The 144,179-nt window shown below is 31.5% G+C and overlaps 15 protein-coding genes and 2 long non-coding RNA genes across 28 annotated transcripts; 12 read left to right on the top strand and 5 right to left on the bottom strand.

Moving 5' to 3' along the window:
- Positions 1 to 349: 349 nt before the first annotated feature.
- Positions 350 to 5,059, bottom strand: LOC126661523 (uncharacterized). The gene has a single exon (XM_050355373.2). It carries the CDS (start codon positions 5,057 to 5,059, stop codon positions 566 to 568), a length of 4,494 nt encoding a protein of 1,497 aa, XP_050211330.2. The 3' UTR covers positions 350 to 565.
- Positions 5,060 to 8,056: 2,997 nt separating this feature from the next.
- On the bottom strand, positions 8,057 to 8,859 carry LOC126661144 (uncharacterized). Its single transcript, XR_007635519.2, has 2 exons — positions 8,462 to 8,859; positions 8,057 to 8,224 (listed from the first exon to the last, which is right to left on the bottom strand). It is a non-coding gene; the product is annotated as an uncharacterized LOC126661144 (long non-coding RNA).
- Positions 8,860 to 10,377: 1,518 nt separating this feature from the next.
- On the bottom strand, positions 10,378 to 11,286 carry LOC126661525 (B3 domain-containing protein At2g24670-like). The gene has a single exon (XM_050355374.1). The coding sequence runs from the start codon at positions 11,284 to 11,286 to the stop codon at positions 10,378 to 10,380; it is 909 nt and encodes a 302-aa protein (XP_050211331.1).
- Positions 11,287 to 13,566: 2,280 nt separating this feature from the next.
- On the top strand, positions 13,567 to 18,612 carry LOC126661407 (zinc finger transcription factor YY1-like). Its single transcript, XM_050355259.2, has 6 exons — positions 13,567 to 13,865; positions 13,947 to 14,005; positions 15,105 to 15,304; positions 15,466 to 15,555; positions 16,179 to 16,322; positions 17,847 to 18,612. Exons 1-6 carry the CDS (start codon positions 13,780 to 13,782, stop codon positions 18,435 to 18,437), a joined length of 1,170 nt encoding a protein of 389 aa, XP_050211216.1. The 5' UTR covers positions 13,567 to 13,779; the 3' UTR covers positions 18,438 to 18,612.
- Positions 18,613 to 19,204: 592 nt separating this feature from the next.
- On the top strand, positions 19,205 to 23,280 carry LOC126661208 (zinc finger transcription factor YY1-like). Its single transcript, XM_050355023.2, has 6 exons — positions 19,205 to 19,455; positions 19,601 to 19,659; positions 20,280 to 20,485; positions 20,666 to 20,755; positions 21,449 to 21,592; positions 22,480 to 23,280. Exons 1-6 carry the CDS (start codon positions 19,370 to 19,372, stop codon positions 23,026 to 23,028), a joined length of 1,134 nt encoding a protein of 377 aa, XP_050210980.1. The 5' UTR covers positions 19,205 to 19,369; the 3' UTR covers positions 23,029 to 23,280.
- A 3,959-nt stretch (positions 23,281 to 27,239) lies between these two features.
- On the top strand, positions 27,240 to 29,383 carry LOC126659547 (probable indole-3-pyruvate monooxygenase YUCCA10). The gene is made up of 4 exons (XM_050352843.1): positions 27,240 to 27,930; positions 28,225 to 28,464; positions 28,858 to 28,980; positions 29,171 to 29,383. The coding sequence occupies exons 1-4, from the start codon at positions 27,322 to 27,324 to the stop codon at positions 29,360 to 29,362; spliced, it is 1,164 nt and encodes a 387-aa protein (XP_050208800.1). The 5' UTR covers positions 27,240 to 27,321; the 3' UTR covers positions 29,363 to 29,383.
- An 11,729-nt stretch (positions 29,384 to 41,112) lies between these two features.
- LOC126661189 (cytochrome P450 705A22-like) lies at positions 41,113 to 44,594 on the top strand. The gene is made up of 2 exons (XM_050355005.2): positions 41,113 to 42,025; positions 43,766 to 44,594. Exons 1-2 carry the CDS (start codon positions 41,129 to 41,131, stop codon positions 44,411 to 44,413), a joined length of 1,545 nt encoding a protein of 514 aa, XP_050210962.1. The 5' UTR covers positions 41,113 to 41,128; the 3' UTR covers positions 44,414 to 44,594.
- A 5,596-nt stretch (positions 44,595 to 50,190) lies between these two features.
- LOC130014943 (uncharacterized) lies at positions 50,191 to 52,904 on the top strand. The gene is made up of 4 exons (XM_056104093.1): positions 50,191 to 51,409; positions 51,482 to 51,916; positions 51,994 to 52,210; positions 52,322 to 52,904. The coding sequence occupies exons 1-4, from the start codon at positions 50,191 to 50,193 to the stop codon at positions 52,902 to 52,904; spliced, it is 2,454 nt and encodes an 817-aa protein (XP_055960068.1).
- An 877-nt stretch (positions 52,905 to 53,781) lies between these two features.
- Positions 53,782 to 56,330, top strand: LOC126659499 (accelerated cell death 11). The gene is made up of 4 exons (XM_050352791.2): positions 53,782 to 54,170; positions 54,273 to 54,445; positions 55,265 to 55,410; positions 55,767 to 56,330. The coding sequence occupies exons 1-4, from the start codon at positions 53,955 to 53,957 to the stop codon at positions 55,871 to 55,873; spliced, it is 642 nt and encodes a 213-aa protein (XP_050208748.1). The 5' UTR covers positions 53,782 to 53,954; the 3' UTR covers positions 55,874 to 56,330.
- A 16,438-nt stretch (positions 56,331 to 72,768) lies between these two features.
- On the bottom strand, positions 72,769 to 74,622 carry LOC126661526 (uncharacterized). Its single transcript, XM_056104094.1, has 2 exons — positions 74,601 to 74,622; positions 72,769 to 74,153 (listed from the first exon to the last, which is right to left on the bottom strand). Exons 1-2 carry the CDS (start codon positions 74,620 to 74,622, stop codon positions 73,639 to 73,641), a joined length of 537 nt encoding a protein of 178 aa, XP_055960069.1. The 3' UTR covers positions 72,769 to 73,638.
- Positions 74,623 to 74,779: 157 nt separating this feature from the next.
- LOC126662293 (ubiquitin-like domain-containing CTD phosphatase) lies at positions 74,780 to 78,034 on the top strand. Its single transcript, XM_050356219.2, has 6 exons — positions 74,780 to 75,140; positions 75,641 to 75,785; positions 76,362 to 76,476; positions 76,566 to 76,629; positions 77,071 to 77,236; positions 77,551 to 78,034. The coding sequence occupies exons 1-6, from the start codon at positions 74,857 to 74,859 to the stop codon at positions 77,794 to 77,796; spliced, it is 1,020 nt and encodes a 339-aa protein (XP_050212176.1). The 5' UTR covers positions 74,780 to 74,856; the 3' UTR covers positions 77,797 to 78,034.
- A 741-nt stretch (positions 78,035 to 78,775) lies between these two features.
- Positions 78,776 to 80,438, top strand: LOC126659793 (putrescine hydroxycinnamoyltransferase 3-like). Its single transcript, XM_050353121.2, has one exon. The coding sequence runs from the start codon at positions 79,029 to 79,031 to the stop codon at positions 80,340 to 80,342; it is 1,314 nt and encodes a 437-aa protein (XP_050209078.1). The 5' UTR covers positions 78,776 to 79,028; the 3' UTR covers positions 80,343 to 80,438.
- A 7,009-nt stretch (positions 80,439 to 87,447) lies between these two features.
- Positions 87,448 to 89,014, top strand: LOC126659584 (agmatine coumaroyltransferase-2-like). Its single transcript, XM_050352880.2, has one exon. The coding sequence runs from the start codon at positions 87,561 to 87,563 to the stop codon at positions 88,860 to 88,862; it is 1,302 nt and encodes a 433-aa protein (XP_050208837.1). The 5' UTR covers positions 87,448 to 87,560; the 3' UTR covers positions 88,863 to 89,014.
- A 2,493-nt stretch (positions 89,015 to 91,507) lies between these two features.
- On the top strand, positions 91,508 to 93,809 carry LOC126660020 (uncharacterized). The gene is made up of 3 exons (XR_008789644.1): positions 91,508 to 91,607; positions 93,004 to 93,062; positions 93,337 to 93,809. It is a non-coding gene; the product is annotated as an uncharacterized LOC126660020 (long non-coding RNA).
- Positions 93,810 to 96,130: 2,321 nt separating this feature from the next.
- LOC126660019 (COBRA-like protein 6) lies at positions 96,131 to 102,687 on the top strand. Its single transcript, XM_050353349.2, has 6 exons — positions 96,131 to 96,356; positions 96,450 to 96,529; positions 98,002 to 98,455; positions 99,693 to 99,846; positions 100,873 to 101,150; positions 102,308 to 102,687. Exons 1-6 carry the CDS (start codon positions 96,299 to 96,301, stop codon positions 102,589 to 102,591), a joined length of 1,308 nt encoding a protein of 435 aa, XP_050209306.1. The 5' UTR covers positions 96,131 to 96,298; the 3' UTR covers positions 102,592 to 102,687.
- A 7,342-nt stretch (positions 102,688 to 110,029) lies between these two features.
- Positions 110,030 to 112,141, bottom strand: LOC126661259 (F-box protein CPR1-like). The gene is made up of 2 exons (XM_050355084.2): positions 110,941 to 112,141; positions 110,030 to 110,388 (listed from the first exon to the last, which is right to left on the bottom strand). The coding sequence occupies exon 1, from the start codon at positions 112,066 to 112,068 to the stop codon at positions 110,965 to 110,967; it is 1,104 nt and encodes a 367-aa protein (XP_050211041.1). The 5' UTR covers positions 112,069 to 112,141; the 3' UTR covers positions 110,030 to 110,388; positions 110,941 to 110,964.
- An 8,078-nt stretch (positions 112,142 to 120,219) lies between these two features.
- LOC126659600 (F-box protein At3g07870-like) lies at positions 120,220 to 132,773 on the top strand. Of its 12 annotated transcripts, none has more exons than XR_008789693.1 (4): positions 120,220 to 121,964; positions 122,536 to 125,289; positions 125,873 to 125,937; positions 132,526 to 132,773. XR_008789693.1 is itself a non-coding variant. In XM_050352900.2 (3 exons), the coding sequence occupies exon 2, from the start codon at positions 124,138 to 124,140 to the stop codon at positions 125,248 to 125,250; it is 1,113 nt and encodes a 370-aa protein (XP_050208857.1). In that variant the 5' UTR covers positions 120,220 to 121,964; positions 122,536 to 124,137; the 3' UTR covers positions 125,251 to 125,289; positions 125,873 to 126,255. The 12 variants fall into 12 exon arrangements, 4 of the variants coding, with proteins under 4 accessions (XP_050208857.1, XP_050208854.1, XP_055959953.1 ...); XR_007635026.2 differs by lacking the exon at positions 132,526 to 132,773 and adding an exon at positions 127,569 to 128,041; XR_007635027.2 differs by lacking the exon at positions 132,526 to 132,773 and adding an exon at positions 127,572 to 128,041.
- The last annotated feature ends 11,406 nt before the right edge of the window (positions 132,774 to 144,179 follow it).

Consider the following 144,179-nt stretch of genomic DNA (forward strand, 5'->3'; position numbering starts at 1 on the left):
AGGTTGAGCCAGAGATCATCAAGCTTTAGATTCCCCTTTTTTTTTTTTTTTTTTGTATAGGAAGAACTTTCCTTTCTTCTTTTTTTTTTTGTTATGCACTTTGTACACTTGTATCTTTTCTTTTGTTAGGAATTTTATTTTCCTTTGTAATTTCTGTGGGGCATTTGCCTTCTTTTTAATATATATCTTTTTTGCCTTCTTTATTTTTGAGACAGTTAGCTTCTATGTTCTCTTTATTTTAGGCGATATATATATTTGGACTGTGTATTTTCCTTTTTTGGAATGAACTCGTCAGTTCTCCTCTTTGGAAATATTTTAAGTAATCAGCAACTATGGTAAAGAGATGATATCTGTGGAAATTCCTTGTCCGAGCAAGGGTAAATTAAAATACTTGCATAAATTCAAATACATTAATGTGATGAAATATCACTTGTAGAAATTGAAATAATGCTGTGATTAAACATCACTTGGAGGAATTGAAATACAATATTGAAACTGAACACTGCTTGACTAATTATACTACTTCTTAAAGTAACTAATCATGTTTGATGGCGACCCATTGTGACTAAATTTTCCTCAAGTTGTTGGCGTTCCATGTCCTTGGTATGATTCTTCCCATGGAGTTGGTGAGTTTAAATGTTCCTTCTTTGATGACCTCGCTGATGGTGTAAGGTCCTTCCCAGTTTGGCTGCAGTTTTCCACTTCCTGCTTCTCCTTTTTTGACTTCGGTTTTTCGCATGACTAGGTCGCCTAGTTTGAATTTTCTTTTCTTTACATGGCTGTTGAAATGTTTGGCCATCTTTTGTCTGTAGGCTTCCATCCTGATGTCTGATCTGTTGATTTTTTCAACCAGGAGATCTAGATTGTTCCTGAGCTCTTCTTCGTTTTCTTCTAGGTTTAGCTGGTTGTCTTCTGTCCTTGGCGTGGGTGCGCCGATCTCTACAGGGATTACAGCCTCCGTTCCATAGGCTAGGGCGAATGGAGTTTCGCCCGTTGATTCTCTAGGGGTGGTACGGTAATTCCATAGGACACTGTAGAGTTCTTCTACCCATCTTCCTTTGCACTCGTCTAGTCTTCTTTTTAGTCCGGCCAGTAGGATTCTGTTGGCCACTTCGGTTTGCCCATTCGATTGTGGATGGTAAACCGAAGTGAACCTTAGGTCGATCTGATACTCGGCACAAAACTTTCTAAACTTTGCTGAGTCGAACTGCTTTCCGTTGTCTGTGATCAGCACCTTCGGTATTCCAAACCTGCACAAGATAGATCTAAAGAAAAAGTTAGTTATGCGTTGTTGTGTGATTTTTGCCAGTGGTTCCGCTTCTATCCACTTGGTGAAGTGGTCGATTGCCACTACTAGGAACTTCCGTTGTCCTGTGGCCAAAGGGAGAGGTCCCAGGATGTCCATACCCCACTGGGCGAACGGCCATGCACTGCCGATGGGTTTCATTTCTGAAGCTTGCTTTCTTGGTACCAAGGCATGTTGCTGGCAAGGCCAGCATCCCCTTACTAGCGTTGTAGCTTGTTCTTTCATCGTGGGCCAATAATAGCCTTGTAGCAGTGCTTTCCTGACCAGTGTTGATGCTCCGTCATGTGCTCCACAGGTCCCCTCATGTAATTCTTTCATGATGTACTCCCCTTCTTCTTTGTTCACACATCTTAGCCAGGGATGGGTGAATGACCGTTTGTACAGCTGGCCGTTGTATATTCCGAACTTTGATGAAAGTATCACTATCCTTTTGGCTTCCTTCTTATCCTCGGGGAGTATTCCATTAGCCAGGTATGCTGTGAGGGGGGACATCCAGGTTTCTTCCCCTTCTACCATCAGTACTTCGCCTTCCTCAATTTCTTCTTGAAAGCTAGGCTGTCGTTTGATTTCATGAGGAATGTTTCTCATTGAGTCGTAATTCTTTGTTGCTGCCCACTTTGCCAATTCGTCTGATCTTCCATTCATTGCTCTGGGTATTTGCTGTAGCGACCAGGATCGCCCATTATTGGCAAAGAAGGTTTTGGCCTGCTTGGCGTACTTCTTCAACGTAGCTTCCTTTACTTCGAAGTTCCCCGAGACTTGGTTCACGACCAGTTGTGAATCACTGCAGATCTGGACTTCGGAGATGTTGAGCTCTTCGCATAGTTGCAACCCTGTTATCAGCGCCTCATATTCCGCAACATTGTTGGAGGCTGGAAACTCGAGTCTTGCTGAGTATTCCATTTGGATTCTTCCTGGTCCTTTGAGCACGACTCCGATGCCTGCTCCTTCTCCGCAAACTGCTCCATCGACGTGCATCTCCCAGGGAGTCGTTTTGTCCTCCATGGGTTCTTTGAATGTTAGTTCAGCGAAGAAGTCGGCTAGTGCTTGTGCTTTCAGTGCTTTCCGAGCTTCATAGATAACGCCCAGACTTCCTATTTTGACGGCCCATTCTGCTATGCGTCCACTTGTCTCTGCCTTCTGGAGGATTTTTCGTAGTGGTTGGTCGGTCCGTACAATGACTTGGTGCCCTTCGAAGTAATGTCGGAGCTTGATGGTGGCGGTGTATACGCATAGCGCCAGCTTCTCCAACTTCGGGTATCTCAGCTCCGCATCTCTGAGTACTTTGCTGATGTAGTAGATCGGGTATTGTTCGCCTCCTTTTTCTGACACCAATACTCCTGCTATTGTTTCGTCAGAGCAAGAGATGTATAAATATAACACGTCGCCCGGATCCGGTCTCGCCAACAGTGGGGGCGAGGATAGGAAGCTTTTCAATTCTTCAAACGCCTGCTGGCATTCTGCGGTCCATGTGAAGTTCTTGATCTGTTTCAGGGTTTTGAAGAAAGGCAGGCATCGTTTTGCCGAGCAGGACATGAACCGTCCTAGAGCCGTGATCCGGCCGTTGAGCTTCTGGACTTCATGTATGCTCCGTGGCGGTGTCATCTTTAAGACCGCTTCGATTTTATCTGGGTTAGCCTCGATACCCCTCTGAGAGACCATGTACCCCAAGAACTTGCCTGCCGGTACTCCGAATACGCACTTTTCCGGATTGAGTTTTAGCTGGTATCTCTTTAGCGTCTCCAGGACTATCTTCACATCTGTTGGGTGGTCTTCAGCTCGGATGCTCTTGATAATCATGTCATCCACATAAACTTCCATGTGCTTTCCTATCTGATCTCTGAATATTGAGTTCACCAGCCGCTGATATGTGGCTCCTGCGTTCTTCAGACCGAAGGGCATCATCTTGTAACAAAATAATCCCTGGTCTGTTATGAAGGCCGTCTTCTCCTGATCTTCAGGTGCCATGGGTATCTGGTGATATCCCGCCTTGGCATCTAGGAATGTATAGAGGGCGTGACCTGCTGTGGAGTCTACTAACTGATCAATGTGTGGAAGTGGGAAACTATCTTTGGGACATGCTTTATTCAGATCTGTGAAGTCCACGCACATTCGGTAAGTGCCATTGGACTTTTTTACCATCACCACATTTGCTACCCACTTGGGGTAATAGGCGTCTTTGATCACGTTTGCTGCTTTTAACCGGGCGATCTCGTCTGCGATGGCGAGTTGTTTTTCGGGCGAGTGCCTTCTCTTTTTTTGTATTACTGCCTTCGCGTCGGTCGCTATGTTTAACCGATGACATATGACGTCCGGGTCTACTCCGATCAATTCGTCTGTTGTCCAGGCAAAGGAGTCTCCAAGCGATCTGAGGTTTTCGGTCAGAGATCGTCTGATTTCTTCTTCTAGCTCATCTCCCACTTCTATCTCCTTTCCTGGGGATAATTCGATTTTCTCAGTTCGCCCATAATGCTCCGCCCTTTCCTTCTTCTCTGGAGGTTCCATTGTTAGTACTGGCAAGGTTATATGTACTTTCCTGAGAGCTGTAAAGTATGCTTCTCTGGCTGACTTTTGGCATCCTCTGACTTCGGCATCGCCTTCTCTGGTTGGGATTTTCATTCGTAGGTACCTCATGCAAATGGATGCGCATGTATCGTGCAAGAGTGGCCTTCCGAGAATTGCATTGTATGCGAAATCCATATTGACCACCATGAATTCTGCTCGGATCTCTTTGTAGATCTCTCCATCCCCCAGTTGGATGTTTATCTCCAGTGATCCTTCCACCTGTACAGATTTGCCTCCTAGTCCCACTAGTGGAGTAGTGACATGTGTCAAATTTTCTTTCTTGAGTCCAATTCTGCCGAACACCTCCATCGTGATCATGTTTACCGAACTTCCCGTGTCTACGAGCATCCGAGATACCTCGAAATTGTTGAGTCGCCCCTTGACAACTAGGGCGTCCTCATGAGGGACTGATAAGCCATGACTATCGACCTCCGAAAAAGATACGCTTCTGAATTTCTTAGCATTCGGTGCACCTGGGCTAACCGAGTAGACTGTTCTTGCAGCTTTCTTCCTTGTAGTATTGCTGTCTCCTCCGGTCGATCCGCCCATTATTACATTAACCACGCCTGCTGGCTCTGGTCTGGGTCTTCTGGCGATTTCTTCTTTCCGCTCTTTCTTTCTCTCTGATTCCGTCTCTCTGGCTTCGGTGTCCCTTTTTACGAACTGGGAAAGGGATCCCCTTTCTATCAATTTCTCTATCTCCTCCTTCAGGTGCCAGCATTCATCTGTGGTGTGGCCGTTGTCTCTGTGAAATTCACAGTATTTGCTATTGTCTCTTTTGCTGGCTGATGCAACGTTCATCTTCCTTGGCCATCTGACCTTCTCTCGGCTGTCTTTTACCCAAAACAGTACGTTGGTTCTGGTTGTGTTCAGGGGCGTATATCGCCTATCTTCGTCTTTTTTCCTTTTGTTTCTGAAATGGTCATTGCCTTTTTCTCCGAACCTCTTTCCTATGGGCGATCTTTCCCCATTTCTTCTTTCTGCAAACGTTCGTTCTTCTACCCGTCCGAGGCGATTCTCTATTTCTCTCTGGCCATCATCCACCCTGATCTGTGTATGTGCGATGGTCATCAGTGTGGTAAATGATTTTGGTGATTTAGCCAATAATTCCTTTCGTAGGTCGGAGTTGGTAGTTCCATTGAGTAATGCTGTGTAGGCGATCTCCTGGCTCAGGTCTTCTATCTGCATCGCCTCCTTATTGAATCTTTCTACGTACTTCCTGAGTGTCTCTCCTTCCCATTGCATGATGGCCAGCAGATCTGTGGATAGCTTCTTTTGAGGGATGCATGCTACGAATCTAGCCTGGAAAAGTCCTGAGAATTGTTTGAACGTCAGCACTGATCCTGGCTTTAAACTCTGGTACCATTCCTGCGCCAGACCTTTTAAGGTAGTAGGAAAAAGTTTGCATAGTACGTGATCCAAGTTTGTCTGAACATTGATCACCGCTTGGAATTTGTGAATATGGCTCTTGGGACAGCCTGTTCCATCGTACGACTCCAAATTTGGGGGGTATCTGAACTTTGTAGGGAACTCGTGAGAGATGATGAAATCTGCGAGTGGTGAGTCACTTCGAAGAGAGATGTCCACGTCTTCACATCTTATTCCAAGCCTGCTCATGACTTGGCGGACTTTTTCCTCCAGATGCTCTTCTCCGCCTTTGAGGGTGTGTTGTTCATCCATCCAACGTTCTTCGTCTGGAATTACGATGGGGGCATTTTGTTTCCTTGCGGAATTTCCAGGGGCATCTTCCTCTCGCATTGGTTCTTTTCCCTTGTCCATGGTTGATGTTGACTTCTGTACTGGTGATTTCGCTGATCCCTGTTCTGGCGATTTTAACGAGATACTCTGTTTGATATCTTTGAGTAGACTGGTGATTTCTAGGAAAGCCTTGAACATTGCTTGGTTGTTGATTGGCCCTTCATCAGGTGCTATGGCTATCGGAGGCATCGTCTGTCTTATCGCCAGGGGGTCGCTGGTTTCTCCTTCTTCGCTGGTCGGGGGAAACAGATTTAGGGCCGGTGGTTCTGTTTCCCTGTCTTCTCGGTTGGTAGCTGGTGGAGTATTATCTTGTGGGGGATCCATTCTTGAAAAAGCAAATTCTGAAAAGTATCTAAAAGGAACGACGAAACTAATAAGTTCCACGCTCACCGCACCAAATGATACAGGTCGATCTTTAAGGGGTCGCCTGTACTGTTTTTCCTGCACAAGTAACAAATATAAGCTCAAAGGACCTCAGGCTTGCTCAGCCTGAAAGCCACTCCGATGCTTAAGTCAGAGAGGGTTTTTTGGTAGGTAAATGAATGTAAGAGTATTTAAGTCTGATTTCTGCTTACCCTTCTCAGCATTCGGTGGCTTCCTTTTATAATGAGTTTAAGGCGGTGGTTATCTGGTAAATCGTGGGTTTGCCCCACGATTATTGATAATGGTGAAGGCACGTTCCCGATTATCCCGGGTAGTGGGTGTCAGGGAACGGAGTGGATGAGGTCGCCTAGATGGCAGACCTGGATGAGTCCGCCCGAGACAGACATGGGCGATGGGAGATTTGGAGACTCGTTGGGCGAGCATAGCATTCGTTAGGCGATGCTTGGAGTTCGAATATTATTAGGTCGGTATCATAAAAGATTCAAACTCATTAAATTAGAGAATATAACAACAAAATTTAAGTCCAATGAATTAGCTAATATGTATATATAGCGAAAAAAATGAGTTTGACTCTCTACTTATGGAGAAATTCTTAGATAGACCGGGTTTATCATGTCATCTGTACACTAACCCACCCATAATATAACACTTTATTAAAATGATGGCAATATTATAATAATTGTGCAATAAATGCATTCAAATTTTAATGATGATATTACGACATTGTCATTATTTTAATGAGGTCATTATGAGTGGTTTAGTCTACGGATGACGTGGTAAACTCGGTCTACCTAAGAATTTCTCCTACTCATGAAAAGCCAATTTTCACTTTTTATTTCATATTGCATCAATTATATTTAGTATATAAGTTAGATTAAAGACATATTTTTGAAAATAATATATATATATATATATATATATATATATATATATATAATATTAAATATAAATTAAAATAAATTATTTAATTAATATTTATTAAAAAAAATAAAACAAAAAGCTAAATATTAGAGAGGCTATTGTGTCAAATTAATTTAAAAAAAAAATTAAACCTAAAATGTTATTTATTTGAGAAAAAAATACTCTTTATTATAAAGAATACCATTGAAAAATGCTCTTACGCTGGAAGATTGTACTATGTTAAAACCATAATACATGACATGTTTATGTAAAGAAGACCTAATCATTTAAAATCATCTCACTTTAATCCCTTTTGCAATCACACTTTAACGTTGGAAAATCTTCAATTTTACCCTAATTTGTCTTTTTGTGTTTCAGTTTACCCTAAATTGAAAATTTCTAACAATTTGATTACCTTAAGGATGAAAAAAAATTCAAAACAACTAAATAGGAGGGTAATATCATATTTATTATTTATTTGAAAAATATACAAACAAGCCTTTAATCTTTAAAAACATTTAAATAAGTCTTAAATGACAAAATTAATTTTTTAAATTTTATTAAAAAATTAAATAAATTAAAAACTAAAACTCTATTAAAACCGCTTCCACCCCACAACCGACACCGCACTCCGATTCATGAATACACCTACGACTCATCCGCGACTCACCAGAGCTCCTTCTCCGATATAGAGAAAGAAAGCAGCTCCTTCTCTCGGAGAAGGAACTGCTCTCATTCCTCGATTTGGAGAAGGAGCGAGCAACTCCTTCTTTGATCTAGAGAAGGAGCTGCTCGAAGAAAAAGCAACATCTCCTTTATTGGAGAAGGAGCTCCTTTTTTTTTTCCAAATCTCTAAAATGCACTTCTCTCATTATCAACGTAAAAATTTGTTTGTCGTGGTTAGGGGTGAGCACGGTTCGGTTCGGTTCGGTTCGGTCTCAGAACTGTCGAAACCAAACCAAACCACCCCTATAAAATTTAAAACCAAAACTTCAGATATGGTTTACGGTTTTTTCGGTTCGGTTAACCGAAAAAATCGGTTTTCCTCGGTCCGGTTCGGTCGGTTCACCGATTACAATAAACACAAAAATCAAATATCAAACATAAATCCGTAAAATCAAAATGAGAAATCAAAATCAAAAGTAATATCAACATAGAGATATATATACATAAAATTGGTCTATTCACATTACATAATTTGATTTTTTCATATTTTATTTCTTCAGTACATCAATAACAAACTAAATGGACTTTGTTGATTCTTATTTTTCTCTAGAAAATATCTTGATTTCTTTAATAAACTTCATAAACCTGAAACACAAAAAATAGAATAGTTAAAATTACTAAATAAAACAGAATATAGTAAATATTGATAAAAATAAAGTCTATAAACTCTAAAATTAATTTAAAAAATTAGATCTCAGAGAATTTTCTTAAAGATTCAAAAAATTAACCATGAAGTTATCATAAATTCCGGATCAACAATAAAGAAAAAAAAAGTTAAATCTTCGAAAAAAAAACTTGATAAAGTAAATGGAGGCTCTTTACCTTATAAATTCATGTTTATCTTTGAAGGCATATAAATTTAAGAGTTTATGAATGATAGAGAAGAAATAGTGGAGAAGAAGGCAAAGGAAAATAGAGAAAGGGGAAAGAAAGGGGCTGTATGTGGGTGAGAGGGAGTGAGGCGGATGAGTGAAGAAGAAAGAAAAGGGGGAAATTAGGGTTTCTAGGTTAAATTAAGGTATATATAGCATTCTATGGAAATGACAAAAATAACCTCTTTTATTATTTCGGTTTTTTCGGTTCGGTTCGGTAACCGAACCCTAAAACCAAACCGAAACCGTAAACCGCAATTTATATAAATTTTAAACCAAATCAAACCATATTAACCATTATTCTGCTCGGTTCGGATTTTTCGGTTCGGTTTGACTCGGTTTTTTGGTTTGGTTCGGTTTTTGCTCACCCCTAGTCGTGGTGGTTATTGTTTTCCTCTTTGCTATTGATTTTTTTTTTCAATCTAAAATTTATCGTTGCTATCACTGTCAACATTTTTTTAGATCTGGAATTTAATTTTTATCATCATTGTTTGTCATTGTCATCGTTATTGTTCTTCTAATCATGATTTTTTGTATATTCCAAATAAAATTTGTTTCAATTTTAACATTATCTTTTTATCGAAGCAAGAATTTGCAATTTATAGTAAAATTAAGCACTATATAACCATCAATTTTTTTATAAATGATATTTGTATTAGCTCATCCATAAAGAGTGGAAGGCAAAGAAACTAATACAATTAGAAATAGATACATAAATAATCCAAATTTCTAACAAATAAGTGATAGGAAGAGATTCAATTTTATAACTCAAAATGTCAGCTGTCGATTTGAGAGAGAAATCATCCACGTCAATGCCAATTAAATACGACTTTTTAAAGTTGATTTGAAGTCCCGAAATCAACTCAAAATAACGAAGAATTATCTTTATAAGTTTCTAATTTGCGCGCTAAATCTTTAGGGACAAAAATTAGAGTATCATATGCGAATTGCAGGGTAGAAATCGAATTGTCATACCCATCCATAGAGATGCCACCTAAGAGCCCTAAAGAAGTTGCTTTAGCAAAAGCATTGGAGAAAGGGGATAGTCCAGTCTCACCCCTTTTTCCATGAAGAAATTCGCAGAAAGACATCCATTAACTAAGACTGATAACTGAGACGTTTTAATGCCAAAAGCTATCCGATTCAACCAAGTGTTATCAAAATCCATTACTTAAGCATAACCATCAATGTTATTATCTTAGAATGTTTTACTTTCTTAGTTGAGAAAATGAAGAATCAAATCTTTCATTTTGATATGAAACATTGAAAGATCATTTGAGCATATAGAATTATTTTTAAAACCAAATTAATTCAATTTAATCAACTAAGATTTAGTAGATTGAAAACTTTTCAAATTAGGTCAAGTTTTTTTTTTTTTAAAAAAAAAAAACATGTATTGTGCAATATTTGAAAACATTGTCCTAATTTAGTCGGAATGAGTCAGGTAGAACTCGTTTGGGCAGCAAAGCTTTTTTTTTTTTTAAACATGTTCGAACTGGTGTTAGAATTCGAGACCTCTGGCCAAGAGGGAAGAAATTTATAGATCAAAAGGATTATTTTTAAAAAAAATTTATATATTAAAAGAATTATTTTGTTTATGTTTTAGTCTTTCTTTTAATCTTTGGATACCATGAAGTCTCAAGTTTGAATGTCTAGTCGTAGTATGTATACGATGAATGAGCGCAAGTCATAGGAAATTGAATGTAAAAAATTTCATTTGATTCTATAATAACATAATCTAATAAGAAAAACTTAAAATAAAATCCTCTTAGCTAAATTAAGTTACCAAAAAAAAAAGACAAAATCAAAAAACAAAAACCTGAAATTAAAACTAAAAACAAAAAAAACTCCTAAATTTAGTGTTCTTCATGCAATGCGACTCATATTAATGAGAGCAAGCCAATGTTCATGTTTTAAATGTTCCACTGATTGTTTCCTAAAAGACCAAAGCTGAACTATGTCTCCCTTCTTAAGATGCTTCTCTTCTACAACCACATTTGTCTCCTCATCAATTATGTCCAAATTCCTCTCTAAAACTTCTTTCCAACTTGTTCTCAATGTAAGAGAGTTAGGCTTATTCCACTTCCTCAGTTTCATATCATGGCAATCATCACTCGGTTCCAAAAATTTCACTTTCAACTCTTCTCCCTCTACGTATATAATCTTCCGTTCGTCTTCGTCGAGAAACCCTTCGTCCCGTATTTGCTTCACGGGGATTGACAATCGATCCTCGTGTTTTTCGACGTCCGTTTTGTACAACATCTTCTCTATCACTAGTCTTACGTCGTACCCTCCCATTGCGTTTATTTTCGCTTCTAACACGAGAGGAAGAATCGCTGGTGGAGGCGGAGGGTTTGCGAATAATTTCTTGCGACATTTATTATTTGATTTCTTCACTTTCTCTTTTTCGTTCACATTCTCCTCTACAACAATTTTCCGTTTCGGACCGTTCTTGATATTTTCTTGATCGTGATCGTGTCGATTTGTAGGGTAGATTATTTGACCAAACAGCTTTATATAAGGAGAAACTGGTTTCTTGACCAACACACAACGGGGCCTTCTCGGTACAAAAACAGGAAGCGGGCGATCGTTGAACGCAACAGAATGATCATTCGATGAAGGTTCAGTAGTCGTAGTCGTAGTCGTAGTAGTAGTAGTAGTAGTACTAGTCAATCTGGATTTTGACGCAAATTCATCTGTTATTTTTTGTTTAGCATCCATCAGAAAATGTTCGTAAGACCTAAAATTTACAGAAAGCTGATCTGTTCCTGACATTTTTTGGTCAATGATTATAGCAATGAAAGGCTTATGATATGTGTGTTTATATTAGAGGGATTAAAGAGCGAGTGAATCTTTTTCCAAAGTGGATTAAGAGACTGATTAAGTTTTCGTTTTATGTTTAATTTGTTATTTTTTCCTAGTCCTTCTAAGAAAAGAATTCTCCTAATTTTATTAATATTCAGCTGATAAGTTGCCAGATCAGATTTGCAAAATCTAAATGATACCAATTTGTTATCCAATCTATTCTTTATATATAAAATTTGATGTTTTTTTTTTTGATTTAGGAATATGATATGGCAATTGAGATGAACGAAATATGAGAATGTTCTTACTCAAATTTTCACCTCATATATAAGTAATTGTCCTGACTTTTAGAAGACTTCTTAATTAGCCGGAAATAAAAATTAAAAAAATGGCATAAGTAAAAATAAAATGCGGAATCGATCCGTGATTTTTGTACTAGCAATGCTTTCGTGAACTCTTAAGGGCCGTTTGGTTTAAGGTTTGAAATGAGAATCAGAATGAGAATCGGAATAAGAAGGAATGGGAATGAGAATAATTGTTTTCTTTTTTTGTTTGGTTCAAAGTGTAAGAATTGGAATGAGAATGGGTAACGATAAAAAAATTATTTATTATTTATTAAAAATATTTTTTTATTTTTTGAATATTTTTTATATAAAAAATTATATTTTTAAAATAATTATATTTTAAAAAAATTATATTTTTAAAATAATTATATTTAAAAAAAATTATATTTTAAAAAAAATTATATTTTAAAAGCATTATTTAAAAAAATAAAAAAAATAAAAAAATTAATTTAAGTATATTTTTTAAAATTTAAAAATAAATTTTTTAATAATTATATATTTATTATTTATCATTAAAATATTTTGTTAAGTTTTGATTCTCATTCTCAAAAGTTCATTCCCATGAGATAAGGGGGAAATGGGTGATTCCCATTAAAAGGTAATTATATTCCCATTTCTTAGTGTAATTTGACAAAAAAAACACAAACAATGAAAATCTTTCCCATACCCATTACCATTCCATTTTTTTGGCGAAACAAACGGACCCTTAAATTTAATCTTATTAGTCTACTTCTTACACTATGACAACACTTTTCGAATTGCTGCATGCAGTTATCTTAAATTTAGGAGGCTAATTGATTTCAATGATTATTGAACTTTTAATTTATTTCATTTCAGTCATTAAATTTTTATTTATTTTATCATTAATTTTTTTTATTTTTTATTTTGGTATTCTTCGGCCAAAAATATTTAGATAGCAATTGAAATTTATTTATTTTTATCTGAAAACTTACCATAATTTTGCCTAAAAACTGACTTTCAAAATAAGATTATGTATTATGTGATAAATTTTTTAAATAAAATAAAAAAAAATCGCCGGTTGTCACATGCTAACTTCTCGTTGCCAGCTAAATATTTTTGGCCGAAAATACTAAAGATTAAGAAAATAAAAAATCAGTAATAAAAATAAAATTAATAACTCAAATAATTGTATGTTGAATGACTTTTAAAATTAATTATCCATACTTCAACACATGTTAATGGATATATAAATTTAGTAAGAAATAGGAGATGCAATTATAGTACCTCTTGCTCTATTTAGGACAGTGGCTAGTCATTGTTTTACTTGCTCCAGGGTCAGATGATTTTAAGTTTTATTTCTATGGCCGAATTTGGAAATATTGATACATTGTCGTATGACTGATCTTTGATTAATCTTCTGTTGATCTTTGATTGACCAAGAAGACGATAGAGTACGTAAAAAAATATTTAATATATTGTGAGAATAGAAAACTAATGGAAAATAAAAATAAAAAATGAAAATCGATATACAAAAATTATTGGTTAAACTTATTTTGGAGCCTCTAGAATATACGATTTTTTGTCATCTGATCTCTTATGTTTAATTTTGCCTTCTTGAATCTCTAAATTTCTAATTTTTTCATTAATTGGGTACTTAAACTTCTATTTTTCAGCAATTGGATCTCTAAATTTCTATTTTTCAGCAATTAGGTGTTTCCCTAGTCATTTAAAAAGACTCAATTGAGCAAAAAAAGATAGAAGTTTAGGGATTGGAGAAGACAAAATTGAAGATTAGAGACCAGATAATAAAAAATTGTATAGTTTAAGGACCTAAAATGTGTTTGGCTAAAATTATATTAAAGTTTAGTTTTAAAAAATATATAAAAGTAATAAAAAAAATATAAAATGTTTTAAATATGTACTATAAAAAATCCTTGGTGACATAAGTAGCAGAAAAGACTGAAGCTGAAGCACTTTTTAACACAAAACGGAACTCTGATCCGGTTCCAGATGGACAAGAACCCTCTAACCTCTCTCTTTCTCTTCCCCTTTTTTAACCCATTTTTTCATACCAATTTCTTAAACCCTAACCCTAATTATTTCCCAATTGATTCCAATTCTTAAACGCCTCTGTTCCCAGTTTATAAATTAAAATTCAATGGAGACTCAATCAATTCACAATTTATATGAGAGACCTCCCATTTACAAATCTAAAGCTCCTGCTGTTAAATGGTTCAAACAATGGTGAGATAAAGTTTCAATTTTTTTTGTCATTCTTTTGTATGGATATAACATGGTGATAACATTGTCCATGATTCTATTTAGGGTGCTGCAAGATGTTGCAGCTACTGGTGGGAAATGTATGGTTTTCAAATGGGTAAAAGGTGAAATTTCAATTTATTCTAAATTTTGTTTTTTGAATCTGGTATTTATTTTTGGGTAATTAGGTCAGAAATACTAGGTAGCCCCAACACTTCATTCCATTAAAGTTTTCCGTTTCGGAAACGTGTTGGATGCTTACGTTCCGCCATGAAACTTCACTTTTTCATTAGGAAAAGTTAAAGTAACACTGTCTCGCCGTGTACGTGTCCTACTGTTCCGTTTCTCTGTGCCTGTGCTACTTAAATAGTATGCTCATCGCAGTCGTAAGTTTTTGTTGCTTTTAATTGTTCTTTAGCGTCAGATGTCTTAGTTATGTGATTAGCATTGAAATTTTAATTTTTTTTGACTGTCAATACGTTAGAGCTCAGCTCAGTATAAACATTTTTGGGCTGAGAAAATACAAACATATCAATTGTTTTAGAGGTTTTAGAATAATGAATTCTTGCTCGAGGCACTGCTAGTTTCCAGTCAAGTTCTTGGGAGAAAGAAAGCACAACCTTTGCAATCGAGAATTGGGATACTTTAAGTTTCGTATTTTATTATCTTGAATGATATTTTAAGATGTATTATTGTCTATGCTGAAGTTCTCTCAGCTCAGTATAAGCATTTTGGGTTGAGAAATACAAACATATCAAGTGTTTTGGAGATTTTAGAATGATGGATTTTAGCTCGAGGCACTGCTAGTTGCCAGTCAAGTTCTACGGAAAAGAAAAGCACAACCTTTGCAATTGAGATTTGCAAACACTTCAAATTTCATATTATATTATCTTGAATGAAACTTAAAGATGCAGTATTCTCTAAAGTAAAGTTTTCGTCAATTTAAACTTTGAATTTGATAATCTTTTCAGTCTTGTGCTAGAATCTGTTTCATCCTTTGATTTGTTTGTAGAAGCGGCTGTCTCATATGTCTTACTTGTTGCATTTCACTTTGAACAATAAAAAGTCGGAACTTGATCGTCCAAATTATGATTCAACTTTTGTGAGCTTCATGGAGACATGTATGAAGATGAACCTGTAGATAGAGAGCTTGTCTAATTGAATTTTGCATTATGATTATAATTTGTGAATATGCTCGACTCTAATTGTTTTATGTGCATGTAGAAAACCAATTGACGACCTTGAAAGAGAAGTCTAAAGAACAACCAGAACTGGAGCCAGAACCAGAACCTACTACTGAGGTTCTTTTTCTCTGCAGTGGTGAAAACTGTGGAAAAACCTTTGTCGATGCTGCTGCTTTGAGAAAGCATGCACATATTCATGCAGAGAGACAACATACTTGTCCCTACGAAGGATGTTTTAAGGTGTCAAACTAATATTTTCTATTCTGTTTCTTTAAATTTGCTTTGATCCTTTAAAAATCATTGAGAACTGAAATTCACCGTATGCTTTTGTTCTTCTTTGTTCCCTTTTCCTAGGCTTCAATTATAATGTACTGATGTTAAATTGGTTGTCTCTGGTGCAGAAATTTTTAGATAATTCAAAGTTGAAAAGACACTTGTTAACTCATACAGGCGAAAGAGATTTTGTATGTCCTATTGACGGCTGTGGTAAGGTGAGAAATCTATTTATCCTCTCATGTTGGTATCTTTTGTTACCTGGCTCAGGTGACTAAGCTGTATGATTATGTTTGTGCCACCTTGGATGTATCAGTTTCTATTGTGAGCCTGATTTAGTTCATTTGATGTTTGTTAAAATTCTTATCACATTTAGGTCTTTTATGCTTGAATATTTTTGCATTTAATAAATACATTAATTGTCTTGTATTCCACAATCAGATTTTAAACTCATTACTAAGTCGTCCAATGCTGAATATTTCATATGAAAGTTGTATATATTGTAGAGCTGTCTCCACTTTTCCCAAAAGGTGCTTGCATGTCTTCTCAGTTTGCCCTTCTTCTTCTTGTTTTGTGAATGAGTGTGGCACCCCCTTTTCAATTGGAGATTATTATAAACAATTGATGACTTAAAACTTGAAAGGATATGGCTGCTTCAAGTTATGCATGAATTTGAAAAGACACAAAACTTTGCTCAGTAATGCTGTGTGGAATCTCTGATATCGACTTAGTCCAAAGTGTTATATATGATATGCATCATGGATTTGAGGCATTTTATTGTATGTTGATACACTTCCATGTGTTATCCATGTTTTTTCTAATATTTATTATGGAAATGCAGGCATTTTCTCTGGATTTTAACCTGAGATCACATATGAAAACACATTCTCAAGAGAACTACCATCTATGCCCATACACGGAATGTGGAAAGAGATTTGCTCACGAGTACAAGTTGAAAAACCACATTTCAGCTCACCATGAAAAGGTTAGTTTCTTTTCTCTCACAATACAAATGCTTTATCAATTGGCTGTTGCCTGCCAGATTTGACTTGAATGCATACAAGGAGACATTGTGTGAGAGAGAAACCTAATGCTCATATCCTAAGACCAGATCATAGTAGCAACTGGCAAACACTTAGAACAGAATCACACAAATCTTAAAGATTTACATTTGGATAGGTGAAAATGCAATTTTCTTACCCATAATAATAGTAATAAGGCTTAATTTCTTAAAAAAACCCCACCTTGCACTTTTTCTTCGTTTATACCCTGACCTTGTAAAAACACCATTTGTACCCAATTTTGGGTTTTTATGTTTCATCTCTACCCAAAGCATTAAATTGTACTTTTTTCATTTGGAAAAGAGTTTAAAACATACTTTTTTCTATTTTAAAATATACAAATAAATCCTTAAACTTAAAAAATAATCAAATACATCCAAATAATTAATTAATTATTTTTAATTTGATAAAATAATAAAAAATTAAAAAAAATTATTATTATTTTTAATTTTTTGTCGGAAATATTTTTAAAAAAATTTAAAAAAATTTAAAAAAAAATTCGAAATATTTTTTAAAAAAATTAAAAAAAATTATTATTATTTTTTAATTTTTTTGAAAAAGATGGTATTTTTGTATTATTAATAATATTAATATCTAATTAGTATATAAGTTAAAAATGAAGGATTGTTTTAAACTTTTTTTCAAATGAAAAGAGTACAATTTAATGCTTTTGGGTAGAGATGAAACATAAAAACTCAAAATTGGGTACAAATGGTGTTTTTACAAGGTCAGGGTATAAACGAAAAAAAAATACAAGGTGGAGGTTTTTTAAGGAATTAAGCCTAGTAATAATAATAATCAATGTAAAACACAGAAGATCAGATCACTTAATAGGAAGAGGCAAACAGGTGGAGCTGAACCACAAAAAAGTTAAAGGTTTACATGAAAAGTTATAATTTGGAGTGCGAATTATTATAAAAGGTGATTTTTCACAACAGTAATAATATTATTCCTTTTCTTTCCTTAATGTCTTCCCTGAATGAAGTACTTTTTGTGATCTGTATTTATTTTTTCGTACCAGTCTTACCAGATGTTTCTGATTTTCTTTACCAAGAATTTTATCTGAAATTTTTGACTGTTTTAGTTGAAATAATTAACATATTATCCGTAGCATTTGGCACATGGTGATCTTTTAGATTGAGCCATTGTTGCATGCACTGCGACCACATCAGAGATTGGCATTTTTTACTTATCAAATCTATTGAGTTATTTGAAGTCCTCTTATTTCCCCGAGTCTTCAGTTATATGTTTTTGTATATGGCATAGCTAATATTGTACTATGGTTGTGGATTTGAAGTGCTACAGCATTGTGAAAGAGTTTTCTGTTGATGGATTGCTGTAATACATATTGGACAATTCACAGAATATACTATAAATTGTGTTGATACATCTGCCTCTTAATTATTTCACTTTTTATTTATATCAGCTTATCTTCATGTATTTTACAGCGTTTATCTGTGGAGCCGATGAAATATGCCACACCTCCAGAAAAGACAGCTAAAGTTACAAAGCCTTCTCCCGGGGTCTATGCCACTCCAACGCCCGAACGCCCTTATGCGTGTCCTCATGAAGGTTGTATTAAGGCGTATATACATGAATACAAACTTAAATTGCATTTAAGAAAAGAGCATCCCAGTCATATGTCGGATGAAAATGCCGAAAATGCCTCTCCGAACACCGATAATTATATGGATGAACCAAGCGATCAGGATGTATATGTGGAGAAGCGTATGAATGGTAGAAGCCAGAAACAGAGTCGGCATAAGCCAAACTTGAAAATGCCTGTTGCCAAACGCACTCAACGGAAAGGTTCAGGTTCAAGTCCACCGCGTACCTCTATGAAAGCGGTGAAAAGACATTGGCCAGTTCAAGAAACACACGAGGAAGAAGATAGTGAAGAAACTGAGGAGGAGGATCGTGATAACGCAGAAGATGGATGGAGATATGGAGAAAATAATGGGGATGATAATGGTGAAGACGGATGGAGATATAGGGATAACAATGGGGATGACAACGAAGAGACGGATTATGAAGACTGAATGCATGAACATTAGGATGCTTCATTGCCCTTTCTTTCCGTTCTTTGTGAATATATCATAGATGTATTTTTTAGGGTTAATTGCAAATAAATTCATAAATTTTAGCGTGTTTTGTAATTAAAACAGAAATTTGTAATTTTAGCAATTTCAAATACCAATTTTCATCTTCTGGAAATTTGAAACACAATTTTGTATTGATTTTTGCTAATGTGAATGTTGGAACTCGGAAGTATATTATAAATTATCCTCCGATGCTCATGTCAGCAAAAGTATATCCGAAATTTTATGTGTTTTAAATTATTGACATGGTTGGTGTTTGAAATTGCTAAAATTCAAAGTTGATATTATAATTGAAAAGTACGTCTAATTTTTTTTGATTTTATTATATAATTCGTTGTATTTTTCTCCATTTGTCTAAACTAATGCTTCACTTGTGAGAATATCATAATGGACTTTAATCTTTGAGGGGAGTGGACGATTCGCGAATTGCATATTAAAAAAGTTCAGTTAACGCGTATGAACAAATTAGATATAAATTTATGTTATTTTATTGAGGTTCTCTTTTTATATTTTTTGAATATAATTTATTTATTTAATTTTTTGATCAAATTGTGATTTTATATATCTATCAATAAAATTTTCATTATTATTAAAAAAAACTGACTTAAATTAAAACAGTATGAAGAAAGTCAAATTTAAATAGTCATTAGATAAAAACAAAAAAAAAAGACACCCTCAGCAAAAACAAAAACAAAATTAAAAAAAGTTGGGTTAAAAAAAGCCTAAAATAATTAAGTAAATCAGTTCTTCATGAACAGGCTAACACTGGAAATTTTCCTCTCTGCTATGAATCAATGTCCAATTCATATTTCCCTAAATGTCGAACCCTAACCCTCGCAATTACCTAATCTTTTTCTAAATTAAGCTAACTAATGGACACTCAATTCTCTTATAATTTATTCGAGAGACGACCCATCGTCAAATCCAAGACTCCTGCTGTTAAATGGTTTAAAGAATGGTAATTAAACAAATTCTGAGTCTTTCAACTAAATTTTGAATTTTTATTGTTCGGTTTATAGTTTATGATTGTTTATAACATATGGGTTTTTTTCTTTGATATTATCAAGTTTTAAAGCTAATTATTTTAATATTTTTGTTCTCAGGGTGCCTCAGGATGTTGTGGCAACTGGTGGAAAATGTTTTCTTTTTAAATGGGTAACAGGTGAATTATTCTTATGTTCAGCAATTATTTTTTCTATTGTGTTATTTGCAATGCTCAAGTTTTGATTGTTTTTTTAGCTGTTTGATGAGCTACTAAGGTTCCGAATTAGAAGTATAGGCATCAGTCGCGTGTTGATCATTAAAATCTACAGTCGAACATGTTTATGACGTAATTTTAGTGATTTAGTGTAAAAAATTGATGTCGATGAATTTAAAATGTTAAATGATTTGTAAGCATATGGTTATTTTGAGGCTACACCTTGTATTCAAGTTTGAGTATATTGAGAAGCTGGGTATAGGGAAACGGAACACTTAGACACGAACTTTGTGAAACGGTGTTATATTAAGATTTTCTATGTCAAAAATGAAGATTCATATTCAAAACGTGAAGTTTCCAACATGTCTATGAAACGGGAACTTTGATTGAATGAAGAGTCTGTGCTATCTAGGTTAGAAGTGGCTTTATAGAAGATGTAGAGGTTTGTGTGTGTAACTATAATTGAGATTCCCTTTGTCAAGTGCATTTAGTGTTTATGAGATGAATCTACATAGTTTTTCTAATTGAGCATTGATCTTTGACTTTGATGTGTGATTTTTGCTTTTTTTGTCCTGCTCAAATAGAAAGTCAATTGAAGGCCTCGAAAGAGACAGCTAAAGAATCATTAGCACCAGATCCAGATCCGGAACCAGAGCCTACTACTGAGGTTCTTTTCCTTTGCAGCTTTGATGGCTGCGGAAAAACATTTATAGATGCTGGTGCTTTGAGGAAGCATTCTCATATACATGGAGAGAAACAATACATTTGTCACTATGAAGGATGCCACAAGGTGTCAAAATTTTCAGATATTGCTGTTTCTTTCTTTTTCATCTCTTCAAGGATGTTATTAATGCTTGATAGGGCCATAAAATTTTGAGACGCAATTTATAGTTTTTGTGTACTATTTTCCCTTTTCTAGGCAACTCTTATGATGAACTGGTGCTGAAGCTGTTATCTTGTTATGCTGCAGAAATTCTTAGATAGTTCAAAGTTAAAAAGACACTTTTTAATTCACACTGGCGCAAGAGATTTTGTATGTCCTCATGAAGGCTGTGGGAAGGTGATCAATCTGTTTACCCTATCTACATTTATGTTTTATCTTTTACTAATTAGCATCTGGTGATGAAGTTTGTACGGTTTAATGCTTCTACCAGTGAAATTTCAGTTTTTCTTATGAGCCTAATTGTTTATATTCGCTTCACATTTTGATTTTTAATCCTTGGAGATGAAGTTTGTGTGGTTTAATGATTCTGCCAGTAAACTTTCAGTTTTTGTTATGAGCCTGAATTAATTCGTTCAATGTTTGTTTATATTCACTTCACATTTTGATATTTGATGCTTGGAGATGAAGTTTGTGTGGTTTAATGCTTCTACGATGCGAACTTTCGGTTTTCATTACGAGACTGAATCATTCAATGTTTTTTTATATTCACTTCACAATTTGATCTTTGATCCTTGGAGATATTCATATATACATATGCATTGTCAATTTTTTAGTGTTTCACACTCAGAAGTAAAACTCAATTCTTAGTTCTCCAACTTTGAATTTAGACTATGGAAGTTGTATAGGTTGCAGAACCTTCTATCTCCACTAACTGTCATTTTGTTATCTTCAGTTGTTAATTTGTTATTCCTTTTCTTTTTTCTGTCTTTGGACTTCATGCACTCAGGGTATTGCCTTTACATATTTTGTGTATGAATAAACTTCCACTTTAATGTTTGCGTTTTGTTATTTCCAATCATGAAACTGCAGGCATTTTCCCTGGATTTCAACTTGAGATCACATATGAAAACACACTCACAAGAAAACTACCATATCTGCCCATACCCGGAATGTGGAAAGAGATATGCTCATGAGTACAAGCTAAAGAATCACGTTTTAGCTCATCATGATAAGGTTGGTTTTTCTTCACTAAAAAACTTTATATGTAGCAATTGCAAGAGTTTGAGCAATTAGAACAATACCACAAAGAATGTTAAAGATTTGCATGAGAAGTAATCATTTGGATTGACTATTTTCAAATCCGATTTTCTGGAAAGCAATCTGGTAATCAGCAGAAGATTTTTACTTTGCTTGCTTTCCCGTATTTGTAGTTCTTAAGTTTCTCATGAACAGTATTATGTTTCATACCTAATGTTCCAAAAGTCTTTTGTATGAATTTACTTTAATGTTTTAATTAAATAACATCACACTTCTGCCTATCACTTGACACATGGTTATCTTTTGATTGAGCAGTTATTGCATGTGACTATGTGAGGCATTGGCTGAGCATGAGAATCTATATTTAATGGAAACTTGTAGAGTCCTATGTTTCAGCGTTTCATTTCTGTATCAAAAAAGGCTTCTCAAACTCAAACTTCAAAACTTTATATTTATATCCTATTATGGTAAAAAATATTGTTTCATCATTGTCTTTTTTAACGTTTCCATTTCAACATTTTTCGTTTCAGCGTTTTCGTTGCCGTGCAACACATGAAAATTATGTGTTGTATGAATCTGTATTAATAAATTGTTTTAAGTATTTTTATCGAGTTGTAATATGCTGAGCATGGTACATGATACTCACTTTGGTTACTGTTAGAAATTGATTAAACGTCGCAAAAGAGCTTTTCTCTTGAAATTGATTGCTTATGCAGTTGTTTATGACTAACAGAATCTATATACGATGAAAGTTTCAAGTGCATCTTTATTTCATTCTTTTCCTGCTTATTTGGAGCATTATTTTGTTGTTTTTATTGTGCATTAGAATGATCTGAATCTCAGTAACTTGATCAATTCTACAGCAATCAGCTGTTGAAACGGTAACTTATGCCACACCGACTCCAGAGAAGACACCGAAAGTCCCCAAACCTTCTGCCGGGGTCTATGCCACTCCGACACCAGATCGTCCCTATGCTTGTCCTTTTGAAGGTTGTCTAAAGTCCTACATACATGAATACAAGCTTAAGCTGCATTTGAGAAAAGAGCATCCGGGGCGGACGTCAGATGAAAACGCTGAGAATGCCTCTCCCAATGGTGGCAATGAGATGGATGAGGGCAGTGATCAAGATGCTTATGGGGAGAAGAAGCGTGTGAATGGTAAAATCCGGAAACCGAGCCGGCCCAAGCCAAACCTAAAGACTCCTCCTGCAAAACTCACTAAACTAAAAGGTTCAAGTCCAGCTCGTGCCAATATGAATGTGATGAAAAAACCTTGGCCGGTAAAAGAAGAAATGTACGAGGAAGAAGACAGTGAAGAAACCGAGGAAGAGGATCTTGACAATGCAGATGATGGATGGAGATATGGGGAAAACAATGACGACGACGATGAGGAGACTGAGTATGAAGACTGAACCGATGAACACAACTAGAATGCTCAGTCTCCTTTTCTTCACCGGCCTTGTAATATATGTTTTTCCTCCAAAATATTTTATATAAGTAAATGAATTTATAATTCTAGAATATACAGAATGAGGATAGATAATATAGATAATTGTTTTGTTTGCTAGTTGAGACAAAGGCTCATACTCATCAAGAACGTCTATGTGTATCAGGCGAATCAGCTATGTAGCTGCTTGATACAAATTTAAATCAACATTTACACAGGTTGCTCGGGTCAGAGTTTCAACCCTTCACCTCGGATGCACGGTGAGTGGTCCATTCATCTCGGAATGCACAGTGAGTGGCTTAGACCCTCGCAAGCTTTGATATTTCTAATTTCAATTCGTGAGACGCATATAATAATGCTTTTTATTTTTTTTGTTAGAAAGTGATTTTATATTGGAAAAAGGTTATTTACGTTCCTAAAGTTTGACTCGAGGATGAAATAAGGCCTTAACGTTTAGAAAAGGTTCAAATATGCTCTTAACGTTCTAAAAAATGAACAATGAGGCCTCTCTCTTTGACAACAAAGCCCCAACGTCTAATTAATGAGTTCAAATTGGAGTCCGATTGTTCACTTTTTAAGACGTTAGGGACATATTTGAACTTTTCTGAACGTTAGGGGCTCACTTGATCATGTAAACAAATTTTAAAGACATAAATGATTCTTTTTCTTTTATATTTACTCGTTTAGTTACATCCTGCAAGTTTTAACTTATATAGATTTATATGAAATCTTTTGAAATGAAGTGAGGGCATATGAAATCTTGTAAAATTATACAAAAATATCTAAACCGATATTGGAATTGACCTTTACTAATTTATATGAAATCTATTAAAACAAATTTAAATTGTATAAATTCTAATAAGACCAATGGAAATTAAATTTTATGGATAAATTAGGTGAAACTTAGGGGATGTTTGGTTCAGTTTTTCGGTGGAACTTTTAGCTTTTACTTTTCAAAAAGCTCCATTAAAGCATTTGGTGAGATTTTTTTAAGTGCTTTTTGGAACTTTTTGAACCTCTAACAACTGCGGTTGGAAAAGCTCCATTTGGAGCTTTATGCTAATAGCTGATAGCTGTTTCAATATTTTTAATTATTTAGATAAAATTATCCCTATTAGAATATATCTTTTTTTATTATATAAAATTATTTAAATTATTTTTAAATACTCTTATCATTTTTAAATTATATAAGATTATTTTATTTATATTAGAACAACTATAATAAAATAATTTATTAAAATAAATCATAAATTTATCAAAAAAAAAATTAAATAAGTTTTAACTAAATATTATTTTTTATAAAACAAAATTTTAATATATATATTCTCTATAATCTTCCTCAGATCCATATAACTTTTGAATTGTTAATTTGACCTTAATACAATAACATAAGATCTAATTAGGTTTATTTAAAATTCACGTGAGATCTATCTAAATTCTAATTTTTTTATATAATATAAATGTTACAATATAAATCTATCTAAATCCATCCTAATTATAAGTTCCTATTAGATCAGCCACCAACCATGGTTGGTGGCGGTCGTTCGACAGAATCTGATGGCAATGACCAGCGGTGTTCGATGGTGGCATTCCAACGATATAATTTTTAGGAAAAGTTGTTAGTATTTTGAAATTATTTTTATTTTTTTACAGTAGTTCTTAATTATTATTTTTAAATAGTATTTTGTATTTTTTAGGCTAAACCCATTTTGAGGTCCCTAAACTATACAATTTTGGTTAATCAGATTCTTCAACTTATATTTGACTCCCTCGGGTTTTTAAACTTTCATTTTTTGATTCATCAGGTCCTTCAACTTCTCTCTAAATTTTTATTTTTTGATTCATTAGTTCCTTAAACGGAAATTCATTTAAGGGCTTAATGAATTAAGAACGAAAGTATAGGCACCCAATGAATCAAAAAATGAAAGTTTAGGAACTTGAGAAAACTAAATAAAAATTGAGGGATTTGATGAACCAAAAAAACAAAAGTTTAAGGAACTGAGGAAGCCAAATAGAAGTTGAGGGACGTGATGAACTAAAACCGTATAGTTTAGGAACCTCAAAATAGGTTTAATTTTTTTTTTTAAAAATAGATTACTTTTATTAAAAAAATCCCATAAAAATAAAAATGCTCAAATTCAGCCAAAATTGACAAAATAAAATATTTAAGTTACAAATGATAAAAATCACAAACATTTAAATTTAAAAAATCATTAGATTAAAAAAAATTTAATAATTCAATTTGTGTTTGATTCAATTAAATTAGAATTTTATGAATCAATGAATATAATTTTATTTAGTAATTAAATTTTATTAAGATTTATATATTTAATTTTATTTATAGAAATAAACTCTAATTAGATTAGTTGTTAGTGTTAGAGACATGATATTGAATTAGTTCGTTCATTAGATTTTATCTTAAAACCAATTGATTCTAAATGAAGATGTTCAAGCTATATATAAACGCAAGTCTATCAACACGCACAATTAATGTGGAATACTCCCACTTTACACAACTAAAATAATACGATATATTAAAGTTCGGGCCAAACCCGAGACCTCAGAAATACACGCGGAAAGCCTAGCTACTCGCTTGCTAGGACTCACCGGCACTTAATTTCAAATTTGAATAGCTATATATGGTTGTTCACTCGACACATTAAAAGTTGTAACGCATAAGCAAATTTGGATTCTCTGACTGCCGTTGGTATTCTTCTCACCTAGAATGAGCCATAAACCGTTTCTTTTGCTGTAAGGTTTCTAAGAGGTTTATATGGCAGGTGTATATAATACATACAAATTACAATTAGCCAGTCAAGACACATTTTTTTATTGGCCTTGTGAGCATCTAATTTAATCTACCAAATGTTTTTAATCATAGCAAATTTTTGAAAGTTACTAGATAGCATATTTTAGAAGAAAAATCATATTTTACATTCTACAAATAGAAAAAAAATCCAAAGTAAAAAGAAGCAAGAAACTAATTTTAGAAAATAAATAAATAAAAAACGTTTCCTCTTGATTATTAGAGTGAGACATGATTAATTAACCACAATTAAGCTCTTTAATTGTCTGTAATATTCTAATCATGTGAAGGATTTGTTTCTATTTGTTGCTTAAATTTTTGTTTAGAGGATTAATTTAATAATTTGCATTTTAAATTTCGTATGATCGTGAGCGCGTCATGCGATTAAACTACGTACAACGAAATTAGTTATTCGTTATATACATGTTATTTGTTTATTAACTATAAATTATTTTGTATATTCCATTTAAGGATCAAAATAAACGACAATTCTTACGGATCTATAATTTTTTTCATTACGTTTTGTCGTTAAATTATGGATCTATAATTAGATTCGATAAAATTCCATAATTCATTATATTTTAATGCACGAAAAAATCTACTTGTTGTTTATAGCTACCTAGTTTATTCCATTTTGAGGATTAATATAATAGACAACCCTTGCGGATCTATAATTTTGTCGTTACGTTTTGTCGTCTAACTTAAAAAAGAGTATTGATGTATAATTAGATTCGATAAAGTTAATTATTCATTATGTTTTGATTAATGGGGTATTTTGTTTATTATTTTTACTTATCTCGTAAATTTAATTTTTAAAATTAAAATGAAATGCATTCCTTACCGATCAAAACTTTTGTCGTTTAACTTAATGTATGAGAGTACTAATATATGTACGGTCAGATCTGTTGTACGATTAAGTTCGTTATTATGAAATATTCTGTCGTTTAACTTAATGTATGAAAGTATAATATAAATAAAATCATAATTATTGTACGATTAAGTTTGTTATTATCCAATATTTTATCGTTCCATAATTTTTATTAGGTTTTATTTTAATTACTAAATCCATATCTCTTTATTCTTTTAAATTATGTAAAATGTAAAAGAATGTATTTGTAAGATTGATGTAAGACAATAACAAAGTAGAATAATAATGTTTAATATATAATTATCTAAAAATGAATCAATCACAATACAACTTAAATTTTATATAATGCTAATATCTAATTTACTTAAATTAAACTAAAAAATTATCATATTATAGGATGTAAATCCAAACAATGGATTCAATATCCTATAGTTTTGATTAGTTTTGTCACTTCTCATCATTCTTTACTATAAGAATAGGAGCAATGAGAAAATATATTCATTGCATTCATATCAAAGAGCAAGAAACACTCACTCTAACCCTAGTTTACTACTTACACCTCTCCCATATTTTTATTTGAAAAAATGGAAGCCAAAGCAATGATAATTGGTGCAGGCCCTGCTGGTCTAGCTACCTCTGTCTGTCTTTCTCATTTTTCCATTTCTAATATTCTTCTTGAAAGAGAAGATTGCGCTGCTTCATTATGGACGAAACATTCTTACGATCGCTTGCATTTACACATCGGAAAAGAGTTTTGTGAGCTTCCATATTTCCCTCACCAAACCAAAACGTCAACATTTATGCCCAAAAATAGGTTCATAGAATATATAGATAATTATATATCATTTTTCGATGTAAATCCCCGTTTTAATCGTTGTGTTAGGTCGGCATTTTTTGATAATGATTCTAAAAAATGGATCATTGAAGCGAAAAATAGTGTTTCTGGTGAAAGTGAAATTTATTTTGCTGAATTTTTAGTTGTCGCTACTGGCGAAAATAGCAAAGGTTTTATTCCTAAGATTTCTGGAATGGATACTTTTCTTGGAGAAATTATTCATTCTAGTGAGTATAGATGTGGGGCAATTTATGAAGGTAAAAATGTATTGGTTGTCGGCTCTGGAAATTCTGGCATGGAAATTAGCCTTGATCTTTCAAATTATGGTGCAAATACTTCCATTGTTGTTAGAAGCTCAGTAAGATAATTCATTTTTAATTATTTTATTCAATTTTTTTAAAAGTTATTTATGCTATTCTTTTTTATATTAATCTCTTACACATCGTGGCATGTAAATATTAGTTACATGTCTATTTAATTTTAGAATAAAATAATCAAACATAGTAATCTTCTTTATGAGAATGATAATTTTAAAAGTTTTTAGATGCATGCAACTATTGCATGAGCTACTCCATGCATGCAAGACTAATGTCAAATTAAATTCAAATAAATTTATGTTATGCTAACGTTTAATTTTTTTTTTTTTTTACAGTTTCATGTGGTTACAAGAGAAATGGTATATTTAGGAATGTTACTATTAACCTTCGTAAATCTTCCTTTAAGATTTGTGGACATGTTGATCACTTTTCTCTCAAAAGCAATGTATGGTGATTTGTCGAAGTATGGACTCCATCGACCCTCTATAGGACCATTTGCAAGTAAAATTCTAACAGGAAAAGCTCCCGTTATTGATGTTGGAACTGTCAAAAAGATCCGTTCTAAAGAGATTAAGGTAATATGAAGAAAAAAACATTTCAATTCCATGGCCGGACATATTTACATTGTAGTTTCTGAACGTCAGCATATAACATAATTTTTCGCGTTTTTTTTTGGTTGAATTAAGCAAAATCTAAAAAGTGTCTTACCCATTAGTATTATAACCTTTCCAAACTTTTCATTTATAACCCAATATGAATTTTATACTTTATGTTTTGTTAAAATGACGTCGTTTTTGGTCGTACGTACGGCCAAAACAATATCGTTTTGGATATTTATACTATATATGCCACATAATGGAGGGTTAATGTGCTATTAGGTGAGATGTTTTATAATTTGTGTTTAAATCGATAAAAACGGTAAAGGTTGTACTATATGATGACATTAACTCTTTCTAAAAATATTATAGGTTGTTCCTGCAATTACAAATGTGAATCATACTACAGTGGAGTTCAGCGATAATACTATGCAACATTTTGATGCGATCGTTTTAGCGACGGGTTATAAAAGCATTGCAAATGAATGGCTTAAGGTATTTTTAGAATTTCAACATTATTTTCCTCTTTAAACTTGTGTACAATATATAATGAACATTTAAATGTATCATTATCCTCATAAGTTTAATCGTGTGACGAGCGAAATACGCTTGACTCCCCCGTCCGATAAAAAACAGTATGTGATATATATTATTAATTATTAATATTTTGATGTTTTTTTTGTAGGACTATCATTACATTCTTAATGAAGAAGGGATGCCCAAAAATAAAACTCCTAACCATTGGAAGGGTGAAAATGGAATATATTGTGTTGGGTTTGCTAAGAATGGTATTCCCGGAATATCCAAGGATGCAAAAGCAGTAGCCGAGGATATCCATGCCATTTTAAGCAACCAAGTTAGTAAATTTGAAGTTTAAGACGATAGCTTTTTATGTTCGTTGAACATAATATGTAATTTAAGTTAAGTTAATACATTGTCAGAAAATTTACATTTTTTGTTTTATAATAAAAAGTATAGATTAATTTAAATTAATACATTGTCTAAAAGTGTTTTTTTTTCTGTTAAAATTTGATGTCCTTTTATGCTAAAGTTTTACTTTTCATTATCATTTGGTAGAAAATTGTTAAATATAAATATGTTATGTGCTTGTGATTATTAATTAATAAGCAGTAAATATTTTTAATGCTAATAGTGTAAAAATTGTTATTATTAATATATAATAAAAAAACAATTGTGACATGTTGCTGTTAATAAACATTATATTAAGTAATTGGTACTAAAATTTGTTGTAAAATGCTGCTTATAACTAATTAAAGGTAGCAACTTTTAAAATTATTATTATAAAATGATTTTTAGCAGAAAAAAAAACTTATTACGAATTAAATATTTCTTATATATTTATATAATACAAATGAACATGGTTTAGTAAATTGTTGGTGCGTGAAATTAATAAGAAATTATGGATTCTATTACTTTTCTATAAATAATTCTTTCTTATAATAGGCCAAGGACATTTCGGTTTTTCTGTAACAATTTTACAAGTTATATTTGGCAAGTATAATATACATACAAATATAATTAAAGACACCTTTATTGGCCATAAGAGCATCTAATTCTCTCTAAAAAAAACAAATAAAAACTGAAAATTTACAGTCAGAAGCTCACCTAATTAAGCATGTTTTGGCTAATGGTTTGAATTAACCTCCGCTTTTTTAGTCTCTTTCCATTTGCACCCTGATATTGTTAAATTTCTGGTTTCACTCAAATCTGCACCTTTCATTTCCAATTACATCCTCAAATATTAAATTGACCTCTTTTCACTTAAAAAAAAGTTCAAATCAAAACTTTATATTTTAACATATATTCTAAATAGCGGTTATTGTTATATTTAAAATAAAATACTCTTCTTCTCAGAAAAAATTAAAACCCAATAATAATTTTTTATTTAATAAAAATAAATATTATTATGTTATAAATAAATATTTTTTATCTTAATTATAACATTGAAAACTATTTAAAATATATGTCAAAATATGAAGTATTAAAAAATAGGCAATTTAATATATGAGGGTGCAATTGAAACCAAAAAGTATGGATTTTGATTTTTGAGGGTTCAATTGAAAATGAAAGGTATGGGTTTCTGTGAAATTTGGAATTTTACAAATTATTGTTACATTTATTTAATTTTTTATAAGCCTTTTTTTATAGGAATTATGTTTAATTATTTGATAAATTAATTTTATGAGGAAGAAATAATTTAAGAGCACAACTCCTTTACATGTTAGCCATGACATCTCTCTCCATATAACATAAAATTAATGACGATTAAGTTCTTTAATTTAACATTAATAAGAGAAGTTAAAACATTCAGTTTGAAAACGTCTGAGTTATTTTTAACACAAAATAAGTACATAAAAATTATATCTTCTTTCCATCAAAAATATTAAGATTATTTTTTTAGTTTTTTTTATTGTTTAAATCACAATTGACATGTTTTTAAAATATTTATTTTTTATAAACTAGGATTTAATTTTTTAAATTCTTTCATTCATACATAAATTGACCATCTATCTTTATATTATATAAATATTCATTTTTTATTCATGAAAAAATTATTAATCTTTTTTATATAAAATAATCTTTATTAATTTTAAGTAATTACAAGTGTTAAAAAAATAAAAAAATAATTAAAATAATTTGTGATAACCTCACATAAAATAAGACGTTTGAACAATTATACTCATAGTATTATTCACAGCTTGCCTTGCAATACAATTATAAAATTGCATAATTGTTTTAACATAATAAGAATCAAATTTTTAATTCTATAATTTATAAAAGGTACATTTATTGGGTGGCGAATACCGTTCCCACGTGGCATGCTCCGATATACACATAACAGCTTGCAGCCGGAACCAGTGTTTTAATGCAAAAATATGAAAGTTCATGTCTAAAATTATCAAAACTAAAAATTTATATCAAATATACAAAAGACACTAAAATTAATGATTTTTCGTGCAATTAAGCCAAAACGGTACATTTATTGGATAGCGAAGACTGTTCCCATGCGGCATGCTCTGATGTCCACATAAGCAGTTTGTAGTCGGAAAATCAACTAGTATTTTAATTATAAAAATGTAAAAATTCATGTCCGAAATTAAAGTTTGTGATTATTTTACAATTAAATCTATATCATATTACAAATGAATAAGATAAATTGTTGGTATGTGAATTAATAAGAAACTACGGATTCTATTACTTTCTTATGAATTTTTTTTGGTAAGCCCATCCGGTTTTCAAGACTTCGCCCTGATTAATCCGGATCCGATCCGCGTCGCGCACCTGGCATGGTGGGTGAGTCTTTCAGTGAATTTTTTTTGCATTCACAAAAATTCGAATCCGAAACCTTATTTAAGCATACCAATCCGCTTACCACTTGGACCAATTTCCATTGGTACTGTCCAATGAATTCTTCTCTCTTAATATAGGACAAGGACATTTTGTTTTTCTTGTAACAATTTTATAAGTTATACTTGGCAAGTGTATATACATACAAATAAAATTAGGTAGTGAAGACGCCTTTTATTGGCCAAAAGAGCATCAAATTCTTTCCCAAAAAAAAGTTTTTAATGACAGCATATCCTTGAAAGTTAGTAAAAAAAAGCAAAAAATAAAAACTGAAAATTTACGGTCAAAAACTCACCTAATCATGCATGTTATTACAAATATAAAAAATCAAAACAAAAAGAAGCAAGAAACTAACGTCAAAGGCCAAAAAGACATTTCCTCATAATTATTATGCCTAATATTTAAAAAAAAACCCGATCTTTTAGCCGATTTTCGATCATAACTTGATAGAAAAATCACCAATTTTATTCTATTTTATATTTTTATATTTCAATTGTATTTTAAAATATTAAATTGACGTCTTTTTTCAATGAGAAAAAATTCAGAAAAGTTCTCCATATCTAGCATATGTTAATTGTATGTTTTTAAAATTTATTTATATTTAGTTAAACTAATTAAGAATTTAAATTAGTTTTAATTTGATAATAGTTTTTAGTTAGTTTCTAAAAATAAAAGACTTGTTTGTATTTTAAATGAAAATAAATTTAATTTTATCTTTATATTTAGTTAATTGAATAATTTCATCATTTAGTTAAAAAAATTGACAAAAAATGAAAAATTGGAATACAATTGAAACGATAAAATACAAAATAGAATAAAATTAACCGGTTTTCAATGTTAGCGTAGGATTGAAAAGGGATTAAAAGGATGGGATTTTTGTAAAGCACTATACCTAATTACTATAGATTATTAATTAACTACAATTAAGTTTTTCAGTTATCTGTGTCAGTGTTTTCAGTTTCAGACCGGACCGACCGGTTCAATTGGTTAGACCGGGAACCGGTGGTCAGTTCGGGTCAATTGCTTCCTCAAACTCGGATTTCAGGTTCAACCGGTTTGAACCAGAAAAACCCACAAGAACCGTAAATCTATTGAACCAGAAAAACCTTTAAAACCGGCCGGTTTACTGTAAATGTAAATAAAGTCGATGATTTCAGAAAAACAAAAGATGGCAGCATGAATGATGGTTGAAATCTTGTACATTATCATTTTTCGATGTAAATCCCCGTTTTATTTGCTGGGGCAGATTTTATATGGAATTATTGAAGTCCAAAAAAAAATAACACTATTAGTTCATTTTGATATATATTTTAGATTTATTTTTTTATATCTTTTAATGTAGTACATTTGTTATTTTTATTTAAACGGTTGAATCGACGGTTGAACCGGTAAAATTTTAAACCGGCGGATACACAGGTTCTGTTATCGGTCTGGGTTTTGACATATGAGTGAATTTGGATACAATTAATGTCTCTATTCATTATGTTTTGATATATGTTCATTTGTTAATAATCGGTTACCTTGCATATTTAATATTGGCTAAAGATCCAATTAATCTAATTGCATAAATTACTGACAATAGTAAGGGTAAAAAATAAAATCTAATATTTATTCAAAAATCATATAAGGCAATAAAAATATTTCATATTTTTTTAGCAGAAATAGATCTACTCTATGTGAATTGTTAACGGTAATTAGCGGGATTAATCGATACCATAAACTGTCTTATATTGTAGAAGCTTAAAGACAAATTCAGTTTTGGTAGGCAAGTCAAGCCAAAAAGGGTGTTCACGTATTTAATTTTGTGATATTTTATAGAATATATTAGAGTTAAATCATCAACATCACAGCTCATATTTACAGTAAGGCCGCACACTCTAAACACTATAAAACGTTCACAAAGGGTTTACAGAAAAACACAATCTATACAGTTCACAAGATTCTTTGCCGATGTGTAAAATAAGGAAAAAACATTCTTATGATTACTTATATTTTGTTTTATGAAAAAAGAAAATGTAAGCAATCGTAAGAATGTTTTTTCCTACACACTCTAAACAATATAAAATAATCGCTTATATTTATATTTAAGCAAAGAATTTTATGAGCTGCTATACTTCTTTCATCAAACCAAAACGTCAATGTCCAGAATGTATTCATGAAATACAAAGATAAGTATATCAATTATTGATAATTATTTTGTTTTAGTTGTTGTGTTAGATCACCATTTTTTGATAATGATTCTAAACAAATTGATTTTTAAATTAAACTAAAATATATTATATTTCAGTTTTTTCTTGTATTATTCTAATTGGTTACAAGTATATTCATTTCAATGATAATAAAGAGCAAGAAAATGAATACTATCTATCTCCATTTTACCACTTACATCTCTCTTATAGCTTCACTTGAGAAAAACAGAAGCCATAGAAAATAGATAGAAAAATACATTCTAATTTTTGATATATTTTAATTGACTTGTAATATTTTTTGATAATGATTTTTAAAAATTGGTTGTTGAAGCAAAGAATAGTGCTTTTGGTGAAACTGAAATTTATCTTGCAGATTTTTTTGATTGTTGCTACATGTGAAAATAGCAATGGCTTTATGCCTAATATTCCTTGAATGGATAGTTTTTCTAAAGAAATTATTTATTGTCTTGCTTGTTGGCTCTAGAAATGGATATTAAACTCCCTGGGTCACTCAAGTCTCAGGAAATTTCAAAAAGGTCACTAAAGTCAATTTTCTTACAAAGTGGTCACTGAACTATACCTTTTATTACAAAAATATTTCTATTGATAGGAAAAGAACACTAAACTTTTTGTGAACTACAAAAAAATCATTGGGTTATTCCTTTTATTACAAAAAGGTCACTGAACTATGTTCCTTTTTGTAATTTTGGCTTGCCCCGTAAGCAAAAATGTTAGGTTTTTACGTCGTTTTATATGGGTGAACCCTTTTGTAATAAAATGTATAGTTCAGTGACCATTTTGTAAGAAAATTGACTTTAGTGACCTTTTTGAGATTTCCTGAGAGTTGAGTGACCTAGAGAGTTTAATATCTCTCTAGAAATTCTAGCATGAAAATTTGCTTTGCTCTTTCCGATTATAGTGCATATACATTAATAGTTTTGAATTCCCAGTACAAAATTATTCTTTAATTATTATTTCATTCATTTTTATGTTTTTTTTTATGTCATTCCTCTTTTAATAATCTCATACACTCCAAAGGTGAAGGGTGGGAGAAGGTGATTTACCGATCTCAATCAGAAATCACCCCCTCTTTATCCATAAAAATTTAATATTTGATAAATTTAAATTTTATTTCAATAAATTTACCCGTTTGATAGTTTTTTCGGTATGGATTTTAATGTTTTTTTGCTTGAAAATTTATGTTTTTATATTTTTATGGTGTGTTTTCTTAGATTTCTCAAGAATCTCTAGTAATTGTTCAAATTTCATAGTCAATTTTTATAGATCTAACATTTTTGGCTGGGTATTGTTCTAATTTTTGAGAATTTCATTAAAAATGAGGATCAGAAATACTAATTTTCAACGGATCAAGCGGATTGCCGGTCAAATTGGAAGGACAAATCGAAGACCCGTTTCAACGGAACTTCGCTCTCAAGTTCTCGTTCGGTCCTTTCATGCAGAATCGATGTTTAAATTTGCCTGATTTCAATTTATTTTAGGATTGGGATTCCCTCAAGTTAGAAATGAACTTGAGGGGGTCATGTTCACGATCTACACCGTTCATTGTAAAATGAACGGCGTAGATTAAAAAAGCACAATTTTAATTAAATTAATCTACACCGTTCATTTTACAATGAATGGTGTAGATCATGAACATGACCCCCTCAAGTTCAAATAAACTTGAGGGAATCCCAATCCTTTATTTTATGCTTGTATCTTAGGTGATTTGTTAGTATTTTAGATCGATATTAAAAAATCATATATTAATTTTGTTGCAAATTACTCTTCATCAATGATTTTTTTTAAATACACTACAAGGGTGTGTAATAAATTCTAATTCTAGTATTTTTTATGGCAAATAAATGTTATTTATATCTCATTTTAATCTTTAAATAAATAAGGATTATTGCAAAATAAATTCTAACATTTCACTTGTTTTTGCGATTTAGCCAACGTTTAAAATGTTACTGTCATGACCCGATTCTCGGATCGAGACTGACGCTAGAGAATGGTAGCAAGCCTGATTGTTTCTTATCAAAACTTAATATAAACGATTATAAATGTTTTTCTTAAAAACCACCTTTTAAAATACTTATAAAAACTAGCTATAAATGTTTTGTGAAATTTTTCAAACTCTTTCCTGTTTTAACTTTTAAGAAAACTCATCGTTAAATCAAAACCGTTTATTTCCCATCACTGGTTATCGTTTTAACGCGCATTTCTCGAATACCGTCTTTCACAAAACCGATAACATGCAGTCATGCATCTAGTCACGCTGGGCCCCATATCATATATATAACTTAGTTGCATATAGTTTACTTTACGCTGTATCTCAAAATTTCCCGTACTACTACGTACCCGGGTTGCAGCTATTTTCCATTACGTAAGCATACAGTCAAAATATAACATAAACGTGCGATGAAAATAAAACAGAGTTCATGTGTGGCAATCATCGCAAACAATGACATGCTAAGGCGTCTGTCTATCTAATCTATCTAGTGCAGCTCTACAAATTAAAATAAGACAAAATACCATATACGCAAAACGGAGACTTCCGGAATCAAAAAGATGAAGTCTTGTCCAAATACAAGCAATATACCTGAAAAATAATTCCACAACATGGATCAGATATACTGGTGAGTTCACAAGTTTACAAACACATATTAAATAAAAATATATGATATTGGTTAGATCACAGAAACATATATGCATAATTCATTCATAACAATGCAATTCTTTTAAGTCTTCATATAGACTCAATAAAATAAACTAAACGACCGAATATGTACATTCGTTTATCGTTAATTTATTCATCCAATAATCCTTATAGCTTTAAACCGTACTTTAGGCTGTTTCCAACTTTTCTTATAGATCAAACGACCGAACTCGCTGGTTCCATGACACCGTTAGTCTTTAGATCAATCGACCGTTTCGCCACTGTGTCGTCAATCTGTTTGGGGTTCTAGGCTGTCGCCTCAGAAACTCTCCCGCTATGTCTAAGTCATTTCCTCAGACTTATCATTTTTTCCATTCATAAATAAAATATAAAATGCATGCTAGTGATCACGTAGCCCTATTATCGCCTAATAGGAAGACACATTTTGTTGATTCACAACCAGATCTTATCTTCCTTTTTTCAAATCATACTTATAAAAATATATACGATGTATTTAAAATACTTTATAATAATTATTTTTCATATTAAAGTAATAATATTTTATTATTTTAATACATGCATGTAAAAATGCAAACTCACAAACTGTTGTCCACAATTAAATACGCCACGATGATCCGCATTAGCCACTTGGTCCATTCCAACCAGTGCTCCTTCAATACGTTCCGTCAATAGCTGACTTTTCTGTCACATCTATATTCAGGAATCGTGTTAAGTCGATTTTAAAGATAGAATCCTAAATCTAGAATCGACCTCTAAATACGTAGACACATAAATACGATATCATATCGTATACAAACAATCATCACATTAAAAACTTCTCACAAAAACATTATCCTTTTCGGTTGTTATCTCAACGTAACTGATTTATAATACATTTTCATTTTCGAATCTTTGAGAACTACAGACCTACTCTCTCAGATCCGATTTATAAAAACACTTGAAAATAATTCAAGGTTCGATCCACATCTATGTCCTTTCATAATTATTCACAAACGATTCTTTATCTTTTATCTCTTTAATTAGTTTCATTGAACTGATAAAATTATCATATTTCCCTTTTATCACTTTATCCTTATTTCATTAATTACCGAACTAATTAATAATATTCTAATTATTAAAAGGCCAAACTCATCTAAAGATCCATATACTTTACATTTTTTTCTGTAGGTTCTTATACTTCATTTTTGTATTATCTGGTCATTATATTTATCTATTTTTGATTTTCATGTCCTTTTTGAGTTTTTTCCAGTCTCTTTACTTACAACTTTTTTTTCTCTAGTCCCTCTACTTACTTTTTTTTTCTCCAGTAGAAAACCAGTGGCAAAATTTATTTTTGCCACAAATGCGTTTAGTGGCAAAATTTCGTATTTTGTAGAGAAAAAAATCCACAAAAAACCTTTTTGCCGTAGAGTCATATAAATCTATTATTATTTTAGATCTCATATAACTATATTATATTCCAATTTGTTTTGTTGCTACTGATTCTGTACACAACGACTTGATTTATGATTTTTTTAGAAATAATACATCACAAAAACATCAATTGCTAGTGTGTCGTTTAGACTAAAAAACTAATAAATACATCATTAAAACACCATAAAAACTATAAAAGAATACCATAAAAATACGAAAAAAATAATAATCGGTAAAAGAAAGACATTAAACTTAAAAAGTAAAAAATATATTCTTAAAATTAAAAAACTAACTAATGTCATTTTATTAAATAGAAAAAATAATAGATGAAAAGAGGTTTAAAAATCAGATAGCGCTATTCATAAAAAGATCAGATAGCACTATCCATAAAAAAAATCAGTTAGCGCTATAATTAAATTGCAAAAATGTATCATAAGTAATTTCCTCTTTTAATAAACATATAGAAAAGTGAGGGGCCAAAAGGTGTAGTTTAGCCTCTTTTTTAGCAATTAAAACATAAAATATTTTTAGGTAGATTCAGCCTATCACGTCATCCGTATATGCTCTTGAATAATTATCATTGCTAATAAAATTCAATCTCTATGCTTCTATTTGAATTTGTTTTATAGAATTTACGATTAAATTGATTAAACTTAAAGTCATCATGAATTTAAATTATAGAGATTAAGTTAGATATTTTATTTTAAATTAACATCATCACTATATCCCTTTATGGGGGACTTGACTTAAATCAAATTAAAATGGTACTCCTATAAGATTACAATTTAGAGGAATAAATTATATGCATGATTTTAAAATCAATAATCTATAAAACTATAGGGACCAAAAATGCTTTTTCTTTTTACCCGTGAATAATTTAGTTAATTTCTCGCATGAAATCTTGCATGCCTATAATATATGCGTGCACCAATTATAATAAAAATACATAATATTAAATATATTGCTCAACGTCCATAAAATAAATGCATGCACAAATCTATCATTAATTAATTAATATATTTTCATAACACCATGGCAAATACTAGACCAGGAAAACAACAAAATTTAATAAACTAATGATTTAAAATTGCATAAAAAATGGTATCTAAATATGATCTTCTAAAGTGACATTGGTCTGCTCGGAATTTATGTGATGGAACAATAGTTAGGTAATAAAGATTATCAACTTAATTGCAGATTATGAGGAATTAATTGTTGTTGCTAGCAACCACTTTGACAAAGCTTAATGACAAAATTGTAAAGATTTCATTATACAAAAAATAGGCATAATTTAAACCTAATTAAAAGGAACACATCATCATCTTTCTGTTGGATTGTAGCCATGGCTGAAAGCTTCCATATGCAACACAAACGTTGCTGCTCTACCGCGCCTCTACCGAACCATCTCCGATTATCCAATGGCAGCCCGGACGTTAGCCTACCCTAACCTTTATATAGAGAATACTCCATTGTAATTATAGTTTACTTCATAAAAGAAACTTTGCAATATTAGAGTTGGAAATAATTCTTCTAATTCCAGCGTCATAGTTAATGCTTTGTCTATTGCCTTCAAAATCGTACCCTATTTTGATTCTCATCTCATCTAAATTAATATGTAGTACATGCATATAGGCAAGAAAACAAAACAAGAGAGTAGTAGTCTGATTTAATATTCTACCTATAATGATTTTGAACTCAGACCGGACAAAAATACATTCATATATTTAGAGGATATTAAACTCCCTGGGTCACTAGAATTACCTCGAATTATATAATGATCATTAAACTTGATTTTGTTACAAAATAGTCACTGAACTATACCTTTTATTACAAAGGGGTGCCACTCGTATAAAATGCAACGTTTTTGCTTACCTGGCAAGCTTTAATAACAAAAAGGTACATAGTTCAGTGACCTTTTTGCAGTAAAAAGTGTAACTCAATGATTTTTTTGTAATTCATGAAAAGTTTAGTATTCTTTATGTAACAACTTAAGCATGAAAACGATGCGTTTAATATGGGTGACACCCCTTTGTAATAAAAGGTATAGTTCAGTGACCATTTTGTAACAAAATGAAATTTAGTGATCATTATGTAATTCGAGGTAACCCTAGTGACCCAGGGAGTTTAATATCCTATATTTAGATGACAGTTTATCACATTTATGGATGCTAAACTCCTCGGGTCACTAAACTTATCTATTACTGCAAAAATGATACTAAAATTTATTTTATCACAAAAAGGTCACCAAGTAATACATTCTATTACAAAAAGGTTTATATTGTTACAAAAAGGATACTGATTTTTCCTTGAATTATAAAAATGTCACCAAGTCATACCTTCTATTATAAAAAGATCACTAAATTATGTCACTAAGTTATACCTTCTATTACAAAAAGATCACTAAATTATGTATATTTGTATAATTTTGGCTTGCCACGTCAGCAAAAACGACGTCGTTTTACATGGGTGAACCCCTTTATAACAAATGGTATAGCTCACTAACCTTTTTATAACCAAACAGAGTTTAGTATCCTTTTTATAATAATAGGTAAGTTCAGTGACCCGAAAAGTTTAATATCTCACATTTATCGAATAAAAAAATCTTTAAATTCATATTAGTAATTATATATTAAAAAAGTAAATTAACTATTTGGCTTCGTCAATATTAAAAATTGAGATAAATATATTCGATTTAAATCTATCTTTGGGAATTTTTATTTTAAACACATACAACTCTTCCAAAAATAAATATATAAAAAATCATATAAATTCCGAAAATAAATATAATTTTAGGTTTAGATATAATTGCCCCAATTCATAAATTTGACGGACTATAATATTTAAATTATTTTAAAATATATATATAGTTAATGGTCAAAATTATAGATATAACTAACTATTTGCCTAATAAATGTAAAAGAAGAGATCATGATCCATCCCTTATTTTATATATAGTGTTTCAGCTTAATTATGACATAATTCTCCAAGTCTAGCAATGATCCTCTTCTTCTTCTTCATTTGGCTGATCTCAGCCTTTCTCCTTCATTACCTCTTCAAAAAAATACAAACTAAACCGCCTCTTCACTTGCCTCCAAGCCCGCCATCGCTTCCCTTTATCGGCCACCTCCACCTCCTCAGCCCGGTGGTAACCAAATGCTTCCCATATCTCTCCTCCAAATACGGCCCTCTTTTATATCTCCGCCTCGGCTCTCGCCGCTTACTTCTCGTATCATCACCATCTCATGCTGCAGAAATTTTCAAGAACAACGATTTAGCCTTTGCAGAAAGACCTAAATCTCCATTCTGTGATAAACTATCACTATTCGGAGAATTCAGCTTTCTTGCTTCTCCCTATGGAGATTACTGGAAATTCATCAAGAAACTATCCGCCACGGAATTGCTAGGAGCGCGACAGGTCGGAAGATTTAACGCTCTTCGACACGAAGAGCTCGGGCGTTTCTTGAACAGAATGGTGCAGAAAGCTAATAAAAATGAGAGTGTGAATTTGGGTAATGAGTTGATGAAGCTGACTAATAATATTATATGCAGAATGGTGATGAGCACAAGATGTTCGAATGAAGAAGATGAAGCTGAGAAATGTAGAGAGATGATTTTAGGGTGTGTTGAACTTGTGGGGAAGATTGGTATAGCTACCATGTTGGGTCCTTTCAAGAAATTAGGGTTTTGGTTCAGTGGGAGACAAGTTAATGATGTAACTACAAATTTTGAGGAATTGTTGGACAAAATATTGAATGATCATGAAGAGAAAGCTAAGAAATTAGATGGTGGTGAGGGAGAGGAGAACGATTTCATGGATATTCTTTTACAAGTAGAACAAGATAAAGATGCAGAGTTCAAGATTAGCAAGCACCACATCAAGTCCTTCATCATGGTTTGTTTTTTTCTGCTCCTATTTCTTTCTAATAAATTCAGAGTAAAGGGTCTTTCCGGTCCCTAAACTTATGACTTGAGGTCAAATAATTGACTTTCCGCTATATTTTATCAATTAAAAATAATATTTTTTATTTTTGGTTCAATAAAGAACCAATATTCTATATTTTTATATCAATTAAGAATAAAAATGAAAATTGTTTGTTCTTAAATGATTAAAATAGCTGAAGATAAGTTATTTGACACCAAATTAAAGTTTTAAAGATCAAATTGACCTTTTGATAGATAAATTTAAGTTTTGCAGGGTCTAATTAGGGGTGAGCAAAAACTTCATACAACCGACCTATTTAGGTTAAATTTTTGTTAATTTCAATTAGTTCTAGAGTTTTGGTTTGATTAATTGAAAAAAAAAATCCAATTCAACTACGTGTAAGAGTTTTAAAAGTTTGATTATTCATGAACTGAATATTTTTTATTTTCAAATTTAAATTTCTTTTATTTATTATCTTAAACAAACCAACTAATTTGATTGGCATGATTTTGTATTTTTAAGATTTTAGTTAATTTTAATGATTTGGGTAAACAATATTTTTTTTAACAAAGGTTATATTTCATTGAATGCAATGAAAAGTACACAAATGAACAACTCCTCAACACACTTGAGTGAGCCATTTCATAATAAAATGATGAGACCTGCAGAAGCAGTCATCGATAAGGGCTCTTTTTGCCACCATATGGGCTACCCAATTACATTTACGGTTAACATATTGAAATCTAATTTCCGAAAATCGGAAAACTAGATTGAATATGTCTTCTAAAACTAGATTGAATATGTAAACAATATTTCGATTAATTTAATTTTGATTAAATCGGTGAGTTTTTAATCAAATCAGCCGTTGCACACTCCTTCCTCTAATCTCATAAATTATGTCAAAATTACTAGTATTTCTATATATTGTAAAAAAATTATTGCTTTTCCTAACATTTCACTTTTATATAATTCAAATCTCATATAAGTTCTCCAGTTATCTTAGTACCTAAATATGCATTGTCTTTTTTTTTTTGAGATAAAAAGTTCTATTAATCAAAAGCTGATTGATCAGCCAATACATAGAATTTGATAATTGGAGGGACATGCCCCAACCAATTAGATAAACTAAAATAGTCATATGCTACCACATGAGATTTTCTATTAAAACAACATTTATGCATCTCAATTAAGCTAAAGTAGTCATGTGCTATTAAACTGATAATATTACAAAGCAAAGAGTTGTTGTTGAAGACATCCATTACAACCTTTAAAATAAAGGGAATTAGATTAGCTTCGCTCGCCATGATAATACTACCTTTAATCGCACGACTGCTACAGCTAGCAGCTATAAAAACAAATTCTCGTATATATATTTACAACTTTTGACATAAATAGATATTATTAATAAATAATTTTGATATTGTGATCTGCCAAGTTTGTAAATTGTGACTAATATAATATATTCAACATCAATTCGAAACCTACTTTCGAACACATAAATCTTAATTTAGAATTTCTCAATTAGAATCATTCTTGAAATGAAATTAAATGAAAAATCAATTATACATGTAGAATAATCATAGAATCTCGAAATAATATATTTAATAAAATAGTTAAAATTATGGATATTATAAATCCTTTTGCCTTAAATTAAATATAGAGCAAATTTTACCACAACAAAGATTAATATCTATTTTTATTGTGTATCAGGATCTGTTTCTAGGAGGAACAAATACTTCAGCAGTAACAATGCAATGGATCATGGCAGAGCTAATCAACCATCCTAACGCATTCAACAATTTAAGGCACGAGATAGACTCCGTCGTCGACAAAAACAGACTGATAACAGAATCCGATCTCCCAAATCTCCCTTATTTACGAGCAGTCGTCAAGGAAACACTCAGACTCTACCCACCCATCCCTGCAATTCCTAGAGAATGTCGCGAAGATTGCAAAATCGGAGGATTCGATGTACCAAAAGAAACTATAGCAATAATCGATGCATATTCTATAATGAGAGATCCAAATTTATGGGATAATCCGAATGAGTTTCGCCCGGAAAGATTCATGAAACCTGATGATGATGATGATAAGAAGAATAAGCAAAATTTAGGGTTTATTCCGTTCGGTGGAGGAAGAAGAATGTGCCCTGCTTCGAACTTTGCTTTGAATATAATTCATTTGAGTATTGCATCTATGGTTCAGTGCTTTGATTTTAGGTTACTTGGAGATGAAGAAAGAGAGGGAAGCAAGGTTCAGGTTAATATGGAGGCTAAAGCTGGTCTGGTTATGAGTTTGGCTACTCCACTTCTGTGTGTTCCTGTGGTTCACTTGAAAGGTCCGTTTGGTGTGAATTGAACAATATTTAATACTTTTGAGGATTGATTTGTAATAATCAGATATATTTGTCTTGTCATAAAAGATAAGTAAAACATTCTTACATGTAAATAGGGATGGCAATGGAATGAGAATTTTCCGTTTTCCATGGTGATGCGCCCCTAATAGGACGGGAATCCACATCATTTCCTACGGGAGTATAGTCTCATCCCATGGGTCATGGGGATTCTCATCCCCATAATTATATTATAATTTTTAATATGTTGTTTATAATTTTAAATAATATAATATAGTTTATTATTTAATATTTAATATTTATTTAAATATAAGTATATAATATCATAAAAAATTACAGTAATTTAGGAGTAAGTGTTAAATAAATTTATAAACTATATATATTTTTTAATTTAATCACGAACTTTAAAATGTCTCAATTGTATGTATGAAGTTTTATTATTTTTTCAATTCGATACATATGCTGAAATGACACTTATTTATTGGTGTGATTTTATTGAGATGGACATCATTTTTGACAGACACGTCGTTATATTATGATTTCATGTATCGAATTGAGAAAAAATAAAATATATTGCATATAATTGAAATGTTTTAAAGTTCGTAATTAAATTGAGTAAACAAGTATGGTTTATGAATTTTCATAAAATTATCTCTAGTATTTTTTGTAATAAAGTTTATAAAAATAAAAAAATTATTTATATGTTTAAATTAAATTATACGGGAGACGTTCCCATGAGATGGGAACATAAGGAACGGAAATATTTTTATCTCATCAATTAAGTAAGATTGCATCCTTACATGCAGAGAAATTCTTGTGTGAATTTAGTTCGCCAAGTAGGATTGTGAACTATCTATTAAATGCATGGCACGTAGCGTTATTAGATGTTATATTTAATTAATAAATATCACATTAATTAATAATATTTTAATTAAAAATAAATATGCACGTACTGTTAGGAAGATGTGGCAGCCACACAAAATAAATAGAATAAAATTTAATACACATAAGTGCCACATGGCCAAAAATTAAGAAAGGAAGGTGATGGCTCATATCATACGCCCTATCTTCTTTTTTGGATTTGATAATATATTATTACTCAAAAATTAACTTTTCTTCTCTACTATTTCATCCTCCAGTTTTATTTTCTTCTTCTTCCCCAATCTTTCAACAAATAATTTCAACAAAATTTACTATCCTTTTCACACCTACACTATGAAGGATCGATAAATGCATATTATTATAAAGAGATGATTATATTCACTGATAAATGCATAGTATTAGCGACATATAAGATGTGATGAAACACATGAGGAAACAATAGCTGTACAGTTGAATATATATGTATAATGGAAAAGTTGACTAAATCCCTTAACCGGTGATTACATAATTGGAATTCTTGATTAACTCCTTGATTATTGCTATCATGCGCTGCAAGATAGAACGTCTGTCAAAAATACCTATTTTGGATCGATGTAAGGAAGATTTAGTTAATGAATCAACCGGTTGATCGTTGGTATGAACATGAGAAACAAGTAGCTGTCGATTAGCAATCTGGTTACGTACACAGAAGAAGTCAGTGGCCACATGCTTCATGCGGCTACGATAGATGGGGTTGGCTCAAACATAAAAATAGTGCTAATGTTGTCGCAGTAAATAACCGGGGCTTTTTTAATAGAATTTTGAGTTCAGAGAAGAGTTGTCCAAGCCGGTTCACTTCAGCAGTAGTGGCAGCAATGGCTTGATATTCTGCTTCGATTAAAAAACAAGCTACCGTGCGTTATTTCATGGAGCACCAACTGAAAGGGGTTGCACCAAGGAAGACTATGTAGGTTGTGGTGGATCATCTATCATCGGGATCACCATCCCAATCAGCATCCACAAAGGCATGAAGTTGAACAGGTGACTTGGAACGTATCAATAATTCATGATCAAGGTATCCCTTATGATACTGAAGTACTTATTTTACAACATTCTAGTGTAGTGTGGTAGGTCGATGCATGAACTATAATAATTTATTGACTGCAAAAGAATCATCTAGACAGGTAAGTGATAAATATTGAAGTGACCCAAGTACCTGACAATATTGAGTCGCATCAGTAGAGGAATTTTCATCGTCAAATTTAAGACAATCAGAAGATGACAAAGGTGTGGAGACGGAGTTTGCATCATTCATGTGTCTTTTGAAGTAGATCACAAATGTATTTTTGTTGAGTGAGACACAGCCCACGAGTTGTGTGATGAGCTTCAACCCCAATGCCAATGTCTTTAATAGAAAAACGGCGAGTCAAGGAATGGATGAACTTTTGAACTTAAGATGTCGAGGATCCAGTTATTATAATATCATCAACATAGACGAAAAGGTATAATGTGCAATGATCACTACTAGGAAACACATATTTAGCGCCAAATTCAAAATCCGTCGCTAATTTTTTTTTATCGGCAAATTTAAAATCCGTCAATAAATTGACAGAAGTTATTCCATTAATTAATTTTAGCGACATATTTTTCGTCGTTAAAATTGGCGAGATCCCGCAAATTATTTGACACATTTAGCAACAGATTACAAATTGTTTTAGCGACATATTCAAAATTTCATGATAATGTCAGTCATCAATCCGTAAAAGCAATGTTTAGGTTTAGGTTTTGTAATGGTTAATTGTTTAAAATTTTAGATTTAAGTTTTTAATTTTAAAAACCGTATTATTATGGACATGAGATTTACATATTTACCTCAAATAGAGAAATATTTATAAATATTACCTCAATGCGGAAAAGTTAAGAAAAATACTTCATGTTTTCATCAATATAATGTTTTTACTCCACGTGTATAAAAATTTATGATTTTACTCTAAATGAATAACACATGCACATGACATGACAATCTCTCTCTCTTCGGGACCACATATACACTGATACACACTCTCTCTAAAACCACACAGGGACCACACTCACCCCTTCACCTTTTTTTGTTTTTTTAACAACCACACACCTGTAACCAAATGAGGAAATTTATTCACTAAATCATTATTGACAAAATAAATCTAGTATCAAATATAACGTGATTTTTCATTTTTTTATACGTATATTTTATAATATTTTTTGGTATTATTTGATGCTTAAATATAGTTATGCCATTTTTTTCTTCTCTCTCAACATTAAAATATATTATTGAAGTAAAAAATATAAGAATATAACAAAAATTAAAATTAAACTATTAAAAAAATATAAAATATAAAAGAATGTATAAGTAAATATAGAATTAATTATTGAAGCTAATTTTATTTTATTTTACGAATGAATCATATGCATTATATTCGTATTTTCTTTTTAAAAGAGATATTTTTCAAAAAAAATATTTTCAATTACTTATATATCATAAAAAAATAATATTTTATAAAAAAACATGGTATCATTTATAATTATTTTACATATTTAGTATCATTACCTTATCATGATATTATCATATTTATATCATATTTTATTATTATCATAATATTATCATAACTTTATAATAAAATATTATTTTACGTGCTTTATCATCACTTTATCAAATAGTATCATAATATTATTATTAACTTTATCATAATATTATCATATTGTTATCATATTATTATCATAAACTTAGCATAATATTGTCATATTATTATCATAATATTGTCATATTATTATCATAATATTGTCATATTATTATCACAACCTTAAATCCTTTTTTGAGTTCAGAGAAGAGTTGTCCAAGCCGGTTCACTTCAGCAGTAGTGGCAGCAATGGCTTGATATTCTGCTTCGATTAAAAAACAAGCTACCGTGCGTTATTTCATGGAGCACCAACTGAAAGGGGTTGCACCAAGGAAGACTATGTAGGTTGTGGTGGATCATCTATCATCGGGATCACCATCCCAATCAGCATCCACAAAGGCATGAAGTTGAACAGGTGACTTGGAACGTATCAATAATTCATGATCAAGGTATCCCTTATGATACTGAAGTACTTATTTTACAACATTCTAGTGTAGTGTGGTAGGTCGATGCATGAACTATAATAATTTATTGACTGCAAAAGAAACATCTAGACAGGTAAGTGATAAATATTGAAGTGACCCAAGTACCTGACGATATTGAGTCGCATCAGTAGAGGAATTTTCATCGTCAAATTTAAGACAATCGGAAGATGACAACGGTGTGGAGACGGAGTTTGCATCATTCATGTGTCTTTTGAAGTAGATCACGAATGTATTTTTGTTGAGTGAGACACTGCCCACGAGTTGTGTGATGAGCTTCAACCCCAATGCCAATGTCTTTAATAGAAAACCGGCGAGTCAATGAACTTTTAAACTTAAGATGTCGAGGATCTAGTTATTATAATATCATCAACATAGAAGAAAAGATATAATGTGCAATGATCACTACTAGGAAACACATATTTAGCGCCAAATTCAAAATCCGTCGCTAATTTTTTTTACCGGCGAATTTAAAATTTATCACTAAATCCGTCAATAAATTGACAAAAGTTATTCCATTAATTAATTTTAGCGACATATTTTTCGTCGTTAAAATTGGCGAGATCCCGCAAATTATTTAACACATTTAGCAACAGATTACAAATTGTTGGGTTAATGACATGTTTATCTCAAAAATTAATAAAATTTCTCATATTAGCCCGTGTTTAATTTTTTTTCTCAAATTGTGCTTTCTAGACCGCGGAACACTTAAGCGGTTTGGAGTAAACCGCGGAAGTGTTCCGCGGTCTGCAGACGTGGCTCCATCTGGACGCAGATGGAGCCACGTCACTGTAAATCGCGGAACACTTCCGCGGTTTACAGAGGGAATTAATTCCCTCTGTCAGGGAATAAATTCCCTGGCTGAGTAGTTGGCAGCCATGGAATTTATTCCCTGACCGAGTGGTTGTAGACCGCGGAAAATTTCCGCGGTCTACACCACTATATAAGGGGGAAATCATTCCCCCTTATTCACACTCACACAAGATAAAAAAAAAGTTTGGAGAGAGGTTAGAGAGAGGTTAGAGGGAGTTAGAGAGATAAATTTTGAAGCCTTTTCGGGATATTAATTTATTGTGAAGAAAATTTTACGGAGTCTATTTTCGGAAAGGGATATTATTTTTCGTGGCGGATATTATTTTTTGGCACGGAATATTATTTTTTGGCGTAGAATATTAATTTTTGGCGGAATTATCGGGTGAGTTTTTTAAATTTATGTTATTTTTAATTATTGAATGTAGTTAGATTTAAATGATGTTTGAAATGTAATTAGATTAAAATAGTGTTTGAAATGTAGTTAGTTAAATAAATATAGTTAGATTTAATTAATTTTTTTAAAAATATATATTATAAAATAAATTAGATTAATGTGTAAATAAAATTAGAATAATGTGTATAAAATTTATATAAATGTAAAATAGAGTAAATTAAAATTAGAAAATCGAATATATGAAATTTTTAGAATATTTTTATATTAGGTTGGAATTAGTGAAAATATTAAAATTTATGTTTTATATTATATAAATAGATTCGATACTAAAAAATTAAATATAATAGGTATTTGTTTTTAACAGTATTTAGAGAAAATATAATTTTTTTATAACTGTAGGTTTGTGAAAAAAGTTAACATAAAATATTCGTATTTACATTTAAATCGGCTAATTATTAAAAATTTGAACTTGACATGTAGAATATTTGAATTATATTTTAAATGAGAGTAACCCTCTTTTTAATGAGCTGCCAGCCCTAAAAATGTAGTTAAAATTATATTTTTTTAATGTAGTAATGACGACAAATGAGCTGCCAGCCCTAAAAATTTATTGGGATGGTACAATATTATCGACTCCGGGTGGAGTTGATTATGTTTCTGGTAAATCAGAACTGGTTGAGCTAACGAGTGTAGTGAATTTTGCACAACTACAAGTCGTAATTAGAAGGGTAATTGGGCTGAAGGATGGTGACGAGATAGTGAAGATTTATCTACGAGTGCCTCGGTTCGATGAACATGGAAGATTTCAAAAATATGATGGTTTTCCTATGGAGACAGATGTTCATATGCAAGCAATGTGGCGTAACGTTTCGCGGACGCCACAAATGAGGGTACTTGAATTTTATATTGTTTACAATCCGTTATCTCAAGTACGTGCGGATGGAGACGACTGTGCGGATGTAGACGACTCTGTGGATGTAGACGATTGTGCGGATGTAGACGACTGTGCAGATGTAGACGATGGTGATGATTTTAGTGATGAGGATGAGGAAGAAGAACACTTCTACGGGGCCGTTGCTGATGACAACGAGGATGATGATGATGATGACATCGGTGGTGATAATGGAGATGGCACCCATGGTGAGAATGTCGGTGGTGGGTCGGAACAAAATACAGATCATTTTGAGTCGCGCCTTCCTCATGAGTACACGCATCAGAATGTTGACGACATGTGTGTCAATATGAATCTGTGGCCTAAAGAAAATGCAATATGGGAAGCAGGCAAAGAGTTTGAATTGGGGATGGTTTTTAGTTCGAGGTATGCTGTCCAGACATGCGCGGCGAGTTATCACATTGCAGCTAATAAAGAATACAAGAGCAGTGTAACAAATGGTAAAACAATAGTTCTTGTGTGTGTGAACAATGACACTTGCAATTGGAGGTTGCGTGCGTCGCTTTTGAAAGGCGAGTCGGACTGGATAATAACAAGATATAACGGCCCCCACCAATGCAGCGGCCAATCAATGAACCAAGACCATCGCAATTTAAGAGCGCGGCAGATAGCTGAACACATCGACACGCAATTGCATCTGCAACGTGACATTAGGATTAAAACGCTTCAAGAGGGCATTTTTCAAAAATTGCGAGTTAGGCCCGGATACAAAAAAACATGGTATGCCAAGGAAAAGGCCATTGCAAACAGGTTCGGACAATGGGACGACTCTTTCAAGGAGATTTGCAATTTTATGACGAATGTCACCGTTGCTAATCCCAGGACAGTCTGGCATGCTACCGGTAATTTTTTAAAAATTTCGAGTATTAAAAATATGTTCGATTTAATAATTACTAATAACGGTGTATGCACAGGTACACCAATTGAAAACAATCCACAATTCAGAACTTTCAAGCATATGTTTTGGACTTACGAGCCAGTGGTGAAGGGTTTTCAGTATTGCAAGCCTGTGGTGTACATCGACGGCACCCACACATATGGAAAATACGAAATGACTTTGTTGATTGCTTCTGCAATTGAAGGGAACAATCACATCATGCCGATAGCTTTTGCCATTGTGAAGTCGGAAACTGCCGCATCCTGGAGGTATTTCATGAGGATGTTAAAGAGGTATGTTTTGGGTGAGCGAAAGGTGTGTATCATATCTGATCGCGGCTCCGGTATTATGAGTGCCATGGAGGGGCCTGAGTGGGCGGGTGATACCCACAAGTGGTGTATTAGACACCTAGTGAGCAACTTCCACAACGCCTTCAAGAAAAAATATCTCAAAAAGCTTGCTGAAAAAGCTGGTAATTTTCTTGTCATTTCATATAATACATAAATTTTTGGTTGATGGGAAAATATTGACGGTTTAATCGACGTGTAGGACGCGCATACCAAGAGCATAAAAGAGATCGGTACATGTCATTGATAGAGGCGGATTCACCTGAGGGTTATGCGTATCTTGACCGCCTTGATGTTAGAAAATGGAGCATGAGTGGCGACACGTCTGGAATGCGGCATGGTGTGATGACAACAAACTACGCTGAGTCGGTCAACGCGATGTTAAAGAACATTCGGGGGCTCCCTATCACAGCCATGTTGTAAGCAATATTTAACAAGGTCAATTCCGTATTCATTAAGCATGTGAACGACTACAAAATGTGGTTGGCATCCGGTTTCATGTGGACCCCAGTGGTTTTTCATCCTTTCAGAGGGCATTACTATTACGCGGGGTCCAGCTCTGCATCGCCACCCTTTTCATCGGGTCCTCCTTCTTCTTCTGGCCAGTTTTACGGGGATTCAGCACATCACTATTTTCAGGGGTCGTGTTCATATGCAGTGCCACCAGGACCTTCTTCGCCTTTTGTTCCTCCGCCGCCTGCTTATGTACCACCTACGGTGCCTCCTTTTCAGGTGCAGTGGGATCAGCCTACACAGGGTACACAGGACTTTCCAGCTTCACAGGGACTTCCACAGACACCTGGGACTACAGACTTTCTGTCATATGGTAGCAGTTGGTTAGGTCTAGACAGCATGGAGGCGATGATGTTCCGCCAACAAGAAGAATTTGTTACCCCGCCACCAGCAACGACGAGTACGGCCATTCCCCAGGACCAGCAGGGTGACGACGGAGCCGACGACGAGGACGCCGATGCAGGAGAGGGTGATGGTGATGGTCGCCCAGGTCGACGTTACCTCACCATCAGTACAGGCCGTCGGGCGAACCGTAACAGAAACAACTTGCGCTCGAACCTCCCGGTCACTAGTAGATATGACGATAGGACTCCTAGGTGATTTCTTTTTTGTACTTTGTACATTATTATATGATGTAGTAATCTTTTTTAATTTGTAATTTTTAGTTTATTAAATATGTTATTGTTATGAAGTATAAATTATATTTGAATATTTGTTAATATAATTATTTTTTAGTATTTTATAAATTTATTTTTGTAGAATGTTATAAAAATTAACTAATTCAAACGTTTTAAATTTAAAAAATTCAACAATTAAAACGTAATTTTTTTTAATAATTTTTTTTTTCATTTTTAGATAAATATTTTATTTATTTAAATTTTTTTAAATGATTACATTAAAATGATTGGGAGAATTTTTCTCCCAATCAGTGCAGTTAGGGAATTAAATTCCCTGACTGCACAAAGTAAACCGCGTAACAGTTACGCGGTTTGCCACGTTGGAAAAGCAAACCGCGTAACTGTTACGCGGTTTACTTTTCCTATGTGGCTCCTCCAGCGAGGAGCCACGTAGGACAGACCGCGGAACTGTTCCGCGGTTTACACAAACCGCGGAACAGTTCCGCGGTCTGGAAGACATAAAATGGGAATTACGAGTTTTTGGGTGATAATTTCAGAAATAATTAACAAAAACCAAATTTTATGGTCATTAACCCCAAATTGTTTTAGCGACATATTCAAAATTTCATGATAATGTGAGTCATCAATTCGTAAAAGCAATGTTTAGGTTTAGGTTTTGTAATGGTTAATTGTTTAAAATTTTAGATTTAAGTTTTTAATTTTAAAAACCGTATTATTATGGACATGTTTACAATTTTCCTTTATAAACCGATTAACCGGTCGATGCCCGCTCCTAAGAATCCGCCCATGAAGTAGAGGGCTTTCGAATTCGGACTCGAATCGGATTTGAACCAAATATCAATGTCCAATAGGTAGCAAGGCCCATGAACAGATCTACTGGTGCAATATTCCTCTTCTCATTTTACAATTATTTCGTACTTGGCGTCAAACAACAGCACCGGACCTTCTTCTTCCCGTCGCCAGTTCACTCATCTGAACCACCAAATCAAACAACAATTAATTCTTCTAATAAATGGCAGATTCCGGAACTGAAAAGCCACTGAGAAAAATCTCAGAGGCATTTAAAGAACTTGCAGTAACTCTAAATTCTTCTTCTGCTGAAACGACGTCGTCTTCTTCTGTTGATTTAGCAGTGGCTCCATTCTCACACGCTTGCTCACTCGTCTCTCCTCTTTTCGGCTGCTTAGGCATTGCTTTCAAGTTCGCCGAATTGGATTACGTCGCCAAGGTTTAATTTTTATTTCAAGGGTTTTAAATTTCTTACATTTTGATTATTTGTGTAAATATTTGATTTTGATTTTTATTTTGATGTTGATGAAATGTTTAACAGGTGCGTGATCTTGGAGAAGCGTCGAAATCGATCGGGACGTTAAAGGAAATATTGGACAGAGATATTGAAGAGAATTGTGTTAAAAAGGCTGGAAGTCATTCTAGGAATTTATTGAGGGTTAAACGTGGTCTTGATATGGTCAAGGTTTTATTTGAGCAAATTCTAATTACAGAGTATGTTTTTCGACTTATTTTGCGCAATTTTTTATTATGTTGGTGATCTCGTGTTAATTGTTATGTTTCGAAGTAGATTAGAAGAAGTATGAATGACTTAATTGAATTGGTTTGAGCAAGAATGGATGTTTTGAATTGAAAGTTTAGCTCGTAAATTGATTAGAGACCTTTACATTACTTTTTCATCCTTACAAATGTATATGAGTGTGTTGTTGAATAAGTATGACAATAAAATGTAATTGTTCCTTTATTATGATAATTTTATTTGGTATGAAGATAAAATGTTATGGGAGTTTGAAAATTGATTTCGAAAGATCAAATGTCATGAATTTTGTGGTCGTTTTGGGGGAATGGTTCGTTACAGTGAGATAAGTGAATGTAGTTCGAGAATTGAATGTTGAAGGAATGGGTTTGGTAGATTAGCTGAATGATATACACATTCTTAATTCATTTGAGCTATGGAGATGAAAGGGTTGATGAATTATATGCTGAAGTCGGTATTTAATGTTAAAGGTTTGGTTCTACCTTGATTTTTTAGATTATACTTGCAGCCTTGTTTGAATGCGGATCAACAATAAGGATTATGCAGCATTTATGCTCACACCCTTGTTTAAATGCAATCAAAGTTAAATGATGCTCATGTGACAAATTGACAACTTGTTAAAATTTAGTGTTAGGTGTAGCGAACATGGATGAATTACATTAAACTAATTATTGTCCCTTTTGACGAGATGCAAGTTCAAGAAGATTGATGTCCATGGTGGATTTTTTCAGAGTTAGAGAAGGAAGTTAATATTCTTTTTAGTTTTTTTATGGCAGGGGGAATTCGTTGAAGGACCCGGCTTCCAAGGCTTATGCACAAGTATTTGCTCCGCACCATGGCTGGGTTATCCGAAAAGCTGTGGCTGCAGGAATGTATGCTCTCCCAACAAAAGCACAACTTTTAAGCAAGTTAAACGAAGATGGTGAGTGCTTGCACACACCAATTATTTTCAACATGTTTGTGATGCCTATGTAATGATTTATACTGTTAATTGTCTTATGAGTCACTTGAATATATGCTTGAACTTCAATATTTTGGATTTTCCGATCCTATTGTGGATGCATGAAAAAGCTATCTGTTCAGATAAATTAGGCTCTAGAGTTAATATGTTACTAATGGAATTTGCATATAACGTTGCTTACTTTTCATTACTTTTAAACTTGCATTTTGGCGTGTAGGAATATACTATATTTATTTGGTGTGAGATTGTTCTTTCAACTATGCCAACCTTTATTTTCTTATATTCACTTGCCAGATTTGTTTTGTTTTGTTTTTCAGAGAACTCGGCGAAGATTCAAATGGAATATTATACTGCGGCTTCTGCACCAGTCATTCTGTTCATTGATAAACTATTCCTATCGAAAGAATTGGGTATAGACTGGTGAACAATACGTATGCCCACTACAAATAGAATAGTCCAATTGTGGCGGATATTTATGACGGACAAAATCCGTCATAATTTTGTGGCAGAATTGGGACTGATTTATAACGACTAATGCTACTGTTACAGAATTTATGATGGACAAAATGTCTCATAATTTTGTGGCAGAATTGGGACAGATTTATAACGACTAATGCTATTGTTACAGAATTTATGATGGACAAAATGGTTCGTCACATCAATTGTTGGTTCAAATTTTTATGACAGAATCGAGCGGTGAAGATTCCGTCACAAATTTTAGAAAATGTGACAAAATTGTGATGGGAATCGCCATCACAAAAGAGCTGTAAATTTGTTGTTATGGTACTCTGTTCTAGTTTTGCAATTTAGGTTGCTTTTTATATTAAGAAGGTTGATGTGCGAAATCAAACCAAAACTGATTAACATAACTAAATTGATTTGCTCTGGTGGGAAATTCTTATCTAGACATGTACCTATCCAATGAGGTGTTAGAAAATGAGAAAATTATGTGAAATCACCCAAAATGTCAATTGTTTATGTTAGTGACCCAGCTTTTTTTTTAGCAGAAATCTCTCAATTTTTGATAAAAGTTTCCATGCCTACCTTTTAATGATTGCTTTCCCTATTTTATCTTTAAGGTATACTTATCTATTGTGTTTCTATTACATACAATTATTTCCTTCTACTAGTTCATGCGGCACCGCACCTGCTCATGCATTGTTCTTTTTTAAATGAATTGCTCATGCATTATCCATTTTTTTTATGGATTACTCATGCGTTACTATTGGCTGTTATTAGAAATGATAATTAACTCAAATATTAATTAGTCCTTCATGCATTATCTGCTCATTCGTTAACTTTAATTTAATCTTTCTTAATTCCTTCTTTAATAGTGTTGTTTTTTCTTTTGAAAGTATCATAAATTATAAATAAAAGTCACAGATCTATTATTTTTTATTTAATTCTCCTTTTTATTATTTTCCAATTAAATAAATTTATTTATACATTATAAACAATATTTATTTTAATATATAATAATAATTTATAAATTTTGTTTAAAAAAATTTATACATTATTTATGGCCATAAATGTGGTAGTCTAACCCACTATGATTAGTGTGAACTTAATATAAATATAATGTCAATTTGAAGTAAATAATTTAAATTAATTTTTTTTATTAAATTGATTATAAATTTAAATTCGATCTAGTTTAATTAAATTATGTGAAATTTGGTGAAATTTATCGTTTCAGCCTATATGTAGAGCTAAGTGTATATGTAATAAAAGAAGGCGCATAAAATGAATTGTCTTTACTGATTATATATTACAATTTCTAGGTTTTAAATTTTGTTAATTGTATGATGTTTATTTTATTTATTGATTACATGTTTGTATTTGTGATTCTATTTTGAAATTTGGTATAATATACAAATTAAATATCTTTTTTAAGTGAAATATATTTGAAAGTTTATAAAATCGAAGATCAGTCTGATGTGAACCTATATCAACGGAACTATCTTAATTCAATTTTCAATAAAATTCATTTTACTGTTCTTTACAATCTCAACTGGCATTTTATATAAAGAAAATTTTGAAATTTAGTGTAATATACAAATTGAATCTCTTTTAAGTGAAGTGTATTTGACAGTCTATAAAACCAAAAATCAACCTAATGTGAACCTGATATGAACCTATATCAACTGAACTAACTTAATTCAATATTTAATAAAATTTATGTTATTGCTCTTTACAATCTTATCTAATATTTTATATAAAGAGAATTTTGAGATTTAGTGTAATATACAAATTGAATCTCTTTTAAGTAAAATATATTTAGCAGTTAATAAAACCCAAATCAACCTAATGTGAATCTGATATGAACCTATATCAACAGAACTAACTTAATTCAATATTTAATAAAATTTATGTTGTTACTCTTTACAATCTTATCTAATATTTTATATAAAGAGAATTTTGAGATTTAGTGTAATATACAAATTGAATCTCTTTTAAGTAAAATATATTTAACAGTATACAAAACTCAAAATCGACCTGATGTGAACCTGATATGAACCTATATCAACTGAACTACCTTAATAATTTTACTATAATAATTATTTTTATTATTATAGTAATTTTTTATAATTTATACTATTAAAAATAGACTAATAGTAAATTGAAAGTAAATTATCTAAGATATTTCGCGGTGATTGTGTAAATTCAATGTTAACTCAACGTCGACTCAATGTCAACCCAATGTCGACTCAATGTCAACCCAATGTCGACTCAATATCAACTTAATGTAAACCTAATGCAAACTAAATGTCAATCCAAAGTAAATTTTTTAGTAAATTATTATAATTTTAAAAATTAATTTATTTTTTATTATATTAATAAAATTATTTTTAAAACAAATTTGTACCATCAAAAATAAACTAATAGTATATTGAAAATAAATTTTCAAGTTTTTTCACGGTGGTTTACGTAAATTTAATATAAATTCAATGTCAATTTAATGTAAACCTAATGTCAACTCAATGTAAACTAAATGTCAATCCGAAGTAATTTTTTTAATAAATTGTAATAACTTTAAAAACTAACTTAATATCAACTCAAAATAAACTTAATATGCGTAAACTAATCTAAATTGAACTCTTAGTAAACTGATTATAAATTTAAAATTAAGTTATTTTAATCAAAGTAATTTTGTTAATAGTATTTTTTAAATATTTTTTGCAATGGTGATGTGAACTTAATATAAACTTAAAATAAATTTAATGAAATAGACTTAATGTCAACTCAATGTAAACTAATTTAAAATAAATTTTTAGTAAATTGATTATAAATTTAAAATTAAATTGTTTTAATCAAATTAATTTATTGACAATAATTTTTTTAATATTTTCCACGGTGGTCGGGTGGACTTAATATAAACTTAAAATAAATTCAATATAAACTCATTGTAAAGTAATCTAAAGTATATAAAATATAAATTAACTTATTTTTTTATTGTCTTAATTAATATAATTTTTTTAATGACTTACACTATCAAAAATAAATTTATAATGAAAAAAATAAACTAATAGTAAATTAAATAATATTATCTAAAGTTTTTCTGAATGGTTTGTGTAAATTTTAAAATGATAATTATTTGTAAAATTCTAGTAAAAAACGATTGTTAACTTTAGTTCAATTATGAAAAAATGTTACAGTGTCTTATTATTTCATCATCATCTATTTTAACAAGAATGGCCACTATGGTATGCTCCAATATCAAATTAACAAAACCTATCAAATCGAAATAATAAGATAAACTAACTATACATTCATAAAATTTATTGGGTCAGTTAAAGGATGTATGGAGAGAACCAAATAAATAATTGTATCGGTATAGAATCTTACACAACCAACCAAAGTTAATTACCTTCATTTTGTTTCTCTGCAACAAAACCATTTTAGTCAATTACATTTGACCTCACCTGATTCTTTTCTTATCGACCCATTTTTTATTCTTCTTTTATCTGTACTAACTAGATCTGTGATTTCTTTCTCCAATCGTCGGAACTCCGGTGGCCGGTGGCCATATCTCCGTCGGAATAAAATCTGGTTCATTATTTGCAGCTTTAATGGCAACAACTTAATGGAGGTAGAAGATGAAGAATGATTGTATTTCCTTATAGGGTTATAACTGTCCTATTTTCTCCTATTTTGGGTTATGAGGGATTTGTAAAAACGTTTTAATTTTTTTGAGAGATTTTTGCACAAAATAAATTTGTGGGTCACTAACATAAGGTAGACCCTCTTTTGAGGGATTTATGAAAAAAACCCTTAGAAAATCAAATACAATTTTTTCTTTTTTCTTAATATTTTCTCTTTCTTCTCATTTCTCTAACACCTTATTGGATGAGTCCATGAATTTTTCATAGACCGGGTCTAGGTAAGAACTTCCCTTGCTCTGGTTTTGTTAAAGATCATAAAGAGATCTATTATTTAGATTCAATTTGGTTTTGATTGTGCAAAACTTGTTGTTTATTTTTAGGCCAGATGTAAAAAGGCCAAAATTTTCACAAAAGTCCCGACCTTTTAATTTTGTCGATTTTGGCTAAAAACTGATTATTTGGTTTCATAAAAGTCCCGACCTTTCAATTTTGTCGATTTTGGCCAAAAATGGATTATTTGGTTTCACAAAAGTCATCACTTAGGCAAATTGAAATCAAATTGAGAGTTGGCCACAATTGAAAATAAATAATCTGTTTTTGGCCAAAATCGATAAAATTGAAAAGTCAGGATTTTTGTGAAACTTTTATAAAAGGTTTGGTCTTTTTACGACATTTGGCCTTATTTTTATTACAAATGGAATTAAAAAATTGAACCAAATTGATAAAATCAACAGAACTGATCAGAGACATTTCAAAATGAAATAGCTGAGAACATTACCTTCCTTTTATGGTATGAAGATTCTTCCCTATCAGCTTCAACAATGATAAAAATGAAAGACCAAAGTCAACCTATTGACAAGTGTTGCGTATATAGACTTTATAATTCATGTCATATGGATCGTATAAAATACGATTAGACTAAATATAAATACGATTTGATTAATAATTACTTTTATATTCAAAATTTAGACATAATATGTTTATAAGACATCGCATACAATACAAAATGTATAAATACGTTTAACTAATTGTTTTACGTGTTTCACACGTAACTCGTAGTATGACTTATCAATTTATCAAATAAAATTTAAAAAAATAATTAATTTGAGATAGTTTATCTTATTAAATACTTTAGATGATTGTTTTAATTGTTTAAAAAAAATTAATTGATACTTAAATTTTATAATTATAGAAAATTTTAATAGAAAATAAAAAGTAAAAATTAAAAGGTTTAATCACCAAAAAATGCCAAACCTATACGTCTTGTGTAAGTTATAGTCAAACCTTTAAAAATCACCAGATTTAGCCAAACCTTATATATTCTGTTTCTTTTTTAGCCATTTTTGAATGGAACCGGTTTTTGTGACACTGTGTTGTCCATGTCACCGCCAACTAAGCAATTGGCTGACATGACAGCTGAAATATATAAATAAGGTTTGGCTATAATTGACACAAAATGCATAGGTTTGGCTATAACTGACACAAAATGTATATGTTTGATATTTTTTGGTGAATAAAACTAATTTTAAAATTAAATAATTAAATGATTAATTATATTATAATAAAATTCATATATATTTAAAAAATAATATTTTTATTTAACGCTAATTGAAATTATTTTATTTTTTTTACTAAATTTAAATAATTCTAATGAATTTTTTTACATATTTGATGGATATATAATTAGTTTAAATTCTATTTAAAACAAAAAATGTCATATTCATCTTAAAATTTATTTTTTTTAAATTCCAGTCGTCGGTTCTTTGACACCGCCGCTGTTTGAGACCCAATTGTTCATCTTCCGACGAACAATCTGAGAGTCATGTACACAACAAACATACGACAGTGTTCATAATTCAACTATGCACTCATAAACATAAAAATAATCAATAAATAGACTGCTTATTTAAAGGACGAGTGTAATTATTTTCTCATTTTTTTTCTTTAAAAAGTAAAACTCATTGTGGTGTAATCAATATATATCATGATGTTTATAAGCATAAACGCATATGTTATTTTACTCGGCATAGCTAAAAACTTATCTTAATTTACACATAATTATTTTATTTATTATCTAAACCCAATCATAATAAGATCTCAACAAAAATAATCAAGTTCAAAATCATCATTAACATTAAATCCTTTCACCAAATTTAATTCAACATTAATTTCTAAGTAATACATTAATTTATTTTTTTAATTACATATTTATTAAAATATATAATAATATAAACTTATTAGATTTAATTAGGTTTAATAAAAAAATTAATTTTAATTTTAATTAGTATTAAATAGGAAATATTAATTATTTTTAAATATATATAAATTTCATAAATGATATAATTAATTTACTAATTATTAAATTTAAAAGTTGGCTTAAATTTAAAATTAGGTTTATTCACCCAAAAAATACCAAACCTATTTTTTGTGTGTCAGTTATAGCCAAACCTTATTTAAATATTGGCTTAATCACCAAAAAATGCCAAACCTATACGTTTTGTGTCAATTATAGCCAAATCTTTAAAAATCACCAGATTTAGCCAAACCTTATATGTTCAGTTTCTTTTTTAGCCATTTTTGAATTGAACCGGTTTTTCTGACACCGTGTCGTCCACGTCATCGCCAACTAAGAAATTGGCTGACATGTCAGCTGAAATATTTAAATAAGGTTTGGCTATAACTGACACAAAAAAAATAGGTTTGGTATTTTTTGAGTGAATAAACCTAATTTTAAATTCAAGCCAATTTTTAAGTTTAATAATTAGTAAATTAATTATATCATTTAAGAAATTTATATATATTTAAAAATAATTAATATTTTCTATTTAATACTAATTTTAATTAATTTTAATTTTTTATTAAACCTAATTAAACCTAATAAATTTATATTATAATATATTTTAATGAATATGTAATTAAAAAAATGAATTAATATATTACTTAGGAATTAATGTTGAATTGAATTTGGTGAAAGGATTTAATGTTCATGATGATTTTGAACTTGATTTATTATTTTTAATGTTGTTGAGATCTTGATATGACTGGATTTAGGTAATAAATAAAATAGTTATGTGTAAACTAAGGTAAGTTTTTGGCTATGCCGAGTAAAATAACATATGCGTTTATACTTATAAACATCATGATATATATTGATTATACCACAATGAGCTTCACTTTTTAAAGGAAAAAAAATGAGAAAATAATTACACTCGTCCTTTAAATAAGCAGTCTATTCAGTGATTATTTTTATATTTATGTGTGTATAGTTTAATTATGAACACTGTCGTATGTTTGTTGTGTATATTACTCTCAGATTGCTCGTTGGAAGACGAACAATTGGGTCTCAAACGACAGCGATGTCAAAGAACCGACGACTAGAATTTAAAAAAAATAAATTTTAAGATGAATATGACATTTTTTGTTTTTAATAGAATTTAAATTAATTATATATCCATCAAATATGTAAAAAATATTTATTAGAATTATTTAAATTTAGTAAAAAAATAAATTAATTTTAATTAGCGTTAAATAAAAATATTATTTTTTAAATATATATGAATTTTATTATAATATAATTAATCATTTAATTATTTAATTTTAAAATTAGTTTTATTCACCAAAAAATACCAAACCTATGCATTCTGTGTCAATTATAGCCAAACCTTATTTAAATATTTCAGTTGTCATGCCAGCCAATTGCTTAGTTGGCGGTGACGTGGACGACACGTTGTCATAAAAACCGGTTCGATTCAAAAATGGCTAAAAAAGAAACAGAACATATAAGGTTTGGCCAAATCTGGTGATTTTTAAAGGTTTGGCTATAATTGACACAAGACGTATAGGTTTGGCATTTTTTGGTGATTAAGCCTTAAATATTTCAGTTGACATGTCAGCCAATTGCTTAGTTGGCGGTGACGTGGACGACACGGTGTCAAAAAAACCGGTTCGATTTAAAAATGGCTAAAAAAGAAACAGAACATATAAGATTTGACTAAATCTGGTGATTTTTAAAGATTTGGCTATAATTGACACAAAACGTATAGGTTTGATATTTTTTGGTGATTAAGCCAAATTAAACTGACAGTTCATTGAATAATTTGGCTTATTTAGAATTTTATACGATTATAAAATAATTTAAAATAGTAATTATTAAATAGTCAAAGCAGTATATTTTAATTAGTATTTTAAACAATTATTTCAACAAAATAGTTATTTTAGTTAGCATTCTAACTTATTTTAGCATAGTAGTTTATTTTTAATTAGTATTCTAATTTTAATGATTATCTTAATAGTTTTTAATTAATAATTAAATTTTATAAGTGAAAAGAACAATAATGTAAAAGTGCCTATTCCCCCCTTCCCCCACCCTATCCGTGCTTTTATATATAGTGTAGATGTGTTATTGCATCAAATTAGTAAAGTGAAATGTTTAAACTCATTTAGTTACTTAAACAATAATATATATATATATATATATATGATACAAACAGAACTATTACTATTGAATAAATAATGTTCTAATTATATAGTACAAAAAAATTTAAAAATATAATAAAATTTAAACTTTCAACTTACTAATATTTATATAAAATTATTTGATCTTGTTAAATGGATTAAGTGTATTGTTTAGCCCGTTTAGACAAGAAATTAATTGTCATAAAACAGTTAATCTCGTTTAATTTTGTATCGTGCCATATTATTTAATCATATAGTATTTAAAATTGCCACGTTTATACAATAGACTCTTAATGATGGATATATATGGTAGCTTGAGAATCTATTAATTAAAAATTTGCAAAGAAAAATTTAATAAATTAGTGAAAATCTCTTAATTTTTTAATTTGGTTTCCTGAAATTAAACTAATTATTAAAAAGTCGACCGTATATGTGTGTATGCATGAAAAGAAGCATTGCCCATTAAACTTGACCTTTAACAAAAAATTATAGTATTTTCTTATCCTTGAGAGGAAAACCCTTGGAATTTTCTCATATGTAACTAAAACTTTCACAGCACAACACACGCAAAAACAATGAATTTACATGATAGAATTTCTTGGACATAGAGACTTACTTATCTTCTCATTTCTAGACAACCTAATCGAACCTAATTCACTCTTCATCACTATCCACACACCCATTATAAATAACAAACCAAGACTAATTTCATCACTCTAACAATGGCGGCAGCACTTTTTTCAAAGATACTAACCAAAAACGACGTCGAAAATTATTTGATTATCGCTTCTTCTACCTCATTAGGGCAAAAACTACCGTATGAAGAAGGCCAGACGGTGAACATGTATGTTCGTGACGATGATTGTGGCCAGCAATGGATATTTCCATGCACTATTCGACTGGATGAAGCTTTTGGACGGCATTTTCTTTCTGTGAATTGGGCGGAATTTGCTCGTCAGAAAGACGTGAGAGTTGGTGATCAAGTGTTTGTTTATGAAGAAATTGTCAAACACCAATCTGTGATTGAAGGAAGTTGGATGAAAATTGAAGTGCAGAGAAAAATTAGAATGTTTGGGGTTGATATTTGGGCTAATGTACAATGAATAGTTAATTTTAATGGATCTTTTTTTTTATAATTGTTAATTTTAATGGATGTTTGGGGTTAAGAATGCAACGGTTATTCATAATGCTAGCATTTCGTTTAAGCAAATATGAGATTCTATAGCGCCTCCGAGGGTTAAGTTCTTTCATTTGACTTGTTTTTCATAATAGAGTTCTAACTCTTCATTTTTTGACCGTTCATACTATAATTTTTGTGGACAATTCTTTATGTTCTATTTCTGATGTGTTGATATCATAAGAGCACATGTTTATTCATCGCCAATATATTAAAAGTATATGGTGTGGTTTAGAAATTGGATGTGTTTTGGATACTTCCACCTTCGTTAGTGGATTTTATGATTTAGTGTTAAGATATTATTCCGAGAGGTCTATACAGAAAATTATGGCAGGTCCTTTGGATAATTATAATTTGGGAGATTTGAAATAAGTAAGAATTGAAGAATTTTCAAAACAAGAATCCATACAAAAATGTTGTGATCTTCAACTGCTTGTCTAAGGCAATTTAGCTGTTTAAGAACTGTAATAGGAGTTTTGCTTATTCGGGTTTGGATTTTTTTTAAAATCCTTTCTGTATTATATTTTTTTACTTTTAATGTAGCCTTTGTTTTAGTCGCAGCATCTAGTGTGCATCTTACATGTTACATTTTGTGCGAAATTTTAAAGTTTAGGTTTGTTGCCATTTCTGTAACTTTTAATATACAAATTATTTTTCAAAAAAAGAGAAACTGTATAAAACTGTAGATTTATCAATGAAAAAAAAATATAAAATTGTTTCTACTGATTTGATATAAATTGGGATGTTTTATACTTAAAAATATGCATTCATAAAATATCTAACAGTGATTTAATTTTTTCATTAAAACTGGATAGATAAATATCCTAAAATTTCATAAATGCTTCTCTAATTTAAATTATTTGTCCTGAAAATAAATTAAAAATGAAATTTTTTATTTCTTTTTCAATTTCACATTTTATTTTGACATTTAATAATTTGATATAATTAACACATATATTAAACCAAATTATTAAAAAAAATCTATCAGTTTTATTAGATATATTAATTTATTTGGTCTAAATTTTACAAGAAATATATTCCTCCATTTATTTTTAGGATTATTTTTAAAATTTCTTATTTTAAAAAATATTTACACCTTTTTTACTAGTTTTTTCATAATTTCCATCTCTATCCTTATTTAAAATATAATATCAAAAATACCCTATTAGTATATATTAAGGCTTTATCTTATTTTAAGTCATTTAATTTTGATAGCCACTATACTTTTTCTCTCTCCTCACATAATCTTTTTTAATCTCTAGTTCGCTCTCTATATCAAATTTCTCTTTTCCTTTTCACTTCTCTCCTTATCAAATTTTTTTTTTTTCAGATCGCAGCTTTCTTACATCTCGCCGTCGCACGTCTTCCTGTGGATTTTCCGTCGTATTTTTTCGCCGTCGCATTTTTCGGTGGATTTTTAATCGTCGCGATTCTTCAATGATTTTTTAGTCGCCGTATTTTTTTCGATGGATTCCTCGACGCCGGCTTTAGATATTTTATAAGTTTTTAGGTTTTTTGTGATAAATTAGATTTTTTTGTAATGAAATTGTTGTAAATCTATTATTTTTATATTTATAAATTTTTTTCTATTATTCATATAATTATTTCGTCTTTTTTCATAAACTTGTTATTTTATTTTGACGATTCTGATTTTATAAAAATGAATTGATTTATGGTGTATTGTTTTTATGATATATTTACGTTATAGTGTATTTCTGGTATATTTATAGTGTATTTCTGGTGTATCTATGTTTTTCTGGTTTATTTGCAGTATTTTTGTGGCGTACACTATAAAAATATCATAGATACACTATATATACATTATTGGTATACTATAAAAACACCATAATTACACTAAAAACACAATAAATACACTATAATACCCCATAGTTACACTAAAATATACGATAAAACAATAATAAAAGAAACCAGAAAGAAAATATATAAAAAATAGAATAAATCATTAAAAGGTGAAAAATTATCTGTGAAATTAAAAAAAGAAGAAGGTATTTTTCGTAAAAAAAAAAAGTTAAAAAAGTAAGGGAAAAAAAGACAATGTAACATTGTAAATAAAATAGGAAATAGTGTTGAAATTCCATCTTTATCTTTTAAGCATAATTATTCAAAAATATACATTTTTTAGCCTTTTATATTTATATTTCACACTTTTAAAATCGTCGATTTTTATCTTATTTTTCAATTTTCAGTTTCAATCATATTTCTTTATAATTGGAGTGTTTCAATTTTAAAAAGATTCAATTATATCCTTATATTTGGCCTGTAGTCTAAATAAATTCTTAATATTTTAAAAAGTTATAGAGATTAAGACTAAGTGTCAAATATGAAGGACATATTTGAATCTTTTTAAGTGGAGAAAAAACTCTAATATAAAAAATAGCTGCAATTAAAATTGAAAATTGAAAAATGAGATAAAATTGATAATTTTAAAATATAAACAAAAAATAAAAAAAATTACTTTTGAATGATGAAGCCTATTTTTATGGTACGAATGGACATTTTATTCTATTATTAAACGATATAATTATTATTAGCTCGACTTTATTAATGAACGAATAATGATAATAATACTAAATTAGAAGAAATGAAGTCCGAAATAATTCATTAGGAAATTAAACTAATCAAAATGTATGAAAGCTAAATGTAAATTTTCTAGGCTTAATACATAAGCGTGTCCCTACACTTTAAATGTTTTGCACTTAAGGTCCCTACACTATAAAACTCTTTCATTAAATCCCTTCATTTTGGATATCTATCAACCCGACGTCCTTCTGTTAACTTCTGTTAACGCGTGTGATTCACGTGTTGTTAGTGAGAATAATAAATGTAGACTTCAGTCCACATCATTATTTTTTTTCCCAATAAAAATGCCACCTCATCTTTCCCACTACTTCTTCTCTGCTACTTCTTCTCATCCTGCAAAATAACAAACCTAGTCTAACTAGTCGTATACCCGCGCGGTAGCGCGGAATCATTATAATTTTTTAATTTTTTTAATTTTTCTATAAACTTTGGTTTATGATTAATAAATTCAAATGTATCTAATTGATTACTTATTATCAATAGTGATAATATAAGTTAATCTTAATCAAAGTATTTTTAAATGTAATAATTAATAAATATTTATATATTAGGAACTCATAAAATTCATAAATTAATGAATTTATATAAAATTTTATTTTTATTTTAATAATAGTTTAAAAATAATAAAATTTATGTGAATGCTAATTTTTATAATTAAAATTTAGAACTTTTAAAAATAATTCCTTTTATAATAACAAAGTAAATATTACAATTAATAAATAGATTATACAAATTGCAAACTTGTATAATTGTATAATTAATTTATTTAAATTTACAACTTATAAAAATGTTCATTTGATATGAAAACTTTTTTCAAATTGCATTATAAAAGTTAATTAATTATCTAAGCCGGAAATATATATGAATGCTCATTTAAATTTGTATTCTCTTTCATTGTTTCTACTTTTTCTTTAAAAAGGTTTATTATACTGTAAAAATATATAAAAATATCTATACTACATAGTCCTGTATATATATATCTTTAATAGTATAATATGAAAATATAAAAACCAGCGGAAATCATTGTTCATATTTCTTGTGCTAAAGTGTAAAATTTTAAACCATATTCCTTAGGATATCCTAAAAAAAAGTAGGTCTTAAATAAATCGTGGACATCTAAATAAATGGTCAAAATCATGCAAAGAAATTTGTTCATTGTAATTGATACATAGTTAGTCAGGTAAGAATGATTGTTATAATGCTGAAAAATTAAAAACAATTAGTTGAATGTTTTATCGAGATTGAATAGTCATGGGAATGCTTTTTTAGTTCTCTCAATTATATAAATATATAGATATTGTCACTATTAACTACAAAAAAGACGCAGATATGGATTTTATTTTTTATATTTGTATCTCTTATACCTATTACACTAAACACCTTATGTGCATTAGCTAAAATATTACATTAAGCATAAAAAAGAATTAACATTATTGTCAGAATATCTGTAAAAAAATGCACAAAACTGCGTATTAAATTTTATTACACTAAAATTATGACAACTTCACATAAAGGGATATGCAAGAGAGTCATAGTCATGTGTCAATCATGCACAATCACATAACATTACAAAATGGGATCTTTTCAAATAAAAAATTAAATCATTTTGAAGGTTTATAAGACTAATTTCAGTCACCACATGAATAAATTTGCACAAATGACAGATATATTTCTGAGAGATGCAAGTGACAGTTATGTGGCTCGGTAGAATGGTTCACAGACCTAAGCAAACATAATGAAATTAATAGATTATAAATGTAAAATGACTTTGCAGACTACAAATTTACAACATTTTTTCTCCCCTGGATTGGCCAAAATGACATCCACTTTAGTGAAATTGCAAATAAGTTGATGCCTATAATAAGCTTATAGCATCTACAACATAGATATTTTTCCTATCATTATAATACTCTAATGTTTAATTATTCTAGTACTCGCATAAATAATTAAGCTCCAACGAAATAAGTACCTACTTTACGTATAGATTGGGCTTGAACTAACAACGACAAAAAGATATATGGCAAAGTAAATTGTTTATTTATTTTTTGTTACAATTTGATTAAGCCTCAATGAAATAATGCCTGAACTCTGAACATACTAAATGTATAGAGCATTTTTCAGAGAGCACAAGAGTTCAAAAACAAACACCATAATGCATTTTTGAACTTAAGTATGACAACAGCGTTTACAATAAAACTGCAGAAAATATATCTTATTTAATGTTTATAAAACTTCAGAAAAAAATAATCACTTCAAATATGGAAGACTTGAAAAACAAAAAACAAAATATATTGAATTCCAAAGTAATATAAACCTATAGCTCTATGATAGAATTTCAATCTAAATCACAGCAGCCAAATGCAATATAAATCAACAACTGCAGTTTCATAAATTCATAGCAGCAATCAAAGCAACTTAGAAACAACTAATTTAAGAAGTCTATAATAAGTAGACATCAACCAATAAATACTAATCTCGGAGAGCACGCTCATGGCGAGGGTTAGTCAAAATACATTATTTTACTGAACAATTGTTGTCTGCTCATTATATAAATGCAGAAAATATATATATGTTTTTTTTAACAAAGGGTCAACGCGCCCCCTGAACTTGTGACACGGGGTCATCTAACACAATTTATACTTTTTTGAGCAAATAACCCCAAAACTCTTCATTTTTGGGTCAAATAATCCAATAATTTTTATTTTTATTTCAAAAAATGAATTTAGGATAATTATATCGTAACAATTAGGGAAGTATCTAATTATATTTTTACATCTCTCACCTCCGATTTGTATTTTACACATTTTAAAAATACAATTATGGGGTTATTTGACCCAAAAATGAAGAGTTTTGGGGTTAGTTGCTCACAAAAGTATAAATTGGTTAGATGACCCCGTGTCACAAGTTCAGGGGGCGCGTTGACCCTTTGTTCGTTTTTTTTCCTGTTTGTATATCTTATACTCATTTTAAAAGAAATGTCTTAATAACACAAAAGTATGATGCAAAAAATTAATTAATAATATTAATAGTGCACGCTGTAAATAAATAATAGTTCAAATATTTCACCTGTTCTTTTATGTGAATTTTAAGGACCTGGATTATACTACGCCTAGAGAAAACCACAAAGAGAGGCAAATTAAAGAGTGTGTATTCTTGATTTGAACAATTGTGTATTCTTGATTTTTTTTATAGATATGAACAATTCAAGACTGCAAACTTGGAATATGAACAATTAATGGCTGCAAAATTTTGAATTTGGGATGATAAACGATGGAATTTAAGTCATTTAAAAGAGACGTCCTAATAACACAAAATTATGATTAAAATATTGATTTATAATAGAATATTAAAAATGCAGGCTATAAATAAAAAATAGTTCAAAGATTTTACCTACTCTTTCAAAGATTGAAGGTTGTAAACTTGGAATATGAACAATTAATGGCTGAAAATTATGAGAAAAATAAAGAAAACAGGAAAAATAAATACTGAAAAATTGATTACACTAAAATTAAATTCAAACCAGAGGCACAATTGTCTAAAAATGGATTAAAACTCAAACCCAGAAGATGAAACGCTTCAAAATTTATATTAGTTACCTGAAATTAATGTATAAAGTGGTCTTGAATAAACAAATAAAATCCAGAAGATGCAGTGTTTTAAAGTTCAGATTAGTTATTTGAAAATTAAAGAATAAAGTGACATTGGATTAGCATTATTAAGAAAAAAATGGCCTAAAAATAAATTAGAACCTAAATTCAGATGATGAAATCCTTCTCAGATTTAGTTACCTGAAAATCAAATCATAAATGGCCTTAAATTAACATTATAAAGAGGAAAAGTGGCATGAAATTTGTTAAAAGTGGCCTGAAATTTGTTTGCTGGTTTTTGCTTAATAATAGAATGGGGTTACCTGGAACCTTTTTGTTGTTTTTTATTTGACGATGGAAATTGGAATTTGCTGCTTTTGGTTGACGATGGAATATGAACAATAAACGACGCCTAAATTCAGATGATGAAATCCTTCTCAGATTTAGTTACCTGAAAATCAAATCATAAATGGCCTTAAATTAACATTATAAAGAGGAAAAGTGGCATGAAATTTGTTAAAAGTGGCCTGAAATTTGTTTGCTGGTTTTTGCTTAATAATAGAATGGGGTTACCTGGAACCTTTTTGTTGTTTTTTATTTGACGATGGAAATTGGAATTTGCTGCTTTTGGTTGACGATGAAATATGAACAATAAACGACGCAATTTACTATAGTAAAAATTGGAACAATAGAATTTGTCTATATCAGATTGAGGTAGTTGATTTAGTTTAGGACTAATATTGTGTAAATTAAAAGTAACTATAAAATGTAATTTTAAAAAATAAAATAAAATATGTTTTTAAAAAGATGGGAATATGAACAATAAACGACGCCTAAATTCAGATGATGAAATCCTTCTCAGATTTAGTTACCTGAAAATCAAATCATAAATGGCCTTAAATTAACATTATAAAGAGGAAAAGTGGCATGAAATTTGTTAAAAGTGGCCTGAAATTTGTTTGCTGGTTTTTGCTTAATAATAGAATGGGGTTACCTGGAACCTTTTTGTTGTTTTTTATTTGACGATGGAAATTGGAATTTGCTGCTTTTGGTTGACGATGGAATATGAACAATAAACGACGCAATTTACTATAGTAAAAATTGGAACAATAGAATTTGTCTATATCAGATTGAGGTAGTTGATTTAGTTTAGGACTAATATTGTGTAAATTAAAAGTAACTATAAAATGTAATTTTAAAAAATAAAATAAAATATGTTTTTAAAAAGATGGGAACTAATGAGAGTGCTCTATTTGTGAGAATCAATGAGGGGCCTCCGTTGGTCCTCTCAATTATATAATATATAGATATAGATATAGATAGATTTTATCTTTCATTTTATCTCAATATATAATTTCACATACAAAAACCTAAATTCACCGCTGCCCTCAACATTTTTTGCTTCATCTTCTTGCTGCAGCTCCTGAACAGTAGCCTATACTTTTACCGCGTCTCCACCACAAACGACAACCACCTGATGTTCGAACAGTCGCCGCCTGAACTTGTTAATCTTAAACGCTGTGAACGCCGGTGATGGCACCGTTTTAAGAGAAGCGATGGTTCTTTAAATCTTCTTTCTAAATCTCTTGCTCTTCCTCCACCGTCATTCTCGTTCTTGGTTTCTCTTCTTGAATCAGCAACACTATGCTTTAATGAATTATGTAAATGGGTATCTTTATTTTTGATACTCTTGAACTTTTCTTCTTTAAAATTTTTACACGTAAGCCATAATTATCAGCTTGGCATTTATAGTGGTGGCAGCGGAAGTGGGGAAGTCTGAAGGAACATGGCGGAGGAGCTATTAGTACGGTGGCCAAGCTCTTGAGTCAACTGAAAGTAGGCTATTGTTGGGTTTTGGTGGGGGAAGAGACACTAGTGGCGGTGAGAAGATAAATGGCAAGCACGACATTTGCAGCTGTGTAAAAACAAAATGGACGTGCTATGAAGAGTCTTCTTCTTCCAAAGCAGAGGTGGAATAAAGTACATCATTGCTGAACAAAATCTTAAAGTTAGATCAAAATCTTAACCAGCCTAAATCATCACATATAAGACAATTCAAAATCTTAACTAGCTTCAGATATCCGCTCTAAATTAACATGCTGTCATTACTAATAGAACATGCCAACGTCTGATTCTTGTGTCTTATGGGTTGCTTTGTGTGGATGACCGTTGGCTCTCCAGGAGAAGGAAAATTTTGGTTCAGCACTGAAACCTGAGGACCAGCTTTAGAGACATCTTCAGCATTGGTTGCACACAAAATTTCAATCTCTCAAATCTCAAGTTTTCTCTTGATCAAATAATTATTTTCCTTAAGTTTTCTCTTGATCAAGTAAATATTCTCCTTAAGGACCTCAGTTTCTGGTAACTTCAAATCTAAGGCAAGATGACAATTAAACTGAAGAGTAGCAATCCCTCTAGCCCTATGATACTCAGGATGCCCTCTACACTTTACAGTATAATCCCCTCTACTCTTTTCATGTAAAGCACAGCCATGAACAATCATATCACTATAAAAAGAAATCCCCATTCGAACAAACCAAGTCTCTTGCAAAATTAACCAACCCATCCCACGTGCCATTCTTGCATGATTGGATTCACATTTCAGCTCAAGAACTCTTGAAACCACACAGATTGAAATGGGTACAAGAATAAGATCAAAATACTTGTTCTCAATCCCACTAGTGTCCTTTCTTTGCAAATAATAAAACAAAAATTCTTCTATAAAAGCAAATAAAATAACTAATTCAAGAATTGAGTTGGGAAAATGAATAGACCTTGAAAATGCTGAGACTAGAGATAAAATTAAGCAGAGTAAAAAAAGTGCTCTTGGCTTACCATTTTGAAGTACATATTATGGGTTTTACTGTTTTTAAAAAAATTGGCTTTCTCTTCAATGGAATAATTGTTGTGTGGGAGCTGCTCAAGAAGAAAAAGAATAATTAAATTCAAATTTGCACACAAAGGTCCCTGCCAAGTCATGTGCCACAATGGAGATATAATTGACTTATAAATAGATGGATGGAATCTCTAACGGCGTCATCACTCGCTTGGACTCAAGGACCACGGGCTACTGATATGAGAAGTGTAAGGCTTTAAATATAGAGTAATCAAGTGCAGGGACCTTATGTACAAAAAATACAAAGTGCAGGGACACGCTTATGTATTAAGCCAATTTTCTATGACAAAATGTTAATAATCAAATGGGCCCCTTTAACTCAGTGGTAGAGTAACGCCATGGTAAGGCGTAAGTCATCGGTTCAAATCCGAGGGAGCCATTTAAGGTTCATATGTACAATTACTAAAATTATGTGCTTAAAAGTGAATTAAGAATAAGTTCAAGGGTTTATATTCCTACCAAACTAGTTAGTGAAAGTGAACCAACCCTTTAACCCTTCTATAAATTCACAGAGAGGTTAAAGACAAAACAAACTGATTTTGAACTACGCAAACCCAAACACGGACTCGAGTTCACTCATTTGACTCAAACATGGCAGCAGCAGCCACTTCATCATCACCATCTACACTAACATCATCGCCGGTGACGGAGGAAGAGCTTACACTGACGGTAAAATGGAGCGGAAAAGAGTACACGGTTCGAGTCTGCGGCGATGACTCAGTCGGCGAGTTGAAACGCCGAATATGTGAACTCACTAATGTCTTACCTAAAAGACAAAAGCTTTTGTATCCTAAAATTGGTAACAAGCTTGCTAACGACGACGTTTTGCTCTCTCAACTTCCCCTTAAATCTTCTCTCAAGATGACCATGATCGGGTTCGGTTATCTCTTCCCTTTATTTTTAAGTTTTTAAGATAAAAATCATTAATTTTAGTGTTGAATTTTGTTTAATAGTTTAAAATTTGATTCTTTTTACAATTTGCTTTGGTTTGATCATATGGATTCTTAGATTATATAATGTTTAGGGTTTAATTTAATTATTAGTGAATAGAATACCATAAAGGTTTTTTCTTGGGGTTATTATCGTAAAATATCCACGTTTTTTCGATTTAAGCACAATCTAAAATATATGGCACCATATATAGTTGTCTTATACGATTGTCATTCAAATGGCCAAAATGATATCATTTTTACGGAAAATAATGCATAAAACGACAACGCAAGGTGATACGTTTTTTTTAGATTATGCTTAAATTGAAAAAAATGCTAAATGTGTGATAATTAGTAACAATGACCCCTTTTTTTAATTTTTTTTTACATTTCGGAGATATTTGAATTCAAATTATAAGTACATTGTTGTATCTTGTTTTTGACAGAACTGTTGAAGATGATATAATTGTGGATCAAGTTGACTCACCAGAGATTGTGGATGATTTTGAACTTGGACAAGATGAAGCTGTAGATATTAAAGATAAGGAAGTTAACAAGCAAAAGCTAAGGCGAAGAGCTGATCAGTATAAGGTCAACTCGAATTCTTTGGCCCTTTTAATCAATTGTCATATCTTTTTATATGTAAATGATAGTAGAATATCCGTTCGTGTTTTATCTTAAATGCATCAAATTTTTGAAAGAAGAGGAAGATTTTCTAGAGGTGAAAGGCCGCAATGGCTGAAATTTGTCTCGTTGTTTTTGGGGTAGAGGAAGTGGGTGGCGAATGTGGATCAATAAGTATTTTCTTGAGATAGAATTATGTAGATTCATCCAATTAAATGTTTTGGTTTAAAATGAAAAACGTTTTCTATGGTTATGCATTTCACCTTTTTAAGGTTAGAATGCTAAGCTACTCATAGCATGAGCCTCCTTGCTCTTCATCTCATAAGAATGTCAATCTATTTCATATTTCTAATTTAAATGGTCCTTTGAGAAGGTTAGACCCGAACGGGAACCCATTATGTGTATTATGTGGCTAGGCGTAGGCTGTGAGAAGTTTTAAATGGATATGGCGTTGCTTTATAGCTGACATCAACTTTTGGAATAGATTGCCTTCCCTATGTAAAGCTAAATCTTAATGCTCCTTTGATTCATCTTGGATTATAGATTGAAATTCGGAATCCATGTCGTGAAGGGAAAAACCTTCTCGTCCTAGATATTGATTATACCCTATTTGATCACCGATCCACAGCGGAGAACCCACTCGAACTCATGCGCCCTTGTAAGTTTTTTGATTATGACAGCTCAATATATTCTTTATTTTTTTCTCCTTTTGTTACAATTAGTACCTAAACTTTTTATGTTTTGCAGATCTTCATGAGTTTCTCACAGCCGCTTATGCAGAGTATGATATTATGATATGGTCTGCAACCAGGTTAGATCACCTTATGCTCCCTCCAAATTTTAATATGTAGGATATTCTTTATAAAGATTTCTCGCTTTCATCCCAGTTTAATGATGCAACTTTTGATTGATTTAAGGCTCATTTTTAATGAAAAAATGTTTTCCGAGAAACAAAGAGTTCTGATATCAGGCAGAAAATGCTTTCATAATCGAACTGTGACCTTAGTTAATGTAATGCCAAGGAAAGAAAATTCTTATGTACGCTTGATGTTGAATCCTTTCTTTTGGGAACTTAAATACATGACATCTATTAAGCCCACGGAAGCTTGTTGTCAATTTGGCCTAACTTCATGTATAGCTGTTTTGTAGTTTTATGGGTTACACCCGTAAACATTAATGACGTTGATAATTATGTGAAACGATTCAGTTTGGATGTGTGATACAATTTTTTTTGTGTTACATTTTTCTGCAGCATGAAATGGGTAGAATTGAAGATGGGACAACTTGGGGTGCTCAGCAATCCCAACTACAAAATCACTGCTCTTTTGGACCATTTAGCAATGATTACGGTTCAATCAGATTCTCGAGGGATCTTTGATTGCAAGCCACTTGGATTGATTTGGGCCCAGTTGCCTGAGGTAAAAGATTTTAATAAGAATTTTTGTTACTGTTTCTTTAGTCATTATATTCAAATTTCAATTATTTATGTTCTCAAGTTCATCAACATTTAATGGATTTTGTTGAAACTTAAACAGTTACTTTTAAAAGATTATACCACGCTGGTGGAGCATGAAATTGCATTCTCTACTAAATGATTTAGAGATTTGTATTGAAACAGTCAACTAGAGATGTTCTTGTTATAGTTGCTATTCAATATTTAACATTGCCATTTCGTGTTTAAAGATAGAACTATTGCACTTTTACATGGGACTATTTTTTTCTCATTTTTCAGTTTTACGGTCCAAAGAACACTATTATGTTTGATGATCTAAGAAGAAATTTTGTGATGAACCCGCATAATGGCTTGACTATCAAACCATTCAGGAAGGCTCATGCAAATAGAGATAGTGATCAAGAACTGGTGAAGCTAACTCAATACTTGCTTGCGATTGCGGATCTTGACGATTTAAGCATCTTGGATCATGCAAAATGGGAATTTTTTGCTGAGGACAACACAAAAAGACGTAGGCACGCATGATTAACATTAACATTCTTGGAAATCATAAAGCTTATGAGTTATCTTAACTTTCAGGTACTAATATATTATTTCTTTAAATATTAATAGTATGGAGTATCTATCAGTATTCAACCATATGTGATATAAACCTTGTCACCAAGATTATTGCTTGATATCAGTAAGCAATTATATGGATTTTGGATATTTATGTACATCAAAACAATGGCCTAAGCCCGTTTAATTTAGCATTTTTCTATCAGTTTGAGCTTTTATTCAAGTACTTCTTCGCATGTTTGATGTACTTGGCAGATTTATTCTTTTTCGTTGCTCTTCAATGTTCAATTATTATCTTTTCCACCTCTGTATCAACTTATTTATACTTTCAAGAATGAATATTTGTGTTGATTTGCCCTTTTCTCCTAGAAATCCTTCAAAGTGATTGAAAGAACTGTTATGCACAACTTATAAAGGCAATTTTTCTTCAACCTTACTCTTTTTGAGAGTATATGTAATTGATGAGGTTGTCTGCAATGCCCATTGTTGATGGGCATTATTGGAAAATAGGGAGTTGACAGGAAGAATAAAATAAGACGATAAAGGTGATTGCGTGGTGAGAAACATGTCGGTGTGGGCTCACTTCGGCTGTAGATAACGTAATGGCAAGCGAAGAAAAAGTAGTTGTTCTAGCTTCGATTTATCCTGCGTGTTAAGCTCGCACTTTCACTATTTCATGCTTAATTATCTGATTCAATTTTTGGAACACAAGGCTAGCGCGACTAACAATAGATTAAACAATTCGGTATTCAATGCAAATTAATGTGATCTGGCTAGTCGGAATGGAAGGCTTGCCATCATTTTACGTAAAAGTGAAACGATAGCCGGTGTTTTAGAAACTAAATCATCGGCCAAACCGATATTTGCCACCAGTTCATGGTTCACAGCTCAACTGGTTGAACTGCTTGAATTAAATTAGTTCTTTTAGGACACTGATTGTGGACGCAGAATGGTTTCCAAGTAGGAAATTTTGGTCAGGGTCAAATATGAACTAAATGGTGGCCTGTGGAACGATAATTTGTCATATTTGTACGGCATAGCGGTGGCAAATTCTAATGTCCCTTCTATTATTCTCTTTTTGCACTTAGCCGCCATTATCCACTCTCTTTGCTGCCCTATCTATATTAATCCTCAAGCTGCTTTCAGAAGATAGAAAAAAAAAATTCCCTTAAATCTGTAGAGCCAAATTATTTGGTGAAATGGAAATAAATGTGAGAATAGATAGCACGAAAATAGTTGTACCAATTTATGATGGTAATATTTCTTCTTCATCAACCTTGCAATTTATTCCTCTGAGTGTATTCGATAAGTACACCTACAACACTCATGCTGCTCAAATTTTTGCTTATCACCCACCAACACCATCGAATGCAACCATCGAGTCCGGTCTCAAGAGGGTCTTATCGGAATACAGAGAGTTTGCCGGGAGATTAGGAGAAGATGAGAAAGGTGAGCCCATCATTGTTTTGAATGATAAAGGAGCCAAACTAGTTGAAGCATCTGTCGACAGTAAGCTGGATGATGTGATGCCCTCGGAGCCATCTCCGGTTCTCCGTAGCCTTTATCCTAGCTTGAAAGAGGCGGAGGAGCTAGTGCTGGTTCAGCTCACAAGCTTCGCCTGTGGGTCTTTGGTTGTCGGATTTATCGTGCATCATTCAGTTGCTGATGGCAATTCAACCTTTAAGTTCTTGGTTGATTGGGGCAAAGTTACTCGAGGAGTCGACATCAGTTCGCTTCCTTTACATGATCGAACCATCTTCAAGCCTAGAAATCCTCCACGATTCGAGTTTGAAAATAGAGGAGTTAAGTTCATACAAAAATTGCTCAAAGATTGCCCTGATAATGTAGAGAACAACAATAATATTGTAGTTCAGAAAGTCCATTTTACAGCTGACTTTCTTTCCAAGATTAAAGCTATGACCAAGCCTTATAGCACTTACGATACCTTGGTTGCTCATCTATGGCGAGTTTTAACAAAAGCTCGCGGACTCAACGGATTCGAAACGAGTCATGTTATAGTCTCCGTCAATGGCCGCATGAGAATGGCTCGGAAAGTACCCAATGAGTACTTGGGGAACATGGTGCTATGGGCATTTCCAAGTGCAAAAATCAACGACATAAGCCACGAACAATTACCTTATGTAGCTAAACGCGTTCATGATGCGATTTCAAATGTGAACAACGACTACTTCGAATCCTTCATCGATTTTGCTACGTATAAGTTAGAAAAAGAAGAAGTATGTCCGACAACAACATTAAGCGATAAGTGCATTTCGTGTCCGAATTTGGAGGTGAATAGCTGGGTGCGATTCCCGATTTACGATGTTGATTTTGGAGGAGGGAGTCCTTACATGTTCTTGCCATCTTATTTTCCAATGGAAGGAATGATCTATCTACTCCCATCAGCTGCAAGGGATGGAACCATTGATGCCTTTGTATTTCTTTTTCAAAACAACGTGTCTAAGTTTAAACAGATTGTCTACTCACTAGACCATGGCCGGAGCCGCCTTTAGCCGACCAATCTGGTTTCGATCATGGATATCAATTTTGGTATCACTAAATTTGTAAAGCTTATAAACGCATATTATTTAAAAAAATAAATTTCTATATAAACTTATTATTTACACTTCCGCTCTTGAAATGATATGTAAAGTGTTGTCTCAGATGATGATAATGAGAAATTTGATATTACTTTGCAAATTAACCCATCTGGATCAACCAAGGAACATGTTCATGTGTGATTGATTTCTCATTTGTTTTAATTTAATTATTATTATTATTCAAAAAATTATTTATCTTCTATTGATAAAAGTAGTTTTGGGTTTAACTATAAACTAATTTTGTATTATTCTTATCAAACCATAAAATTTGTTTTCTTAATTTTTACTTAATTTCACTTTTGAATATCTAAATTTCTAAATAACAAAACCTGGCCGCCTAGAGTTTTTTTCTTATTTTTTCTTCGGCAGCCGTCAATGGCTTAATTTTTCTATTGATGGTAGGGGTGTAAATGAACCGAGCCGAGCCGAGCTTTAGAGTGTTCATGTTCGGTTCGTTAAGCGAACAAGGTGTTCATGTTCGGTTCATGTTCAGTCGAGCTTTAAACAAAGTGTTCATGTTCGGTTCGTTTAGATTTTATAGTGTTCATGTTCGGTTCGTGTTCAGCTCGTGTTCGTTCGTTTAGCCGCTAAACGAACAAGTTCGCGAACGAGCTCACGAACGAGCTCGATAAGTACTAAACGAGCTCGTTCACGAACAACCTCGCGAACGAGTTCGATAAGTACTATACGAGCTCGTTCGCGAGCTCACTCGTTTAGTGGATAAACGAACAAACAAATACGAATATGAGTTGAATAAATTAAAAGCAATATTCTAATCGAACTCGTTCACAAATATGAGCTGAATAAATTAGAAACATAATTATATACATTAATTTAAATATAAATTACTTCGCGAACATCTAATTGAGTTTCTAAACTAGCTTGTTCGTGAACTATATACGAGCTCGTTCACGAACATGTTCACGAACTTTTAATCGAGCTCGCTCACGAGCTTGTTCACGAACTCTTATTCGAGCTGTTCGTGAACATAAACGAGCCGAACACCACTATGTTCATGTTCGGCTCGTTTATATTAACGAACATAAAATCAAGCTCGAGCTCGGTTCGTTTAGAATACGAACAAACATGAACCGAGCTCTTATCGAGCCGAACACCGAGCTGCTCGCGAGCGGCTCGGTTCGTTTACACCCCTAATTGATGGTAGTCACACCTTTTGTTTATGTTATTTTAATTTTAGAATATAATAAATAACCAATTTTTTTCATTTTTCTGACGGATTAAAATTTATCACGAAACGAAATTCAATTATCAAGAAGCGACGATAGATTGAAGATCTTTCAGTAACAAAATGGATCCGTCTATGAGTTATACTAATTTTATTTACTTTTTATTATTTGTCTTTTTATTAATGTTTTACTTTGTCCTTTTAAAAAAAATGTTTGTTGTCCTTTCTCTGTGAAAGGTTTGTTGTCTTCTTTTTAAAAGGAGTTGTTTGTCTCTTTTTTAAATGGAGTTATATCAAGTGTTGATTGAATCGGATGCTGTGAGTTTACGGGTGTTTGAAGAAATTTGAACGAAAAGTGATTGAAGACTGCACTTAATTCGCAAAACAATTAGCAATTTATTTTTATTTTCGTAAGTAAGATCTGCGAATCAGGCGGCATGTTATTTGTTCCATGTCAGGTCATCAGGTTTAGTTTTTAAATTATTCCGAATTTCTTATAAATGTAACTGTTTTATATTTAATTTAATGAGATCCGATGAATTTTAAAAAAATATTATTAATAAATTTTTATAATATATTTTATTTGTTTAATGTTTATATATGTTTGAGATCCAATGGCTAATGTTAGCTAGGCAATAAGAAGTGATGCAATTATTTATAACTTTTGTCAGCTTATCCACAACCACATACAATTGCTTGCTGCCCATATCATTTCTTGGCATATATTAATTTTACACATGTACGACTGATCTTTGCTTCTTGATTTGGATTGCCACTGCGTATCTCCAATATTAATATTTTATCTCACGCCACTGACGCACGCATTTATTTATCACATGGTTATCCTCCTTTTGGCTATACATCATATACAATTTTTGGGGCAACTCTCTGTCGCATAAAAATGAAAATGAATGTGAGAATGGAGAGCACAAAAACAGTTAAGCCAATCTACGATGATAATCTGTGAAAAAAGAAAAAAATCTACGATGATAATCATTCTCATTCATCAACTTTACAGTTGATTCCTCTGAGTGTATTTGATAAGTACAACTACAACACCCATGCTGCTCAAATTTTTGCATATCGCCCACCAACACCACCAAATGCCACCATTGAATACGGCCTCGAAAAGGTCCTATCGGAATACGAACTATCAAATAAGCCAAAGTTTATAAAAGAGGATTAAATCATCCAAAACTTAGCAAAAATGTATCAAATCCTCCTCACCCCCGAAAGTGAACACACTTTCCGGTTTTAGATGGTTAAAAGTTTAAAATAGTTCTTAATATTTATTTTATTCACAAAATTAATATTTAATTATTTTTAAAATATCAATTTAATCTTTATAATTTTAGAACTTCAAATCTTTTATAAATTTTTATTTAAAATTATAGAGACTATTATGCACTTTTTTTATTTCATTATCATATATTCTCCCTCTTTCCATCTTCTTCATTATTCTTCTAACCTATTCAACCATTTTATTCTAGGGTTAATTACATATAAAATCACGATCTTTGCGCCAAGTTTCAAAAATAACATAACCTTTGAAACGTGTCAATTATAGACACCACCTTTCATTTTTTTCAAAAATAACATCAGCGATTTTTAGTGGCATTTTTGCTGACGTGGCATGACACGTGGCGGACCCATCGGCTGTCTAAGTCAGCAAAATCTCACCAAAAAATGTGCCCATGATAAAATAGAAAAAAAATGAAAAATGGTGTTTATAATTGACACGTTTTAAAGGTAATGTTATTTTTAAAACATAGTGCTAAGGTCATGATTTTATACGTAATTAACCCTTTATTCTAATCTATACAACTAATTGTTGCCTGAATTTGTTGAAATTTGTTCGTCCGTATGGGTGCATCTTCGTCTTCGGCAAGAAAGTAAAACCAAAAGGAGCAGGTGTTGCCGATCTGCATTCGTCCCAGTTTTAAGATGGTGATGATTGTTCAAGAACAGATCCCAGATGGATCTGTTCTTGAGTGGAAGAACAGACCTCCTGAGTCAGTTCTTGGACGGGTGGACAAAATTTTAATTTCGACGGTGTGGCCGGTGGGCGATTAATATTAGGGTTTGCTAGTTTTTTTTAGAATTTATTTGTATTTTAAAAGTTTAATTAAGGTTAATTTTGATAAATAATAGTAATTGATTATGAGAGTAATTAGAGTAAATAAGGAAAACAGATAGAAAAAGCCCCTAATTTTATATTAATTAAGTTTTAAATAAAATAAAATTAATTTGTGTTTTAATTAAAGTTAATTAGGATTATTTAGGGTTAACTTTTAAAATAGATTATTCTATTTTCATTTTTGGTCAAAAGAGTAAAATTAATTTAATTTTATTAAAGGGGTAATTTGATCCGGTTTTGTTAACTTGAGTACTTGGCAACAAGTTCAAGACGTTTATGTGGCAAACAGATTCACGTCTGAGTTTCTGCAGAAGATAATAGTCCTGTGGTCTAGCAATTATTTTGTCTGAATTTCTTCAAAAAGTATGGCCTAGCAATTTAATTATTTTGTCATCAATAATTAATTATTTCTAGGCATGCGTGCCTTTAGTTAGCTTATCACAATCAATGCCTCAGAGGTCCGATCCTTCTTGAAGAAGGTGAGTACCATGGCATGGACTCCTCCTTTTGTATAATAAATCTATAATTAATTAATCTTTGCTACTTTATTTTGGAAATTTATAATTTATAATTACGATAATAAATTTAAATAACGTCCTTAATGATAATAAATTATAAAATTACTATTATTATTATTATTATTAAAGAATCCGCTATTTTATAATAAAAATTAGGGTTAATTGCAAATTCATACACGAACTTTATCATAATTTGCAATTACAATATAAACTTTGAAACTTGACAATGTTAGTAACCAACTTTATACTTTTGGCAAATCGATACACCAAACACGAAAAACACTAACGTGGACATTGTAATATACCGCCATGTGTCGTTGCGCGATTGGTCGGTGTACCAATTTGCCAAAAAATGAAAATTGGTTACTGATATTGTCAAGTTTCAAAGTTTATGGTGTAATTGCAAATTAGGGTAAAGTTCGTGTATGCATTTGCAATTAAGCCTAAAAATTACAATAATCATTAATTAATTATATTATAATTATATAAATTTTATGATGTAAATGTTGGGTGTTTTTCAATTTTAGCAAGAAATCAATAGTGTATACATATTACGGACGTGCCGGAAAGCGGATTTTAATTTTGTGTGTGATCTTGACTTCAACAAACAATCGGGCTTAATTGATTAACTTAATAGTAAATATTCTAAATTATGGTATGTAAATAAAAATGAGATATTAACAATAGATTGAATTCAATTCGTAAAAATACACATATACTAGTAAATATTTTTAAAATGAGGTTTGACTAGTTTGTGTTTAAAATTCATCCCGATTTGGCTAATTTTGTTGAAAATTTTCCAATTTTTAAAAATCCATTTGATATGTTTTAAAATTGATATACCCGAATCATGTGATATTTCACTTGCCAATTCTTTTTTTTTTCAATTTTAAAAAATTTCACATATTCAATTGGTATTTTAGACATAATTAAATCAATTTTGATAAAATGGATAGATTTACTACAAAACTATTTAATTTGAATAGATTTTCCACTTTTAAAAAATTCGGATATATTTCCAAAATCGAAAAGGTTTTACCTTTTTTACCATTAGGCCTATTTTGAAATACTACGTATTCTTTTGCAAATAAATATTATCTTAATTGCTCTGTCATGCGCGTAGATTTCACAACAGTAGGTTTAGGTTTACTATAAACTTATTTTCTATTCCCTCCTTTCCGTTTTAAAAGTCTCATTTTCCATTTTGGAATATCACATTTTAAAAGTTCCATTTTTATTTTTAAAATATTTTTAAATTAATTTTTTGTACACTTGTTTTAGTTATTTTAAACAAATTCTATATAAAATTCTACTATTATTAATTGGGGAAAAACTAGTGCTTAAAAACGGACGGAAGCGGTCGGTCAAACCAGAATCTAGTTAGCGATTCGGTTCTAAAACAACCAAACCATAATTTTGGTCGAACTGGGTTTGATCGAATCGAACCGGACAAACCAGTGGTTGAACTGTCAAACCAGACAATGCAAATTAGCAACGAAGAAAACTGTCGCTGAAACCTAAAATTCGTCGCTAATTTTAATAATTTTTATTTTTTTCAAAATTTTCATTGTACCGGTTCAACCCGCATAAACCGGTTGAACTGGGAACCGTTGACTTCACTAATTAGCCACCAATATGGTTTTTAAAACTTCGGGTAAAACATGAAAAAACACAAAAAGACAAAGATAATAAATGTTCACTTAATCTTTGTGCAAAAATAAATTGAACTTCTAAAATAAGACATAAGAATCTTTTTTTAATTTAACTATAAAGTCTCTTTTCTTAATTTTTTTAATTTCATTTTGAATATTTAAATTTTGAACTAACAGTCAATTCCCCATTTTTAGACTGTTAAACGAATTATTTTTTTATGAATACATTCTTTTGATGAATATTTCATTTTTTTAGTTAATAAAGCCTAATTACTTTAAAAAAAAACCCATCTTATAACATTTTTTCGTTTATACCCTGATCTAGGAAAAAATTCATTTGTACCCTTTTTTTAATTTTTCATTTTCATCTCTACCCTAAAGAGCTAATTTGACTTCTTTTCATTTGGAAAATATTCAAAATTATCCTTAATATTTAGCTTATATTCTAATTAAACATTAATATTATTAATCATTTATAATGTTTTCATCCTTTAATTAATTTAATTATCAAAAAAATTAAATTTTAGGATAGAGATGAAAACGAAAAATAAAAAAAAGGGTACAAATGAACTTTTTCCTACGTGAGGGTATAAACAAAAAAATGTTATAAGGTGGGATTTTTTTTTAAGTAATTAGGCCTTTATACTAGTAATAAACTTTTATACTCCCTCTGTCCCGTTTAAGAAGTCCCATATTCTATTTTGGGATGTCCCATTTAAAAAGTCCCATTACTATTTTTAGAATACTTTTCCATTGAATACCCCATTTTACCCTTATTTTAGTTATCTTAAAAGAGTTTTATGGAAAATTCCACTATCATTAATAGGGGCAAAACATGAAAAAACATGAAAAGACAAGAATAATTAATGTTTTCTTAATCTGTGTGTAAAGTCAAATGAGACTTCTAAAATGGGACGGAGGGAGTAGTATTTTTAAGGCTTAATCACCAAAAAAACCCTCACCTTTTAACCCCTTTTCAGTTGCACCCTGACATTGCAATTTTGTCAGTTGCACCCTAATTCGCACCTTTGGATTTCAATTCTACCCTCAAAATTAAATTGGACTTTTTTCACTCGGAAAAAATTCATAAAAACCCTTATAAAGTACTCGTTTTGAACTCTTTTCCACATAAAAAGTTAGAAATAGATGACTTATTTTAATTTTTTTCAAATGAAAAAAAGATCAATTTAGTATTTAAGGGTGGAATTGAAAACCAAAGGTGCGAATTAGGGTGCAACTGACAAAATTGCAACGTCAGTATACATTTGAAAAGGGGCTAAAAAGTGGGGGTTTTTTTTGGTGATTAAACCTATTTTTAATTTATTTATATGTTTAAGATCCAATGGGTCATGACTTAGCTAGGTAATAAAAAGTGATTCAATTATTTATAACTTTTGCCAGTTAATAATAATCATGTGATCAGCTCATCGAGCAGCTACATACAATCCCTGCTGGCCAATTTATTACAATCATTTTTGGCATAAATTAATATGACACATGTGCGACTAACCTTTGGTTCTTGATATGGAGTAATATTTTATCTCACGCCATTCATGATCACATTTATCCTCCTTTTGCACATATATTAAACTTGTAGATCATATACTACTATTTTGGGGCAATTCTCTGTCGCATAAGATGAAATTGGATGTGAGAATCGAGAGCACAAAAACAGTTCAGCCAATTTACGATGATAATCATTCTCATTCATCAACCTTCCACTTGATTCCTCTGAGTGTATTTGATAAGTACACCTACAACACCCATGCTGCTAGGATTTTCGGCTATCACCCACCAACACCACCAAATGCCACCATTGAGTACGGTCTCACAAGAGTCTTATCAGAGTACAGAGTTTTCGCAGGAAGATTCGGAGAAGACGAGAATGGCGATCCGGTCATTGTTCTGAGTGACAAAGGAGTGAAGCTAGTGGAAGCATTCGTGGACTGTATGCTTGATCAGGTGCCTATGGTGCCATCTCCTGCTCTTTGTGGCCTATATCCTAGCTTGAACGGGGTAGATGATGAGCTAGTGGCGGTTCAGCTCACAAGATTCACTTGTGGATCTTTGGTCGTTGGAATTACAGTGCATCACTGGGTTACGGATGGAAATGCACTCTTTAAGTTCTTGGTTGATTGGGGCAAAGTTTGTCGAGGAATCGAGATTAGCCCGCTTCCTTTACATGATCGAACCATCTTCAAACCTAGAAATCCTCCGCCATTCGGGTTTGAACATAGAGGAGTTAAGTTCATACAAACGTTGCTTAAAGATTGCCCCAACAATGTAGAGATTGTAGCCGAGAAAGTTCATTTTACAACGGAATTTCTTTCCAAGATCAAAGCTATGACCAAGCCGTATAGCACTTATGCTAGCTTGGTTGCTCATCTATGGCGAGTTTCAACAATAGCTCGCGGACTCAACGGATCTGAAACGAGCCATGTTATTGTCTCAGTCAATGGCCGCACGAGAATGACTCCGAGAGTACCCTATGAGTACATTGGCAACATGGTGTTATGGGCATTTCCAAGTGGAAAAATCAATGACATACTGCACGATTCAATGCCTGATACAGCTAAAGTCGTCCACGGCGCAATTGCAAATCTCAACAACAACTATTTCCAATCGTTCGTCGACTTTGCTACGTATAAATTGGGAAAAGAAGAAGTTAGTCCGATCACAGAATTTAGCGACAACTCTATGCTGAGCCCGAATTTGGAGGTGCTTAGCTGGGTGCATTTCCCGATTCATGATGTTGATTTTGGAGGAGGTAGTCCTTTTATGATGTTGCCATCTTATGCTCCAATGGAGGGAATGATCTATCTTTTGCCAACAGCTGCAAAGGATGGAAGCATTGATGCCTTAATTTTTCTTTTCGAAAATAATTTGTCGAAGTTTAAGCAGATTGTCTATTCGCTAGACTACAGCGGGAGTCCTCTCTAGCCGATCAGATTATAATGTTTTATAATGTTCGTGTTTTGATTTGCTTTCTTACTCTTCATGCTAATGCTAATGCTAATGCTACTGCTACTGCTACTGTTTTTAGTATATTGCATGCCCATTCTATTAAATAAAGGAGTTTTTTTGGTTGATAATTGATCAATATAGCACAATCATAAAGACTTGGATGACAGAAAAGTCTTAAAACATCCGCCTTGAAAGAATTACAAAAGAAATTTAAAGTTCAGAAAACATCATTTTTCGAAGTAAAAACTCCGAATTCTGATACTTATAAAACTCAAAACATCTGGCTAGAAAGAATTACAAAAGAATTCTAATGTTTGGAACCATAAATTTTTGAAGAAATAACTCAGAATTTTGATATTTATAAAATTCCACCACTCTGCAAAAATGCACATATAAATCAAAGTTTGAGAAGTTTATGTTGAAAAACCGCTTTTTTCTTGCCTTCATAAATTCTAAACGTTAAAAAACTTAATTTTTTCCAAAGTTTTCGATATTTTTTGCGGACAAAAAAAGTTCCAATGAATTAGAAAGCTTTCTAGAGATAACGAGAGCCACCCAGCATAATTATAATGAAAAATAATGTGAATATCTAATTCTTCTTTATTACATAAGGAGCGAAGAGACTGATCCGAATGCAAATCCCATTAAAGCTACATTTAAGGAAACTAGTCTCGCTTTGCGTGCTACGCACGTGGCTCGTAACGTGACTCGTCAATTCATGTATTATTATTTTAAAACAAAATTAAAAAAATCAAATTAATTTTTTTTGTAAATCTACACATAACTAACAAAGATTTGGATAATATTAATTGTATTGCTAGTGTAGTCAAACTAAAAGATTGATATTCCTATTAATTTGGAAAAGATTAGCTAATTTTTCTATACTCAATTAATATTCCTCTATCATGATACAATTTTATTTTAACTAAAACTCTAATTATAATAATTTTATAGTAATAAATTATTATAATTAATTGGTTAATGACTATAAAACCGTTATTTAATATATATTAAAAAGGATTATTCCGTAAATTTGCCTGTCCCCCCCCCATCCGTGCTTTTATATATAGTATAGATATAGATGTGATCTCTATCAAAAAAGTGAAAAATTAATTTATTGTGAAGTTCAAAAAAAAAATTGAAATTTGGCGCTTATTACTCCATTTAGGATTATTGTAGAGAATAGATGGATTTGTTTGAGTTTCTCTTGAAATTCTCAGATTATAAAATTTGCTCTTGTTTACGCGGGTGATTGTTCTTCTGAGAGTAAAATTAATTTATTAGCTCTCATGATATTTATTTATTTTGGCTTTGAATTTATACTCATTTAACCTCTTATGTTAATATTTTATGAATGTTTGACCTCTGCTCGTCCAACTGGCTAGGGCTGTGCAAAAACCGAACTAAACCGAAACTTTTCACTGAACCGAAATTATAATTACAGTTCGGTTTTTTGCTCACTATGGTTTGGTTCAGTTTGTAATTAGGTAAAAGTTTGGTGTTCGGTTTTCGGTTCGGTTTGAGTATTTTAAAAACCGAAAAAACCGAAAAACCGAACAATTAAATAAAAAATAAAAAATATATATAAATATATGTAAATTTATATTTTTTGGTTTTAATATTTTAATTATAGTTGATATATAAGTTAATAAATTTCATAGAACATATAATTATGCTAATAAATATATAAAAATATTTATTAGACACTTATTATTTAATATTAGAATTTATTTTATGATAAAAAAAATTAAAAAATGAAGAAAGTAAAAATTTCGGTTTTTCACCGAACCAAACCGAACTTTTCGGTTCAGTTTGGTGTAAGCCAAAACTAAAATTCGGTGCGGTTCGGTTTGGAATTATTACCAATCTTCGGTGTTCGGTTTGTTCGTTTCGGTGACCGAACCGACCGAACTAACCGAACGCACAGCCCTACAACTGGCATAGGTGTCTGTTTACAAACAAAAAGAGGCGCATTAGGGTAGATACGTAATTGGCGTGGCTTTCCCCCCATATGTGCAGCTGTTAATTGGCTTTAGCCTCGTTTGTAATTGGTTGCACCAAAATAAAAAATATGACTAATAAAATCCACCTTTTTTTTCAAAAGATAGAAAAAGCTACTATGAAAAATTGGCAAGAGGTTGAAAGTTTAATTTCAGAGGTTGACTCCAGAAGTTTAATTTCAATGGTTGACTCTTGCGGTTACCAATCATCTAAACTCAGCTACTTTTCTTTTTCCCGTAGAGTTTTGATGCTTTCCTGAGGAAGAAGGTCCATTGTAATATCAGCACCGGTTTCGATACTCTTAGGAGGCGAGCTTGATTTCATAAGAACAATTATATCACATCTTGTTGTAATGAGGTGCGCATGAAATTCCTGTTATGCTTTATTCTATCATTGATTATATATAATTTTTAGGTTTTCAATCATTTGATTTTGTTTTTGATTTTGAGTTTGAGTTTGCTTTTGATTTCAATTTTGATTTTGATATAGTCTTGATTTTGCTTTTACTTTTGTAAGATGCTTCTGATTTTGATTTTGACAATATTGCTTCAACTGTTAATGTAGTAGACGAGGTTTATTTCATTGTATCATTAATTTATTATCATTAATTGTCACTTTTAAGTGCCCTTTCTCATCCCATATCACTTATCATGATGAATTATACAGGGAGGAGCTACTCATGTAGCTATAACTTGTAACCGATAACTAGTGAAGCTTCCGGTAATTTGTTTCTTCGCCAATTTATATCTCGTCATTTTAATTTCAACTATCAGCTTTTATAGTCATATAGGATATCTGAATGTTATACAAGTGGACATGTGGAACTATATGTTTCATTTTATGACACATAAATTGTTCTCCCTATAGAACAGGTATGAACAAAAGTAAGTCTAGTTGCAGCTTATTGAGTACGTGCTCACTGTTCTTATAAGTTATGCAGATATTAAGTTAGCTTTAGCTTCTTCCATGGAGATATTATGATTTTTTTCCATTTTGGTGTAGTATAGTTAATTTTATCTAGCTTGTTCAATAAGAGTATTATTAAGTGTGAGATAATTTTAATAGACAACTGATCAAAGTAATTTTATCTCTTATTTCTCATATTAAAATAATTGTTTATGACTTTATGCTCTTTGGAACAGTATCATGTAACACTGGTGTATATATAAATTTGCAGCCATTAATGCATTTCCTCCTCATGACAGTTCATACTATTGTGCTTCTTTAAATTTATCTTAACCATCTATATATTAGTCTTGTTCGAGTTTACAATTTAACCTCAGTTGTTTGATATTCTTGTATTTAATGTGCACAATGTATTTTTCTTCATTTGTCACGAAGTAGTGTTGATTGCAGGGAGAACTATCTGGCTGCTTTTTCAAAGAAACTAAAGCTATGGGTTTTCCATTTTCAATCCAAACATCACTCTCGGAAGCCTTGATACAATCAGTCAGGTTAATTTTATTTGTAAAGCTTAAAGTATGGGAATCTTGTCAGAAAATTAATACAATTATCAGTTTAAAAAACATTGGACCATTTACATTCAATTAATTGGAAGTATAATTTGTAAATATATTAAACACATGAAACTTGGCTTCTTGCCTATTTTAAGGTGTATTTCTGTCTCGTGCTTTTTTCTTTTTGCTCTGTGGCGGATCAAGTGTATGAATCAGAATGCTCATATTCTGACCCTTCATGGTTCCGACTTCCCGTTCTTGCTTGCTGCCCTTATGCAAAAGCTTATCATTTTTTGATGTCTGGCTAATTCATTTTCTTTGTTTACTTGGAGATTTTTTATTTTCCTACTATCATACCTCTGACTGCGCTTTGTTTTACTAGATGTTACAGTGTTTTAGAACATTTAGAGAAACTATTATTTGATCACCTAGCATGTTATTACAATAAGGACCTTAAGTGTCTAAATAAGCTAGATCACAGTCATTTATGGCGGTAATAAATTTAATATAAAAGCGAGCAGAAGGAATATGAGCATCCAATTTTTTTTGTTATTGAGGTTTAATTTTTTTGATGCATTGATCTATATATTGTTGCTCTTTTGCTTGAGAGTGTGATCACTTTTAAATGATATCTAATTCTGGTGTTTTTGTTTTTGAAGTTGTGGAGATAATGGTCGGATCGGAGGATGGAAGTGGAAGGAATGTTTAGAAGGGAAAGGTAGAATAGTTTATCAACTTGTAACACTGTTTTATTTATGCTAACTATTTTTATTAACTTGACTCAATAAATTTGTCTGTGTTTATCGACTCGATTCTATATATATAAATGAACTCTCTAGAATTCAAGCGTATATTATAATGCTTCTTATCAGCTGATGATAAGTTGCAAAGTAAATCAGAGACCTAATTAGCATCGTCTTGCAAAGTAAACCAGTGTTGATTGCAAGAACTTATTACTTATGCTGCCGATATCTTTTTTTTATGATGTGCAGACTTATGCTATTATTTCAAAGGCAGTGAGCTCAGCAAATCAGGTTTATTTATACTAGTTGTATTCAATAGTATCAATATATTTCATCTAGTTTTAATTAGACAGTTGGATTTTTGCAAACATCTTTTCATTATTGGCTAGAAAGGTGTAGCTCGAGAATTGCTGAACGCCACCGAAATAGACTTTGAAAACAACCCTTATGCTTGGACTAAAGAAATTTGAGCAGAAAATGGTATGTTTCAAATACTCGAAAACTATAAAAAGAAAATGAATGAAGAAGAACGAAGAAGTAAAAATAATTCTCTGTTCAGTTTTGAGTGACAGCTCCTTTAGGTAAGTTTTTGTTCTTACATATTTATGTTATTATGATTTGTTTGCATATTATGAATATATTTGTTTGTGATTTTGTAGGTATCTATGAAGACGCTCAAATTGTTAATGTGATTTTGTAGATTTTGGTGATGTATTACATCTATTAGATGGGTTATATTTTGCACATTTATGTCATGATGTAATAGATGGATTATATTTTGGATATTTTTGTGATGTATCCTTTGGAATCATCTTACTATTTGTGTAAAATATTTTGTATGGGTGGATATTTTCCTCATTTTTTGATATAATAGATGAATATTTTCTGTTTCTCATTATTTTGAGCAACTATTTAAAATTAATTATTTATGGTGCTGCATAAAGAATAATACAAATTGATGCTTGAAATGCATTACAAAACTGTTGCTGAAGATATTTGAAATTGTTGCCAAAATTACATTATAAAACTGTTACAAAAGATATCTAAAATTGTTGCTTAAAGTGTCAGTCAAACCATTGCAAATAGTATATATAACTGTTGTATAAAGTACTATATAAATCGTTGCCTTATAAAAACAACTGTTGCCTAAATTATATTATCCAACTGTTACAAAAGATGTTTAAAACTGCTGTCTTTGTTGTAAATTGCAACGGTTTTATTCCTATTATTATAGATTAAAAACCCGCTGCAATAGCTATCAAAATCTATTGCAGCGGCCGCAAATGTAGCTGTTCTTAAACTGTTGCAATAGACTTACGACAACGGTTTTTGTACATTAAGCAACAGTTATCCACTGTTGCTGACACTACAAGAAATTTTGCTTATAGTGACAAAAAAATTAATCACTTTATAGCCAAATTTTGTCACAAATGTCATATTGTGACAAATTATGTTTGTCATCGAGTTCGTCAAAACATCCTTGTCTCAATAACGTTATTATGACAAAATAATAATTTGTCACTATAAAATTATTATTATGATAATAGACTATTTTGTCATTAACTATTTGTCACAATATAGAGAATTTCTTGTAGTGTGAAAGTGACTTATGTGGTAGTGACTCCAGAAGTTGATTTTCAGAAGTTGATTCTAGAGGTTGACTCCAGAAGTTAATTTTCAGAAGTTGATTCTAGAGGTTGACTCCAGAAGTTAATTTTCAGAAGTTGATTTCAGAGGTTGACTCCATTTGACTCAGAAGTTAATTTCAGAGGTTGGCTCCACTTAATTTCCAAATGTTGATTGCAGAGGTTGACTCCATTTAAATCTAGAAGTTGATGGCAGAGGTTGACTTCAGAGGTTGAGAGGTTGATTCCAGAGGTTGACGAGTAATTCCTCAGAAGATTTAGAAGGCCGAAGTCCATTATCAGAAGATTAAGCACATATTTAAGATGGCCATTAAATTGAGTTTAAATGGCCAAGAGCCCAAAGATATTTTGTCAGAAGAATAAAAGTTACCAAGCACGTGCTTTTGAGAAGCAACAGTTCAGACACACGATTTGCAGTTTCTTAAAGATGGGGAAGAACGTGTGCAGTTGAAAGAAGTGACAGTTTTCACAAATGACAAATGCTATAAATAAGAGAAGAGTGCAATCCCGATCAATCATCCAAAAAACCAGCACAAAGGTAAAAAACACTCAATTTCAGCAATTTTAATTTCCTTCAATTAGTAAAGAACTTTACGGTTGAATAAATGCATTCTCTACTCAAACACATATACTTTCATTTCATTAAATTAGTAAACACATTTACAATTGAATTTTGATATTTTAGCATTACTTTTTGGAATACTTGTTATAGGGTTAATCAAGTCCCAATTGCTTATTTAAGAAGTCAAGTTTACAATTGGAATCTGTTCCTGGCATGTCTGCATTCACATACCACACTTGTTATGGTTTTCACTACAATCGCAAAACGCCAGCAACAATAATTAAAAAAATGCGTCACCTCACAAATCAAAATTCCAATCATTAATTAGATGAACCTTTGATTGTTAATAAAAAAATCTCTAATCTCTAATTTATTTTTTTCATCAAAGGAGAATATATCTATGGAAAAAGCCAATACAGTAAATATTTATTATCACTCTCTTTTTATTTTGTTAGTTATATTTTGCCATTTTGTAGGGACTTTGAGAGAGAATAAAAACAAAAAAGACAAAATGAACTTATCTATAAATTATAGGAATTTTACAAATATATCATTTTAAATTTTACCAATTTGATCCGTCATTTGTTCGATTTTTGCCAAATATACCCAAAACTTATTTGAATTTTACCAAATATATCCAAGCCTTGGTATATTTTGCAAAGATTAAATAAATGATGGATTAAATTAGCAAAATTTAAAAATAATGGTATATTTGCAAAAATCTTATAATTCTGGATAGATAAGTTTTTTTTGCCAACAGAAAACGATAAGAAGGAGAAAAATAGAAAGAAGTAAAACATTAAACACACTGCACACATTTTCTCATTTTAAGCTTTTTTTCCTCTCTTTTCTTGTCACTCATTTAGGAGTGAACCCTAAAGAAGAGCACTTAATAAGGGTTTTGAAGTACATTTGTTTAAATACTATTGGATAAACAAATACAAACAAAATTCCTGTTTAGGGTTTTGAATTAAACCCATTTTTACTATCTCATTATAGATTAATGGCTATGATCCCTTTTTTTATATTCTTCACTCTCATCAGCTCTATCTCACTTTCTTGTAAGTCCTATTTATTATTATTTTTTTCTGAAAAAAATTGTTATTTAATTATCCAAAGCTTCAATTCTGATGATGATTTCAATTGAGTTGCAGTTGGATTTGATCCATTGGATCCTCATGGAAATATAACAATCAAATGGGACCTTGTGCAAACAGATTCTGATTCAAATGATGTAAGTTATACCACTGCATAAAATTTTATTTTTTGTGTTTTAGTTTGATGATAAATATTCTGAAACAGAAAAACTTGTCACTGTGGAGTCCAATGCATGGAACTTTTCTTTGTTATCACAGCATGATTCTATTTTTCAGCTTAGGAAGTTAATAAGAGTCCCACAGAATCCTACAAAATTGTTATATTTTGTGAAGATGGGTAGTTTAGTAATTGTAAATGAACTATTACTGTATAACATGCTGTGATTGGTCAGGGGTTTTTGACATGAGTAGGTCAGGAATTTGATTAGTTTATTCTAGAAATAATGCATGCCTTGGTTACTGTACTATTACACTTTTACTGTTGAGTTCTTGTACTAAAAAATGTCCACATTGAGTCCCTACATTATTAATTCCAAACACGTTGTGTCTTTCCGTCCATTTTTGTTCACTTCCGCCAAAGATGAACTCAACGTGTTTGCATAGATAGAATTGGACAGAAGGATTTAATTTGGATGAAATTAATAGTGCAGCCCTATTGTGGATGTTTTTTTTAGTATAGGAACTCAATTGTTAAAAGTATAAAATTATAGATATCCTGATATGTGTTAAGACTTTCTCTTTATCCATTTGCTTTTGTGCATCCATCCATCTATATATTTATCTAACCCTTATGTGTTAAATTCAATAAATGTATTTTGGGATTTTTTTTAATATATATTAAATTATAAACAATAAAATATAAAATATTATGAATACATATTAAGGATAATTACTATTATCTCATGAAATTTAGTCTAAAATACTATTTTCCCGTGAATTTTAAAAATGACTATTTTTCATCACATTTGTGTTTTCTTTACATAAAAATGTTTTAGTTAGTTGAAACATAAAACGGAAAAGATAGTATTTCAGATCAAAATTCATGAGATAATAATAATTAACAGTACATATTATTATGTATCCGTGGAGTCTGTAAGAATTTGAGTGGAGCCATTAGCAATAACAAATAGGGATGTACATTATGTTCCAACCAAACAAAATTTAACTGAAATCTTTCTCTTTTTCTTAAAAAAATCAAATTAAATGTACAAAATATTAAAGAATTTAAATAAAAATGAAACTAATCAGGGTGCATTTTGATTTTACAATGAAAAACAAACGAATGTCTAAACTCAATTGTTTAGTAATATCAAATTGAATCAAGTTTTTTTTTGTTTTTTTTTTGGTTCGGTTAAGTTTGATTTTGCACACCTAGTAATAAGTTAGAGGTTCGATAGTACGGATACTTCATTCAATTAACATGTCCCGTTTCGAAAAAAATTTGAACACTTGACACTTCGGAGACAAAACTTCATTTTATACATAAAAAAACCTTAAAATAACATTGTTTCGCCGTATCCGTGTCCGTGTTAGGCATCAAATCTAGCCCTGGAATTCAGCTCCAAACCTTAAAAAGTACTAAATTGCTAACATTTCTGTACAATTGAAGGTGAGGGTATCACTCCATAACTACCAACTATATCGCCACGTGGAACCACCTGGTTGGAAATTAAGTTGGGCATGGAGAGGTGACGAAGTAATATCAGGTATATTAGGAGCTGAAGCAACTGAGCAAGGAAACTGCACTGCTTACATCGGAAAACAACTCCCACATTGTTGCGAAAAACGGCCCGTCATCGTCGACCTTTTGCCCGGTGCTCCGTACAATTTGCAGGCTCAGAATTGCTGCAAAGGCGGTCTCTTATCTTCCATGAATCAGGACCGGTCAAAAAGTGTTGCAACTTTTCAGATTAATGTTGGTTTTTCAGCTGATTATAGTACTGAGTTTGCTATGCCTGAAAATTTCACGTTGGGGATTCCTGGTTATACTTGTGGAAACCCGTATGATGTGCGACCGAGCAGGTATCCGACTGACGGTGGCCGCCGGTGGACTCAAGCTCTGAGTAAGAACATTATTTAATCGATTTTTGTTTCAGTATGCTCTTAATCGTATTATTTATTTGGTTTTTGATACATGTTTAGGATTAGGGGTGAGCAAAAAATCAATTTGGTTCATAAAATATTTTGATTCAGCTATGTTGCCTTACATTTTTATCGGTTTATAATAAACCGACTAATACGGTTAGTCTGGTTTTGTATTTTAAGATTACGATTAGTTCAATTAATTTTGTTTTGGTTAGTATGGTTGATTTAGTTAAAAAGATAAATAAGCTAGTTTTAATTAGGGTTAATTACATATAAAATCATGACCTTTACACCAAGTTTCAAAAATAATATAACCTTTGAAACATGTCAATTATAGACACCACTTTTCATTTTTTTTTAAAATAACATCGGCGATTTTTAGTGGCATTTTTGCTGACGTGGCATACCCATCGACTGTCCAAGTAAACAAAATTTCACCAAAAAATGTGCGCATGATGAAATTGAAAAAAAATGAAAGGTGGTGTCTATAATTAACACATTTTAAAGGTAATGTTATTTTTAAAACTTGGTGCAAAGGTCATAATTTTATATGTAATTAACCCTTTTAATTAAATCGATTAGATTTTAACCAAATCGACCTATTACTCACCTCTAATTATGTCAAAGAGAATTTGCTGAGTCCTATGTTTTAACATTTTATTTTGAAAAACTTATGAAACTCATAAACTTCTTATTTTTAAGTTAATTCTTTTTAGAAAAAATTACTTTAAAATCCCTTATGTTTGTCATAATTCACACTTTACTCTCTCTTATTTGAAAATCAAAAACTTTGGTTCCTCATTTTGATTCTATCAACAATTTAATCCTTCTGTCTATTTTTAGTGTTAGTCAACCAAATAAAAAAATTTAGGGGTAAATTAATTTCAAACTTGATAAACTAAATCGTAAATTAAAAACAAAAGTGGGGGACCATATTATTATTTTTAAATTAATATTTTTTTTTGATTCAATTTCTTAACTCGGTTTACTAACACCAAAAATGGACAAAAGGGCTAAATCATTGACGAAAATACAAGGATTAAATCATTTGTTCAAATAAAAGAAACCAAAATGTAAATTATAAATATAAGTGCATGGCTTTAAAATAATTTTCTCTTCTTTTTACATTATTTTTTATTTTAAAGTTTTCATTCTCGTGCGACATAATTTTAAATAACCTAATTATATAAGCATGGCTGTGATTTGATGATTTAGGGACATGGGATGTGACATGTATATATTCTCAATTTATATCATCAGAAGTACCAAAGTGTTGTGTTTCATTGTCCGCATTCTACAATAATACCATTATTCCCTGCCCTAGATGCAGCTGCGGTTGTCAAAAGCAACCCGGACCACAATGTGTCAAGTAAGTTCTCTTAATTTAAACCTCATATATAAAAATGTAGTAACTTCACCACGGTTGGCTCAGTTGGTCTCAAGTGCATGTGCTGTGTGCACAGTAATCATATGACTAAAAGAACATGAATGGTTCGAATCTCATATTCCACAAAATGAGATTTATTGGAATCATTCATAGATGAATTGTTAAAAGTCATGTACTAAGCAGAAAGTCCGAGCGATGGGATACTAAAACTAGCCTCTCTGAGGATCTATTTAGGTGGTCGGGCTCCGCTGGTAGTTCCTTTGTCAACAAAAGTTAAATTTAATAGCGCTAACCGTCCATTTTAATTAGGGATGGCAATGGGGCGGGGTGGGGGTGGGGAAGCTATCCCCATCCCCTTCCCCACTTCTATGGGGAATCCCGTCCCCGTCCCCATTTATTTGATGGGGTTTAATTCATCACCATCCCCATACCCGTGGATTCTCCATCCCCATGGGGATCCCCACATCCCCGTCTAATTCTAATATAAATATTTAAATATTTTTATTATTTTTATGAAACATTTAAGAAAAAAATATGATCTGTTTAATATTAATAATAATAAAAAATTATAAATTAAATTATTCAAAAATTAATTAATCATCTAAAATATTCAGCGATTTTAAATATTAAAATAATATAATTAAAATAAAATAAAAAATCGTTAAAAATCATTACTTAATATTCTAATAATTAAATAAAATTATGACTAATATATTAAAAAGTGTAATAAATTATATAAAACTAAATCGGGTCCCCATGGGGACGGGGATGGGGATCTCCATGGGGTGGGGACTACACTCCCCGTCCCCTCCCCATCTTCATGGATGGGGAATAATCTTTCCCCATCCCCGTACCCATGGGGACAATTGGTGAGGATTCCCCGCCCCATTAGGGGCGGGTCTCCATGGGGATCGGGGAATCCCCTCCCCATTGCCATCCCTAATTTTAATAGGTAGGAAGTTTTTGCTATTGAGCATGTGACCTAATTAGCTTCATGAAAATTGTCAGGTTCGGAGAAACGCCGCCGTTGGTGCGACAAAAGCATAACCCGAATATAGAACCTCCGCCGGTAGTATGGTGCACGAAACACATGTGTCCGATTTGGGTGCATTGGCATGTAAAAGAGAGCTACAAATTGTATTGGCGAGTCAAGATTACAGTGACCAATCTGAACATCATGAAAAATTATTCTCAATGGAACATAGTGGTTCTTCATCCTAATTTGGAGAGCTTGACTCAGGTTTTCAGCTTCAATTATGCACCGCTCCATCAGTATGGAAATATCAGTAAGTTCCATCAAACCCGAATCCATAGTTCACATTTTATAACTTATGCTAATGTGACACTTAAGAGTTTAAATTCGAGAAGTATTCAAAACCGTAAAAACTAAAAAATATCGGGTGGGACTAAATGTTATTGTCTTATATTCCAATTTTTTTAATAAATATTAAAAATATATTAAAATGCTATTTTAAAAGCTTAATTATTATTTTAAAGCGGTGATATATTTTTTATATTTTTCAATTTAATATGATAACCGAATTAATTATATTTTTAAAATATATTGTCATGTTAATGTTGTATTGGTCAATATATTGATCGTCGTATTAGTCACCAAATGAGTCATCAACTACATGACGCCTTATATATATAATAGCAAAAAATCAAAATAGTATTTAAATTCAAATCTTTGCATTGATTATTAAGGCTTAATTTCTTAAAAAAAAAACTCACCTTGCATTTTGTTTTCGTTTATACCCTTACCTTGTAAAAACACCATTTCTACCCAATTTTGAGTTTTTATGTTTCATCTCTACCCAAAAGCATTAAATTGTACTCTTTTCATTTGAAAAAGAGTTTAAATCAACCCTTCATTTTTAACTTATATACTAATTAGATATTAATGTTATTAATAATACAAAAATATCATCTTCTTCAAAAAATTAAAAATAATAATATATTTTTTTAATTTTTTTAATAAATATTTCCGAATTTTTTTATTTACTTTTTATTTTTTAAAAAAATATTTCCGACAAAAAATTAAAAATAATAATAATTTTTTTTTAATTTTTTTATTTGTTTATAAAATTAAAAAAATTAATTAATTATTTGGATGTATTTGATTATTTTTTAAGTTTATGGATTTATTTGTATTTTTAAAAATAAAAAAAAGTATGTTTTAAACTCTTTTCCAAATAAAAAAAGTACAATTTAATACTTTTGGCTAGAGATGAAACATAAAAACCCAAAATTGGGTACAAATGGTGTTTTTACAAGGTCAGGGTATGAACGAAGAAAAAGTGCAAGGTATGGTTTTTTTAAGGAATTAAGCCGATTATTAATTGTAATCAAACTTATTTTTTCCGTAACTATTTTTCTTTAAAAATATAATTGCGAGAAACCTTTTAAAATATTTGACAAAAATTTGGTACCGCTCATACAGATGATACAGGAATGTTTTGGGGAATAAAATACTACAATGACATGTTACTCCAAGCAGGAGAAAATGGCAAAGTACAGTCTGAAATGTTACTGCGCAAAGATTCTGGAATTTTTAGTTTTAGAGAAGGATGGGCTTTTCCCAGAAGAATTTCATTTAATGGTGATGAATGTGTTATGCCCCAGCCTGATGATTACCCTACATTACCTAACAATTCTCGCACCATTTTTATTGCTTCTTTTCTCAATCTACTTCTTGTTCTTTGCACTTTTATCCTCATTAAGTAGTTTTTTTTTTTACATTGTAGGGGTTTTGATTCTTTTTGTTAGGGCTAATTATTTAAATATATACTACCACTTTTGTCAATTCTATCTATGGTCTGTTATTTTATTAATTGAGTCTAATTTTACTCATGTGTATGGGTGTACATTTGTCTGTTCAATCGTTAAATCGGATTGAATTAATTTTAACTGGATTTTTCATATTTTTTATAGATGTAACCAAAATACATATGACCAAGTTATATCGGAACCAGAACAATTGTTAAGTTTGACTAACCAAATAACCAGATTTTATTAATGAATATTAATTATTAAAATAATTAAATGGTGCTAATTTTAATTATACATAAATTAGATGACACATTGCTAACCATAATTGAATGAATTAAATGAAATTTTATACCAAAAAAACAACAGAAATTTTGATTTTCGTTAATTTCAATTTGTTTTGCACCAAATGCAAACTCCTCACTTATGTGTTTGTTCATATGGATACAAGTTTTAATGATGATATTACAATATTGTCATCATTTTAGTGACGTCTTATATATTAATACATACTAGAATAGCATTCGTTTTATTGAATTTTGATTGGATCTATATTCATTTCTAACTTATTTTACTATATAGATGCCTTTATGACACCCATAATTTCGCATCTTTTTGATAAACCAGGTTTGAAATTAGAGAAAAATTGACAAATACCTAACAATCTCTAAAATAATCTCAAATTTACGGGCTACAAGAGCGGAATTGAAAAATACAGCGGTCAACTTTTTATTTGTAATAATATACTTTGAAAATTAGATAAATACGAGAGAGATTTAGGAATTTACCTAAAAAATAAAAATAATAGGACTTTATACCTCAATAAGGAAAAGTTAGTACAAATACCTCACTGTTTTAATATTTTTATGATTTTACTCTCCTTATTTGATTGTTTATAATTTTACTCTCACACATTGCACATGCTCTCTATCTCTCTCCACGTGGTCCCCCTTTTTTTCTTTTTTTTCTTTTTCTCTCTCTATGTGGTCCCCTTTCCTCTTTTTTTTCTTTTTTTTTCTCTTCACGTGGTCCCCCCTCCTCTCTCTCTCTCTTTTTCTCTCTCGTATGACGTGACATACCTTATTTATGCCCATTACAAATTATTCACAGGTTTAAACTTCCTTTTGTTTATTTCTTTTTTGTGATTCATTTCTTTTTCTTTTTTCTTTTTTCTTCATTGATTAAATTAATAAAATTGCAGATTACACATTATTAAATAAATTAAAAATTCTCTTTTCATTTATTTCAGTATCAAATATTTTCTAATTTAAAAATATATGCTAATATTTAAATATTTTATTATATTAATAGCATATTCAAAAACTATATGAACTAAATAAAAAATCACAGTATCACATTATCATATGATTATCACAGCTTCATCTTAGCATGTAATTATCAATTTCTGATATTGCATTGTCATCTTATTATCATGTCATTATTCAAAATCGTATATAACTGATCATTATATGATAATGTGATGATACTGCTGCATAATGTAAGACAAAATCACATTATCACTTTATCATATGATTATCACTGTATCACATTATCATATGATTATCACAGCTTCATCTTAGCATGTAATTATCAGTGTATCATATTGCATTGGCATCTTATTATCATGTCATTATCAGTACAATATGTAGCAAATTATTATATGATAATGTGATGATACTGCTGGATAATATTAGACAAAATCACAGTATCACATTATCATATGATTATCACAGTATTACATTATCATATGATTATCACAGTTTCACTTATCATGTGATTATCAATCTATCATATTGCATTGTCATCTTATTATCATGTCATTATTAGTACCGTATGTAGCAAATTATTATATGATAATATTATGATAACCTTATCATACTATTATAATAACGCTAGCATGATATTATCACAATGTTATCATAATATACTTTATTATAACAATATCATAAAATATTATCATGACGTACTTTATATATCATAACATTATCATACTATTATCATAACCTTATCAAAATATACTTTATCATAACAGTATCATAAAATATTATCATAACATTATCATGACGTACTTTGTCATAACTATATCGTAACCTTTTATCATAAAATTATCATACTATTATAATAACATTATCACAATATACTTTATCATAATAATATCAAAAAATATTATCATAACGTACTTTATCATAACTATATCATAGCCTTATCATATTATTATCATAATCGTATAATATTATATAAATATCATAACCTTATTAGAAAAAATTAATTAAGTACTTTATCATAATTTTATCAATATCTTATTATAGTTTTATCATAACCTTATTACGTAAAATTATTGTATGTACTTTATCATAACCTTATCATAATATTATTATAATTTTTTTTTATATATATGCATAATCAAATAGCCCGATCATAGTCTTATCACTTTATCATATGATTATCACATCTTCACCTTAGCATGTAATTATCAATGTGCCATATTGCATTGTCATCTTATTATCATGTCATTATCAGTATTATATATAGCAGATTATTATAATATGATAACGTGATGACACTACTGGATAATATAAGACAAAATCACATTATCACCTTATTATGTGATTATCACCGTATCACCTTATCATATGATTATCACAGCTCACATTGGCATGTAATTATCAGTGTATCATATTACATTGGCATCTTATTATCATGACATTATCAGTATCGTATGTAGCAGATTATTATATGATAATGTGATGATACTGCTGGATAATATTAGACAAAATCACAGTATCATATTATCATATAATTATCACAGTATCATATTATCATATGATTATCACAGTTTCACCTTATCATATAATTATCAATGTATCATATTGCATTGCCATCTTATTATCATGTCATTATCAATATTGTATGTAGCCGATTATTATCATCTCATTATCATAATTTTTCTGCAAATTTTTTTCTCATGCAGGTATCATATTATCATACTATTATCATTTTATTGTCAATAAGAACCTTATCATACTATTATCTTCACATTATCATCTCGTTATCATAATTTTATGTAATTTTTTTCATATAGGTATCATGCTTCATACTATTATCATAACTTTATTATTTAATTATCATCTGTTTATCACTGGTATCATTAATATTTTTGTAATTATATTTTCACGTACGTTATCATCCAATTATCATAATCTTATCATATTTCATTATCATCTAGTTATCATACAGCAGTGCTATGATAACGACATGATAATGCAGTGATACTGACATGATAATCAGACATTTAAAAAAAAATTCTCTTCAGTTTTATGATAATGATATGATAATGCAGTGATAATTATATCATAATCATATACTTTTTGTTTTGCAGAAAATCGTTTGTGCAAAAAATCATTTTTTTCATCATAACATCGTTTATTATGCAAATATTTATATCTAAAGTTGAAAAAATTCAAGAGTAATTTATTTAGATCTAAAAGTTAAAATAAATCGTATTCATCACCTCGAATTAAAAAAAACGCTAAAATCAAATGTGAAAGGACAGCAAAACGATGGTAGAGCGACGTAAACATTAGCATAACGTTATCATAATATTATTATAACGTTATCATAATATTATCATAAATTTATCATTATATTAGCATAATATTATCATAATTTTTTTATTATAATTTTATAAAATTTTCATCACTTTTTCATAGTTATCAAAAGATAATTAACCTAAATCAGTCCATGTTATTACTTAAATTTAGGAGGTTGACATTCCAAAACAACAATAAATTAATTTAAACGTATACAGTAAATACAAGAATATGGAGTTAATTAGAAATACAAGTAAGAAAGTAAATTAAGCTGATATAATATAATTATTGTGATATATCAATAAATGGATCCAACTAATCCACACCAAACTTCTTGTAATTTCCTCCTAATTTCTCTAATGCCACAATGCCCCTTCGTTGACAAAAAATAAAATAAATTGCACAATAATTATACATAAAAATCAAAAGAAGAAGCCAAAAAAGCAAAAGAAACCAGAAATACAAAAAATATGGGAACAAAGAAAGTAGCGGCATCAGATGTTGGGGTTGGGACTGGTGCTTCTGCTGCTGCCGCCGCCATCAAAACCACCATCATTACAAATACCTTCATCTTCATTCCCTTCATTTTCTTTATATTTCTTTGCAAAGAAACAAACTGAAAATTCGACTTTAATACATTATAAAAATAGAAAATCTACCAAAACAGAATAGACATTTCCCGCATTTTGAAGCCAAGAATAAGCCGCATTTCATTCATTACCATAGGCAACAAAATCAGATATGCAGAATTCACTAATTGAGGTCAAAACACAAGCGATCACAGCATAATAGGGCGATCCTAACAAATAAACTATGAATGAAATGCATATTTTTCTTCAACAGTAAGCATGTCAATGATTAATAGTAGCTAAAGAGGTCAAAATTTCATAAATACAACTGATTAAATAATAGAAATATGAAAAAAACAAGTAATTAGCATGACAAAAAATTCATACGCAAATGATAAAAGTACATTTTTGCAAGGTTTTTTTTTTATTTTGACAATCATAATTAACTACGAATATTCAATGAAAAAATAAAATTAGTTACTACCACTTTTGCATTTAAAGAAGAAAAGGGCAAAAAGAATGAAGAAGCTGACCTGCAAAGCCAATTGAGAAGAGCTTCCTATAATCCCCTTGATTGATCAGAGAATCCGAAAGGAAAATAGAAGAGATCTATCTTTTTTAATGTTGTCGGATCTAATTGCTTCTCGTTCCACTCCCGCCGCTAAAGATCACCTCCATTGAGCCGCCGAAGATTGCCTCCACTGCCGCCAAAGACCGACTCCGCTGCAGAAGGTCACCTCCGCCGCCGAAGATCTCACTAATGCGTCTTACGATTTTGCGATAACGAGGTCGTCCTCTCTTCCTCTTCGACATTGAAGAAAAAAGAGAGAGGAGACAGTTGAAAGAAAAACAGAGTAAAAGAGATAACTTTAATTGACATAGAGTATTTGTTTTTATTTAAAAAGGTAAAAGAGTAATTAAAATAGATATTAGAGTAAGAATATAAAACATTAAAAAACAGAGAGTAATTTCTTTAACTTTTTCAGCGTGAGGTAAGTTTTACAAATATTTTGAAAATTAGAGTATTTTTCCTAATTTTCTCTAAATACGACGCTATCTACAAGTCCTTCTTTTTCTTGTTGGGCCTATGGTTTGGCCTTATTGGCAGGCTAATGTTAGCTCCACTACATATCTGTTAATGTTAGCTCCACTACATATCAATTATCTAAAAAATTGAAGTATATAAATACATAATGTATGTTATTAAAGTAATCCAAATCTTTTTTTACAAAGGTAAATTAATCCAAATTAATATCATGAAATCAGAATTGGTCGTCATCGTCAATATATTGAATATTTATCCTAAGCACTATATTTTTTAAATATAGTCTTAACTCTTTGATAAATAACATATTAAATGAATTTAAAAATATTAAATATCAAAAATAATTAACCAGCGGTATACTAACAGATTACTAACGGTATATTAGAAAATAATTTATATTTTATATGCACAATTTAAATTACTAAAAAATTATTAACAATATACTAAAAATTAATTAACTATAACTTTATCAGGTTCACTCATGGTTCACTAATAGTATTCTAAAAATAAAATTATTAGTTTTTTACAGTATAATTTGTTTAAAATACACAATTCAAGTTTATCAAATGGTTTACACAGATTTATTAAACATATATTTAAAATAAAAATTATTACAAGTTTACCAACAGTTAACCCACCGTCGACTAACAATATACTAAAAATAAAATTATTGGTGTACCATTAGCACACCATTAGTTAACCACTACAACAATTAACTAATGATTTATTAATAATATATTCAAATTGAATTTATTACAAGTTAACTAACGGTTTATCCAATGTTAACCATTGGTGAACCAACACCCAAAATATTATAAATATCAAGAGATATTCTCATAAGCATTTTTTTCAAACACCAAAATGCAGGCTGTGCGCACCTAAAAAAAATCGAACCAATAGTTTTCGATATAGTAAAACGTGTTTCCACCAATTTACCATTATTAATGTCTTGAATCAAAATTATTCATAAGCAAAATGTTGGGTGAGCCTATAACAAAAAACACAAAAAGAATTCAAACCAAAGTTTGAATCCCCCCCGACTCATTACAAAATTGTATTACAAAGGAGCTTTGCAATTGAAGACATTTTTAGTTCAAGTCTAGCTCAGTAAAAAATTAATACAACAAACAAAAGCAATATTAGTATTAATATATCAGAAAATTATTTGTCTACACAGACAAACATCAAGCAATTACAGTAAGAATTACCATATATTCAACAGAAATAAACTAATTAGATCCCCATCTCGTCTGGGTCCGTATATATCCCTCCACGGCCACCGCCATATCCTCCTCCTTCTTCTCCTCTCCACCGGTAAGAGAAGAAACCGCGGTCCAATCACGCCCGGGCCACCACTCACTGCCGCTGCCCCTTCTCCTTTTCTTTTTGATAATTACCCCTTCTCTTTTTTATGTTCAAAAGATATTAACTGAGATGCGTTTTGACCCAATAGTTTCCGATAAAGTGACTACAACCGGCCTTCTCCGCCGCCGTTTATGTGGCTCTCCGGTGGCTGTATGTCAGAAAGTAATGGAGGATAAGAAGTTTATTTTTCTCCATAAAATTAGCTATAAGAAAAAAAGTTATAGGGAATAGATGAGCAATATAAAAGTAATTATTGTATTGCTATAAAAGAAAAAGTTTAGAAGTGAAAAAAAAAAAAGTTGATATCGTATTTTTTATAAACCAAACCTTCCATCGTATCTTTCAAATTAAAAGTGCCTAAACCCGTGATTTGTATAATTAACTCTTGAAATTAAGCCAGAAAATGATGCAAAGATATTTTGGGCCTCTTGCTATAAACCCACTCTAAATTTTAGACAGTGAATGAGCAAATGATCGGTTTATCGAACCAATTAACTAAAATTAATTTATTTAACTAAATTAACTAAAATTTTAAAAGTACTAAATTAAACAAAACCAGTTTTCACTAGTTTGACTGGTATAAATTCCGGTCAGACAAGTCAAAATTGGTCAAGTTCAGTTCGACAGAAATTTCTATTACTTTTCCCCCTTCCCCACAGAACCCACCTCTGTTTCCTGGTTTAACCGGTCCAACATGCCTATCTATTCCGGTTACATGCAGTCTAAGTAGCCCAACCTCAACATGTAACAATGGCATCTGCTAATTACATCATCAATAGCAAATTAGCAGCAACACATAAATGACAACTCAGAGCTAAAATTCCCTTCATTCATAAGAAAATATCAAAGCGGACACCACGATGAACTCCTATTTCAATTTCTAATAGAGAATAAAAGGATATGCGTTTATAAACGATAGCATAAACAGCAAACCAAGAGAAACTACACATCAGCTGCATCATGTTAAGCAATGTATAAGTCAATAACATAGAGTCGGCTTCAAATCGACATATGCATACAAAAAATCCAAAAAAACAGCTGAAAATACTAAACATTTAATCCTTTCTTGAACAAATTAGCTGTATCATTCACTCCGTGAGAGGCTATGAAGCACAAAAATTGAATAAAATTACCTTCTCCCCCTATTATAGCTTCTTTCTCGAACAAAGTACGTTAATTCCATCCCCTGCATCAATTTTACACTGTTAACAATAAGAATAGCAAATACTTCAATCCTGACATAAGAATATAGCCCTTTTTGAAATCAAAGTAAATGTATTGGTTAAGAGATCATTACTAATCTGAACACTAGAATGAACATATGCACCAAATACAACATACATAAAGCATACCCAATTAAAACACAATTCTGATATTAATCACTAGCATACAATAACATTAATCAGAATATCCTCACAATATGAACTGAATAATTCACCATAGTTTGTTTATTTGCACCAAAAGACAAATTTACTAACACTTGTTTTTATCATAAGTAGCTTATAAAGTTGAAAAAATAAATACAGAATGTACATCGTAGTTCGAATGCTAAGCCATGTAACTTACTCAAACCTTAACCTTAATGCAATTGTCTGTCATGATATCGCTATCAACACATATATGATGACAAAATGACTATTTAGTTATCACAGCTAGAAATATAAAAGTGAATTCCTAATTCATTATGCAACCTGGAAGTTAAAAATATATAGAAAACCAACACGAACACACGAGATACCTAGATTCTGCAACTCGCTTGATTTCACTCCACAATTAAGTTTCCTGTATCAAATAAGGCTAGGCTCTCCACATAGGTAAAAGCAGACATATAAGAAAATGCGTCCAGATCCGTGAAGAGATTGTGGAAGCGTTGGGTGGCAAAATCATATGAAAGAAAATGTCCAACACCAGAATCTATCATTAGTTGTCCATTCTTCCTTAAGAAGAATGCAGCTGGTATTGTCTCTACATTGAACATATTTGCTAAGTTGGTCCACGAATCGAACACGCCATACTCTTTCATCACCCATATCCTAATAGCGGTATTGGTGTCGGTATTGGTATCAAAAATATGAACAACCGCAATTGATTGCCTATATGCGATAACAAACAGCATAACAGGCGAAACATTCATCAAACACGGGGGCAATAAAATTTCTCGAAAGATCTCATCTTTGACATCAAAGACAAGCACCAAACTCCTGCCCTTGTCATTACTACTACAATCACCAACAATCATATGCAATGCACCATTAACAAAGGGTATACATTGAGGTTTAAAAATATTATGATATGGGATTTCGTATTGTGGTGTAATATGAGTAATATTCCTCCAAGAAGCTGCATTAACCGAGTAAACCTCAGCCTGAACAACAACGGACCTACACAACAACCTTAACACTTTGAAATCATTAGTGGTAGAATCAAAACCTAGACCACATAATTCACACCCGGAGGGTCCATCTAGTTTTTGTTTCGGAAGGCGTAGCGATCTGCAAATCGACGGGTTATGTAGGATATACTGAGAATACGGACGAAATAAAAGAAGACCATTGCAGGAGGCAACGGTGCATAATTCGGACATGGAATAAAAGTGAGGAGGTAAATGACACTCGGTGAACTGTTCAGTATTATCATCATGAAATGACATCTCATAATTCCCATTTCCCAAACGGAGGTCCATAATGACTAAATGCGGGTTCGAATTTGAAGCTTGAAGATGGCGAAGATGAGTGTCGAAAATGAAAGAAGGGGATTTGAGAAGAGAATACAAAGATTTGCACACTGCACTGCATCGCAAGAGGTCCTCGTTGGGTACCCTTTTCAGAATTTCAGCTTTCAGTTCTTCAGGTAGGTTTCCGATCATCTTTTGTTGTCGTTGCGATCACAATCAGAAAGATGAACTATGTTCTGCTTTGTTTATACGGAAAATGGACCTGATGAACTATGTTCTGCTTTGTTTAGGGTTTGGTCCACCTTTACTTTTAACTTTTATTTTTTGTTTATTTTTTTTACAAAGCCTTCAACAACTAATTTTAAAACAAGATTTTTTGCCTAACGGTTTATAGATATTTTAATTTTATTAACTATCAAACGCGATCTAGGCGCGTCTAGCGCTAGGAAAGTGCGACTGAGACGTGCCTAGCGTTAGAAAAGCGCGACTGGGGCGCGCCTAGGCGCTAGAAAAAGCGCGAAGGGGGTGCGCCTGAGAAAAACCTTAGGCGATCATGTTTCTGCAAACAGGCTTAGGTGGCGTTGAGGCAACAAAAGTGTAGCAAGTCGAGGGACGAACCTATTAAAAAAATAACAAATTTGACAGAAGGACAATTGTCAAATTGGAATGAGACATGGATAAGTTAATTTTAAAAAACATTAAATATATTTTGAAAAGTTAGATAAATATTCAATAAAATGATTAATTTGAGATAGATTTATAATTTTTAAAAACACTAATTCCCAAACAAACTTTTGGCTTATTAACTCTTTTTTAATTTTAACCAGAGATTGTAAAATCGTCAATTGTAATCAAATCTACACTTTTCACTTTCAATTATATCACAAGTATTAAATTGATCTCTTTTTGATATTCAAATAAATTATTTATTTTTCAAATTAAAAAGAATTCAAATAAATTATTTATAAGGATTTTTTTAAATTTTTTTTCCGATAGAAAATAGTTTCATTTACAAAATTGGGTGCAAGTGATACCCAAAGGTGTAAATTTAGGTATATGATGATTTACAATGTTGGGGTAAAATTGAAAAAAGGTTAAAAGGTTGAGACTTTTTATGACAATACGTCATTTTAAAAAGTCTATATAGATTAAAATATTGGCTTTTTAACAACATAAAACCTATTAAAAATTAATTAAAATAAATGTAATATGAATTTTAATTATGTTTGGAAACTATCTTGATGCTTTAGAAACTTACTAATATTGTTATAAATAATGGAGAAATAAAAAAAAATCAGCCTAGGTTAAACGACTTATAAAAATAAATATATAATTTTCGTCTATTTAAAATTTAGGTTGATAGAAAAAAGGATTAATTGCAAATTAATACACAAACTTTACCCTAATTTGCAATTACAACACAAACTTTAAAACTTGGCAAATTGGTATACCGATTTTCATTTTTTGGCGAATTGATACACCAAACTGGAAAAACACTAACGTGGACATTTTCATATAAAGCCACGTGTATTTGTATGATTGGTCGGTGTACTAATTTACCAAAAAAATGAAAATTGGTGTATTAAATTGCCAAATTTCAAAGTTCGTGTTGTAATTGCAAATTAGGGTAAAGTTCGTGCATTAATTTGCAATTAACCCATATAAAATCATGGCCAATTTTATGGTAACCCTCTATATTAATTTCGAACGCCACAAAACAATTGCATTCAAATAATATTGGGGTAGGGATTTTTGCACTCCACCATTTATAATTACACTCCAATTTTAAATGTAAATGACTTTGTTATCCTTTATTTAAAATCCATTATCTGTAAATTCACATTATATTTTAAAATTATTACTCAGACTTCTTTCAAAGTAATTTTTTTTGCGCCAAACATTATTCAGGTCGGTATATTTATAACAAAATATTCATAAACAAAATATAGCAATTATACTTTAATTTGAAAAAAATTAAATTTGAAATATTTGATATTTTATTTTTATCGAGTTATTTAAAATTTTCTTATCATTTAGGTATTTTATAAATATCTATGGTTTATATTAAAATTTATATTTTTGGAATTGTTTTTAAAATTTAAAATATATTTATAATTATTTATAAATATGTTTGTATGGTTTTTCAATGAACATCTATGTATTTAAAATATCTTTTAATTTTTTAGTTTGAAATTTGCACTTTTATCATGCGAATACGACAATTATATGTGTGTATAAAGAATTTTTTTCTTATTTCAATTAAAAAAAATTAAATCATCTAAAAATTACTTATATAAAATAGTTATATTAGATTAAATAGTTAAAAAGTAATCAAACAGTGTTAAAAAATTTAGAAGGGGACAATTTTAAAATAAAGATAAATGGATAAGTGATTGTCAAGGATAATAGAGTTATTTATAAATTAAAAGGGTGAAAATGGAGTCCAATTATCAATTTGTGGAGTGCAAAAATCCTCACCCATGATATTATTATCACTCAAGAATTCATCTTTTATTTTAAAGAAAATTAGGATAAATACACCAATTTTAAAAATAATTTGATTTCCTACATTAATAAAGAAAAAATAGAGAAAATACCTCACCATTTTAATATTTTTATTTTTTTACTCTAACACCTATTTATATTATAATTATACCTACCTTTTATTGTTATTTTACTCTAACCATATTTTTTCTACTCTTAAGTGACAACTGTCATTTATTTTCTTTTCTTTCTCCTTTATTCTTCTTCATTCTTTTTCTTCTCCTTCTCTGTTCTTGTTTTTCCGCCATTCTTTTTCTTCATTTTCTTCTTCTTCTTTTTCTTCTTCTTTCTTATTTCTTCTTCATTTTTGTTCTATCCTTCTTATCGTTAATTTATTATTTTGTCGTCGCTCCGCCATCATTCCATCGCTACTCAGCCGTTTTTCATATTCTATTTTAGCGTTTTTTCCTCGACACGTGGTGATTAATACGATTTGTTTAATTTTCAGGTCTAAATAAATTACTCTTGAATTTTTTCAATTTTAGATCTAAAAATCTGAATAAAAAACGTTTTTATACACAAAAATAATTTTATGAAAAAAACTGCTTCTGATTATCATATGAGTATCATCATTGCATTATCATGCAAGTATCATAACACTGCAAAAACAAAATCAATTTTTTTATTAATACACCGTCTGATTATCATGTTATTATCACTACATTATCATGTCGTTATCATAACATTATATGATTATTTATATGATTATGATAATACAATGTACGATAATGATAATTAGATGATAATGAATTATAATAAGGTTATGATAACTGGATGATAACGTACGTGAAAATATAATTACAAAAAGATTCATGACACCAGTATGATAACCAGGTGATAATAAAATAATAAAGTTATGATAATAGTATGATACTATGATACATATATGTAAAAAAATTACAGAAAAATTATGATAATGAGATGATAATGAAAATATAATAGTATGATAATATGATACCTGTATGAAAAAATAGTTACAATATTATGATAACGAGATGATAATGCGAAGATAATAGTATAATAATATAATACATGTATGAAAAAAACAATTACAAAAAAATTATGATAACAAGATGATAAGACGAAGATAATAGTATGATAATATGACATTATTTTACTTCATTATAATACTATTTTCTTCACATTATCATCTCGTTATCATAACTTTTATGTAATTGTTTTTCATATAGGTATCATATTATCATACTGTTATCATAATTTTATTATCATGTCATTGTCATAATATTTTCATTTTGGTACAATAATACATTATCATCTCGGTATCATATGATTATATTATGATAACGAGATGATAATACAGTGATAACAACATGATAATCAATTTTGTTTTGTAGAAAATCTTTCTATATGCAGTGTTATGATAATACATTGATACTCATATGATTATCAGAGATTTTTTTTTTTATAAAAACTCATTTTTTTTTAGTATTATGATAATCATATGATAATCAGATGTTGTTGTTTTTTTTCTTTCAGAAAATTATTTTTTTGCAGAAAATCATTTTTTTCATCATAATATCGTTTTTATGAAGATTTTTAGATCTAAAATTGAAAAGAAATTCAAGAGTAATTTATTTATATCTTAACGTTAAAAAATCGCAATAATCACCATGAATTAAAGAAAAATAAAATATGAATAAATAATGCAGCGACGATGGAGTGATGAAGGGACGGCGGCGAAGCGATGAAGGAACGGCGAAAAAAGAAAAATGAAGAAGAAATAAAGAAGGAGAAGAAAATTAACGAAGAAAAAAAAACAGAAGAAGAAGAAGAAGAAGAAGAAGAGAGAAAAAGAGCAGAGAGAGAAAGAGAGAAAGAGTAAAGATATGACAGTTGTCATATGATATGTAAAAATATATACTTAGAATAAAAAATTAATAAAAAGTAGGTATAAGTATAATAAAAACATGCTTTAGAGTAAAAAAATAAAAGCATTAGAATGATAAGATATTTTCTCTATCTTTTCCTTATTGAGGTAGAAAATTAAATTATTTTTTAAAAATAGAGTATTATCCTAATCTTTTCTTCATTTTATTAAGTAAACCGGACTTGATAATGTTAATTACTGATAATGTTATCTTAGACTCCGTCATAAATTGGTGGCGGGGATCATCTCCTGGGGGATCCATCGCAAAGTAATAAGTTTTGAAAAGAACACTGAAACAATAAATTTCACGCTCACCATACCAAATGATACAAGTAAAAATTTCAAGATCGCCTCTTGAGTGTTTTCTGCATAAAAAACAAGGTAAGTTCAAATGACCTCAGACTGGAGTTGCTTGAAAGTCGTTCTGATACTTAAGTCAATAAGAGTTTTATGGTAAAGAATGTGGGTATTAAGCATTTAGGGGTAAAAAGAATTATTTGGCGGCCAGTTATCTTGCTAAAGATCGTTGATATAGACGATGATCTTCTATTGATACTGAGCCACATTTTCCGATTGATCTGAATAGTGGGAGAGAAGGCCAGTGCGTCTCTCTATATTGGTCATGTGGACTTCAATCCGGACGTTTTTCAAGAATCTCAGGGCGAAGTCTCCATTTAAACCATGGAAGATCTAAAGAAGGGCGTTCTTTAAAATATGGAGGCGGATCAGGTTCATGAGGCAGAGCCGTTGGTTTAGATATTTTTAGATCAGTATCAATTACTATTAAAAATATTAAAATTATCAAAATCACCCGTGTTATGCGCGACCTTGTTAAAAATGATATATATTTTTTTTGCCAGAGAATTAAATAGGATGTTGAAAGAAGAGATTTTAAACTGTATAGTAATAGGATAACTGGAGTGTCTTAAAGTAATTTTTTTTTTCTCATAGGCAAACTTCACTAGGTGAAGTGTAAGTCAGTAACTATGTACATATGGACAATTTCTCATCACAATGAGTGAACCGTTCAAAAAGTAATGATGATACTGTCAAGCAGTCATCTAATAGGGCTTTTTAGCCACCAGATGGGCCACCCAAATATACTTATAGTGTATAAAATAAAATTAAAATTTATAAACCTCGAAAAATTAGGCTAAAAGAAAATTTCATCTCATCCAAAAAGAAATGTGCACTTGTATTAAATTAGTGATTTTCTTTTAAAGATGAAATGAAATTACATACGAATATTGATTATTTACACCTTAATTTTTGGTGCTTTCGCCATAGTTGAAAAGGCCAAATTTTGTCAAGATAAATAAAATAATTCTGCCATCAAGTTAAGTCTATGGTAACTTCGTTTTATAAATTTTGTATTTTATCCATTTAATATTATTGGATGAATTATTATAATTCATCCAATAATACAATAGATAAAATAGACTACAACGAATTAACCATAAAAAAGCCATCAAATATATATAAGATAAAAAAAATTTAAAAAAAAATTGCTCTATGACAACAATCCAATTTTCTAAAATCTTAATCATATGTATATCATAAATTTCAACTTTGTCTAACTATAGTTTTAATATTTTAATTTTTTCAGTAACACACACAATATATGTATATATACACATTGTTTGTATTGAATTATTTTAGCTACCAAAAGTGGATTCGATGTTGGATTCTACTAACATATCAGAAAGCATATTTGTAACAGTTGTTCTAGCAAACATTGCGTTGAAAGAGGAAGAGTTTGTGGATTACTTAGTGCATAATTCTTAACTTCGATATCAGTTAAACAAAGAGAGTCACCCCAAGGACATCCATTTAATATCTTGAACATTTCAAATTTTGTCATTGAAAAACACCTGTAACAGACTATTTGAGCAATCCTTAACAGAGAAACCAACACCCCATATTGTTGTCGTTGATTGTTGAAAAATATGCAATCTGGTTTGTTTATCCGTTACAACTCTACAGAATAAGGATATTGGATGTTATTAACAAATCTTCATCTTCTAACTCTAAGGTTGCAGTAAAAATATTTGAAACTTGTGTATTGGATATCAATTGTGGTGAAGAACTTGCCATGGTGAGAAAATTCAAGAAGAAAATGCCATTGCAAAATTATATAATCTTCATCCTTTTATAGGAGAAGTGCCAATAAAGTGATACATGATCACGCCAAAAAAAAAATGAAAAATTAACATAAAGATGACGATGAGAGTTTGAAATAAAATTCAGTTATTATAATATGACAAAAAACTACATTTAATGTTTCAATTATCAAAAACTAAATTTGAAAGAAACAAACCAGTTTTGAAGATATATAAATGATGAGAGTTTGAAATAAAATTTAGTTATTATAATATAGTTTAATCTATATTTAAAAGTAGGGATTGCTGAGATTTTCTCTGACAATTCTTGCCATAAAAAATGGCGATGATCTTATTGTTTACCATATGCTGAAAAGACATTAATCATAGTATTTCCTCTAAATATGTTTTCTTAGAAAAATGAAGAAAACTGTTGAAACAATTAATGAGAAATTTAAACAGCAGAAGTTATTGTTGAAGATGGATGAACAATGTAATTTAAAATTTTGGATGTGTAAAAGAGAGAAAACAAACTAAAAGAAAACTTTCATAATTATCTGGAAACAGTTTTTTATAATTTTAACCGCACACAAGAAGCAAAAAGTTAATTATTTCTATATGTTTATGGTTCACAAATGAACAAAGGATCATTTTGGCCCCTCAACTTGGCACAAAGTATCAAAAACGTCCAAATTAGCAAAACGGGATCACTTTTACCCTGAACTTGTTAAATTTGGTACAAAAAGACCCCTCCCCACTCTCACTTAAGAGAGTGAGATACACTCTCCGGGTTTCTTTAATCCTAGGTGGTTTTAAATGGTAAAGAGGGTAAAATGATCCTAATTTTTTCTTAACATTTTAAATTAACTCCTAATAATTTAAAATAAAAACAATTTAATCCTTTTAAATTAAAATTTTATATAACAAATTGACCCCTAAATTTTTTTATATATAACAAATTAATCCCCAAATCAATTTTTTTAATAGAAACATAAAAAAATTAATTTTTTAACAAAAAAAACTAAAAAAATTTAAATTTTTTTATAGACCCGTGGGTCCTCAAGAACAGACCCGTGGGTCTGTTCTTGAAGAAGAACAGATCTGGGTATCTGTTCTTCTTCAAGAACAGACCCAGGTCTGTTCTTGAAGAACAGACCCAGGTCTGTTCTTGAAGAACAGACCAGGTCTGTTCTTCAAGAACAGACCGGATCTGTTCTCTGAAGAACAGACGGCGGGTCTGTTCTTCAGAGAACAGACCGGCCGTCTGTTCTCTGAAGAACAGACGGCGGGTCTGTTCTTCAGAGAACAGACGGCGGGTCTGTTCTTCAGAGAACAGACCGGCCGTCTGTTCTCTGAAGAACAGACGGCGGGTCTGTTCTTCAGAGAACAGACCCTTCGTCTGTTCTCTGAAGAACAGACCGGAGCTGCTGCTCCTGAGGAGCAGCAGCTTCGTTTTTCCGGCGAGGAGATTCCTCCTCGCCGGAAACTGAGAAAAAAAATTTGATTTTTGTTTTTGAAAAAAGTCTAAAAAGGCCCCTGAATTAATTAGGTTTAAATTATAATTAATTAGTATTTAAATATGATTAATTAGGATAATTTTTAATTAATTAGTAACCCACTCTCCAATTAAGGTGCCACGTCAGCATAGGGGTCTTTTTGTACCGGTTTTGACAAGTTCAGGGTAAAAGTGATCCGGTTTTCTCAATTTGGACGTTTTTGATACTTTGTGCCAAGTTGAGGGGCCAAAGTGATCCTTTGTTCGTTCACAAATTATACGTAATCAGTTATAATATACAGTTACTCAAATTATAATGCAAATTGACTTTTCTCAAATAAAAAGTAAAGCATTAAATTTCTTGATTTCTTATGAAAGAAACTAAACCCAGACTTTGAAAAAAATAATAAATGATGAAGGTATGCAAATGAGACAAGAAAAATGTAATTAAAGAGAAAACGGTTACCATCAACGGAGACAATTTACCACCCACAGAGCCAGGATTTTGTTAGAGAGCAGACGGCGGCAGCGGAAAAGAGGAAAGGAGCAGACGGCGAAAGCGGAGAGGAGAGAAGCAGCGGTTCGGCGTAGAGAAGAGGAGAGGATCAGCGGAGAGAAGAGGAACAGCACGGCAAGCGGCGGAAGCGGCATGGGCAACGAACGGCAGCGGCGGAAGCGGCAGGGGCAACGAACGGCAGCGTTCATTAATAATACCTGTTTCCTTAATTAAAACTAACTTAGAAGAATATAAATTTGTTCCATATTTTTTTTAGAAGAATATAAATTTTTAAGAGCCTATTTTATTTTCTCGATCAATATCCCAAAAAAAAAAATATATAAATTTCATCCAAAATTCATAACACAGGCAAATTCAAGAATTGATGGGTGGGTAAAGAAAGCATAATTTCATAATTTCATAGTGTTGGCCGCAAGAAAATGATGGAAATTTTACAGGATGAACTGATAGCCGAAATTCTGAAAAGGGTACCGAACCAGGACCTCTTGCAATGCACTGAAGTCTGCAAATCTTGGTATTATCTTCTCAAATCCTCTTTTTTCATTTTCCAAACCCATCTTCCCCATGTTCAAGCTTCAAACTCGAACCCGCATTTAGTCATTTTGTGCCACGTTTGGCCTGAAAACGGTTATGGGATGTCATTTCATGATGATAATACTGAAGAGTTCATTGAGTGCGAGTTACCTGCTCACTTCTATTCCATGTCCAAATCAAGTCTCTATTCCTCTTGCAATGGCCTTCTTTTATTTCTTCGGGATTCTGATTATATCCTTCGGAATCCATCCATTTCCCGATCACTAACTCTTCCGAAACCAAAACTTAATCATGGGGAAGAATTCTGTGGTCTAGGTTTTGATTCTACCACTAATGATTTCAAAGTGTTAAGGTTGTTGTGTGGATGTGAAAAACCTAGACCCGTTGTTCAGGCTGAGGTTTACTCTGTTAATGCAGGTTCTTGGAAGAATATTTCTCATATCACACCAAAGTACGAAATCCCATATCATATTCTTTTTAAACCTCAGTGTATACCCTTTGTTAATGGTGCATTGCATTTGATTGCTTATGATGGTCGCGGTGATAAGGGCATCAGTTTGGTGCTTGTCTTTGATGTTAAACATGAAATCTTTCGCGAAATATTATTGCCCCGCTGTTTGCAAAAGGCTCCGTCTGATATGTTGTTTGTTATCGCATATGGGCAATCAATTGCAGTTGTGCATATATATGATACCGCTATTAGGAATGATGTATGGGTGATGAAAGAGTATGGCGTGTACGATTCATGGACCAACTTAGGCAAGTTGCAGAATGAAACAGACAAATCATCAGTTGCAATGTTCTTGAGGAAGAATGGGCAACTCATGATAGATTCTGGTTTTGGGGAAATATTTTCATTTGATTTTGCTACTCAAACCTTCGTCGATCTCTTCCCGGATTTGGAGGAAATGAGGGATAATTGTCCTGCTACTGTTTTTAGCTATATTGAGACCCTAGCCTTACTTGATAGAGGAAACTTTAAAGATAAATCAAGCCGGTCGCAGAATTTAGGTATCCCACTTTCTGTTGTTGATTTTCTATTTTCAATTCTGTTCTAAGTTGCAAAATGAATTGGGAATTCATGTTGTCCGCATACATGTGTCGATAAAATAAATTGATAGGTAATTGCATTGAAGTTTAAGTATCCTACACGAACAATGACTATTACCTTTTGTTTGTTTGTTTTTATCAATTTTATCAGCTAATTATAGTAAAACTGGATGGAATAGCTAACAAGGTACTTACTTCAAATGAATTAATTATGGTGAAATCTTGAGATCATTTTGAAAGGTTATTCAAAATGTTGGTGCATGATTATGATTGATATCGGAATTCTGTTTTATCTAGGAATGCCTTATCTATGTTGTATTTGGTGCAGATGTTCATTCTAGTGTTCTGATTAGAAACCAAATAAAGTAAAAAATTCACCTGTAGAATCTTTGTCTTATGAAATTGATGATTATATCATTTTGATGGGTTTAGAAATGATGTTTTTACCATTACTGTCACCACTTTTTTTATATCAAGATGGAAGTACTTACTATTCGTACTATATCCTAACTTGATTAAGAACATGATGCAGGAGACCCAGCTAATTAATTTGGTTTAGATGATGTGCTCAGAAAGAAGCTGTAGTAGTGGGGGAAGGTAATTTGTTCAACTTCTGTACTTTATAGTCTCTCATGGAGTGATTGATACAACTAACGCCTTTTCTTTCTCGAATGCAAGCAAAGGGGATTTGAATTGAATTTTCGAGTATTTTCAGCTGTTGTTTTAGCTCTCTTTTTTCATATGCATATGTCATTTGAAGTCGACTCTATGTCATTTGGCTATTACGTTGCTAATCACAATACAACTGACGTGTGGTTTGTTATGAATCAAGATGCAGAATTTAGGTACCACCACAGTATTGGTTTTGCTGTTTATGTTACCATTCACTAAGATATATCATTTATTCTCTATCTTGATGTCTGCTTTGATGTTTAATAACAGATAATGGAAGTTTTACTTTAACATATCATTTGTGTTGCTAAATTTCTGTTGATGGTGTAATCAGTAAATGCAATGTTCTAGCTAGTATTTAAAAATCGGATTAGAAGCTAAAAAGAAAAGAGGCCTTCTTATTATACAATCCGACCAGCTAGTCCAACATGTCGAACCGTGAATTAGTGGCCTATTAGGTTCAGCCACCGGTTCAGCGTTTAGAACATTAGTTCTATAATTGACAACAATGGAAATCACAAATGTTGGATTTAGATGCTATATATATATGTAATAAAAACATGAGTCGGAATTGTTCTTGCAACTTGCAAGACTTCTTCTGCAAGCAAAATGAGTGGAAAAGTAGTATCATTATGTTTAACTGTCTAAGTATCTGTATAAAAAAACGAATTCTGATATTAGATGGTTACAAAGATGGTTGATATTAGAGATTGCAGATCATGATATCTGAAAATGTGCTAAAGCTATATTTTGATTATGAACATGCAATAAGATTTTGTCTATTAATGTTGCTAATGCTGAATTGATGAAACTTTTGGTGTTTATATGTGCTTAGAGACCACTAAAGTAAATTGATTCACTCTGTGCACTTGGTATAGCTTTTTGTTTGAGTTTCAAGTTTTAACCCACCGATTAGACAATTGAATTGGTTGAACCACAAATAGGAAATTACCAACTGAGAAATTTGTCTATATATACCAAATTAATTATCTTTTGTTGTGTTTATCTTGATCCAATTCAACCCAGGACCAAGTCAGCTTTTTTTTTTTTATTATATTATCAGAAATTATGGAGTTCTGAAATGCCACCCATCTTTATTTTGACTTTACAAATAATGTACTATATTTATTTACAAAATATCTGAACCAGTCTTCTGAAATGAAATTTCGTTGAATTTCCCACACAAAATTGATAAATATTTGAAAATTGTAGGGTTTGTAATTGGAAATTAGTAATCTGTATCCCTTATCTCAATAAATAATAGCTGAGTAGAAGCTATTTTCGCCTTCGTCGACGCTGCTGAGCTGGAAGCCGTGGAGGCTTTGGTTCTTTCGCCGCCTTCTTGGTGACTTTCATTGATTTTGTTCCGCCTTGGCTGACTTGCCGGAGTGGGTTTCAGCCATTTGAATTAACTCAGAGGGTTGAATCAATAAAAACTTCTTCCTGATATCAGCCAAAGAAAATGATTGAAATTCTACCTGACGAATTGAAAGCAGAAATTCTGAAAAGGGTACCAAATAAAGAGCTCTTGCGATGCACTGTAGTCTGCAAATCATGGTATTCTCTTATTAAATCCCCTTCTTTTATATTTAATACCCATCTTCCCCATATTCAAGCTTCAGATTCGAAACCGAATTTAGTCATTATGTGCCACTATTTTGACCCTAACAATTATGTGATATCATTCCATGATGATGATACTGAAGAGTTGAGTGAGTGTCATTTGCCTCCTCATTTCTATTCCATGTTCAACTTAAGGCCCTATGCCTCTTGCAATGGTCTTCTTTTATTTCGTGAGTCCTCCGAGTATCTCCTATGGAATCCATCGATTTGCAGATCACTAAGCCTTCCAAAACCAAAGCTAAATAGACCCAAGGGGTGTGAATTATCTAGTTTAGGTTTTGATTCTACCACTAATGATTTCAAAGTACTAAGGGTGTTGTCTGATTTTGATTTTGAAAAGTCTAGGCCCATTGTTGAGGCTGAGATTTACTCTCTTAATGCAGCTTCTTGGAAGAATCTTTCTCATATTACACCACAGTATTATATCATACCTCAAGTTTTTCTTAAACGCCAGTGTATGCCGTTTGTGAATGGTGCATTCCATATGATTGCATTTGATTCCAGTAGTGATGATAAGGGACAGAATTTGGTGCTTGTCTTTAATGTGAAAGATGAAAGCTTTCGCGAGATATTATTGCCCCAGTGTTTGCAGAACACTCGCCTTGATATGTTGTTTGTTATCGCATATGGGCAATCTATTGCAGTTGTTCATATTTATGAAACCGCTATGAAGAATGATATATGGGTGATGAAAGAGTATGGCGTGTACAATTCATGGACCAACTTAGGCAAGTTGCAAAATGAAGAGAATGCATCAGTTGCAATGTTCTTGAGGAAGAATGGGCAATTCATGATAGATTCTGGTTTGGGGAAATTTTTTTCATTTGATTTTGCTACCCAAAGTTTCATAGATCTCTTCCCGGATTTGGAGGATATTGAGTATACGGGGGATTTTTGGTCTGCTTCTGTTTTTACCTATATGGAGACTCTGGCCTTACTTGATATAGTATAGGAAACGTTGAAGATGAATTAGGCGACTCGCATAATTTAGGTAACACACTTGCTGTTGTTGATTTTCTATTTATAATTTTGTTCGAGGTTGCAGAATGAATTAGGAATTCATGTTGTCCACATACATGTGTTGATAAAAATGATATCATGGGCAATTGCATTAAAGTTTGGTAACCTACATTGTTTACCATTCGAACAACGATTATTGCCTTTTATTTTTTTTTTCTTTCATCAATTTTATCATCTAATATAATAGAACCGGATAGAGTAGTCCAACAAGTATTTGATTCAAATGAACTAATTATGGTGAAATCTTCAGTGCTTATTGAATGGTTGTTTAAAATGTTGGAGTATGATTATGATTGATATCGGAATTCTGTTTTAACTGAGGATGCGTTATCTATGTTGTATTTGGTTTAGATCTTCATTATAGTGTTCTCATTAGAAATAAAATAAAGTAAAAAATCACCTGTAAAGTCTCTGATTTATGAAATTGATTAATATATCATTGCGGTGGGTTTAGAAATGATGTTATTACCAACGCCGTTGCCACTTTTTATGTGTTAGGATGTAAGTATTTAATATTCATTTTACTTCTTAACTTGATTAAGAACATGATGCAGGAGATTCAACTAATGAACTTGGTTTAGATGATGCACTGAGAAAGAAGCTGTAATAGTGGATGAAGGTAAACGTGTTCAACCTCTGTGCTTCATATATAGTCTCTCATGGAGTGATAGATACAACTAACGCTTTTTTCTTTATAGAATGCAAGCAAAGAAGATTTAAATTGAATTTTTGAGTATATTCAGATGTTGTTTTGGCTCTCTTTTTTCGTATGCATATGTCATTTGAAGTCGACTCTATGTCATTTGGCTATTACATAGCTAATCACGATGCAATTGACATGTTGTTTATCATGAATCAAGGCATAGAACTTAGGTACCATAGTTTTGCTGTTTATGGCTTTATGCTACCATTTACAAATATATATCCTTTTAACTCAGACCAGCTGGTTGAATTGGTCCAACTGGTCTAACCGTGAATCAGTGGCCTACTCGGTTCGGGCATCAGTTCAGTATTTTGAATATTGGTTCTAGCTTAGTGAGCAAGTCCAAAACATTACATTCTATAATGGAATCATAAATGTCGGATATAGATGCTATACGTATATATATAAAATGAAGTAAAAGCTGGCATTAATATTTGATACTCAAATAAAAATTTGCAGTTTTAGTTACTTTTCAGTTTGGCAAATTAATTTAAGATTATTTTATTAATGTTGCTAATGCTGAAATTGATGAAACTTTTGATGCTTATATGTTCTTTTTACCACTAAACTAAATTGCTTCACTCTGTTAAACTCAGTAAAGCTTTTACCACACATTTTTTAATGAAATAGTGTTACAATTGTTTTTCAACAGTGATGCATTTTAGGGCAGGTGAAGGACCTGCTACTACTTTTTTGGTATAACTAAACGCTTGAATCAACTGGCATGTGCTTGATTATTATAGTATAACTAGAAGTCTCCAGTTTGAGTTCTAAATATGATACCGCGTACCCGACTCGAAATTCAGATTAATCAGCATTAATATAATAATACTGAATGGTTTAAAAAAATATTATGGGTTTTAACTTCTTGAAGGATGTTGCATTTTCTTAATTTTATATTGGTTTAGCTTTAGTAGTCAATTATTTGATAAGGACAAATAACGTAAGTTTCTTAGCTCGGAGAATACAGTGAAATCCAATGTGCGAGTCAAGTTATTTGTACTAAGGTCAATCACCCTCCTCCTAATTTATTAAATGAAAGGTCCAAAGAAGATGGAGAAGTAAGATGGCCAAATTGAAACGGAATTTGACTAGACAATTGGTTGGATGATAAATCTATCTCCTCAAGTTGGGTGAGTTTTATAACGCTCGATGGTATTACAATAATATGATACTAAGCCATTTAATTCTCATTAATACGGTTCTAGGTTTGTGTTTATTAAAAGGAAAATGCTTAATAATCCACCTATTTAACCCACCTTCAATAACCCACTTTACGTGGCAGGATTTCATTCGTCCAATACCCATCCAAAAGTGTATATCTCAAAAAACAAAATTTAATGCATCAACTCTTTAACTAACACGTCATGCGGTACAAGAAGATGGGTTAAAAGATTTGGGTTATATAGCATTACTCTTATTAAAATACGGTTATATTTTTTGTTTTTTCTTCAAAAATATGGTTTCATAGAAACGCTAATATAAATTGCACTATTCTTCTCCTTTTGCTATCTTCTTTTTTTTTTTCCTTCTTGGTGCCGTCAAAGAAGGTGGAGGCGGAGATGCGTCTCTCCTACTGCCGTGTCCAATCCCCTCGGAACTGCCGTCTTTGCTACTGTTGTGTCCACCTCCCACGTCTACAAACACCACCATCTATTAACAGATCTGACGACCCGCAACAACATGTATTTCTTTAGATCCGGTGACGACCGCTTCAAGAATTAACAAAGGTAGTCGGAGTAGAATGAAGATAGTCGGAGTTGAACAAAGAAGGCAATCGGAGCGGTACGAAGGTAGGCGAACGATGAACGAAGGGAGGGGAATGGCCATCGGCGGCGAACGATGAACTTGTTGTGATGATTTTTTGTTTTTCCACTTATTTATCTGTAATGATTTTGTGTTAGTTAACCAATGGTTTACTAATAGTGTAAGTAAATCTTGGATAGACAATTAATTAACTTGTAATAAATTTTATTTTAAATATATCGTTATTAAATCGTTAGTAAAGTGTAACTAAAAACTGTATATTTTAAACAAAATGTACTCTAAAAATAAATTTATCTTTTGTATACCGTTAGTGAACCGTAAGTAAACTGTGAGTAAAACGTTGATAAACATATAGTTAATTAATTTTTAGTATATCATTAATAATGTTTAGTAACCTGAATTATTTATTTTTTTAATGTAAATTTGTTTAGTATACAGTTAGCAACATGTTAGTATACTATTGGTTAACCAAATCGTATTTTTGAGAATAAAAAAAGTTTTTTTTTTCAAAAAGGTATTTTTATATAAAAAATTATAAACAGTATTTTTCAAAAACAAACTTTGACACAATATTTTTGAGAGTATTTTACTATATCTTGAGTATTTATCAAAAAAACCTCTTGCGCCAGTGAGTTATAGTCATTCATATCCAGAGTAGAAAGTTGAGTGAGGTTCATAAGCCAAGATTAAGCTAAACACAATTAGGAGCGCTTTGATTTAAGGTTGGGAATCAAAATTGGAATAAAAATCGGAATGAGAAGGAATGGGAATGATCGTTTTTAAAATTTAACAAAAAATTTATTTATTATTTATTAAAAATATATTTTTTATTTTTTTAAATATTTTTTATTTATAAAAATAATTATTTTAAAAAATTATTAAAAAGAATATTTTGATATAATATTTTTATTTGTTAAAAAAAATTAAAAAAATTTGTTTATTATTTTAAGTATATTTTTAAACTTTTTAAAATAAATATTTGAAAATATTTTTTTGAATAATTATATATTATTTATTTATTATTAAAATATTTTGATAAATTTTGATTTTCATGAGAATAGAAACTCAATTCTCATGGAAGAGAGGGGGAATGAGTGATTTCCATTGAAGGGTTAATGACATTCCATTTTCTAATACAATTTGACAAAACACACACAAAAAATGAGAATCATTTCTGATAACACAGCAAATGGACTGATCTAACCAAAGCAGACATACCCGAGTCAATACAAACCGAGACAAACATATGAAATACAAACCACAAGGGTCCAACTCAGGAGAAAACGAACACGATTAGGGATAGACTCGGACAAACCGATCACGACACCAAAATCCGAAGAAACATATCCTCGGTTCTACCGAACATAACCTCGCTGATTACTAGGCGACAGCCTGACATGAAGTACACTGACAAGTACTTACATTCCATGCAAAGACAAAAGGAACAAACAAATTATGTCGGAAAAACATAAACAAGTCACTATCAAACATAGAAAACTAGGAGATGGTATAAAAGGCAAAGGAAAAATAGGTAATACTTTTTTTCTCTCAACTCTTAACTCCTTTCACTTCTCATTTTTTTCTCTCACTAAAACACTTATTGACTTGACCGTTGGAGCGGTTCGCCGGAATCCCTTCCGGCGTCCTTCTAATAGTTGTGATGTGCTTTTCAGGTACTCCCTTGAAGATATCTTCAAGACCTGAGACAAACATCCCTTTCACAAGTTATCAGTTCCCATTTCCATTCTTCTTTATTTTGGCGAACCAAACGGCCCCTTAGTGTTTACAAAAATATTAAATTTATAATATATTTTTATCAGTAATTTTTTAACTTTATAAATAATATACTGTATTTATTTCACTTAACAACAACTCTCTCCTAAATAACACGTGTAACAATAAAACAAAAAGCAACGACGGAATACATTTATCGCTAATTTCAATTTGGCAAAAATATAAAAGGAATCTTCATAATTTTTTATAAGAACTCATAAGTCTTTAAATTGATTTTATGCACAATTAATAAACTTTTGTTGTTTCAAAATAAAATAATTAAACCCTTTCATCCGTCATTGTTATAGAGACTCGGAATTGCTGACATGTCTCTCGTAACCTAATAAAAGAGTTCAAAAATAAATTAAATATTTTAAATATTTACAAAATTTATACTTCCTCTGTACACAATGAGCTAATATTTAATAATATCTATAGATAAATGAAAATTAGTGACAATATCAAGTGAAGACATAGTAGGAAAAGTTAAAAAAAAGATATAAAAATTTATAACATTTATTGTATTTTCTTAAAGTGTATGATAATCTAAAAGTGGACATTTTTATTATGACAGAAGAAGAATTGATAAATGTTTTTTCATTTGTTCATCTTTTATTTCCTTTAAACACCAATAATTAATAATTAAACATCATTTCCACACACCTCCATAACTATTGGATCAACCTTCATTCGCTATTAACAGTTTAACACGACAGGCTGCCTCGTCTGAGACAAATCTCTTCGTTCGAGGCTTCGTCTCAAAAGCTCATCTTTTTATTGATCGATATCTAATTTTTTTTCGTTAATTACTATGCCATCTAAAATTTATAACTCACGTAACTCATATTTAAACATCTCTGGAATATTTTATCTTTAATAAGTTATTTTGATAAGAAAAAGAGTTCTTGTATGCACTCTAAAGAATATTTTTTTGGTAACGAAAATTTATTTTCTCAAGTTGAAGTCTAAAACAACAGTCAAATCGAAATGTTGCCCGCCAGCATATGTATCTGATAAATTCCGGCGATAATGATCAATATAGTCCAGTTCCGACTATCCAATTTATTGAAAAGGGCGTAGTTGGAATTTGATGTTTGAAAGTTAAACTATTAGACCAAACTCAAGCGTCCCTCTTAAAAATTGAGGCTTAATACGTTTTTTAACCCTTAAACTTGTATTAGTTAATTGATTGAATTTTCTATTTTTCAATTTAATTTATTTGACAGCTCAATTTGTAAATTTTATCTATTTAACTTTTGACATCATAATTTTTATAATTGTTTAACCCTTTTTTATCTCCGTGTTATAAACAAACAATAGCATATGAAACTCAAGAACTTAACCTTATGTGTCATATAATTAAGATATATTTTGATCCTTAAACTAATATCATTTTATTCATCTAATCCCCCAACTTTCAGTTTAACCTCTTTGATATTTCAACTTTATTTTTTTTATATAATTTTTTTATGAAAATTAAAAAAATTGACTCTCTACTTTACATAATTAGTTAACTTTTAATTTTTGACTTAAATGACTTTTATTTTTTTTAAATAACTATTCTTACCTTTTTTAAAAAATTAAAAAATTAAAAAGAATGAAAAATATAAAATAAAATATAAATTAAAAATTAACAACTTATAAATTTGAATTTCATTTTTATTTTTATACATGAAATAAAAATAAAATTAACTCTAAAAATAAAAGCATTTAATATATAAGTCTTAAAATACAAAAATTGCATTTGATTTTAAATTTTTATAATCATGCGTTACTTTATAGAAAAAATTTATAAGTTTAGTTTTTATAATGTTTTTACTTTTTCACCCATTTGACCTCCATATTTTTTAATTTAATTCATTTGACCTCTCTTTTTTTTCGAGTTTGGTATGTGTCTAGTTAGGTGGCAATCCAGTCAGACAAACAGTGCCTAAACCCTACCTATTTTTTTTAAATCATCTTTAAAAAAATCAAATAATAAATAAATTACATAAAAATATCCTACTTCAAATTTTTACTGATTATTTTCTTTAGTATATATTTTTCGTGATATTATATTTATTTATTAATTTAATTAAATTGTGCGCCATCTAAAATTACAATGTGTCTTCGTCACTAGCCATATCGGTGTATTTTGTGTCTCGCTCTCTATAATAGTGGTTAAACAATCACATCTACAAATTGAAATGTAAAATAGATTAAAGTGAAAAAAGCAAGCATAATTTCACAGTGAGAAAGAAACCCAAATGACTCCGTGATCGCCAAATAGGTCGATTCAGATAAGATAAAGATTAGCTTCAGTTTTAGATTAGTTTAGTTTGTTGTAACTATAATTCTATCCTTATCTTATGTATATGAATTTGTACTCATCACTACTTCTCTTGTAACCTGTATTTAATCAACAATTAATACAATACAGAAAATACTTATACCATATTCTCTACATGATATCAGAGCTTAATAAACAAAATGCAATACAAAAGACACTAAAACGTATTGAAAATATTGTAGTAATTTACTTATATTACATTACAAATATAAACTATTTTTAAAGACATTATCTCTGTACTTAAAAAGAATAAATTTTGAAATACACGCAATAGTACATTAAGCCCTTTCTTTTTGAGTTTGGTGACCCATTTAGAAATCGGGTCACGGATACGGTCTTTAATTTAATTCAAATTTTACTATTTATTGCTGTTTGGTTTTCTTTCATCTTCAGTAAGAGAAATCAATTGTATTAGCAATGTCTAATTGTCTCACTTGTTACATGAAGATCAAGAACAGCAACAAGAAAGAACACAAAAGAGGTTAACTTTTAGTGTTTCTAACTTAGAGATTTTTTTTATTTGAAAAAAATATTATTTTCTTGATTTTTTAGATGCAAACTGTGTGTTTGATCAAATGATTACTTATATTATAATATACAACAAAAATTAGTGGAATCTTCAACAATGTCAGCAGAAGTGCAAAAGGGGCAAATCGTCAAGAACAGATCATGGAGGCTCACAAAAACATGGATGCATTATACCATGTCATGCCACCAACATTGAAGAAAAAACACGAAGAGACACATGATGTTGTTCACACACAACGTGGAAGAGACACTTGATTGTGTTATTAATTATCACAAATACTATACAACCGATTTCAGCCTATGAAGCTTGATTATGTTCCTAATAAATGTAATAATAATGTATAACAGAAATCAGCAAAAAAACTAGGAAGCTCTGCCAGCTAACCACAAATCCATTTGCAACAATGCAAAATGCTAGATCGGAAAGAAAACATCATCAAAGTTGTGAATTTGATAATGGATGCTTTTAAAACTTTGCAACCAGCCTTGAAGATCAGCAGCCTGTGCTTGTTCTTCGCAGCGAGGAGGATCAGATCTACTCCTTCTCCGGCGAGGAGGAGCACCACTCCTTTTTTGACGGCGGCGGATACGGAGGCGGCAACAGACTTCGGTGGAGGGATGGAAAAGTATAAGAAAGTACCTAGAATTTTTTTAAAAAACTATCTAATATGTTAATTTTTGAAAGTACATATATTCTTTTATTTCATTTATTAACATAAGAAATGAACCAAATAATTAAAATATTAACAAAAAGGACTAATTTATGAATTACATCAAAATATTGTATTAATTTACTTCTATTACACAATTAAATATAAACTATTTTTAAAGATATTATCTCTGTATTTGAAAAGGATAAATTTCAAAATACACGTAAGTATATTAAGCCCTTTATTTTTGAGTTTGGTGGCTCATTTAGAAATCGGGACACGAGTATGGTCTTTAATTGAATCAAATTTTGCTATCTATTAGTGTTTGGTTTTCTTTCATTTTCAATCAGAGAAATCAATTTTATTAGCAATGACTAGCTGTCTCACTTGTTACATGAAGATCAAGAAGAACAACAAGAAAGAACACGAAAGAGGTTAACCTTTAGGGTTTTTAATTTAGAGATCCTTTTAATTTGAAAAGAAAATTATTTTCTTGATTTTTTTAGATGCAAACTGTGTATTTGATCAAATGATTACTTATATCATAATCTACAACAACAATTAATGGAATCTTCAGTAGTGTAAGCAGAAGTACAAGAGGGGCAAATCGTCAAAAATTGATCATAGAGGCTCACAAAAACATGGTCCATTATACCATGCCATGCCTCCAACATTGAAGCTAAAACACGAAGAGACACATGATGATGTTCACACACAACGTTGAATAGACACTTGATTGTGTTATTAATTGTCATAAATATTGTATAACTAATGTCAGCCTATGGAACTTGATTGTGTTCCTAACAAATGTAATAATAATGTATAACAAAAATCAGCAAAAACCTATGAAGCTCTGGCAGCTAACCACAAATCCACTTGCAACAATGTAAAACACTAAGTCAGAAAGAAAACATCATCAAAACTGAGAATTTGATGATGGATGCTTTTAAAGCCTTCAAAACCAGCCTTGAAGAAAAGCTATGTACAGCAGCAGCTTGTGCTCGTCCTTCGCAGCAAGGAGGAGCAGATCTACTCCTTATTATGGCGAGATGGAGTAGCTCGCCCGTTCTCCATCGGGGAGGATCATCGCTCCTTCTTTAATAGCGGAGTATAATAGCCAGCTAAACCAAGAAAACTCCTGAGGAAACTATTTATAATGCTCTGGAACCAAGAGACATAGTTGCAAGGAGAGCTTCGTATTGGTCAAGTAAAGGAAAAGGTAATCCTTCAGTGCCCGAGACACTTACATATAAGCTGGTTGCTGATATTTGTGTAGTCACGGAAATCAGTTTACAACCCTTTCCAAGGTTATTCTTCTAAAAGTTTCATGAGTTGAATAATTTTTTTAAATTGTGTTTGATCATCTGTTCTTTTTTGTTGACATAGTTTTGTTGTTTTTCCAGCTCTTTTTCAGTATGGTAATCCTATATATTATGCAAAATCATTGCAATTTAGGATGGGTCTCGCAAAGCGCCAACGAATAAATCCATGGTTGAGCCATGTGATAATTGTGCTGATAAAAATTTCATTTGGACTTATACGTCCCCAAAGTTTGCAATGGCTCAGGTAAGTTGTATCTCTTATTTTTTCTTCCATTTTGTTATGCCCACTCCTAAGAACTATTGGCATATTTTGTACGGAACGCTTTTAAGTTATATGATATATGTTCCTTATGGTAGATAGCAACAAAATGTGTAAACTTCTTATAAAGCCTTGCAACCATCCTTGAAGGAAAGCTATGTGCAACAGCAGCTTGTGCTTGTCCTTCGCAGCGAGGAGGAGCAGATCTACTCCTTGTTATAGCGAGATGGAGCAACTCGCCCCTTCTCCATCGAGGAGAAGCATCGCTCCTTCTTTAATAGCAGCGTATAGTAGCCAGCTAATCCAAGAAAACTCCTGAGAAAACTATTCATAATATTCTAGAACCAAGAGACATAGTTGCGAGGAAAGCTTCATATTGGTCAAGTAAAGGACAAAGTAATCCTTCAGTGCCCGAAACACTCACATATAAGTTGGTTGCTAATATTTGTGTTGTCACGGAAATCAGTGTGCAACCATTTCCAAGGTTATTCTTCTAAAACTTCCCTGAGTTGATCAATTTTTTTAATTGTGTTTGAACATTTGTTCTTCTTTGTTGACATAGTTTCGTTATTTTCCAGTTTTTTTTCAATATGGTAATCCTATATATTATGCAAAATCATTGCGATTTAGGATGGGTCGTCTCAAAGCCAACAGATGAATCCATGGTTGAGCCATGTGATAATTGTGCTGATAAAAATTTCATTTGGACTTATACCTCCCCAAAGTTTGCAATGGCTCAAGTAAGTTGTACCTCTTCTTTTTTCTTCCATTTTGCTATGCCCACTCCTAAGAACTATTGGCATATTTTGTATGGAACGCTTTTAAGTTATATGATATATGTTCCTTATGGTAGATAGCAACAAAATGTGCAAACTTCTTATAGAGAACAACAAAGTTCGCACACACACTTTTAAGTTATATTTTGTATGCAACAATTTTTGGGAAAAATTTACAAGTTATATGATAGCAACAGAATGTGCAAACTTCAAGACTTCTCTGTGGATTTGGGATTTAGATGGTATATGATATCTGTTATATGGAATTTTGTTGCTATCTACCAGAAGGAACATATATCATATAACTTAAAAGTGTTCCATACAAAATATGTAAACAGTTCTTAGGAGTTTGTTTGCATATTTTGAATGGAACGCTTTTCCCCTTCCCTGAAAATGATAGTCTATAAATAGTTGGAGTTGTTTTTGAAGATAGATAGCTTTTCTGATCTTAATCTGATTGAAGGTTGTTTATTCGAGTTGTGCTGCGTTGTCATGGCATAGCAATTGAAATGCCCCAAACCAGTTTGCAGCAAAGAGAAGAAATGCATTGATGCATCAAGGGGGCATGTCTTTGACGAATACCCAGCCTACTTAACGTTGCAGCTCGTGCTATAGGAGATTGACACATGAAAAGTTAATATGGCGGGCCATTTAGAGCTTATGAAAACTCTTCATCATAGGCTGTGATGGGAGCCAAACCAACACCACCAAAGGCCTAAATATTCTCACATATACGATGCGATACTCATCCTTTCAAAATTATGATACAGACTTAACATTCTCATATTCCATCTTTTGCCTTACTTTTTTACGTTTTAATTTTCAATAATACAGAAAAAATTTGAATCCCATCTTGGTTTCCCGATCCACTGCGCTTTTGTTTCTCCTTTCCTCCGATGTATTATACACATCATGTGAAGCTATCTCTGCTCTCTGCGGCGTCGAGGATGGTGTCGCCATTGATACTTCTAAAATCAAGGTTAGATCACGTTGACTCTTAGTTGTGATTCAATTTTGATTCAATTTTGAAATAGTTCAATATCCATTGTTTCTTTTGCTTATTCACAACTGGTTTTTACGTTTTAAGTTATGAATACCTAACAAACTGCAAGTCAGAAGAAAAAACCCAAATTGAATTTGATCTGAATTCTTGTGCATATGCACTACCTGCTAAATCACTCAAAGGAATTCAGAATGTGGCTAGTGAACGCTTCAGTATTTTGCCAACACTTTTAGCAGACTATAGGTTGAACGCTTCAGTATTTTGCCAACACTTTTAGCAGACTATAGGACAGACTTTAACATGTCAGACTTACATAGCAAATTCAAAATTAGTTTTTGTTATGAATAAATAGATGACCAGTCTTCTGGCTTCAGTGAATTTAAATTGCATTTTGTTGAAATGTTATAATTCCTGGTCATGTTAGGAGTAACGTTCGTTGATTCCCCTGAGCCTGCTTTGAATTTATTTTGTTTGTGCTGATCTAATTTAATGTAGAAATTAGTTAAGCAATGCGTGTTTGATTTGTGGTATTATCATTTATTGTTGGACAAGAGATATTTAGAAGCAAAATATTACTCACAGGATATCAAGCCAGAAAAATTGTTGCTTGATTATGAGGTAGTTCACTTCTTGTTTTATCCGATTTTGTTTGTTTTGCCATATTATTATCTGTATACGGTTGTTATGATCATTTAATTTAATCATTATATACATTTCACAATTTTAAATGTATGTTCTTGGTTCTGAGATTGTACTTTGAAAGGTCCATATTATTCTTATCTTTGATGCAATAGATTGTTTACATGTCGAATTTGTGTTGTTTTTGTGCTTTAAAATTTTTTAGGGGCCTCTAACGTCTTTGAACTTTTCTTTGTATCCGTTGAACATAATTTTGATTTAAACTTTGTATTTACAAGAATTTTCCAAGAAGAATCTTGGTTTGGCTCAGTCAGTTTTTGGAATCTGAATCTGACGACGAATTTAGTAGTGTGATTGGAGTTCTGAGTATCTTCTTCATCATAGTTATAAACTATACAACTACACATATTTTATGCTATAATGAGGTTATTGTCGATCTTTGTTTGAGTTCTCACAAGGGTAGTTACTTTTACGCAGATCGTTTTTCCTATGTGGATGCAGCTCTTGGGAACATAGCTAAACTACCGTCCGATGCGCAACAACTTTGGATTTTGCGTGCATTATTACATTTTCAGATCAAACATAGTGTTTTTTTATTTCTTGTTAATTTTTTGCCACGTTGACCTTGTAATTCTGTTGTCAACTGATAGAATCTCAAATGCGTATTGTGAATAGAAGTTTAAAAGTAGTTGTTTCTATGATGAAATCCAACTTTTTTGTTCTTATCGGTGTTTGTTTGTTTAATCTTTGGATGTGTTGTGTTGAGGTGCAACAGATCTTTGTTTGTTTTTAGGAGTTCCTCCTTTGAGAGTTAATCTGAACTCTTTGTTTGTTTGTTTTCAGGCGTTTTTCCTTTGAGCTCCTTATTCCTTTCTGGTCATATATTGCATGATTATTTGGGAAAAACTTAATTTTATTGATGATAGTAATTTTGCATACAAAATAAAGATAGTTATAACTTTCATCGGATAGGACATAAAGGTCCTATTGGCAATGGGTTACATGAGTTTTCACTCTTCGTCTTTTTCCTTCTTGTTTTCTTGGAGATCGATAACTGATTCATCATAGAATTTTTTGGTGATGTTCTGATATCCTCTCAATGTTACTACTCCATTCTCGGTTGGTATTTTCATAGATAGCGCTCTGATACTTGTGACTGCGGCCAAGTCATGTATGGTCTTCCTAGGATTGCATTATATCTCAGTTCCATGTCCACTATATTGAATAGAGACATGATCTTTTTATTGATTCCTTTTTCCGAACCAATAACAACCTCTAAAGTTACAGCTCCGAGTGGATTGATGGAAGGTCCTCCGAGCCCTAACAGTGGGGTTTAGACTCGGCGAAGTTTTGCTGCAGTTCCGCCAAGGCTCTTATAAGAAGCATTTGTCATGAGGTTCACCGCGCTTCCTTCATCTACAAGGATTTGTTCCATGTTCCAAATTTTGATAATGGTGGTTACCACCAAAGCGTCATTATGGGGAGCCTTCACATGTTCATAGTCTTTTACATAAAAAATGATTGGAGGCGTATGGGTTTCTTTGATATTCATTACTTCCGTCCTCTATTTCTTTCTTATGGTCAAGCTGATGTGGCCGCCTCCATTGATCATGTGTATCGTTCCCAAGATTTTGGATGGCCTCTCCTCCTTTTTCTCCTTGCTTTTACCATCACGGTGTCTTTTTTCTCCTTGATTGTTATTCTTTGGATTCTTGGCGATGAACTTTATTAGTTTGCCCGAGTCTATCATTCTTTCTATTTCTACTTTAAGATCTTTGCATTCGTCAGTTTCATGACCATGTTCATCATGAAATTTGCAAAATTTCCCGGTGTCTCTGATTTCGGCTTTCATCTTGAGTGGCCATTGGACGTTCTTCACATTTTCCTTTATCCATATTAGGACGTTGGTTTTGCTGGTGTTTAGCGGCGTGTAATTACGTTCATCATCCCGGAGATCACTTCTTGGTCTGTATCTGTTTTGGGAGGCAAAGCGCCTATTTTCTTCGGGACTCTGGCGTCTATCGTCAGCTCTAGACTTTGGTCTGTCTCTCGATCTTTCTTTTGATTCTTTTCCCTTTGCTTTTTTTCCTCTAATGGCACTGTGTCCCTCGTCAAACTTAAAGTATTTCTGGGCGATTCCCATTATATTTGTAAAGGTAGTCGGTTTGCTAACTAGTATCGTGTCCCTTCCCAAAGGGCCTTAATGGCCATATCGACGTTCAAATTATTGATCTTCATGACTTGTTTGTTGAATCTCTCAATGTAGCTTCTTAGTGTTTCTCCTTTTTCCTGAATACATGATCTCAAGATGTTGGGGTCGTCTCAGCCAGGATATTAGTGAGATACCTGTTGAGGAATTCGGTTGATAGTGATGTAAAGTTCTTGATTGATCTTGGTTTGAATTTATTGTACCATCTTTGGGCGGTTCCAGTTAGTGTGATGGAAAACTCTGACATAAGATTGCGTCTGAAACGCTTAGCAAACCCATCGTTGCTGAGAATCTGGGTGTGTGATCTCTTGGGTCTCCATCTCCATTGAATGTTGACAGGATGGGCCACTTCATGTTATGGGGAATTGTTTCCTCCATGATTATGGCTGATAGGGGCGAACCCTTCAGTCTTAGGTCATCTATATCCAGTTCTTCGGACTTTAGCTTTTTTAATGATTCAGCTATTTTTTTTCTCCATATCTTCCTTCGCTACGTTTGTAGTTTTACTCTTTTACGACAATTCGGACGACTCACCCTCATCTTCCTGGTTCATTTTGCTTGACTGTGCCTTTCCAGATTCTTTTTCTTGCCTTTTTCTTTTTGCAGGGCCATCTTCCTTTTGTTTTTCCCTTCGCCCCTATCTTCTTGAGTGAAGTCCGCTTCAGACCTCATCTTGGTTTTCACCGTTCCTGGCGGCATTTCCTTGATCTTCTTCTGAATCATCATTCATGTCTTCTTGGTTTTCATGAGTTTCATGCTCATCATTATTGTTTCCTCTGGTTGCGTCTTGGTGATTTGCGTTTTCTGCTCTTTGCCTGCGCCGGCTAGGTGGCAAGGTGAAATGCTCATTTAGTATTTTCACTGTTTCAGCATGAGCCTCGTTTGATTTTCTGGATTCGTCAGCCACTTTGTCCAACTTAGCTTGGAAAGCTTCCATCATCTTTGTCAGGACCTCATGGAAAACCTTTGAGGTTACTACGTTTGGTGCTTGTTCTTTGTTTGTTCCTAGGTCAGAAAAAATAATAGGGTTGGTTCCCCTATGATGATCGGTTTGGTACTATGGAGTGGAGAACGAGGTTCCTCCATTATGATCCACTTCAGTGACGTCACGTCCATCGCTACTGGTGATGTTAAATGTCTTGGTTGTGTTGGAACCATCGTTTCCAATAGTTTTTGCTCCATTTGTAGGTGTTTTCTATTGAGCCTTAGGATCCATTGGTTGCTCCTTTTTGAGGTTTGATCCGTCAGAAGTCATTCCTTCAGTGAGAAATTTGTTTTTGAGTTCAGAAAACGCGACTTCTTGTCTGAAGTTTTCGAGCTTTTTCCCACTGACAGCGCCAATTGATGGAGTCTTCCTTCTAATCCGGTGAGTAAAGCTGCAAAACAGGGTATAAGCTAACTGGACGATGGTTGTCCGATTAACTCTCTGATGCTAAAGTCAGTATTAGCTCGTACATCGTTTTGTGTATATGAATGTTACTACGTTTGGTGCTTGTTCTTTGTTTGTTCCTAGGTCAGAAAAAATAATAGGGTTGGTTCCCCTATGATGATCGGTTTGGTACTATGGAGTGGAGAACGAGGTTCCTCCATTATGATCCACTTCAGTGACGTCACGTCCATCGCTACTGGTGATGTTAAATGTCTTGGTTGTGTTGGAACCATCGTTTCCAATAGTTTTTGCTCCATTTGTAGGTGTTTTCTATTGAGCCTTAGGATCCATTGGTTGCTCCTTTTTGAGGTTTGATCCGTCAGAAGTCATTCCTTCAGTGAGAAATTTGTTTTTGAGTTCAGAAAACGCGACTTCTTGTCTGAAGTTTTCGAGCTTTTTCCCACTGACAGCGCCAATTGATGGAGTCTTCCTTCTAATCCGGTGAGTAAAGCTGCAAAACAGGGTATAAGCTAACTGGACGATGGTTGTCCGATTAACTCTCTGATGCTAAAGTCAGTATTAGCTCGTACATCGTTTTGTGTATATGAATGTAATGTGTTTCAGGCATACCTCAAGCTCCTTTATATAGTAGTTGAGAGAATACCTAGTAGATTTCAAGTAGGAAAGTGATTCCTATTAAGTAGGGATTGACCTTGAATGGGAAAGAGATTCCTTATTCAAAGGAAAGTCTTATTCAGGATTATCAACTGAATAAGTTTATCTCCTAAGTTGGAGTTTGTGTCCAAATAGGAAAGATATTTTATCGTCAGCCGAATCCCATAGGCGACGCGCTTTCTCCGACTCTTCAGGGATACCGGTTTGTCTAGGTATTCGCCTGATTATTCATCTGTTCTTCGGTCTCGGTGAATCCTTTGGATTTGGGGCGGGCAATATCAACTTAGCATGCAGTGCTTTAAAAATCGAACCGGACCAGCCGGTCGGACCAGTTGAACCACAAATCGGTCAGTGGTCCGGTCTGAAAAGGCAAAAAACTGGATTTTTTGGTTGGACCGGATTGGACCGGGTTGAACTGGTGAAAAATCGGATGTTGGACCGGATTGAACCGATAAAAAACCAGCGAATCGGAATTTTTTTCAATTTTATTTAAATTTATTAAACCGGTTGAACCGGTCACTAAACTGGTTGAACCAAAAATCGGTGGCCTCACCGGTCGGTTACCGGTTCGGTTTCTAAAACACTGTTGCCATGTTTAGGCGAGAACCGATGTTCTCCCTGAGGGTTTATCTAGTGCGACTCAACTTTACAGTAGTTATGATAAGATTCAATATTTAATATATATATATATATATATATATATATATATATATATATATTACTCCCTCGGTCCTATAAAAATAAAAAAAAGTAGTGGTTTGCAAAAAGTAAGAAACTCATTAATTATTGTTGATATATTCAAATATCCTTACAATGCCTCTAAATTTAATAAGAGTAAGGCATTATGAAGCTGCTCATGGAGTAAAATTATAAGGATATTTTGATAATTTTATTCTAAAACATCAATAAATATGATTTTTTTTTATTTTTATGGGACAAAAAATGTGCATACGTTTTCTATCTTTATGGGACGGAGTGAATGTATTTTAATTTATAAATAAAACAAATTAAATTTTTGAATTTTACTTCCATAATATAATTATTTTTTTAAAATAATTTTTTTTTTAAAAAGTAAACTTAACAATAATATTTTTTAAATAATTCTTTTAATAACAATTTCCAGCGTGAGAAATAATAAGAGTGTCACCTTAAGAGTTATGGATAAGAGGAAAAATCATTTCACGTAAGTGTCATGTCGATGCTCTTTGTATGATGAAAAAAGGATCAAATAAGCATATGACTTTTAGCCTATTGGTCAAGTAAGCCCTCAACGTTCGGAAAGGTGCAACTAAACCCCCAACGTTTATAAATCGTATCATAATCCTCGTTCTTAACACCGTTTCAATCTCCCTCTATTTTTGCCAACGTAGACTCTTTAATTGCCAACGTGAGTTGCCAGCATGGACTTAAAAACCTTCTTCGGATCACTTAAGCCCATAACGTTTGATTATTGAGTCATATAGCCCTTTAACGTTCAGAAAGGTGCAATTAAAAATTAAATTTTAAAAAATTAATTCAAAATTCTAATGTTTAATTATTTATATTTTAAAATTATTAAAATTATGATAAATTTATTATATAAATTCCTATGTTTATTTACATTATTTATTAATTGGATAAACCGTAATTATACCCTCATCCACTATTTTCGTAAATGCGAGATCGACCTTTCCTACCAATTGCAAAGACGAAGCAACCGTCGCACTTTCTAAAATCAACAAAATAATGGAGGACATTAAGGGAAGGGGTATTGACCCCGAAGCCTACACGCTTCCACGAAAGCAAGTATAACCTTAATGGTACCTGGATAGAGTTTCCCTGAGGCGATTCCTAAATCCTTACACACTTCTACCAAGAAAGGATCCAACGGGAACCTGAGCAAATTGTTCTTCGAAAACAATTGCCCTACAAGATGAGCCTGGAGACCCAGAAGTAGCCATATCGGCACCGGGTAATATCACTCTATAATTAAAAGGAAAATTAAACTTAAAGTAAATATCTAAAACTTCGTCTCTACGAAGACTCGATCTAGTGTTGGCCATAGCAGCACATGCATTTTCCGCTCGACTAAGAGACATCTTAGAACATGAAATTACGAAGACAGATGAAAATAAAAGATCAAACAAAGAAAACATCCAAGAACACCAAGAACAACAAAAGTGATTTCTAGAATATTAGAAAATACAGATGATGAAGAAAGCACAAAAGTTGCTCTTAACCCTTAAAACTTAAACAAAAATAAGAAAAGTACCTAAAATCTTTGAAAACAAATAATCAAATGCAGAAAAGCCACAAGCAAATAAAGAAGAAAGAGATCCCAAAGAAAAGATGAATACAATCGCAGAATGAAAATAGAGCACTTTCAGAAACAAGTAGAAATGAAGAGAAAAACATGAGAGTTTAAGTACGAGGAACAAGATGACATCAAATCATTATAAAAAATCAAAAAGCGACACGTGGCAAGAAAGAGAAAAAGAGAATCTTACTAGAGAAGTAAAACGACTCGCCAAAATATGAAACAACTCAGCTCCAAAAGGAGCCAAAATTTACTAAGGCATAAATACCAAGACTTCAGCTCACTTGCGGGGGCTAATGATAGATACCGATTCCTATCTTAATTATAATGGAGCCGAGTCACAGGAGATCCACTCTCAGGTGATGCCGGACTCCCATCAGAAGAATAATGCATATAAGGAAGAGGGCTGAATCCATAGGATTCGCCATTATATCATTCGACAAGACGAAGACCAAATCCCTCAGGACTCGGACAAAACACGTTGATCCTAGGATTCGGATAGATCGCCAGATCTAATACATAATTTCGAAATACCTTCCTATTTGGATACAAACCCCAACTTA

The sequence above is a fragment of the Mercurialis annua genome, linkage group LG8, assembly GCF_937616625.2.
Source record: "Mercurialis annua linkage group LG8, ddMerAnnu1.2, whole genome shotgun sequence".
Lineage (NCBI taxonomy): Eukaryota > Viridiplantae > Streptophyta > Magnoliopsida > Malpighiales > Euphorbiaceae > Mercurialis > Mercurialis annua.

Bases quoted from the DNA above. Each gene is read 5' to 3' on its own strand.
- LOC126659600 (XM_050352897.2), top strand. From the start codon at position 120,839: ATGATGGAAATTTTACAGGATGAACTGATAGCCGAAATTCTGAAAAGG.
- LOC126659499 (XM_050352791.2), top strand. From the start codon at position 53,955: ATGGCAGATTCCGGAACTGAAAAGCCACTGAGAAAAATCTCAGAGGCA. The intron at 54,171-54,272 runs GTTTAATTTTTA...AATGTTTAACAG, and splicing joins AATTGGATTACGTCGCCAAG to GTGCGTGATCTTGGAGAAGC. The intron at 55,411-55,766 runs GTGAGTGCTTGC...TTTGTTTTTCAG, and splicing joins AAGCAAGTTAAACGAAGATG to AGAACTCGGCGAAGATTCAA.
- LOC130014943 (XM_056104093.1), top strand. From the start codon at position 50,191: ATGACGACAAATGAGCTGCCAGCCCTAAAAATTTATTGGGATGGTACA. The intron at 51,917-51,993 runs GTAATTTTCTTG...ATCGACGTGTAG, and splicing joins AAAGCTTGCTGAAAAAGCTG to GACGCGCATACCAAGAGCAT. The intron at 52,211-52,321 runs GTAAGCAATATT...TCATCCTTTCAG, and splicing joins CTCCCTATCACAGCCATGTT to AGGGCATTACTATTACGCGG.
- LOC126659547 (XM_050352843.1), top strand. From the start codon at position 27,322: ATGGAAGCCAAAGCAATGATAATTGGTGCAGGCCCTGCTGGTCTAGCT. The intron at 27,931-28,224 runs GTAAGATAATTC...TTTTTTTTACAG, and splicing joins CCATTGTTGTTAGAAGCTCA to TTTCATGTGGTTACAAGAGA. The intron at 28,981-29,170 runs GTATTTTTAGAA...TTTTTTTTGTAG, and splicing joins TTGCAAATGAATGGCTTAAG to GACTATCATTACATTCTTAA.
- LOC126661407 (XM_050355259.2), top strand. From the start codon at position 13,780: ATGGAGACTCAATCAATTCACAATTTATATGAGAGACCTCCCATTTAC. The intron at 13,866-13,946 runs GTGAGATAAAGT...GATTCTATTTAG, and splicing joins GTTAAATGGTTCAAACAATG to GGTGCTGCAAGATGTTGCAG. The intron at 15,305-15,465 runs GTGTCAAACTAA...TCTCTGGTGCAG, and splicing joins CCTACGAAGGATGTTTTAAG to AAATTTTTAGATAATTCAAA.
- LOC126661525 (XM_050355374.1), bottom strand. From the start codon at position 11,286: ATGTCAGGAACAGATCAGCTTTCTGTAAATTTTAGGTCTTACGAACAT.
- LOC126661189 (XM_050355005.2), top strand. From the start codon at position 41,129: ATGATCCTCTTCTTCTTCTTCATTTGGCTGATCTCAGCCTTTCTCCTT. The intron at 42,026-43,765 runs GTTTGTTTTTTT...ATTGTGTATCAG, and splicing joins ACATCAAGTCCTTCATCATG to GATCTGTTTCTAGGAGGAAC.
- LOC126661259 (XM_050355084.2), bottom strand. From the start codon at position 112,068: ATGATCGGAAACCTACCTGAAGAACTGAAAGCTGAAATTCTGAAAAGG.
- LOC126660019 (XM_050353349.2), top strand. From the start codon at position 96,299: ATGGCTATGATCCCTTTTTTTATATTCTTCACTCTCATCAGCTCTATC. The intron at 96,530-98,001 runs GTAAGTTATACC...GTACAATTGAAG, and splicing joins CAGATTCTGATTCAAATGAT to GTGAGGGTATCACTCCATAA. The intron at 99,847-100,872 runs GTAAGTTCTCTT...GAAAATTGTCAG, and splicing joins CCCGGACCACAATGTGTCAA to GTTCGGAGAAACGCCGCCGT.
- LOC126662293 (XM_050356219.2), top strand. From the start codon at position 74,857: ATGGCAGCAGCAGCCACTTCATCATCACCATCTACACTAACATCATCG. The intron at 75,141-75,640 runs GTTCGGTTATCT...TGTTTTTGACAG, and splicing joins CTCAAGATGACCATGATCGG to AACTGTTGAAGATGATATAA. The intron at 76,630-77,070 runs GTTAGATCACCT...ATTTTTCTGCAG, and splicing joins ATGATATGGTCTGCAACCAG to CATGAAATGGGTAGAATTGA.
- LOC126661526 (XM_056104094.1), bottom strand. From the start codon at position 74,622: ATGACTTACGCCTTACCATGGC. The intron at 74,154-74,600 runs GTTACTCTACCA...CTCTAGTCTCAG, and splicing joins GACTTACGCCTTACCATGGC to CATTTTCAAGGTCTATTCAT.
- LOC126659793 (XM_050353121.2), top strand. From the start codon at position 79,029: ATGGAAATAAATGTGAGAATAGATAGCACGAAAATAGTTGTACCAATT.
- LOC126661208 (XM_050355023.2), top strand. From the start codon at position 19,370: ATGGACACTCAATTCTCTTATAATTTATTCGAGAGACGACCCATCGTC. The intron at 19,456-19,600 runs GTAATTAAACAA...TTTTGTTCTCAG, and splicing joins GTTAAATGGTTTAAAGAATG to GGTGCCTCAGGATGTTGTGG. The intron at 21,593-22,479 runs GTTGGTTTTTCT...TCAATTCTACAG, and splicing joins TTTTAGCTCATCATGATAAG to CAATCAGCTGTTGAAACGGT.
- LOC126661523 (XM_050355373.2), bottom strand. From the start codon at position 5,059: ATGCAGATAGAAGACCTGAGCCAGGAGATCGCCTACACAGCATTACTC.
- LOC126659584 (XM_050352880.2), top strand. From the start codon at position 87,561: ATGAAATTGGATGTGAGAATCGAGAGCACAAAAACAGTTCAGCCAATT.